This window comes from Lygodium microphyllum, chromosome 24, assembly GCF_053477565.2.
Source record: "Lygodium microphyllum isolate KBCC chromosome 24, Lygodium_microphyllum_v1.1.10, whole genome shotgun sequence".
Lineage (NCBI taxonomy): Eukaryota > Viridiplantae > Streptophyta > Polypodiopsida > Schizaeales > Lygodiaceae > Lygodium > Lygodium microphyllum.
The window spans coordinates 6,993,632-7,137,810 of record NC_141158.1 but is presented as its reverse complement, the minus strand read 5'-3'; the positions used below and the strand labels follow the sequence as shown (position 1 = coordinate 7,137,810).

General features: G+C 41.6%; 2 protein-coding genes and 1 pseudogene across 3 annotated transcripts; 2 read left to right on the top strand and 1 right to left on the bottom strand.

The window, feature by feature from the left end:
• The first annotated feature begins 51,280 nt into the window (after positions 1 to 51,280).
• On the top strand, positions 51,281 to 138,666 carry LOC148014818 (protein SAWADEE HOMEODOMAIN HOMOLOG 2-like). Of its 2 annotated transcripts, none has more exons than XM_087664898.1 (10): positions 51,281 to 51,540; positions 51,662 to 51,747; positions 52,120 to 52,165; positions 92,333 to 92,477; positions 92,602 to 92,665; positions 120,526 to 120,577; positions 136,430 to 136,573; positions 136,812 to 136,931; positions 137,945 to 138,110; positions 138,235 to 138,666. In XM_087664898.1, exons 1-10 carry the CDS (start codon positions 51,487 to 51,489, stop codon positions 138,246 to 138,248), a joined length of 891 nt encoding a protein of 296 aa, XP_087521024.1. In that variant the 5' UTR covers positions 51,281 to 51,486; the 3' UTR covers positions 138,249 to 138,666. The 2 variants fall into 2 exon arrangements, with proteins under 2 accessions (XP_087521024.1, XP_087521023.1); XM_087664897.1 differs by having other exon boundaries at positions 51,282 to 51,540; positions 137,939 to 138,110; positions 138,235 to 138,665.
• Positions 61,454 to 62,909, top strand: LOC148014820 (uncharacterized). Its single transcript, XM_087665595.1, has one exon. It carries the CDS (start codon positions 61,469 to 61,471, stop codon positions 62,801 to 62,803), a length of 1,335 nt encoding a protein of 444 aa, XP_087521721.1. The 5' UTR covers positions 61,454 to 61,468; the 3' UTR covers positions 62,804 to 62,909.
• On the bottom strand, positions 74,809 to 76,112 carry LOC148014819 (uncharacterized; annotated as a pseudogene).
• Positions 138,667 to 144,179: the final 5,513 nt, after the last annotated feature.

Genomic DNA, 144,179 nt, shown 5'->3' with positions numbered 1-144,179 from the left:
GTTGTAGCTTGATGTTGTTGATTTCCGCTTTGACTAGATGCAGTCCAAATGCAACATGTACGTGTTTTTGCAGTGTGGCCTTTTTGCCCTTATTGGATAGATTGGTCCATTGAGGTTCTAGGGTCTTTGTTTGTCTCTGTTCGGGTATGGGCTTTTGATTACTCTTTTGCAAGTGAGAATCCATGTAGTTCCCCTGACCCGCAGGGACGTTACGGTAAATGCCATACGTAATTTAAAAGATCATTTATAGCCAAATTTTGAACTACTTGCTCTAAGTTTCAGGCCAGTTATCGATCTATGATATGGTTTCGGCTCTATATGGTCTCTCGGTCAGTTTCACTATCTTCAGGTTAAAATTTGAAAAAAATCTAAATTCGGCCCAACATGTCCGAATTGCAAGGGCCGAGTGCCCGATTCGGCCCGTCCAAGGGCTAAGTAGAAAGGGCCAAATGTAATTGTTGAGGCTCAAATTGCACTATATTAGTACTTTTATACCTTAGTACTAGCATACATGTAGAAGCAGCATATGGAAAGTGACCTAAGATGTCATATGAAGCATTCAGGTTTTTACCTGACATTCAAGTGACTTCCTGACAGTTAGGAGTTCGTGTCTTTTGTATTCCTGCGTGATGAGAAATGAGACATTCTTCAGGACTGCCAGATTCTGGTCGTTTATGTCTGGTTCTAACACTGTGTATCTGTGTCCTAAATATTCGTGATGTCTGTTTCAAGTTATATGATCAGGAGTGAATATGATGATGCAGTGGTTCAACATTGATGAATATAATATGTAGTTCGTGTTTGCATATTCTTCCTGAAGATTAAATGTACGAAATGGCTGTAAATTGTGTCAGGAAGTTCCCTGCAGTGCTAATTTCCTGCATTTCCTGTTATGGTCATGATGGTCCATAACAGTAACTCGTCCGAATGTCAAATTCGGCCAGTTCGAGTCCGGTTGTCTGAGGGCCGAGTGGCCGAGTGGGCTGAGGGCCGAGTCAGGTGGGCCGAGTCGGTAGGGCCGAGGGTTGATTCTAGGACTCAGCCCCGAATCACGGTCACTCGAACCGACCGAAGGAGATTCGTTTTTTCGTCGAACTTCAAAAAATTCGTCGTGCCGAGCGATGGAGGTCGTCCTACTAGTCGAGCAACTTTAGATCCAACCTACTCATACAGTGGAAGGTGTGGAATTACCTGGGCTGGGCAAATAACTCCCAGATGGCTAGATCAAATCGGATCCACTCAACGAAGCTTTCTTCCTCTCTCTTGCTCTCCTGAAACTCTACAATGCACAATGTGACCTTTCTTGCCACTCTTGGCCCCTTATCACCTTGTCCAGGCCTACACTCACCTTAATCGTGCTTCCCTTACTAACGTTTAACCCAAAATTTCATTTCTTGCCCTTCTTTTCCCTGTTTTAGCCTGTTATACAGCAACAGAAAACCCTACTATTTGCTCCAATGTTTTTCTCCTATCCTTTCCAAATGCAAGAAAAAACTATAAGGAAAATACTACACTACTCCATCATGCTTTCCCAAGTCCAAAACAACAAAAACCTACTTGTTAAGGAGATCGAATACCTCTTCAAACTCCCTCGCTTCCTATCTATCTACCCCAAGCACCGATTCGGGGAAAACCCTACTTCAATGCTCAATTCGAAGCGCACAAGCGCTCAAGGCTTGAATCCGTTGGTCCCGGCAATGGAACCAAAATGTAGGAGCTTTCGCTCAACTGCCAAGACCCATAGACTGCTTATTGTTTCAAGCGTTTCAAGCTGAGCACTAATGGCTACCTCTCACATAGCTGACGCACCATTCATATCTACGCGTGTAGTGAGCTTACCTCCATGCCAATCGAGTTACCTCCTCTCCCATGCACTCTGGTAGCTCCACGATCCAAGTGCAAGCTTCAAGAAAGCTCCATCCTCAAGCTCCATACTCTAAGCTCCATAGCCGCAAGCAAGACAAGACAAGAGAAGAGAAGAGAATAAGAGAGGGGAAGATGGAGAGCTTCTCCTCCCCGGTCCCTCACCCTCACACACTCACTCCCTCACACTCTCACACTCCCTCTCTCAAGCACAAGCTCAAGCAAGTAAAAACAAGAACAAGAACAAGAACAAGAAGAAGAGAGCCACTTTTGGCCACACACAAGAATGAGCTTCTCATTCACTTTTCAACTTTATATACAAAACCCTAAATCCCTTTTGGGATCCCCTTATCCCCTTTTTTACATGGCAGTTTTTCTGATCTCTTTTGGTCTTTCTTCTCTTCTTCTATAGCTTGGAGAGTGAGAGATAGAGTGTAAGGTTGAGATTGGTAAGATTTTCTCTTCTTTGCATTTCCTCTTTTCAATGGAGAAATTTTGGATTAAAGTGCTTTTAATGGAGTGTAACAAGGATTGGTTGCAATGAGTGAATAGTGAGATATGAGTGAAAGTCTTATTCTTTCAAAAGTGTAATATTCCCAAACAATAAAACTCACTTTGTTAGTTCAAAAGCTAGTTAGTCAATTAATAAGTTAGTAAGGTTACTAACTAAAGAAAAAATTAACTAAATTAATAATTAAATATAAATAAATAAATAAATAAAACCGAGAGTCGTAACTCGATATTTCTTATGAATTAACAAGGACCGTAGCCAACCTTCATGGAAGTTATAACGTGAACAAGAGATAGGAGCTATATTAATCACTAATGTTAATGTGCGTACTAAGGATAGTCTAAGAATATTAGACTTTTGGACAAGACTAGAATATTTTAGATATTTTAGAGATAATCCTTAAATTTTAAAAAAAGAGATATGGAGATTTTTAGAACTAGATGTCATTTAAAAGAAAAAAAACAAGTGATGTATTAGTTAGTTTGAAGATTTTATAAAAAGAAAAATAAAGAAAAGTGACAACCGAAATTATGCGCACCGCGATCGCAGTCTACAGGCAATAGACAGCACTTCAAACAGAGAAAAGAAGAAGGAGTGAACTGAGAGCTTTCTAATCAAGTGTCTTGGAGTTTTACCCTCATTTCGGAGCCAATGGAACCATCAGATTTATGATCTGAGAATTAGATCACTGATCTTTCCAAGATCCCTCTCCACAAAGAGCTCCTCCTCTCAGCCACAACCCTTCTTCTCCAATTCACTATAAATAAGAGGCATGGGGGGCACTTAGGGGGACATAAGGAGACCTCAAGAGGCTGCGAGAGAGAAGAAGAGAGAAAGAAGGATACTCCTTCAAGAGGTTGTGAGAAGAAGCTAGAGAGAGAGAGAGAGAGAGAGAGAGAGAGAGAGAGGAAGAGACTTAGCTCAAATCCCTTGTCTCGATCTTTCACTAAGCCATATTCTCTTACGCTCTCTCATCTCAAATCAATTCCACCTTCCCTATCTCTCGACCACTCGTGGACGATGGCTCCAAAGCGACGAAGTGGAAAAACCATGGGGATCAACGCAATCGGTCAAGCAACGGGTATTGCCAATGATACGGGAGTGCCCAAGGTTGCGGGAGTTGCCACTACCAATGGAACATCGGGTTTGGCTAATGCGAGCACTGGTAAAGACAAAGTTCCTAATGTTGTCATGCTGCCAACCCAAGTTATTCATTACTAGATTATTATTTTGCTATATAAGATAATTACATAAGATATTAGCTTCTATATTCTTCACTTACACAAATTGATAACTCATCTAGAAAACATATTAGTACAAGCATAAAACAATTAATCACTATGATTTGTAGCTAGAATAATTGAGATTCTAAGTCATAGAATCATGATAGAATTAATTGCCAAAGGTTATTGTGCATATGTCTTTATGCGCATTCGATATAGTTATGGTCAAATGCGACAAGGTTAAGAGTTGATTAGTAATGGTTATAGAAATTGATTGTCTATTTAGGAATTCTATAGTTCATCTCGTTGAGTTATTGACACAATATATTTCCTTAAGGGATTTTGCTTATGTTGGATAAGTGAACCCAAATGGAAAATTCATGCCTTGCTTAAGATGTTATAAGAAGTGTACTCAACACTTCTTTATGGGGAGGAGAATCCTCATTAGAATGTAAGGTTACCTTAGGATAAGGTCTACCTTGGCTATGTGAAGCTATGAATTACATGTTGGGATGATTGTCATTGCATCATTTGATACATATTTGAAAGGACTGTTTGTGTTTGCTAGAATCTAGATTTTTTATTGAAATTATTGTCAAACATAATAAAAGGAAGGATCGCCCTAGGCTACCCCCAAGCTAGCGGCAAGACCCTACTACTCCAAGGGAGTCATGATTATCACTACAAGAGGCTTGGACCGGCTCTGTAGGCGAAAGGTCTGTCAATAGGGATAGTCTCAGACAGTAGGAATTGTAGGTGACAAAGGGGGCTCTGGCTGTAAATCCTGCATTGTTCCAAGAATCTGACGAGCCCCTTCGTGACCCAAGATGGGATCCTAGAATCCTAAATACTAGTTATGAGGGTGGAATCTTGGTGAACAGAATATCCTTATGGAATTCTGTGTATCTTCTGCTGGGACGGAATGATGGAAATTGTAATAAACTTCCAATATAATAAAGAAGTTTGCTTTACTGTTCGAATTGTATGTGTGTTGGTGAGATAATTTATGTGAAGGAACCTATGATTTAATGGACTAATTAAGGAAGCTGGTTGTATATGTTCCAATAAATGTGTTGTAGGTGATTGAAAAACTAAAGATGACCCATCATCATAGGAAAGCGGGTGTGCATAACCCCCGACGGGTCCGTCCAATGGTAAGGTGGTCCTGGTTAGCTGGGACCTTTTCTAAATCGAAAATAGAAATAGGAAGATAGTAAATTGACTAACTAGTCATTAGATAGAACTGACTTGCATTGTTTTAGGGGGCCAGAATGGGATTTTGCCTTATGGGCAGGAGGGTTGACGTACCGCACTCCCCTCCGTCTCCCATTCTCTTTGAACCAAGTGCAATGGCAAGTTCACTTCAAATCGAGTAATCCTCTAAAAAGTGGGACTCAAAATTACTGACGCTAGTTGGCTGCTAAGAGACCCATCCGATTTTAGGAACCCAATTCTTCATGTCGATCCTAGTGGATTTGGCCGAAACTCTCCATTTGTGAAGTAGACTCGATAGGGCCTAAGTGACAAACCCTGTGATGTTCCAAGGGAGCACTGGGTGGCATCATTTATGGGAAAACCTACTAATGGACTACTAAAAGGTGTGCCGTGGATTGAGACTAGTGGACACCTCATAGTTGGTATCAGAGCACACGTTAGTATAGATTACGACGTAAGCTTAAGAAAAATATTTTTTCTAAGCATAGCCTAGGACATGTTTTCTTCTCTTTATTAATCTATGTTTTTTAATTATGGCAGAGTAACGAATCTTGGAAGCGATTTTTGATCTTTCAAGTAATGTTTATGTCAGCTATGCATTCATCCAGTTTTGTTGGAGAATTCAGATGATGCGGGTACTAGATCAGTTGTACAACCCCTCGCCTCTATATCGTGAAAGACGGTGGATGATTAGTGGAGGATATTGCTATATCGATGCAAGCCGTCTAGCTTATCTTCAAAATAACCTGAAAAGGGTAAAATGGATGGAAGATCTTAAAGTTGTCAAGATCTATCTATTTCATGAGGCTAGTGTAAACTCAACCCTGTATACTAGAGGCAAGAAGATCAAACTAAACCAATATATCTATGGGGAAGTTACGAAGATCGTTCTGGCTAACAGAATAAAAGTCATAGGTCGCTCTAGCCGCTGCAACTACAAAAAAGACGAATTTCCTGAACTCCCTCAAAAATATAGATTCCTAGATATTTACTCTTCGAATCCAAGTTACTTCATAAAGGATGTATCAGAGTGTCATACTTAGATTGTAGTAGGGAATCTTTTCCTGAGAGAAAATAAGATGAGCCTACGAGCCATCTGAATAATGTATTTCCTTCAATCTGACTACCTTGTACATCCGTTGTAATAAAATATTGATTGATACTTTATCAATCAGAGAAATAATGCAACCTTATTTTTTTTCTTGAAACCTATGAAATTGCAATTTAACTTTAGCATGGGAAGAGAGTTTATTTGAGAGTTGTTTCAATAAACTAAGCGAGAGATAATTTGAGTACTGAACTCTATTATTGACACTATATAGATTTGTAAAATTTAACTTACGAATTGCTGAAAATTTACCAGAATCTTGCACCCACAATAATTCCCAATGAAGCTCAAGAGAAAACGAATCTTTTGAAGCAGGGTTTGACGGGAAAGGCGAAAATGTGGAAGCTGATGCAGAGATTTGGATCGAATCTATGGAAGATTATTTTACTGCTACTGGAACTATCCGAGCCAACCAAGCCATGATAGCTAAGCTAAAATTAATTGGCAAAGCTCGACTTTGGTGGAAGCAATGGTGCCGAGATCAAGGTGTCCCTAAAAATACCATTACTTGGGATTTCCTGAAAGAAGTTTTAAGAGGAAGGTATTTACCTCCAGCTTATCACACCCAAAAGATGAACGAGTTCTTCAATTTGAAGCAAATGGGGCTGACCTTGGAAGCATACTACTCCAAGTTTGTTTCTCTTCTTAAATATGCACTCCCCATGGATACTGTTCAACAAGTGTCCAAGTTTTGCAATGGGCTAAATTATCCTTTGAACACTCATTTAGAATCAATGCGCCCCATAGACCTCCAGGATGCTTTGTTTCGAGCTGCTCCTATTGTGCGGGAAGTACAATCAAAGCCTAATAACAATATGTTCTGGAGCTACAATAACCAGAACAAAGGAGGATTCAAAGGTCAAGCAAAAAGAACCCAAGGATAATTTTTCCAAGGACAAAAGAAGAAGGAAAAATCCAACGCAGTTGGAAATTTTATTCCTACCCAGGGGAACAAGGATGGTCTTAGGTGCTTCCACTATAATGAGACAGGACATTTCAGGAGAGATTGTCCAAAGCTTGGTAGGAACCATCACCAAGGCCAATTTCAAGGTCAAGGCACAGCTGCCCAAGGCCGTGGTCATGTAGCTATGGCAAGAGGAAGAACGTCAAATATTACCCTAAAAGAGACTAATAAGGAGGAAGACCCTACTTTGGAAGAAGATATTGAAAGAGCAACTGTTCATGCTGCATTCCACAAGAAAGGACCAAATCGTCAATATTCGGTAATATAAACACCGGCTAGTCACCAAGGTAAATCATTTAAAGTTTTGATTGACTGTCGAAGTACACATTCATTTATCTCACCCAAGTGTGCTAAGAAGATAGGTATAGGTACGATAAATGCATCAAAGCTGCTTGTGGAATTAGCAAATGGAAAGGATGTACTTTCTACACAGCAAACTGCCAAGGTAGAGTTTAACCTAGGAGAAAACCTTTCAAGTATGAGGTTCAGAGTAATGAACCTAGGAGCCTATGAATGTTTACTAGGAATGGATTGGCTGATTCCCAATGATGCTCATATCCATTGTGGAAAAGGTCAAGTCACATTTCAATATTTGAATGGTGAAATAGCAACTACACAAGGTGAAATAGGGAAACCTAAAGTTCAATTAGCAAAAGCTTCTCGAATTGTGAAAGGCTTGAAGAAAGGATTACCTATTTACTTGATCAAGCTTAATAAGATAAATCAAGATGGTCATGCAGAAGAACCATCCTAGTTAAAAGAGTACGTCGACATATTTCCTGAAGAACTAACTTAGTTACCTCCGAAAAGAGAAGTTGATTATGAGATCAAACTTGTTCCAGGAGCCGCTCCAGTGGCAAAGAGACCTTACAAAATGTCTATTCCTAAAGCCATCGAATTAAAAGAGCAACTCAAGCAACTGCTAGAACAAGGGTATATCCGGCCAAGTAGTTCACCATGGGGAGTCCCAGCATTATTTCAAAAGAAGAAAGATGGAACTCTCCATCTTTGTATCGACTACGGGGGCTAAATTAGGTGATAGTAAAGAATAAATACCCAATTCCGAGGATAGATGAGCTTCTTGATCGTCTACAAGGAGCAAAAGATCTATTCTAAAATTGATCTTTGGTCAGGATATTATCAGATTAGAGTCAAGAATGAAGATATTCCAAAGACTCCCTTCAACACAAGATACGGTCATTTCGAATTCATCATGATGTCATTTGGGTTGACAAATGCTCCAGCTACCTTCAACAGGTTAATGCATGACATTTTTAGACCTCATTTTGATGATTTTGTTCTTGTATTCTTTGATGACGTCCTAACTTATTCTAAGGAGGAAGAAGATCATGAACCACATCTTCGCATTGTCCTAGAGACAATGAGAACACACAAGTTGTATGCCAAGAAGAAGAAGTGTGCGTTCTTTAAAAGGAAGATTGAATACTTGGGATTCATAGTGTCTGTTGAGGGTATATCAGTAGATCCTACCAAGGTCAAGGATGTTCAAGATTGGCCACCCCCAACCACTATCAAGGAAGTGAGAAGTTTTCTAGGTCTAATAGGATGGTATAGGGTATTCATCAGAAACTATGCTCAAATTGCAGCACCTCTTACAAATTTACTTAAGAAGCAAGTTGCCATTAATTGGACGCCAATCGAATAGTCTAGCTTTGAGCAACTAAAGCATAGTTTGGTAACTGCTCCTATCTTAAGGCTACCTAACTTAAGCAAGGAATTTGAAGTTGTCACAGATGCCGGCTCTCTTGCATTGGGATGTGTACTAATGCAGGAAGGACATCCTGTAGCTTACTCTTCAAGAAAATTGAAAAACCATGAGTTGAAATATGCTACTCACGACCTAGAGTTATTAGCTGTGATTCATGCTCTCAAATTATGGAAACATTACTTGCTTGGAAATAAGTTTTTCTTAATCACAGATCATAAAAGTCTTAAGTGGATTTTTACTCAGCTTGACCTTAATATGAGGCAACGACGTTGGATCGAGGTTCTACAGGAATATGACTTTGAAATTAAGTTCAGACCCAGTAAAGAAAATGTAGTAGCAGATGCCCTTAGCCGTAAAGCCTTCCTTAATGCTCTTATCTCACTGAAGAACCATCTAGGTCAGAAACTCTGGCTACAATGGTATCAATGCCAACTAATCCTATCATCGAGTTAACCAAGGATGAGGCAAATAAGGACCCAGACTATCAGCAATTGTTTTGGGAAGTTCGGAATAAGGAACAAGATCCCAAACTCAAGACTAAGTATCAGGAATTCTCTATAGATGAAGACGAAGGACTTGTTTATTTTAGAATGAGACTATGCATTCCTTCAAGTCAGACTCTCAAGAGAAGGATACTTTGGGAAGCACATGATTCTCCTTTTTCAGGACACCCAAGGTATGCAAAAACTCTTAATGCTATCAGGAAAAGTTATTATTGACAAAAACTCAAGGGTGATGTACTTAAGTATGTCACTGAATGTCTAAATTGCCAAAGGGTAAAATCTGAACGTGTCAAGTTACTAGGAAAACTCCAGCCACTTGACATTCCCCAGATGAAATGGGAAATTATTAGCATGGACTTTGTAGTTGGGTTACCTTCTGTACAAGGAGGATATAACTCAATAATGGGGATAGTAGACATGCTAACAAAGGTCGCTCATCTTCTCCCAACAAAAACCAATTACAAAGCTTCACATATTGCGAGAATTTTTGTAAAAGAAATTTTTAGGTTACATGGGTTACCTAAAAGGATCATCAGTGATTGTGATTCTCTTTTATTATCACATTTCTGGAAGAGTTTATTTGAAGCCATTGGAAACCAACTTTGTTTCAGTACTGCTTATCATCCACAAATTGATGGGCAGACAGAATTAGTTAATCAAGTAATTGAGGATATTCTGCGTGCATATTGTAGCAAGGAACCTAAAAGGTAGATTCAGTATCTATCCTTAATGGAATTTGCCAATAATGCCTCCTATCATCGAAGTATTCAAATAACTCCATTTGAAGCACTATATGGTCAAGATTGCCGTATGCCACTTAATTTCTTCGATCCTACTCTAAGGATAGAAACCTCGAGAAAATTTTTAGAAAAAATGGATGAACAAATCAAGATTATCAGACATGATATTCAAGCTGCCAAGGATCAACAAAAGGCGTATGCTGATCTAAAAAGGCAAGAACGAATCTTCAAAGAGGGAGACATGGTCTTCATCCGTGTCCATCCAAAGAAGAGTTCTCTATCTTTAGAAGAATTTAAGAAGCTAAGTCCAAGATATTGTGGACCCTATAAGATTCTCAAGTGCTTAGGACCAAGCGCTTACAAGATACAACTCCCTGAGAATATAAAAATCCACAATGTATTTCATGTTAGCTTATTGAAAGCATACGTAGCTAGCCCTAACCATATCCTTGATGATGAACAAGTTGTAATACCTAGCCAAAGAGTCCTTGAGCTACAACCTGACAGAGTAATTCATGTAAGCGAGAGAAAATTGAGGAGTAGAACCCTTAGAAAATACATTGTCCAATGGAAGGATTATCCTGAAGAAGATGCTTCATGGATAGATGAGGATGCTCTTCATCAACAATATCCACAGTTTCTCTCGAGATGAGGACATCTCGATTTCTCTAAGGGGAGAAGGATGTAATATTCTCACGCAATAAAAGCTAGTTGGTTAGTTCAAAAGTTAGTTAGTCAATTAATAAGTTAGTAAGGTTACTAACTAAAGAAAAAAATTATCTAACATTAATAACTAACTATAAATAAATAAAATCGAGAGTCGTAACTCGATATTTCTTATGAATTAACAAGGACCGTAGCCACCCTTCATGGAAGTTATAACGTGAATAAGAGATAGAAGCTATATTAATCACTAATGTTAATGTGCGTAATAAGGATGGTCTAAGAATATTACACTTTTGGACAATACTAGAATATTTTAGATATTTTAGAGATTATCCTTTTTTTTTTAAGAGATGTGGAGATTTCTAGAACTAATGCAAAAAGGAGGTGTTATTGTCAGCAAGTTGTTTCAACTTCTTGATTTTCTAGTTTGTGGCCATGTTCTTGCTATACGACATAATGAGACGATGTTTGATTGCTTGTTCCTTGGATATCTCAGTTGCAATTAACTCCTCAACTGCTTCAGAAGCCTTAATGAATACAAATTTTGACTTCTCCCAAGAGCAAGGGAGCATTCATACTTCCATTGCTATAGGTTCTTCCAAGAGGCCTAAGTCTAGTTGATCATAGCTTTTAGCCAATGCCATGAAAGTAGCATCCAAGCATCGGAGGCAAGCAACCAAGCCGTCCCGTGTATTTTCAACTAAGTCTATAGCTAAGGTGAGAATAGATCACCACTCATATGAGGGTCTAAGGCCGATGGGTGGTTGAGGTTTGACAGTGTTAGAGATTTCAGCAGTTAATGTTTGCTGGTTGGTTTGCTCCTGGGATTGTAGCTTGGCCTTATGTTTGATAGGTTTGGTTGTTGTTGGTGGTAAAGGCGCCTCCGCCTAGCCGCCCGTGTATTACTACATTGACAGTCACCACCACTGCACACTGCAGGTGGCAGGCGCCCATCACCGTCACTTTATTCTTTATTCTTTTAGTGACAGTTTGAATAAAGGAAGGCCCGGTCACACATTGTGAATGTTGGAGTTCCCATTTCTTGTCTCTATCTTTCTTGCTCTTGCTCTCCCACCATAGCTCTCGAGTGCAAGCTTCGATCCTTCTCACCTTTCAACTGGTATCAGAGCTTGGCTTCCCAACTCTTGACCTTGGTTCGTGGCATTCTCAGCTTCCCATCGACTCCCCACTTGCATTGGGTCTCCTTCCCGGCAGCCATATCCAACTCCTTCGAGCTCCCGTCACTCCCCAGCTTCCCGAGCACCTTCTCGACCCCTTTGGGCATCCTCAAGGCATTCACACAGAGGTATTGCTTCACTCTTTACAGGGTTTACCTCAGTTTTCAGACCTGGAAGAACACAGGGCAGCCATTACACTCCCAGCTATCATTTCATATGTGGGCTGCTCTCCCCTTGTTGGAGCTTGTTTGAGGCCTTCCTTGGCTTTAACCGGACCCCTCAAAAGCTTGGCCACCATTTTTTGCAGCCCCAAGACTAGCATTTATAGTTGGTGCAATCACGTAGCCCTCCTATATGTGTCTTCAGCATTGACAGTCATAACAGCAGCTCTCCCCCCCCTTTGGCTCATTTGGAGCCCTCGGGCACTTGGCATTGATCATTGACACTTGCATTTGACTTGGGTGATGTTTTGGGTCTGATTTGCACAGTCCCAGGACTGTTTACAGTAGCTCACAGACATTACACAACAATGTTACACTGACATTTGATGCTACAGCTTGTTTGGCATTGTCATTTGATGCCCGGTTGGTCCCATTTGATGCTCTCATGTTAGGGGAATGTATGCCTATTGTTTGGCAACCATTTAGTGCTGAAATTCTCAGTTTTGAATAGAAATCACTGCTGTACATAGTTGAGCTGAAGTCATTTTACTCATGTATACTTATGCCTATGCTTTTTCAGGCTATGTTTTGGGCATATATGGTGATGTATTGACACTTGGGGCTCGACATAGAGCTTGGTTTTGATTTGGGATCGTTGGTTGAGCTTGAGCTTCCTTTGCAAAGCATTTGGATGCTCCGTCTTGGATGTACTTATGGCATGTATGTTGCTTATGTCTGACCGGTCTTGACATGCTTAGCCTATGCCATTACTACATGCCAGTTACATTGTTTGGAGTCTATTGCTACTCGAGCTCGGTCTTGGCTTGACCTTGGATTCCTGGAGCTGACTTGAGCTATTTATTGGCTTGCCAGAGTTGTATCTTGGGATGTACTTGATGTCTTACATGCTTATGGATGCTACATATGGATGCTCTACTACCTACATGTCCAGGATGTACCATTGATGCTTGATCTTGGACATTGGTCACTGGTGCCTGTACATGCATTGTTCGAGCTTTGTTGCTTGATATTTACGGATTTTGTGCCAGTGGGAGCGTCTTTGGATGCTTGACATCCATTGAGCAGGTGGTCTATGCTCTTTGAGCTTTTAAGACTATTTGGGATCTTTTACCCTTCAGGATGATGCATGGCTCATATGTCTTATCTCCTCTGATGCTTATGAGCTAACTCTTTGCTTTGGATCCCTCTCTTTGTGAGCTAACACCTACTTGTGTCAAGTCTTGGTAGTGGCAGGAACACTTTGCCCCATTGACTGGGGGGTGTGCCTACTCATTGGCAGATGTTTGTATGACATGTTTGGGTGTTGGATTCATGCTTATCGATTGTCATATGTCTATGTTATGCCTGCATTATGCCAACTTTGGTCTTGGCAGTATCTGATTGACTTGGAATCCGATTTTGGCACTGTTAGCTCTCATTTACTAAAATCTATAATTTATTACAGCAAGCATATATGGATGGACTGACATGGATTTTTCATGCTAAAATATTCTAAAATGCTGTACTTTCACTAGTACTTGGTGGGCAACAGCTTTGATTACACTTTTCTCGCCATTTTCTCTCGATTTTGGTGATTTTTTTGTCATTTTCTGCAGTAAACAGCAAGCAGTTTTGAATTGTCTACAGTCTTCCAGCCTGCATTATGGTGAGTTCGTCCACTGATCATGCTATTTTCAACATCACTAAGCTTGATGGTATGAATTACTCTTATTGAAAGAGCTAGATTTGGCAGGTGTTGGTGTAGAAATCGCAGATCAAACCATTGAGGTTGAGCAGGCATCCGCCTACAACTATGCCAGATGAGGAATGGCTCGAGCTTGATGAGTTATGCAAGTCCACTATTGTATTATCTCTCACAGAATAGGTTCATTACAATGTATTTGAGGAAGAACAGAGTGCATGGAAGTTGTGTGATAAAATCAAGAATCTCTATAACAAGAAAAGTCCAACGAGTCAAATGTATTGGCTGAAGCAGCTTATGGATCTGCGCATGAAGGAGAATGGGACTATATCTGCTCACTTGAGCCAGTTCCATGCTATACTCAAGAACTTGACTTCGTAGGACATCACTTTTGCAGAGGATGTCACTCCTCTTTTCTTGCTTGGTACTCTTAATGAGTCATGGGATGTATTCTGCACTGCATTATGTACCTCTACTGCTACCTTGAAATGTTGAGAGTGCTCTTCTGCAGGAAGAGGTTAACCGTAAGAATTCGGATGCCTCTCGCGTGTCGCATGCTATGACAGTTAGAGGCAAGAATGATGGATATGGAAAGCATGGCAGTGGCAGTGGCCGTGGAAAGGATTCTCAGAAATCTCGGTCCAAGTCTTGTGGGAAGTCACATGGCAAATCCCGTGGCAAGAATGCAAATGTTACTTGTCACCATTGTGGGAAAAATGACCATATTAGGCCACAATGCCATGAACTGCGCAATGAAAGGCGCAAAGATAAGGGGAAAGACAAAGTGCAAGATAAGTCTTCTGATCGCAGCATAGTGCCTGCAAAGTCTAGTGTTAAAATTGAAGAGATCAATGTTATACAGCTTGAGGATGTTGATGATGATGATTATATCCTTGCAACTTCTTCTAGTGCTTTGCAGATGACAGAGATACACTCTATGTATGCACAGTGTTGGCTCTTGGACTCAGGTGTGTCCTTTCATGTGACACCTTGCCGAGAGTGGTTTCATTCATATCATCCTATTTTGAGCTCTGTGTACTCGGGTGATGACAGCTCTCTTGATATTGTGGGCATTGGTGATATTAGGCTGCAGTTTCCTTCTTGCAGCAGTTTTGTTATGCAAGATGTACGTCATGTACCTATTTTTACACGCAGTCTCATGTCAGCTGGACAGCTTGATGATGCAGGTTATTATGTATCTTTTGGAGACTCTGCATGGAAGATCACTCATGGCATACTTGTGATTGCGAGAGGTGCCAAGGCTGGCAGCCTTTATCCCTTGATTGTATCCGCTTCTTCCCTTGATCATGTTTTGTCTATGGGTTCTATCCCACATGTATCTCTTTGGCATGCCCATTTGGGCCATATGTCTTTGAAGGGAATGAAAATGCTTTCTGGTTTGCAGTACTTTCCGCCCCTTGATTATGCATGTTTTGATTCATGTGAGCATTGTCTTTATGGCAGGCAGACTAGGTCTACACATAAGAAGTCTAGTAGGCCACGCATGAGTGAGCCCTTGGCATTGGTACATTCGGATGTCTGTGGGCCCATGCCTTATCAGTCTATGGGTGGTGCCAAGTATTTTGTTACTTTCATAGATGATTTTTCAAGAAAAGTTTGGGCTTATCCCATTAAGCTAAAATTCAATGTCTTGGCTGTGTTTCAGAGATGGCTTGCATTGGTTGAGAACCAGTCTGGGTATAGGCTAAAATTCATAAGATGTGATGAGCGGGGTATTAAGTGTCAGTCGACTACCCCCTACACCCCCCCCAGAATGGTTTGGCTGAGCGGATGAATAGAACCATCCAGGAGCGTGTATGTAGTATGCTTAGCCATGTAGGCCTACCATATAGTTTTTGGGCTGAGGCAGTTAGTACATCTGTGCATATCATAAATAGATCACCTTCTAATGGTTTGGATTTCCAGGTTGCCGAGGAGGTATGGACTGGAAAACCTCCCTCTTATGCACATCTCCATGTCACTGGATGTGAGGCATTTTGCCATGTGCCCAGGGACAAGAGAAGTAAGCTGGATCCTAAAAGTGTCAAATGCATTTTCCTTGGTTATGGGGATGCATGCGAGATGGGTTACCGTCTCTAAGATCCGCAGGCATGGAAAGTCATCCATAGTCATGATGTAGTCTTCCATGAAGACAAGATGCATCGGCAGCGTGACAGAGTTGTTGAGATCCGCAGGGTCATATTTCAGGAGGAGCCGAGAGCTCCCGCACAGCTAGTTGGATAGCCTACAGCTGTAGCAGATGCTCATGGTCAAGGTGTTGGTTGGACAAGCAGCTGGGCAGGCAGCAGAGCCTGCGGTGAGACGGTCTACTGGAGACAGACATCCACCTGATAGATTTCAGCCCTCAATGCATCATGTCTTGGTTACAGATGCAGAAGAGCCTTTCACCTATGATGAGGCTATGCGCAGGGGTGACAGTCACTCCTGGGAGAGGGCTATGCAATCTAAGATAGACTCCTTGCATAAGAATGAGACTTGGGATTTAGTTTCCTTGCCTGAGGGCAAGAAGGCTTTGCCATGCATGTGGGTGTACAAGCTGAAAAGTACCCCTGGATATCCCAAGCTGGCATACAAGGCTAGAATAGTAGCAAAGGGTTTTAAGTAGGAGCATGGTGTGGACTTTGATGAGGTCTTTTCTCCTGTGGTTATGATGACCACCCTGTGCTTAGTCTTGGCTTTGGTTGCTCAGCTTGACTTGGATTTATGCCAGATGGATGTCAAGACGGCTTTCTTACATGGGAACTTGCATGATAAGATTTATATGGAGCAGCCTAAGGGCTTTGTAGAACCTGACAGGGAGCACCTAGTGTGCAAATTGAAGAAAAGTCTTTATGGCTTGAAGCAGGCACCTAAGGAGTGGTATCATAGGTTTGATGCCTTTATGCAGTCACAGGGCTACAGCAGGAGTGCTATGGATCCGTGTCTTTACACGAAGAAAGCCCGTGATGGTTCTTTATTGATTTTGGTCCTCTAGGTGGATGATATGCTGATAGCAGGGAAAGCTCGTGATGAGCTAGATGCTCTTAAGGCTCAGCTCAAGAAGAGCTTTGAGATGAAAGATCTCGGACAGGCCGCTCACATACTTGGTATGCGCATTAGACGCGACAGGCATCAAGGACTCCTCTACTTGTCACAGAGGGAGTACATTCATAAAGTCCTTGAGCACTTCCGCATGCAGGACGTAAAGCCTATTGATTGTCCTTTACTTCTTACATGAAGGTATGATAGGCTGATTGTCCGCAGACAGATGAGCAAAGGGCCGAGATGGCCAAGATTCGTAGCTGGCGGTTGACATGCTACTAGATGGGTTTGAGATTTGAGGGATATCATCAGTGTGAGATGGGGGTGTTTTGTTAGTAGCAGATTGTGACTTCGGGTGATAGATTGGTTTAGGCACTACTAAGCTAGATTTTAGCCATTCTATGGACTTGGCGGCCCGATTCTCTTGTTGCCCAAGTTTTTCTAACTCATTGTTTTGTGCGGCCAAGCTCGAGGGTGGCACGTGAGTAGGATCTTGAGTTGTTTTGGCTTTAGGTAGCCAAGTTACCCTCATAGTAGCCTTGCGCTTGCAATAAGGTCATAGGGACCCATCGCGACTTGACTGTGCGTCTTCTTTTATAGGTTTGTCTTGGCCTCCTAGGTTTCCAGTCTGGGCCATTAGCTTTGCAAGGCCATGGGTTTCTATTCCTAGGTGGCAGTCCTTGCTAGTTAGGTACCCATTTGAACTAGGGTTCATGGGCTTCAGTGTTGGGTTTAATGGGTTGCTGGCATCGAGGCTTGGCAGGTTGTGACGAGTCACAACCCCCCTTCTTACTCTTGACGGTGGGTTTCTCTATCGATGACTTTACGCGCTTGCAAGGAGTTACACCACCCTTGTTGAAAGCTCTAACTATGCGGACGTTATCCACGGCTAGGTGGATGCACTACGACTCATAGTTGGCATTGCAATGAGCTTGCTTCTTAAAGGTTTGTCCTAACAATGACTTTGTGCATGCATCTTTAGTGTTGGGCAACACATAGAAGATTATCAGCATGCTTTCAGACTCGATAGAAATTACAACCTTGAACTTTCCCAAAAGTGTGTAGGGTTGCCCCCCATAAGGGGTAAGCTTAGCATTAGTGGACTACAATTGTGGTTTGCCAATTTGGGTCCAATGGTCATGGGTTAAGATATTAAAATCAACTCCCTCATCAATCAATGCGTTGATGGTGTATGTGCTTAGGAGTGACCGTCATGCTTAGGTAAGCTGGTGATACTACTTCCTCATCCTCACCATCCACCTCAGTGATAGTGGCTACTCATACGTGGACAGGGGTGTTGAGATATTGAGCTCCACTCATGATATGCCAGGGTGACCGTTGTGCATTTATGTCACCAACTTGTTAGCTGCAGATGCGGTTGGTACACCGCCCATGAATAATAGCTAGATGACAACTATCCTTATCTACTCTAGTTCGTGGCTCAATTAGTATGCCACCTTAGTTAGTTGAGTTTGGTTTGAGACCCATATATAGGGTTCTTCTATTGCTTTGTACTTGAGTCCTTTTTGGCTTACACAACTAAGAAGAGGAAAACAGTTTTCAGCCTCCACCTTTGTGTGTATTCCCCCATTGTGCAAGCAAGAAAGCTACAAGTGAGACTCGTTCCCCCTCTCCCACAATCTTGGCATGGTATCAGAGCCTTGTTCGTGGTAAGGAGCTCAAGAAAGCAAACCAAGTTTGCGGTGTTCTGGTAAGAGGACCAGTATTGCTTTCATTCTTCTGTTTTGGGAGCAAGTCTCTGCAGGTAGCACAGCTGGAAAGTGCAAGAGTGCATTGTCTCAGATTAAGATGCCCTTCGCGGTGTAGCAAGAGGGCAATATATGCTGCGGGATGGGACTTTAGCCCTTGGTTGCTCTGTTATTTTTATTTGAGGCCATTTTCGGGGCCTGTTTTGGAGGCGGAAGTTTTCTGCACGCACTCAGGAAAAGGCCTTGTTTTATGTTGTGCGACCACTGTTCTACAGATCGATGAAAAGTTACTGTAGAAATTGCATCGTATGCCTATGCACAGAGACATTGGGAGTTACAGAATCATCCTTGTTGCCTGTTGATGCAAAATCGTCACTAGGAAGTGACTGTGTGGTCAAATACCACTTTCGTCAATTTTGCAGATTTGCCCTTGTGAGGCTGAAGCTGTGTTCTTTGCAGTGACAGAATTTTTTGCCGTGTTCTGTAATGGCGTCTGATTCTCTTTTACAGATTGTCACTGAAAAGCTTGACAAGAACAACTTCCAAGCATGGAAGTTTAGAATGACGAATTTCCTTATGGGAAAAGGATATTGGGAATTCGTTGCAGGAAATAAAGAAGAAGTAGTTCTTCCTGATGTTCCCAATCAACAGCAAATGCATGCATTTAAAGCATGGCATGAGAGAGCCAGGAAAGTTATGTACTGGCTGTCTATCAGCATTTCAGACTCTATGATTGTGCATATTCAAGATGCAAGTACGCCAAAGGAGGCATGGGATACTTTGTCAAAAATGTATAGCACAAATACGCAAGCCAAGAAAATGCAGCTCAAGCAAGAGTTGCACAATGTGCAAAGAGAAAGTATGAGCATCAATGACTACCACATGAAGGTGAAGAAGACTGCAGATGCACTTGCTTCCATTGGGTCACGAGTGGAAGATGATGATTTAGTTTTTGTGACCTTGAATGGTCTAGGAAAGGATTATGCACAGTTCCAAACATCCATTTCCGTCCGTGAAAGATTTCCTGATTTTGAGGAGTTGATTGCTCTTCTAATTTCTCACGAGCAAAGAAATGGTGGTGCATCTTCTTCAGGAGGACCTTCAAAAGAAGCTGTCTTCTACTCAAATGCTGGAAGAGGTAGAGGCAGAGGTAGAGGAGGCCGATCTGGAGGCCGTGGTAGAAATCAGAATATGCAGCAAACTCAAGAAAACCAGTCCTATGGAGGAGGACGTGGTAACCCTAGAGGCAGGGGGAGCCAAAGAGGTCGTGGTGGATGGCAAAGAGGCCAAAATGCAAACAGCAATGTTGAATGCTACTACTGTGGTAAAATGGGTCATATGGCTAAAGACTGCTATAAAAAGCAGAATGACATCATGAATGGAAAATTGCAACAAAGGAATTATGCATCTTCTAGTAGACAAGGTGATGACAAAAATGAGTATTTGTTTATGGTACAACACATGACCAATTCTGTGACAAGTGCAGAAGAAAGAAACGATGTGTGGTATGTTGACTCAAGTGCATCAAACCACATGACAGGTCATGCAGAATGGATGCAGGATGCAAGGAAAATGGAAAAAATCAGGAATTGTGGAGACTAGCGATGATACTGCACATCCTATTGTGCAGATTGGAAAATTTCCTTTGTCTATGCAGGATGGGAAAAAGAAATACCTATCAGATGTATTTCATATCCCGAATATCACCAAGAACCTAGTTTCTGTTGGTGAAATGGTTGAGCAGGGCTTGGAGGTCAAATTTAACTCTCATGGATGCTTTGTTGAGGATATGAAAAATAAAGGTCGCTTGATAGCAAAAGGAAAGAAGAAGGGCAGAATGTTTACGTTGGATGCAGACATGTCTGAATTGAGTGCAACAATATTTGCACATGGGACCGGTGTAGTTGCAGATATTGATATCTGGCATAAACACATTGGTCATGTTAATGTACAATGACTTAAATCAATGCATGCCCAAAATATTGTTGCAGGATTGCCTAAATACAAGGTTGCAGAAATGCATAAGGTATATGAAGCCTGTTAGTTTGGAAAACAGGCAAGGAAACCATTTCCTAGACATGTTGAAGAGAGTAAGAAGCCATTGGAATTAATCCACTCTGATGTGTGGACTACTAAAGCTGCATCTCTTGGAGGCTGTCATTATTTTGTCACTTTTATTGATGACTATAGCAGATAAGTTTGGGTGTATTTTATGAAAAAGAAAAGCGAAGTTTTTGGGCATTTCAAAACTCTTAAAGCTATGGTTGAAAAAGAAACAGGCCTGCAAATAAAATGCCTAAGGTCAGATGGAGGGGGAGAGTACCTCTCAAATGAGTTTGCAAGGTTCCTGCAGGAGCATGGCATAAAGTAAAAATATTCATGCAGTCATACCCCATAACAAAATGGAATTGAAGAAAGAAAAAACAGGGATATTGGAGAGGTATCTCGTGCCATGCTCAACGAAAAAGACTTGCCAGATTTTTACTGGGTTGAGGCAGTTGCTTCAACAGTCTATATAATGAACATGACTCCCACTGCAGCAATACATGGCATGACTCCAGAGGAGAGGTATACTGGTAGGAAACTAGATATTTCTCATTTGAAAATTTTTGGTTCCATTGCCTATGTTCATGTGCCAGATGAGTTGAGATCCAAGTTGGATCCAAAAGCTGAGAAGTGCATCTTTATTGGTTATTCTCTGCAGCAAAAAGGGTATAGATGCTATAACCCTTCTACTCGTAAGTTTACAGTGAGCAGAGATGTTGTTTTTTATGAGATGATTAGCTGGTATAAACCAGTAAATGTGATTGATAATGTGGATGCACAAAATGGTAATGCTGCACAGAATTCACAGCAGCAGTCACAAGATATTAGTGGACCTGGAGCATCCTCTAACAGTGGTTCACATTCTTCGCCATGGACAGGCAGATTGAGATCAGGAAAATCTTCTCAAAGTAATGCAAATAGTGGTATGCAGGTATCACAAAAAGGAAAAGAGAAGGTAGATCAGCCCATGTTTGATGTGAATGCAGGTCACTCTTATGTGGACGGTGAATCCAGTGGCTCAGGAGAGAGCATTGATGATGAGTTGGGTATTCCTTCTATTGTTACACCTGGAGTAAGGAAAACCAGGAATGTTTTGAGAGCACCTGGGAGTGAACCTACTTTGCGCAGGTCTACCAGAGCTATGTATCCTATGAATAGGCTAAGATATGATGGATTTACAGCCATTCACTATGCATATATGGTCAAAATGATACAGGAACCAGAACCCACTTCTTTTGAGCAAGCCATGGGAAAAGAAAAATGGGAGAAAGCCATGGATGAAGAAATGGATACCTTGGAAGAAAATGCTACATGGGAATTGGTATCTTTGCCTAAAGATAAGAATACAATTTGTTGTAAGTGGATTTATAAGGTGAAACACAATGCAGATGGTTCTGTGAATAGATACAAGGCAAGATTAGTAGTCAAGGGGTATGCACAAACATATGGCATTGATTATAAAGAAACATTCAGTCCGGTTGCAAGGATGGCAACCGTAAGAGCAGTCATTGCTATGGCTGCATCAAAGGGATGGTCTTTACATCAGATGGATGTAAAGAATGCCTTCTTACATGGTGATTTGCAAGAAGAGGTCTATATGGAGCAGCCACCAGGTTATGTGCATGCTGTTCATCCTAAGTTTGTTTACAGTTTGGCTTGAACAAGCACCTAGAGCATGGTCTGACAAGATAGGATAGTATCTTGTCACTATTGGCTTTCAGATTTCCAAGGCAGATTTCTCACTTTATGTGAGAAAAACAGAGAAAGATATTATGCTACTTGTCATTTATGTTGAGGATTTGATTATCACAGGTGATAGTGATAAAGATATCCTTCATGTGAAAATGCTATTGAAGCAGAAGTTTGAGATTAAGGATTTGGGAGAGCTGCGTTATTTCTTGGGCATTGAGGTGATTAGATCACCAACTGGGATATGGCTCTTACAGAGGCAGTATGGATTGGACATGCTGTCCAAATATGGGATGTCAGGCTGTAAGCCTATTTCAGTTGCTTTGGAGCAGAATGTGAAGCTGAGTAGCGCAGATGCAGGTGAGCTTCTAGAAGACCCTACTATGTACAAACACATAGTAGGAAGTTTGATTTATATGACTATTACCAGGCCAGATTTGAGTTATGATGTTGGATTGGTAAGTCAGTTTATGCATGCTCCAAGGAAACCGCATTTGGATGCGGCTAGATGCATACTCAGGTATGTGAAGTCCACATTGCAGTATGGACTACTTTATGAGGCTGGGGTTTAGATACAGTTGCATGGATACACTGATGCTGATTGGGCTGGTAGTATTTCTGATAGTCGATCTACCAGTGGATATGTGTTCTCTTTTGGGAGTGCTGCAGTCACTTAGAGCAGCAAGAAACAGCCTACAGTTGCCTTGTCGAGCACAGAGGCTGAGTACAGGGGTGTAGCAATGGCTGCATGTGAGGTAGCTTGGTTGCATAAGCTACTTTATGATATGCGTCAGCCTCTACAGAAGGGCCAGTTGTCATTTATTGTGACAACATGAGTAGTATACACTTAGCAAATAACCCAGTCTATCATGCCAAAACAAAGCACATTGAGGTGCATTATCACTATGTGCGGGAGAGGGTTTTACTAGGTCTTATTGATCTAGTTTATGTTAGCACAGAGGATCAGGTAGCTGACATATTTACGAAGGCATTGGGTGCAGAGAAGCTTTGCAAGTTCAGAGACCTACTTGGTGTGCAGGAATTGGGATTGAGCTCGAGGGGGAGTGTTGAGATATCGAGCTCCACTCGTGATATGCGAGGGTGACCGTTGTGCATTTATGTCACCGACTTGTTAGCTACAGATGCGGTTGGTACACTGCCCATGAATAATAGCTAGATGACAGCTATCCTTATCTACTCTAGTTCGTGGCTCAGTTAGTATGCCACCTTAGTTAGTTGAGTTTGGTTTGAGACCCATATATAGGGTTCTTCTATTTCTTTGTACTTGAGTTCTTTTTGGCTTACACAACTAGGAAGAGGAAAATTATTTTCAGCCTCTACCTTTGTGTGTATTCCCCCATTGTGCAAGCAAGAAAGCTACAAGTGAGACTCCTTCCTTCTCTCCCACAATCTTGACAAGGGGGCGCCAGCATTGGAGGCTCATGCAAGGGGTGTGAGGGGGGAAAGTACTTCTTTATGCGTTTGCCATTGAAGAAACCTATGCCCTCATCTTCCAAGGTTTCGAGCTCTACTTTGCCAATTCAGCTAATGGTTCGAACCTTAAAAGGTCCTAGCCTCAAAAATTTAGCTTTTACTTATGTCCTTTGACTGAGTACAGTAGTACTAAGTCACCATGTTCAAAGTTACATTGCTTGGCATGCTCGTCATAAACCAATGTTTGCATCTTGCCTTTTCGCATATTAGTGCGTGGGTAGCTAGAAGTCGGGTTTCCCATAAGCATTGCATTTCGTCCATGCTTTCTTCCCATCCCATCTCTCTTGAAGGGCTATCCTTAGGCTTGGTACAAACAATTCCAAGGGAAGGATCACCTATGTACCATATGTCAATCCAAAGAGGGTCTATCCTAAAGCCGTCTTGTAAGCTGTGCGCTAGGCCCACAAGGCCTTGTTATCCCAATCACTGCGTGAAGTAAATATGACTTTGGTCAAGACGTTTATTAAGATTTTATTATTGGATTTGGCTTGACCATTTTCTTGAGGAAAATAAGGTGAGGATTTCCAATAAATGATTAGAAAGGAGGATAGGAGGTGAGCTATCACTTTGTTGATGAAGTGTGTGCCTTGGTTGCTAATAACTAGTTCGATGGGGTAGCCGAATCATGAGATCACTTGCTCTCATAGGAACTTAGTGATAGTTCTAGCGTCATTCTTTCTCGTAGCTCATGATTCTGCCCATTTTGTTAGATAATCGGTGGCCATAATAATGTATTTGGCTTGTGAATACTATGCCACAGGAGTAATAGGTTTGATAAAGTCAATCTCCCATTTCTTGAAGGGTTGTCGTGTGATAATTGGGGATAGCTCCATGTGATCCTTACAAATCAAAACTTTAGTCCATAGGCATTCATCACAATGCTTCACAAATCATGCCACATCTCCGAAGAGGGTAGGCTACCGGTCTATAGTACCTTGCGGGTGTTGAGATATCGAGCTCCACTCGTGATATGCCAGGGTGACCGTTGTGCATTTATGTCACCGACTTGTCAGTTGCAGATGCGGTTGGTACACCACCCATGAATAATAGCTAGATGACAGCTATCCTTATCTACTCTAGTTCGTGGCTCAGTTAGTATGCCACCTTAGTTAGTTGAGTTTGGTTTGAGACCCATATATAGGGTTCTTCTATTTCTATGTACTAGAGTTCTTTTGGCTTACACAATTAAGAAGAGGAAAACTATTTTCAGCCTCCCCTTGTGTGTGTATTCCCCCATTGTGCAAGCAAGAAAGCTACAAGTGAGACTCCTTCCTTCTCTCCCACAATTTTGACATGGTATCAGAGCCTTGTTCATGGTAAGGAGCTCAAGAAAGCAAGCCAAGTTCGCTGTGTTCTGGTAAGAGGACCAGTGTTGCTTTCATTCTTCTGTTTTGGGAGCAAGTCTCTGCAGGTAGCACAGCCGGAAAGTGCAAGAGTGCATTGTCTCAGGTTGAGACGCCCTTCGCGGTGAAGCAAGAGGGCAGTATATGCTGTGGGAAAGGGTGTAGCCCTTGGTGACCCTGTTTTTTTTATTTGAGGCCATTTCGGGGCCTGTTTTGGAGGCGGAAGTTTTCTGCACGCACTCAGGAAAAGGCCCTGTTTTATGCTGTGCGACCATTGTTCTACAGGTCGGTGAAAAGTTACTGTAGAAATTGCATCGTATGCCTATGCGCAGAGATATTGGGAGTTAGAGAATCATCCTTGTTCCCTGTTGATGCAAAATCATCACTAGGAAGTGATTGTGTGGTCAAATACCACTTTCGTCAATTTTGCAGATTTGCCCTTGTGAGGCTGAAGCTGTGTTCTTTGCAGTGACAGAATTTTTTGCAATGTTCTATAATGGCGTTTGATTCTCTTTCACAGATTGTCACTGAAAAGCTTGACAAGAACAACTTCCAAGCATGGAAGTTTAGAATGACGAATTTCCTTATGGGAAAAGGATATTGGGAATTTATTGCAGGAAATGAAGAAGAACCAGTTCTTCCTGATGTTCCCAATCAACAGCAAATGCAGGCATTTAAAGCATGGCATGAGAGAGCCAGGAAAGTTATGTACTATCTGTCTATCAGCATTTCAGACTCTATGATTGTGCATATTCAAGATGCAAGTACGCCAAAGGAGGCATGGGATACTTTGTCAAAAATGTATAGCACAAATACGCAAGCTAGGAAAATGCAGCTCAAGCAAGAGTTGCATAATGTGCAAAGAGAAACTATGAGCATCAATGACTACCACATGAAGGTGAAGAAGATTGCAGATGCACTTGCTTCCATTGGGTCGCCAGTGGAAGATGATGATTTAGTTTCTGTGACCTTGAATGGTCTAGGAAAGGATTATGCACAGTTCCAAACATCCATTTCCGTCCGTGAAAGATTTCCTGATTTTGAGGAGTTGATTGCTCTTCTAATTTCTCACGAACAGAGAAATGGTGGTGCATCTTCCTTAGGAGGAACTTCAAAAAAAGCTGTCTTCTACTCAAATACTGAAAGAGATAGAGGCAGAGGTAGAGGAGGCCAATCTGGAGGTCGTGGTAAAAATCAGAATATGCAGCAAACTCAAGAAAACCAGTCCTATGGAGGAGGACGTGGTAACCCTAGAGGCAGGGGGAGCCAACGAGGTCGTGGTGGATGGCAAAGAGGCCAAAATGCAAATAACAATGTTGAATGCTACTACTGTGGTAAAATGGGTCATATGGTTAAGGACTGCTATAAAAAGCAGAATGACATCATGAATGGAAAATTGCAACAAGGGAATTATGCATCTTATAGTAGACAGGGTGATGACAAAAATGAGCATTTGTTTATGGTGCAGCACATGACCAATTCTGTGACAAGTACAGAAGAAAGAAACGATGTGTGGTATATTGACTCAAGTGCATCAAACCACATGACAGGTCATGCAGAATGGATGCAGGATGCAAGGAAAATGAAAAAACTAGGATTTGTGGAGACTGGTGATGATACTGCACATCCTATTGTGCAGATTGGAAAATTTCCTTTGTCTATGCAGGATGGGAAAAAGAAATACCTATCGGATGTATTTCATATCCCGAATATCACCAAGAACCTAGTTTCTGTTGGTGAAATGGTTGAGCAGGGCTTGGAGATCAGATTTAACTCTCATGGATGCTTTGTTGAGGATATGAAAAATAAAGGTCTCTTGATAGCAAAAGGAAAGAAGAAGGGCAGAATGTTTACGTTGGATGCAGACATGTCTGAATTGAGTGCAACAATGTTTGCACATGGGACCGGTGTAGTTGCAGATATTGATATCTGGCATAAACACATCGGTCATGTTAATGTACAACGACTTAAATCAATGGAGGCCCAAAATATTGTTGCAGGATTGCCTAAATTCAAGGTTGCAGAAATGCATAAGGTATGTGAAGCCTGCCAATTTGGAAAACTGGCAAGGAAACCATTTCCTAGACATGTCCAAGAGAGTAAGAAGCCATTGGAATTAATCCACTCTGATGTGTGGACTACTAAAGCTGCATCTCTTGGAGGCTGTCATTATTTTGTCACTTTTATTAATGAATATAGTAGAAAAGTTTGGGTGTATTTTATGAAAAAGAAAAGTGAAGTTTTTGGGTATTTTAAAACTCTTAAAGCTATGGTTGAAAAAGAAACAGGCCTGCAAATAAAATGCCTAAGGTCAGATGGAGGGGGAGAGTACCTCTCAAATGAGTTTGCAAGGTTCTTGCAGGAGCATGGCATAAAGCAGCCATATTCATGTAGTCATACCCCACAACAAAATGGAATTGCAGAAAAATAGGCATATTGGAGAGGTATCTCGTGCCATGCTCAATGAAAAAGACATGCCAGATTTTTATTGGTCTGAGGCAGTTGCTACAGCAATCTACATAATGAATAGGACTCCCACTGCACCAATACATGGGATAACTCCAGAGGAGAGGTATACTGGTAGGAAACCAGATATTTCTCATTTGAAGATTTTTTGTTGCATTGCCTATGTTCATGTGCCAGATGAGTTGAGATCCAAGTTGGATCCAAAAGCTAAGAAGTGCATCTTTATTGGTTACTCTTTGCAGCAGAAAGGGTATAGATGCTAGAACCCTTCTACTCGTAAGTTTACAGTGAGCAGAGATGTTGTTTTTGATGAGATGAGTAGCTGGTATAAACTAGTAAATGTGATTGATGATGTAGATGCACAAAATGGTAATGCTGCACAGAATTCACAGCAACAGTCACAAAATATTAGTGGACCTGGAGTATCCTCTAGCAGTGGTTCACATTCTTCGCCATGGACAGGCAGATTGAGATCAAGAGAATCTTCTCAAAGCAATGCAGATAGTGGTATGCAGGTATCACGAAAAGGAAAAGAGAAGGTAGATCAGTCCATGTTTGATGTGAATGCAGGTCACTCTTATGTGGATAGTGAATCCAGTGGCTCAGAACAGAGCATTGATGATGAGTTGGGTATTCCTTCTATTGTTACACCTGGAGTAAGGAAGAGTAGGGATGTTTTCAGAGCACCTGGAACTGAGCCTACTTTGCATAGGTCTACCAGAGCTAGGTATCCTGTGGATAGGCTAAAATATGATGGATTTATAGCCATTCACTATGCATATATGGTCAAAGTGATACAGGAACCAGAACCCACTTCTTTTGAGCAAGCCATAGGAAAAGAAAAATGGGAGAAAGCCATGGATGAAGAAATGGATGCCTTGGAAGCAAATGCTATATGGGAATTGGTACCTTTGCCTAAAGATAAGAATGCAATTGGTTGTAAGTGGGTTTATAAGGTGAAGCACAATGCAAATGGTTCTGTGAACAGATACAAGGCAAGATTAGTAGTCAAGGGGTATGCACAAAGATATGGCATTGATTATGAAGAAACATTCAGTCCGGTTGCAAGGATGGCAACCATAAGAGCAGTCAATACTATGGCTGCATCAAAGGAATGGTTACATCAGATGGATGTAAAGAATGCCTTCTTACATGGTGATTTGCAAGAAGAGGTATATATGGAGCAGCCACCAGGTTATGTGCATGTTGTTTATCCTGAGTTTGTTTGCAAGTTGAAAAAAGCATTGTATGGCTTGAAGCAAGCACCTAGAGCATGGTCTGACAAGATAGGATAGTATCTTGTCACTATTGGCTTTCAGATTTCCAAGGCAGATTTCTCACTTTATGTGAGAAAAATAGAGAAAGGTATTATGCTACTTGTCATTTATGTTGATGATTTGATTATCACAGGTGATAGTGATAAAGATATCCTTCATGTGAAAATGCTATTGAAGCAGAAGTTTGAGATGAAGGATTTGGGAGAGCTACGTTATTTCTTGGGCATTGAGGTGATTAGATCACCAAGTGGGATATGGTTCTTACAGAGGCAGTATGGATTGGACATGTTGTCCAAATATGGGATGACAGGCTGTAAGCCTATTTCAGTTCCTTTGGAGCAGAATGTGAAGCTGAGTAGCGCAGATGCAGGTGAGCTTCTAGAAGACCCTACTATGTACAAACGCATAGTAGGAAGTTTGATTTATATGACTATTACCAGGCCAGATTTGAGCTATGTTGTTGGATTGGTAAGTCAGTTTATGCATGCTCTAAGGAAACCGCATTTAGATGCGGCTAGACGCATACTCAGGTATGTGAAGTCCACATTGTAGTATGGACTACTTTATGAGACTGGGGTTCAGATACAGTTGTATGGATACACTGATGCTGATTGGGCTGGTAGTATTTCTAATAGACGATCTACCAGTGGATATGTGTTCTCTTTTGGGAGTGCTGCAGTCATTTGGAGCAGCAAGAAACAGACTACAGTTGCCTTGTTAAGCACAGAGGCTGAGTACAGAGGTGCAGCAATGGCTGCATGTGAGGTAGCTTGGTTGCATAAGCTACTTTATGATATGCATCAGCCTACAGATGGGCCAGTTGTCATTTATTGTGACAACATGAGTAGTATACACTTGGCAAATAACCCAGTCTATCATGCTAGAACAAAGCACATTGAGGTGCATTATCACTATGTGCGGGAGAGGGTTTTACTAGGTCTTATTGATCTAGTTTATGTCAACACAGAGGATCAGGTAGCTGACATATTCACGAAGGCATTGGGCGCAGAGAAGCTGCGCAAGTTCAGAGACCTACTTGGTGTGCAGGAATTGGGATTGAGCTCGAGGGGGAGTGTTGAGATATCGAGCTCCACTCGTGATATGCAAGGGTGACCGTTGTGCATTTATGTCACCGACTTGTCAGTTGCAGATGCGGTTGGTACACCACCCATGAATAATAGCTAGATGATAGCTATCCTTACCTACTCTAGTTCGTAGCTCAGTTAGTATGCCACCTTAGTTAGTTGAGTTTGGTTTGAGACCCATATATAGGGTTCTTCTATTTCTATGTGCTAGAGTTCTTTTGGCTTACACAACTAAGAAGAGGAAAACTGTTTTCAGCCTCCACATGTCTGTGTATTCCCCCATTGTGCAAGCAAGAAAGCTACAAGTGAGACTCCTTCCTTCTCTCCCACAATTTTGATAGCGGCAGTCGCATCTCCACTGAAATGTCCTCCTACGATTCTGATGTTTGCCTCTATCAGTACGTCATGCATCTCATGCTCACACATGCATCTTCATAGTAACCCATCTTGTCCCAGCCTGTAAAGTTGGTCTGCTATTAACTGATAGGGTTGGATCTTCAGGATGAGCCACCTAAGTCGAGCCTTTTCTATTGGTCGTTCCGGTAGTCTATACTCAAGCGCTTGAACTATGTCATCTACCCAATACGGCATCATGTCATCTCTAAACAAATCTTTTTTGCTGGATAAGCGGAATAGATGCACGTCTTGCAATTCATCCACGATGCCTTGTCTAGCAGCTTCTTCTGTGGGGATACAAGACAGATGGTCAGCCATGTAATGCTACTTCCCTTTATGCACCACCATGGAGAAGTCAAACTCCAAAAGCAAAAAAAAGCCATCTAGAGATACATCTATAGCACATGGTTTGTTAATAAGATACAACAAGGCTTGATGGTCAACAAAGAAAGTAAAAGGCATAATGAAAAGATAATGTCGAAATTTCTTTACGGCAAACACCATGGCCAAGCCCTCTCTCCGTTGTTGAGTAATATATTTTGGTCTCAGTGAGTTGTCTACTAGCAAAGCTCATTGGGTAATCCAAGTTGTGTTCACCAGGTTGGCACAACACAGCTCCTACGGTGAATTTCGAAGTGTTGATGTGCACATGAAAGATGAGTATCCAATCTAGGGCTTGTAGAATTGGTGCTATGGTTAGAGCCTTTTTTAGTTCCTCCTATGCGTGTTGACATTCCTCGATCCATTCGAATATGATCAATAGCTTGTATAGAGGTCTAACAATCAATGCATAGTTCCACATGAACCATCGATAATACCTTATGTGTCCTAAGAAGCACTGAACACCCTTGAAATTAGTTGGGGGTGGAAGATCGACAATGACTTTGATCTTCAAGAAGTCTATGGTAATGCAATTCTTTGAGACCATGTGTCCTAGGATACATCCAAACTTCACCCAAAACTGGTACTTCAAGGGGTTCAAGGAGAGACATTATAGTCGACATCATTCAAAGACCTGTCTAAGTGTTCTCGCCAAGTAGAATGAACACATAAGTCATCTACGAAGACCTCTAACTCCTTCCTCAGCATGCCTTTGAATAATATACACATCAGTCTCATTGGAAGGTGACTGGTGCATTAGTCAACCCAAAAGGCATGACTATGTAGGTAAAGATGCCCCATTCCGTGGCGAATGTGGTTTTATGCCTATCGTTAAGGTGTACTTGGACCTGATTGTATCTAGAGAAGCGGTCCAGAAAACTGTCTCTTTGCCAGCCATTCTCTTGAGCATGTGCTTGGTGTACGGTAGGGGTAGTAATTTCTCTTTATAGCTGCATTTACCTTCGTATAATTGACACACACTCTAATCTTTCCATTCTTCTTTAATACAATGACTATGGGGGAAACCTAGTCCATGTGTTCAATTTTGTAGATGAATCCTACTCTCATAAGCTTGTCAATTTCTTCCTTGACAACATAGGCATGCTTTGGATTCATGGGATATGGTCGTTGCTTGACCAGTGTTGCATCAAGTGTCATGGGTATATTATGAGTCACCACACTCAGGTCTACCCCTTTGAGCTCTTCTAAGGACCAAGCAAAGACATCTATATACTCCCACAAGAGAGCAATGAGACCTATTTCCTCTTTCTTAGTCAAGTCATTGGCTATGAAGACAGATCGTGGGGTCTCCCTTCCCTGGCTAAATTGACCTCCTTGACCTTGACAGGTTCTCGATTGGTTCACTTGCTTGCCCCTGTCGTTTGGCTCCTAGAAAGATCACCACCCTATCTCCCTTTTTGAACTTCGTGAATCATTTTGGAAAGTCTTGCAGTTTTCACTTTCTTCTGTATGCTTTTCTTTAGATAGCTTCTATCATTCCTTCCTTAACCGTCACCGTCTTAGGTGTACGTGGTAGGTCTCCCTTGGTGCGTCTGGTCTTGGGGGATCAAGGTATTTCAAGATCACTATCTGAGCTGACTTTCGATTCAGAATCAAACTCTCCGACTTTGCTAGAAGAGGGGCTCTCTCTTGGTGGTCGTAGCTCAAAAGGTGAGTGTTCACAGCAATGGTGTATCACTTGGCAAGGCTAGGCCTACCTGCTCATAGTTGATTGCACATGTGTACTCCAACCAAGTTCAATTGCACTCCTTGTGTTGGACTCCTTTCGCTACTCTAAGGGCATTCTCCTTGTGTGGTCTGGGATCTATTCGTATATGTTCAATCATATGTCCCCCAGTTTCATATTCTAGGGTATCGATTTTCCTTTCGCTATTATCGTTGAAGGAACAACAGTCCTCATATTCGTCATCAAAATTGTATTCGTCCAGTTGCTCATCATTCTTTAGGTTCTGACATATCTCTTCTTGCTAGTCGAGGATTGAGGCTCAATTGTATCTCAAGTTTAAATCATGCACTTTGGACCATCGCCATTCAGGCTCTCTAAGAGATCTCGAAGTGGCTTAAGATTCGTTAATGCTGGATTGCCAGCCAACTTGTTGATCAAATACCCTAGGATATCCAAGAGCTCTCGTCTATTGTTTGGGACTTGAAACACAACAGGGTCGGTTCTTCCAGGTAGACTTCCGGTCATCATGCAGATTGGCACTAAGGGTGTGTCCTTGGATTTTCCGGTTGCCTTGATGGCTTGTTCGTATTCCTCAATGTTTGAGAACGATAGGTCAATGGTAGCAAGAACATGCATCCAGTCTCACTCATCCTCATGGCACGGGATATACTTGGTAAGGGCCCCATAGGATTCCCTAGTCTGTTCATCACCCTTCACCATGGTTGAGATGGCATCCAGGTTGTCAGGCGTAGTCTTCCATGTGTCCATCTCCACTCTTATGGCCTCCGTTCAATTGCCTAGGAAGGTAAGACCATTGCCCCAGTCCTCTACGACTCTCACATTGCGCATGCAGGGTCGACCCAGCATGATGTCGTAGTCCATTCCCTTCATGACTATGAAGTCAACAGAGAATTAGATTCCCATGATCTTCAATAGCTAATTTTTCAACACTCCGAATGGTTTCACCTTCATTCCATTACCCAGTGTGGCATTGAACCTAGTAGTCTCTACCGGTGGTGGGTTACCCCAAGTTTGGAGTACTGCATGGCTTAGCACACTCACTCCTGCCCCCGTGTCCATGATCCCCTTTCTGGTGATGTCCCCCAGTGCCAAGATTGGCAGGACTGCATGCATTTCCGTGCCTTCCCAAAAGGCATTAACGTCAATGATCTCGGTATGAAGTGCAGCATCAGACTCGGTATTTGAGTTTCTGCATCGTGCACAAGAAAGTCTGTGGTAATTGGCTCATTTGGTTCTTCAACCCACTATTTCAGCTTTAGCCATAGCATTGGATGTCGTCTAAGCAGGTTGCCTAAGCTAAGAGTTACAGGGGTGGTCACCAATGTAATGAGGAGGTTGCTAGTCACTTGCCTTTCTCCTAAGTCTATAGTTCTTATCCACTGGCCTTGACTGGTTTGCTAGCCCAGAGCATTTAGACGTTGTCTAGGTGGCCCAACTTGTGGTGCCATCGCCTCCCTTGATCTTGGTTGTGGGAGAGAGATTGGTGTGCTTATGCTTGAGAGATCATCGATCTCGTCTTCTAGTATGGGCTCAGCATCCTTTAGGTGCTCCTAGGTCTCCTTCACCCACTCTTTCACCTTATTGATGGCTTCGAGTTGGCGCTTTGGGTTAGGGTACTCTCCGACCTTAGCACTTTCCTTTTCAGCCATCCGTGGGACCGATGTTTCTTCCTCTGCGTCAATGACTTCCCTTCCAATTGACAGTGTTGTGGCACTTTCGGTTTTGAGGGTGACCTTAGTGTCTGGTCTTTTCTTCCTTCGTCTCCGGCTCTTCTTTCCAACTAAGGTTGCATCAAGGTTGCTAGACCCTGGCAATGATATGCCGGCCTGCTTCAACAGTGCATGGGTCATGACATGCAATGGGATAGGCGTGGCCTCCCCATCGAGTGTCTCAACACTAAACAATCCTAATGGAACTGATGGCTCATTTCCCAAACTAGAGGATAGCCTCCGCCTAGGGAAATCGACAAAGAGATGAGTGATTCCACACTCAGCGCATCTCAGATCAGTCTTATCTCCATTTGCTTGCTCCTCTTGAGGCAATGTGAAGAAATATGTCATGGGTAACCGCAAGTTCGATACACAATTGGCTCTTGGGTCTGTGCTCCTAGGCCTCTGCCTCTCCCCCTACCTAACAAGTTGTAACTCTCTCTCTCTCTCTCTCTCTCTCTCTCTCTCTCTCTCTCTCTCTCTCTCTCTCTCTCTCTCTCTCTCTCTCTCTCTCTCTCTCTCTCTCTCTCTCAATGCTACACTTGCAAATGAGCTCTCCCTTGGCCTCTTGGGTTATAAACCCTTTCCCCATTGACCTCTCCAATCACTCACCTAGCAACATAAATCCATTCAAGCACTCTTTTTTCCTGATATGTGCCCTATTTGGGCATGTTTTATAGCAACAACCCTAAAGCCTTCCACTTTGATTTCTCGATCCTACCTACTCTAAATGCAACAAAAATCAAAAGTAAAGTGTTGAAATGATTTCTCCTACGTGTCTAATCATAAAAAACACAAAATACTTACCTGCTTCAAGGATTGAAAACCCAAAACCTCCTATCTATCTCAAGCTCTAGTTCAAGGATGAGAACCCTTACTTCGATGCTCGAGTGAGGCACACAAGTGCTCAAGCTTGAATCCGTTGTCCCTAGGCAATGGAACCAAAATGTAGATGGAGCTCACTGCTCAACCGCCAAGACCCATGGACCGCTTATCCCTTCAAGAGAGCACCTATGGCTATCTCTCACCTAGCTGAGGCACCTTCGATCCTACCAAGGTGTAGTGTGCTTACCTCAATGTCCGAATGAGTTGCCTCCTCCCTCAAGCACAACAGTAGCTCCACGATTCGTGATGCAAACTCAAGCATCCTCAAACCTCCACCTCCAAGCTCCATTGTCCATAACAGCGCGTGGGATGAGAGAAGAGAAGAGAAGAAGAAGAGAGAAGAAGATAAAGAGCTTCATCTCCAAGATCTCTCACCCTCACACACTCACTCCCTCACACTCCCTCTCAAGCACACACAAGCAAGCAAGAGAAGACAAGAAGATGAGTCCACTTTTGCCACACACCAAAGAATGAGCTTCTCTATTCACTTTTTGGTTTTTATACAAAACCCTAAATCCCTTTCGGGGGGTCATCCTTTTGTACATGACTGGCCATTGGGGCAAGATCCTCTTTTTCATTTCCTTCTATTTGCCTCATCTCTTTATTTATGCCCACCTACCTTTTACAATTTGCACAAAAGGGAGCATTGCACTCTTTTACAATAGTTTTAGGGGCACCTTGCATTTTAAAAATGCACTTTTGCCCTTGGTATGTGTCCCAACTTGCACTTTTCCACTTTTTCTGCTTTCTTCTTGTGCTGAGGTTAACAAAAATATTTTTTGACACACATATCAACTCTCGTTCAATATGAGACTAGTCAAAAATTCATATTCTTCTTTATTTCAATGCCATTGTTTAACAAGTATGTGACTACAAACCCTACTATTTTTTTCTATTTGAATTACATGATTTAAAAAAATATATTTGTATATTAAGGATGTAATTTAGGTTTTAGGTAGATGGAAGTTATATAAATTTGTTGGGTTTTTTCTACATACTAAGAGCAGATTTTAAAGACCGTAAAGTGCGGAAAAGAAGTGGATTAATGCAAATTTTAGGCAGTACTTTAAAGCCGATGGAAGCGGAACATGAAGATCTGATAATTTTAGAGACCAAGGAAGTAAGAAATGCAAAACTTCGATCGTTGTGGTGGTTATGGACTTTTAGTAATGTTTTCGACCGCTCGTCAGATTGAAGAGAGAGAGCTTCCTCGATGTTCAAGATGTCGAGTCGATCAGGCATGATTTTTCAGAACTAAAAACGGGTGTTAGATGGATGAGACAGGGGGTCAAACAGTGCCAAAGCTCGAAATGGCCAAGATTTTAGAAAGTTTGGGCATGGATCTTTTGGGGGGGGGCGTTTTTTTCAAAGGGCGACAAGCAGAACGACGCCATTTTTTGTGACGATTTATTGGAGATGGCCATGGCAGCCCACAAGCAAGCCATCAATCAAGCATTTGCAATGATGTGCATCAATTTTCACTCTCCATTCCTGGCACACAATGGTTGCCTGATGAGGAAAATGAAAATATAGTATTTCTCTCTCCTCCCTCCTCTCTCCTCTTGAGGGTTGTTCACATGCATGAATATATGGAAGAAAGGAAATGAGTTGGATGCGAGATGCTGACGGAATAATGGCACTAGAGCAAAGGATATCGTATATTAAAGCTGGAGAGAGCATTAACAGCTACAAATGAGCGTCAGCAGCCTCCCAACCACTAAACACGTGCCTCTAAAATCGAGTATGCATAAGCACTCATTTTATTTGTTTCATGAAAGATGTTTGATGAAATTGATTGTAAATGGATGCCTTTGATTGATATCAAAAATCTTGAAGAAGACCAAAAAAATTGGTCATTTAATAATTTACATCAAAACACGCAAGCCCGCAATTATGCAGTTTTCATGAAAATGAATAATTTTGGGAGTTTTGTCGTGATTTTAGGGTTCATATGGAATAGAAATGAATATAAAATCACTGTTCAGTAATTGTGATCAATCTCAACCCATAAATTAGAAATACCAAATTTTTTATTTAAATAATTAAAATAGTAAAAATAGAGAAAATTATTTTTTTCCTAGAAAATTAGGAAAATATATGTTTTATATTAATGAGTGTATGTCATGGCTGTAGCATGAGGGATAAGCCTCAGTTCAATTGCGTCTCTATGTTAAAGTTAGTTTTTACCACTTTTTACAAGAAAAACACATGGAAAAACAGCTCTTTACACTTATCAACAATACACAACCTAAATGGTAGAGGGAAAGAGGGGTTTGGATGTCGATTAGTTGTTGAGAACATTGGAAATTCTAATTTATTTGTTTGTGCTTACCATATAGGACATTTATAAATTAATTTAAAAGGAGTTAAGTAGCACAAGGATGCTCGGGACTAACCCTTAGCAACGAAGCATGATATATAGGCTGAAATCATTAAAAGACAAGTTTGTTGCACTTCACAACATTTATTTGTAAATCATAAAATGTTTGAGCACTATGGCATTCACAATTGCATCGCACATATCACATGGTAACTCCTAGATGCATTGCAATTGCTTTCATATACTTATGACCCACACGCATGTGTTATTTGTGTTAGCGGCGCATCGAGGGGCCAATCCCCTCAGTGTAGGAGAGCTGTAATGGGGTTGCGGCATTCAGCCAGAGGGGTGCCTCCTTCTGTTTGTGATTACGAGGTATTTTATATCAATCTATGTATAGGGACTCCCTCTTAAGAGTGTGGGACTTAATCATTGAACTACAATTTAAAACAAATACAAGATTCACGATAGCAGTTAGGGTAGTGTGTCCCTTATATGCTCCTAGCCACGAGGCCAAGGGGTTGCATTCTTTGAGTATAGAGAGGCTCGGTTAGTGCTTATAGCCAGTATCAGTTTTAGGTCCCGACAGGTGGTACATTTGCTAGGAGCTACTAATAAGTAGCGGTTTTCGAATCTCGGTCAATAGGGACAAATTCATTAGTGTATGCCAAAAACCAGTGAGCTAGACTCACCAGACTGTCAAGCCAAGCTTCAAAAGTAAGATAGAGATGAACGAGCTAGATGGCAAGTCGAAATAAATAGAAGATATTCTCCACAAAGGAGTGGTCCAATATCTTTACAAGGGTAAGGTCTTAATAACCCTAGCTCAATGCATAGTCCGTTAGGGGGAGTAAGCTCTAGTACTTCCCCCCTTCCAATCAGTCTATCCACTTTGAGTGGAGTGATAGTTCCAGTTGTGCAAACTCCTTTAGCGAATCTGGTCGTTACAATGGCGACACAACCCATTGCTATCCCTGCTGAGACGACATATTTGCTAGCCTTAGGGTTTCCTCTACCCACTTTTAATGGGTTAGCAGAGGAAAATGCGAAACTTCACATTAATGAATTCTAGAAGCTAATGTTTAACTATTGAATTCAAGATGAAGGACAACTGCAGTGTGGTATCGTAGCCTAGAGGGAGCCTAGAGGCTGGAACCATAACTACAATCAACTTATTCTTTGTGGCCTTTTGAAGACAGTTTTCCTGTGAAAGGGGAGGTCAGCATTAACTACATTTCTCAATGTTACACGTCAAGAACCTCACAAGAATGTTCATGGATATGCCAAGAAATTGAGGGAGGTATTTCGTAAGTTGTAAACCTATATTCCTATTCCAGCTACTACTCATTTGCAATATTTTTTGAATGGGTTAGACTTTAACATTCAAGTACAGTTGAGCAGTGTCGCTCTTGCCAACATTGATACGGCTATTACATGAGCAAAAGAGGTAGAATCACAATTACAAGCGGCTTATGCCTCTAAGTCAAACTGGAATTCAAGTTTAGGGTTTGGAAATACTTTAGTGCTAACGAATGGAGGTCAAGGATGCCCATGAGTCCTCCTAATGGGAGAGGAAGCACAATTCCAAAAGTGCCCATATTGCCAGCTCCTCCTAGTGTGACCATACCTATGACTAGTCAAATGGCTCCACCAACTGTTGGAAGCCCAACGATAAATTCTACCATTGTTCCAGGGAATCAACAGCCAATCCCTAATCAAGTGGTTAGCCTAATGGAGAGAGAGAGAGAGAGAGAGAGAGAGAGAGAGAGAGAGAGAGAGAGAGAGAGAGAGAGAGAGAGATGAGGGGAGAAGAGAAAGAGAGAAGGGAGAGAGGTTGGGAAGAGGGAAAGGAGGGAGGAGGGAGAGGAGAGAGAGAAGAGAAGAGGGAGGAGGGGATGAGAGATGGGAGGAAGGGATGGACAGAGGGGAGAGAGGGGAGAGAGAGGGAGGGAGAGAAAGGAAGTAGAGAGAGAAGAAAGAGAGAAGCATGAGAGATAATATTCAGAGAGAGAAGAAAGAGAGGAGGATGAGAGAGAATATTTAGAGAGAGAAGAGAAAAAATCTAATTTTCCAGATGTTTGATTTGGGGTAGGTTTATAATGTGGTGTTTGAGACACTGAATAGTACTTGGAGTGAGCATTGTCATCAAGTGGATATCCATACCTTCGAGCTTATTCAAGTATATACATAAATTTAGATATAATGCATCTTACTTTTTGGGCTCATAAATTAAAGATAAATATTTATTTAATATAAAAATAGAGCAAAATTTATTTTTAAATGTCTAGTTGTAGCTCAATATGAAATAAATTTATATTGGTTAGAAAAATTAAATAATTAATTTCTCACTTAAATAAGACAAAAAGTAAAGAGGGCTTACGAGTAAAGAGAGGACATAAAATAAACGTACTTAATAAGAAGAAAGAAAAATATGAGTAAGAAGAGAGAGAGAGAGAGAGAGAGAGAGAGAGAGAGAGAGAGAGAGAGAGAGAGAGAGAGAGGGGGAGGGAGGGAGGGAGGGAGGGAGGGAGGGAGGGAGGGACATATATATATGAGTGAGAGAAAGTAGAGAGAAGAGAGGATAATAGAGAAAAGAGAAGAGAGAAGAGAGAGGAGATAGAAGAAAATAGAGAAGAGAGGAGAGAAGAAAATGGAGAAGAGAGAGGAGAGAGAAGAAGAGGGTGGAAAGAGAGACAAGAGAGAAAGAAGAGGGTAGAAGTAGAGGGAGAGAGAAGGAGTAGAAAGAGAGAGGAGGGAGAAATGGTTTATTTTCTAATACATTAGCATATATTATGTTAGACATGCGATATGTGTCTATCGAAGAGGTAGTTTGAGACAAAAATGGCTTGATAATTTAGGAATGGAAAGCGACGAAGCATCGTGTAGATTTGCATATATACAAAAGAGAAAGGACCATTTACTGAGCCATACACATTGATTTCCAATAAACCTTATTTGTGCATGTCATACACTTCATGCATTTAAAGCATTTCTCTACATATGTCGCTACAAAACAATTGATTTCATTAAGGGCGTGTGTGAGAAAATATCAAGATGTGATAGCTTCAAGGGTTTAGTTGGGTAAAAGTGAGATGGAGAGAATAAAAAGTGTAATATTATGTGAAAAATAGACAAAGGGTGATGGATCAATTCCTAGTGGGTTTAAGTTGTTCATTTGAAGAGACCATGACACTTTGTCGAGGAAGAGCCTAAGTAATCATTTGTTTGAGACTCCTATGCACACTACAAGGATATAAGAGAATAGCGACGGCCATTTCTGATGCAAATTAGCGGCGTTGTTATTTGCATCACAAATGTGACGCAAATAGTGAAGGTACTCAAACGAAAAAAGCGGACCGAAACTCGAGCTCCATATTTTGCACGAAAGAGCAAAAGAGAGAGCAAAAGAGAGCAAATTACATCGTGCATTTGAGAGGGAGAGGGAGAGAAAGAGAGAAAGAGGGAGAAGGAGAGCTTCTCACTGCCGCCGCTACCGTTTGCGAAGAAGAGGAGGAAGTGCACAAAGGGTGAAGAGGAGCCGTCGAATCTATCCTTGGACCTTTGCGGTGAGTGCATTGCTCCCTCTTGGTTTGTTTTTGTTTTTTCTCCTTTTCTTTTGCTTGTTTTTATTAAAAATGATGTGTACTAAGAGAGAAAGAGAATAAATGAGAGAGGGAGAGGAGGAGACAAAAAGAAAGAAGGAACGAGAGAGAGAGGGAATAAACATGAAATATAATAAAGAAAGAGAGAAAGAGAGATAGGGAGGGAGAGAAGAGAATGAATGGATAAAAAACAAAGGGTAAGATCTTGTTCTTTAATTTCTTATTTTCTTGTTTATAGTAGTAGTAGTAGTAGTAGAAGAGAGAGAGAGAGAGAGAGAGAGAGAGAGAGAGAGAGAGAGAGATGCTCCTTGGGTGTGTTTGACACTTCGGGAAGGCGAGTAGTAGTAGTAGTAGTAGTGATGGTGGTGGTGGTAGTAGAGAGAGATAGAGAGAGATTTTGTTAAAGGTGCACCTTGGGTGTGTCTGATGCTTCGGGAAGGCGAGTAGTGGTAGTGGTAGTGGTAGTAGTGGAGAGAGAGAGAGAGAGAGAGAGAGAGAGAGAGAAATATATATATATATATATATATATATAAGGGTGTACCTTAGGTGTACTCGAAGCTTTGGAAAGGCAAGGAAGGCTTGTGTATCCAGGCCCAATAAAGTGAAAGAGAGATTGGACTTGGAGGTGAACGGATGGTTTTATTGACATGCTTTGCACTACCTCCTCCTACACTCTACATATTGAGTCGCACACATAGGAAAAAAGGTGGCAAGGTCCCGTGCAATACCACGGGACGGGAAACACTCTGACATAGGGTAGCTACTCCATTGTCCCCATATATAGCATATTAGACTTTACATACTGTAGGCATGTCCATAAGTGGGTGGATACTTTACATATATTAATTTTATTGAGTTACAAGAGAAGAAATCCCTTCTCAAACAATTTAAGAAAGAAAAAAAGAATGATAACAAAAAAAAATTGTTTGTTGTAACGTAGACCAAATGGAAAACGATGAAGGCCGTGATGTTCAAGTTCACGAGGCGTATCTTAATCAGTGTGTGTTCCATGTCCTTGCTCTCAATGTAAGTTGGCAATTAGACAAAAACATTGATTACTATGGAACACGTATGACACTTCGGCGAGTTTCAATCAGAGATCATTGATTAGGCAATCTCAGATTTTGAGCAAACGGTAAGAAAAGTGTATATCAATTATGCATTGTATTCGCAAACTAATTGAATATTATATACAAAAACATTAGATGTGGCCGTAAAATCTATGACAGGGAGGTGATGTCTCATCCCAAGGAGAAGTGCACCCTTTGTGGCTAGTTAGAAGAGTTCATGGGCATGCGATGGATAAAGTGCCTGAGCCAATCCACCACTTGGAAGGTACTACCCAATCTATATCGTCAATACCAGAGGAGACATGCAATCTTCCAAACTTTCCTACAATCTTGGAGCCTGAGATGGAGGCAATGATTGATGTATTGATACCCATGGATATCGAGACATCTGATCCGCTTAGAGAGGCAACATCCATACCATTACATGATGGGTGCCGAGTATCTCGCCTAAAGACATTGCTTGCACTCCTAAGTGTGCAAGTAAAATACGGGTGGAGCGATGCGAGTGTGACTGAGTTGTTTAGGTACCTTTTACATATGCTTCGTTGATTTCTTTTTGGCACCATCATAAAAAACAATTGTTCTTTTTCAAGGTGTTGTATGATTTTTTTTCAAGTTACTAAAGTATCATATATTACCACTTGCAAATACCATGCCTGAGTCTTGTGATGATGCGTGACATGTTTTATGAAAGCTTGTTATGGACTACAATAGCATCCATGCAAGTATCAACGATTGCGTATTGTTTCGAGGAGAATATGAGACGATGGAGACATGTCCAAAGTATGGTGCTCACAGGTATCGATAGGACTTGCAAGGGCAAGCCATCCCTCAAAAAGTTCTTAGATACTTTTCTCTTATTCCCCATATACATCACATGTTTCGTACGTCCGGCATGGCAAGCTTGGCAATCTGGCATGCTCAGAATAGATCCACAAATGGAGTCCAACGAATATTAGTGGATTCATGTGCATGGAGCCACATTGACTCTACCTTTCCAGGCTTTGCTTGAGAGCCAAGGAATCTTCCACCCGGTCTTGCTATGGATGGCGTGAACCCATTCAGTCTGCACTCAACTTCTTACAGTGTGTGGCCTATAGTCCTTGTTAACTACAATATTCCTCCATGGCTTTCTACGAAGAAAGGACACCTCATCCTTAACTTGCTCATTCCTACCCGCTACAAAGTCAAGAATATGGATGTGTATCTTCGTCCATTAGTCGATGAGCTTAAGATTTTGTGGGAGGAGGGGATCGCCATTGAAGATATGAGCAAGCGTGATGGTCGACGGTCCACCAATATTTGAGCCATTCTCATATGGACCATGCATGACTTTCCTGGATTCGGGGAGTGCTCAAGTAAGTAGGCTTCCGTTCTCATAATATCTATCATAGCTCGTTCAAGTTTGTATTCACTAGATAGAGGTGTTAGGATAGGTTTGGTTACCTCAGGTTATCATACATGTCCATTGTGTGGGCCACAATTAGACTCCCGAAGGTCACGAACCATAAAGAAGATGGTATATCAAGGACACGCCGCTTTATTGCTGGAGGGTCATAAACTGAGGGAAGGTTTTCTTGAACAACCTCCAGTAGTACGAATGAACGCCCACAGCTAGTATGAGCAAAAAATGGTCCACACGAAGTCACATCCAAATGGAATGTGACAGTTCTCAATTTTCTACGAGTTGCCATATTGGACCCACTTACAGATCAACCACTTGTTGGATCCCACATATATTTTCAAGAATGTGGGCATCTTACTATGGGACCACATCACAGAAAAGAGCGACACTACAGGGGCACGAATGGATTTGAAGGAGGTACGCAAGATGGAGGCGCTTTGGTCCATAGTCGATAGTCGCAGTCGAGTGCTAATGGTCGCTTATAGCTACCTCGCACTCCTTGGGTTTTGTCCACTAAAGAAAAGTGCCTTGTGAAGCGAATTATCAAGTCTATCCGCACTTCGACGGGTATGATGCATTCTCTTAGGTCCGCGTTTTCTAAAGATGACCAATTATTAGGGCTAATCCCATGGTTGGCATAATGTCATGTTTGTACTACGAATGGATTGTAAGTGGTATGTGTATTTTGCTATTTGGAGTGTAGTCGTTGTTTGTAATGCTTCTTCATTTGTGGTAGTTTGTTCTACCAATTGCGATCGCAGGATGCCTTACTCTAGAAATACACGTGGCAATTTACAGGTTGTCAAATTTAATGCAATGGATCTCACAGAAGGAGATCAAGACATCCTCTATTGAATTTGCAAGGCGGGGAGCAATGGAGATGATCTATCTCTTTGAGAAATAACTACCCACCAGCATGCTCACGATACAAACCCACCTTCTGGTGCATCTTGTAGATGAAGTGGAGATTGCTAGACATGTCCATACATGATGGATGCTCTTCTTGGAGCACTTCATGAAAACCTTGAAAGGCTTTGTGTGACAATGAGCTCGGCCAAAAGGTAGCATGGTGAAGGTTGGTTGGTTTCTGAGGCATTAGTGCATATTTCACAATGGCTACCAACGATAGATTCAGACATCAGTATGCTAGGGTCACTGAAGGACAATGATAGACTGACCAAAGATGTGGTGGTTGGAAATGGGTAGAATGGATACTACAATGGAGGAGAAAGTGAATCGTTTTTGTATATTGCATCATGTCTCCATGGAGATGTGGCTCGCTAGGTACGAGCAAGCCAGGAAAGATTGAGAAGAAGTGTGATCTGAATTTTGACGTAGTATGTGCCATTGATCGATTCGATATCCCGAGGGCATGGAGGAGATGCCATGGTTTATGTCAACGCGATGGTTACATGGAGCTTTGATCGTAGCATCTCGCGAAGGGGTGGAGATCTCAACTGAGGAGTGGGAATTCTTGAGGGAATGTAGTCCAAAGGCGGCAACGTGTTTAGGGTTTGTCGTATCTAGATTTTATATGCAACAACTAATTGATTGTTTCAATGTACAATACAAAATATACAGTGCGGCGTGGTCGCGAGGACAACGTTTCCACGTGGAGTGTATCGACAAAATGAACTGCACAATCGATTGTGGTATCATGGCAAAATTCGAGCAAGAGAGCCAATGACAAGTAACAGATCCAAACACTGTTATAGATGAGATGAAGTATTTCAGAAACTTGCAAAGTATTACTACTATGGATTACCATAACTTCTCCATGATCCTATTCGATATGCAATGGTTCAAAGTGGTATTTGAAGGAGCTGGGACAATAGTTCGATGAGGTCCATCTGGATTTCTTGAAATAGATTTCGAAAAAAGATGGATGGATTTGTGCGACACGTTTGTATTGTTAGTCCATCGTGAACATGTGCATAAACTCATGTTCTTTTTAATTTTATTACGACATGGTACATGTCATAAAAGTTAAATCTCTTGTACATGATTTTGAACATGTAATTTTCTATCCAAACCCCCAACAACCTCGATGGTGGTATGTTGTACCTTCAACTCCCCAAAGTGCGAGAGTATATGATCAAAGCAATGTTCCCAGTGTAGATGAGGACAATATGCAAATAGAGGGGTTGATATTACAGGGGGTGGAGGCCAGCAAAAGCTTGGAGCATGTAGAGAAGCCAGAATCGGGTAACGATGATGGAAATACAAGAGTCCAATAATTCTTTGAGAATGAGGTCGACTCATCCTTTTGTGGTGACCTGTCTATTGACCTTCTAGTGTATGCGAAGTTGTGTCAAGAGATTGACATGGGACCATAGGGTACTTTATACTTGGAGCATCCACCTACTCAATTCATTGACGAATTGCTTATAAGGGTATATAAGATATGTTTTAAGTAAGATCATTTTTTGAAGATTTATATTACCGTGCTTTGCTTGATTTATATTAATTATGCTAACATCAATTTTTGTTTATGCAGGTGACCTTTGTGGATATTTGGATCCGCACGATGAGTCAAGGGAGGAGCGACGAGAAGCTACAAGAGATCTTCACACGTATGTCTCTAGACTAGATGGCTCGATTAAGAGATATGGCGGACCAGGAGCTATCTCGGACACCATCAGGCCATTCTGTTAGATCTACTTCGGTGCGCTCTGATACTTCAGTTTCCAGTAGACGAGGTCGACACTCCAGACTTGGGCTGAACTAAGGGAGTGGTTCTAGGGGATGCTGTGAAGACGTGGATGTAGTAAGCTTGTAGTTGGCTCGGGATATAGATGCTACTCTTCGCTCTCATGCAGGTTCAAGAGAGCGTGGCTCAGGTGGTTGTTATGCAGGTACCGATGCAATGTCTCCGTCTTGTCATTCTCCTGGAGTTGCGTCACCTATGGGATTTGTCACACCTGTGGGGACGTCTACTCTAGTCACTTCAACTTTTGCTCAACCATCCGCAGGTGGCATCACTATGGGTACTACTCCAAGAGATACTACCCCCTTAGGTACACCAGATGTACAAGGGTCTCCTGGATATGCCTAGGATCATGGTCGTAGATGAGAGATGACACATCTTAGGCATATCCCAAAGGGGTATGGATACGTTGTAGATGATAAGACAGGAGCCATCATCATGAATGATGAGGGGAGGAGGGTGATGGCTCGTATAAGAGAGTTGTGCCGACAAGTTTTTCGGCACAATGTCTTGGATCATTGGAAGAACATACTGGAGGGGAGCAAGGACTACATGGGAGCATCCTTGCATGAGGAGTTTCCGGTACCCACCGCAACAGATAGGCTTTCCACAAGGCTAGATGATGGAGTGCATGCATGTGTTGTCAGAGGGGTTTTATTCGAAAGGTCGAATCCACCAGGGATAAAAGGTAGAAGGAAGTAGAGATAGGAGGTGAAAGAGAAGATAAAGAATACACAAGAGGTAAATACAATAATGACAAAGAACAATGAATCAAATCAATATGTATCGATAGAATCTGAAATCCTTTGTCTGGGCACTACTTAGAAGCACTCTCCAGGCATTAGATCTCCTGGAGCTCCCCCGTAGAATAAAAACGTAGATCAGAAATAACAGTTCCTTCATTACTGCTTGAAACCCAAATCTGATGGTTCTCTTGGCTTCGAAAGGGGGTTAAAACCCAAGGACACCTAGACACCTGATCACAGATCTCCTAGATCACTTCTTCTTCCTCTTCCAGTTCAAACTGCAGTTTTCAGTCTGTCAATAGCAATCGCGACGCACACGATTTCACCAATCTATATTTTTTATGAAAAATCTCATAACTGGCTAAAAAAGCAACTTGCTTTTTACATGCCATCCTATCCTAGAAGCTTTCCTAGATTTTTCGGATATTTACAATAAATCATATAAAAATAGGCTAAAGTTATCCAAAAATCTGGTATTTTTGGATAATCCATGCCACTCACACTAATACTAATGACCCAAATCACATTGACTCTCCATGCTTTTTCACACTGTGTCCGCATAGCATCACGACATCGTACATGTCACACAGACGATCGGACGCACGCAAGGCACTTAAGAGTGGGGCCTCAAAGCCTGAATAGCTAGATGTAGATGATTGGTACCGACTCGGGGAGGAGGCTATAGGTTCTCCATGATGTTGGAGACAACAACGGGAGGCGGCGAGGGCATGACTGGAGGCAGAAGTGGTCCATCATCTTGGGAGTGGCGGCCACAAGACTTATCTAGAGGACTTTGCAAGTTTTTTTTTTTTGTTCTGCTTGCTTATTTTTTTGCACTATCCCTTGTACTGACAATCGTGTTTCTAACAGTTGTATTTTGTTTTCTTTGCAACACTCCATTACAAATCGCGATCCCATCGGCCTAGAGACTCGATATGTAGAGAGACACGGTCTCACTGCATTAATCGACCGATTGTATGCACGCGGCGGCCCAGTAAGTCACTCATCTTTCTTGTCCGTAGTTACTAAATTTAATTAAAATGCATTATTGTATGGTGGACTGACGTGTAGTTGTTTCTTTTTTTGCAGAGTCTGTTTGATGCTCCTTTTCAACAGGACGAGCTTTCAAATGGCAAGGATCTATAGCTCGCCCTTGGATCCGTGGAGCGCACATCCTCTTCTTTTTTGGTCATGTGATTTATGTAGGCATTTTCTATGCACTATGTTATTATTATCCTTTGTATCTTGCCATGATTGTACCATTGCATTCATTACGTAATCTTGTATTTATTTTATGTATCAATCTTTTGGATTCAAATACACTTTGCCTTCATTTTGACGAGCATTGTACACTTTACTTTAACTCTTTTGTATGACCCAAATAAAGCACCAAAAATTTTTCCCCTTGTAACCGTCGCTATTAGCATCACAAATTTACTACACGCATTACTATTAGCATTGTAGTTAGCGTCGCAAATTGTCACTATATGTGTCGCTAATATCGACGTTTTTGTGACAACAGGGGCAAAATTTTTAATGAACATTTTTGTCTCTTTGAATGTCATTATGAGGCCTGTATCTTGTAGTAGCATGAGATGCCTATAAAAATGGCCTACCTTGTCCCACATGGCTTGAGGGAAGCATTGGAAATTAATCATTCTTTGATAGGACTAGAGAGAAAATATGAGCAATGGCATGGTGTAGAGTATCTTGTGAGCAAGCTGTTTGAGCATGGAGGAGATGCATTAATCTTTAAACCAACAATTTATGCTTCCATACGTGCTTAACATGATGTTTGATCCACTAACTTTGATTCTATATCTCTTTCTTATTGTAGGATTGCTATGTTGAGCCATTACAAGAGGTCAAGATCTCAAATTAGAGATCTCATCATGTGCATTTTTCCTTATGCATGGATGTACATATTATATTGTCCTTATATTCTCTATATATTTCTCTTTATGTATTGATGTAAGCACTTGATAGCGCTCTCTCTTTAAAGTACATTGAATTGGGGCTTAGTATCCCATTTTGTGGATTTAATTGGTTATAGTAAATGTTGTATGTATGTATCCATTGTATTCTATATAGGTCTAAGCAGTAATACTCTAATATATGTCTAATTGGATAACAAACATAGATAACATGGATTTGGTCCTCTATAGGGCAAAATCCTTGTTTTTTTTTCCCTCCTTTGCAAATGTTGGTATAGCCGTTAGTATACTTTCTCTGCATTCATCAAAATATGAGTTAGTAAAACATTTGGTATCATTTTTAAAAATTCAACACATTTTTCATTGCATATTCTAACGTACTTGCTTCGAGGCTTTTATAGACACTTATTTCGATGGTGGGGCATGACATTTAGAAACCATTTTGAGCGCATTCCCATCTTAAATTTCATCGGTATTACCTACCATCTATTGCAATGGAGGTCATTTGTTGTCGATGTTATCTGGGCTTGGAGATCAATATTTATAGGACTTCATTAGATGGGCCTAGCCAATATTGAAGAAAAGTTGATGTGGCCACTTTCTTCCACCACTTACTCAAGATGGAGAGAGGCCACACCATGTGGTTTGTTACCTCTTGTTGGGCTTTCTCTAGGCCATGAATTGGCCAAGTGAAGTATCTTATTAGGAATTTCATTTGGTTAAGTGGTAAAGGAAGCCCAACAAGGGGTAAAGTAGCCTAGGATATTATTATTCAACCTAGATCTAGGAGTGATTTGGGATTGTTGACCTAGACAAACGGAGTAGAGCATTGGTGTTCACAGTGATTATGAGAGGCCTTCTTCTAAGCGAGGAGCTATGAATGAAGTTATTGATATGGAGATTATAGATTATAATTCTTGCTGATGGAGGTTCATGGTAGCCAAGCATCCATTGAATATTTCAACACATTCATGTGACAAGGCTAGGAAATGGTTTTGAGAGGTTTGGAGCTTTAGGGGGCTTATTTTTAATGACTATCCATTGCACTGCATTGCATGAATAGATAAGCTTTATGCACAAAAGGTCTAGCAAAATGTTACCCTTATTTGGTTTATAGTAGAGAAGTGTTAAGTCATGCTACATTTGCTTGGGTTGTGAAGGAAACATTAGATTTTTGGTAGCTATTATTTGGACTTGGAGATCAATCTTAGGATAGAGAGAGGCCATACCATAGGAGAGAGGACACATTACCTTGGGGAAGGTTTAGAGGGATAGGTTCTATAGTGGGAGAGTGGTTTACTTTTTTAAAGCTTTCGACTAATTCATAAAGACAAAGGCTTCATGGTATCAGAGGGACTAGAGACATGATGGAGAGCATTATGTAGGTGGTACCCCTAAGGTGGGGGATTGACGTTAACATTTCTTAAGCATGGATTGGGCTCTTCACTAGAAGGGCATCTTTCTTATAGTGGTTGCTACCACTAGAGAGAGAGCGCTTGGTTTCATATTATGGGAGGATGGAAAACTCAAGAGAGGATTTGGGTCAGTTGAAGTTGACGTGGTATTTGGACATGGACCTTGTAACATAGATGAGGGACAATTGGAGGTATTGGGCATGCAGGGAAAGCCCTCTTTAAAGACCAGAGTGGGATCCTAGGTAGTGGGTATGAAGAATTCCATTTGCCGAGACACCTAGGGATGTTTCCTTTTTTGGATACACTAGTAGATTAGGGAGGATTTAGTAGTGAGTAGGATTAGAGTGAGACCAAGAGCATCTCTACATCGGATTGCACAAGGCATATCATAACCTTTCCTTGTTGACTTCTAAAGGAGGTTGGAGGGTAGTTTTAGACATACACTCTATCTATGGTTGCTAAAATGAGTTTAGCAATTAGTGTGCAGCTTAGTCACCATTAGTACACAAAGATTCAATTGCTTGTGCTAGATGCCAGGAGCCATAGGAGACACAAAGACATTGCAATTGAGATTGTCTTAGGGCTTAGGAGATATTGAGGGGAGCCCTTAGGATGGTCCTTATGAGTAAGATTGCTATGCTAGAATTTTCATATAAGATGTGGACTCAGGGACATTTTCATAGATGGGGCTCATAGCTAGCATCATCACCTGGTATACATGGATCAATAGATGCAATCATGCTATAGATCTATCGGATATATCCACTACATAGACTCTCCATGATCTTAACAAACATTGTCATAACTTTTAGTGGGAGATGGGAGAGGATATAGGTAAACCTGGAGACTATGAGGAGGAGAGATTCTTTTCTTAGGACATGGGATTTAGATTACAAACCTCTTGAATATCGGTTATTTATTTAGGCCTTGCAATAGTCTTTCCCATTTTGTTGTATAATTTTTTGGTTTTGGAAGTCCCTTACAAGGTTGTTTGTATACTGTGTTTGCCTTGGGATACATTGTTTGGAGGGGATTTATTAATATTAATTTATTTTGTTTGGGGGAAAAGAAGTTTTGATCGAACAAATTCAACATAAAATCTATTTGATTTTTTTTTCTTAGTCTTCTACCTCCAAAAAAAAAACCAGAAAAAAATTCAAATATTGTAGATTGCAGACAATTAGTTCATTTTCCCATTTGTCTTCGTGATTTTCCTTTCTCTAACTAATCACATAAAGAAGAATCACCATTAGAACAAGCCGTTATAGTTAGATTGCCTTGTTTGAATGAAGAATGAAGAATTTAGCACAAGTTCAGCTCTGATACCTACTCTATTTTAATTTGCACACTTCAACACATTCGTAAAGCCTTGCTCATCTTTCGAGTTCAACCAACTTGCGACTTGCGATCGACGTGCGCTCTCTCTCTCTCTCTCTCTCTCTCTCTCTCTCTCTCTCTGTGCGCGCCTGCCTGTTCAATCGAAGAACTGGAGAGATGGGGCGCCCCCCCTCAGGCGGTGGTCCGGTCTTCCGTTTCCTTCCCTCCGAGGTAATTTATCGTCTATATGCGTTTTGTGATTGCCCTTTCCGGACGGTACCAGCTCTCCTATGAATGCAATGTGCGGAATGCGATTATGGTGTGCGTCGATTGTGTCCGTGTGTTGCCCTAGGTGGCAGCAATGGAGAAGGAATTGGAGGATACCAAGGGTGCTGCGCCTTCGAGGGAGTCCATACAAGCCCTTGCTGATGCCTTCAGGTATGCCATTCGGCGCATTTGTACTGGTTTTTATCGCAAAATTTAAGGCAAGATTCATAAGATCCCGTTTAACAATTGGATTCTAATCTAAGACTCGCTTGTTTTCCTCGAGCTGTTAAAATGGGAGGTGCTTACTTTTCATACTGTCTCCCTTGTCATGAACTTAAATATTTAATTTGCTCAATGGCTTAAATGTGAAGGAAGTTATTTCCTTCCCTCCTACATTTTGTGGGCACGGTTTGATGTTGTTCTGTTTTGCTCTTCTGTAGTCTATTTGGTTGGGGGGGGGGGGGGGCACACGAGGTTCATGCTTTGTGTCTTGGGTTTTGGGTTCATTGCTTGATTTCTCAACGACATGCTTTTTGTTTGCAGTGCTGCTCCCGAGCGGGCTGGAAAGATGACTGTCCAATACAAGCAGGTTTTTCCTCTACAAAGCATTCACGGGATCAATTGTTGGGCATGAGTTAAGAGTTGAAATACTTTCCAGTTGGACTTTGTCATTTAGTTCAGTAACGATTGATTGTTTTCTTTTAATTCACACATTGTGATGTGAAGGTTAAACTACCATGTCCATATCAGATGTAGATTTCTTGGGAGATAATATAGAGCATGTGCCAACGCATAGGAGACATATAAGCCCTCATGCTTCCTACTCCATGTACTACATCCCATCATACCCACTGGATGGAGTTAGTGGCAGATCACTCATTATGACTGTAGACTTATAACATGCTAGATATGGATTGGGCATGGGATGCATTTGACTAGGATTAGTTTGTTTTAAGCTTTGATGATATTCAGGACTTGGATTTGTTGCATACAACTTTGTCTTATAAGCTAAATTGTCCTCCAATAGACACTATTATATAATTCATTGTGTGTGTGTAATGTTTATTTGTAGGTAATAGGTGTATCAGAGAAAAACGTTAAGATGTACATTTGGCCATTAGCCAACATGCAAAAGCTCATGCAAATGATATGGAATGCCAGAAACCATCTATATAAGCCACTTGGCCATGGAAGGATCAAACTTTCTAATGTCCCTTGCTAACCATGTAGAAGAAAATGGCATTACAATCATGTATGAAGAGTGAATGGAGTCGTGTGAATAAGTGTAAGCCATGCAACAACCATGCCTTGGAACTATTGGTATCATGTGTGCACCATATGGATTGACCCATCACATAGAGCTCATGCAAATGATATGGAATGTGCAAAACCATCTATATAAGCCACTTGGCCATGGAAAGATCAAACTTTCTAATGTCCCTTGTTAACCATATAGAAGAAAGTGGCATCACAATCATGCATGAAGAGTGAATGGAGTCGTGCGAATAAGTGTAAGCCATGCAACAGCCTTGCCTTGGAACTATAGGTATCATGTGTGCACCATATGGATTGACCCATTACATAGAGCTCTGGATGAATGAACGAAACAAAGAGAGATTCTTGCAAATGCCACCTCTGCACAAAGAACACACAACCGCCTGCTGTTTACAGCCTTGGTGATCAGGTTTCCGACCTCTAGTGGGTGATACATGATGCATTTGCCAGATTCAGCCTCCAAACTGCTGCATTTTGGTGATCAACTTGTTGCCCTCCCACATTCAAGACTCTTTCAGCTATGTGTTGCCCTCCCACATTCAAGACTCTTTCAGCTCTGACTGGTAGTTATAGCACTCCGGATCCATCTCTAGTGGATGTCATACTCTGACTACATTTATTGCTGCATTTTGGTGATCAGCCTGTTGCCCTCCCACATTCAAAACTCTTTCAACTCTGACTGGTAGTTATAGCACTTGGGATCCATCTCCAGTGGATGTCATACGTTGACTACATTTATTACTTTGCCTTTGAGCATTATGTGCACTCTTTCCATCATTTACAGCATTGGTTCATTCACTTGAAAGTTCTCTTTCTTCCTTTGTTTGTGTTCACATTTTTACGTTTTGCATTTATTGCATTACTATCCAAGTCATTGTGTTTTAGGCATGTTTGTACGTTTTGTATTTTCTTAGTGCAAACCCTAGTGTATCTTCACATGACATTAGAGTTGGAGCTCTTGTAAAGAGTATCTTGTGGCTATCATGGAGGCTTGGTTTTGTGCGATATCCACAAATGACATGAAACCAATTCGCAATGTTTTAGACTTCTTGGGATCCTCCTATGTCTTATTGGGCTTCTCTATAATTGGAGGTACCGAGGAGGCATTATGGACTCGCGAGGAAGATGACACTTCACCTTCACCTTCTTCTTCTTGGCGAGCCACAGGATTCATGATAGATGAGGAGTTTTAAGAATACTTGTGTATTAGGTATGGTTGCAACTTCCACTCTCCAACTCCTAAAAACCTTGCTCCTAATACGTCGAGATTGGTTGGTGAGGTTAGCCACCTCTCCGATCAAGGAGAACATATGGCATTTGGGGCAATTGGTGATCCATCGTCTTCATCATTGCTACGCCCAGAGTGAGGTTTGTCTAATCCTTTTGAGTCATTTGAATTGAAATCCTCCCTTGTTTTTCCTTTTGGTATGCAGGATTCAGATTATGATAGGTTTGAGTATATAAATATTGATTGAGGAGGCTCTTGAAGCAAACATACTTCCACAAGTATATCTAACACCTTTGTTTCATTTGAGCATGATATTGGTAGTCAATTTTCTCAAACTCCTTCTATCCCTCCATCTTTTGGTTAAAACATAGGTTTTCTTTCTTCTATTTTCAATAACTTAGGATTCTACTCCACATTTGTATCTAGTACACTAGGATTTGGATAATTTGTTTCAGTTTCTAACACCTTTTCTTTTTCCGCACGTGAACTATTCATAAGTGAATGCCACTTTACACCCTAGACGTTGTTAGCAAGAATTCCACCTCTTAACATTGTGCCTTATACCCATCCCCAAGCGAGCACATTTGTCTATCTTGGGATGGTTGTGATGGACATCTCCCTCACTACCTCTAAATATTCACCTCCCCATCCATCGGCCTCTCAGATGTAGGGATTTTCATCCTTTGTCTATGGTGTACCATCCCTCACCCCATGGGTCACTCCCATGCAGGGATTTCCATCCTTTGCCTATTATGTCCCTATCCCTCCTTGGGCTACACATGTGGCTACCATGTTGGGTCAGCCCATACTCAATTTTGGATCCATTATGCACACATTTCGCATGCATGGTGGGCACTTTGGGATTAATGCCCAAGTATACTCCCCTTCCCCACTCTATTGACCCTATCCACCCTAGCCACCTTGCTCCTCATTTAGCACTACCACTCTTGTTGCTATTGCCATGAATGTCTTCATGGATAAGACTTGTTTTAAGGGGTTAGATTTCACTACTCGGTCTAACCTTATGCAACAAGTGCTTGGATCTCAGGGTCTTTGAGACCTAGTCATTGGTCTAGAGCCCAGGCCAAACCTAGCTCACCTTGATTACATCCGTCAATGGAGAGCTCAAAATACTATAGCTAATGTTAAGTTGATGTAGGGATTGCTTCTTGAGTTCCATTCTCAGTCGAGTCTTAGTTACAACACTTTTCTCTCACATTTGAGCGTTGGGAGTCATCTCCTTGACCACTATCTAGCGAGAGATTGAACTCGACGTGTCAATCTCGACTTTGATCTTCGAGATTTTACCATCAAGGGAATGACTTGAAAATCAAGCTGGCTGAATATAGGTAGTTACTCGTTGAGTTCACCACTACTGGCTCATTGAAGTCAGATGACGATCAGGTTACATTCTTTTTAAAGAAGCTATCTAAAAAATACTTTCACTTTATTTAGCACATCGTTTTGTTGCCTTGCTTGCCAACCTTCTATGAGTTCAAATGTCAGTTTTTGCATTATGCATTTTTATTTAGAGAGGGGTTTGGTTGCCTCTTCTTTATAAGGAAAAATTGGACACGGCAAGAATTCTTGATTTGTGAAGGCAAAAAAGGGTGACCCTCCAATCACTAAGAGGGATAATTTGATTGTCGAGTTGTTCGAGCATCAGTGCTTGCTCGCTAAATTCACCATCATTGGTGTACCTAATTTAGCTGATGATCAAGTCACTTTACGACAAATATATTTTAATTTTATCCAACAAGTTATCTCCTAGTTCCAATTACTCACGTTCTATGAGTTTGGTGTTAGCTATTGCATTACGGTCTGTTGCTCAATCAATTTCATAAGAAACCCCAATATTTAGAGGGGGACCATGACTTTCCAAAAGGTGAAGCAAGGTGGTGGAAATAATAACACCAAGATAGAGTTGGGTAGTAAGGAGTAGAGTAATTCCTTTCTAGGATAGAACCGAGTTGGCGAAATGTCTTCGAAAAGAATAGATATGGTTAGCATTGCCAAAAGACTGGCCATTTTGAACAAATGTTGCTCAAAGCCCAAAGGCAATCCTCCCAAGACTAGACCCTCTTCCCCACTTAGGAACTTGAGTACATCAAGCGAGGGTACTTCAGCACCACTTCCATAGTTGAGAGGGGGTTTGTTAGGATAAAGTCTGTAGGATAAAGTCTGAATAAGATATTTAGAAATGAGGATATGTGACATGTGGACAAAAGGATCCCATAATAATCCTCATTGTAAATATATCAGATATTTAAAATAGGAGCTCACGTGCCTCATTCAATGTACCATGTATATATATAGCTGCAAGCAATGAAATCAATAAATGTAGTTTCCTCTATTTTCCATGCTCTCTCTATCTCTCTTTCATATTTTATGCATAGTGTCTTCTCATCTACTATCTTCTAGTCTATCTTTTTTAGTACATGGTATCAAAGCACAGGTTCTAGTTGTCTAGCCCATCATATCTTCTTTGCTATTTCCAAAACCACAAACGGCTTATCTCCTTTTACTCTCATTACTCTCTAATGGCTCTCATCAATGCCACTACCTCTTACAACTGCCATATCATGATCGACAAACTCAATGGCAGTAATATCAAGTTTGGAAGCTGATGATGCAACTCTATCTATCTCAAGCTAACCTCTGGAACACTATCAATGGCAAATAAAAATGCCCTGAACAAGAATCGGACAAAGAAGATTGGATGTAAAGAGATGTAACTGCAACGATGGAGATTTTAATTCATTGTGATGATTGATAAGTGCAACTAGTAAGAACAACATCCAATGCAAAAGATACTTGGGATTTCTTCAACAATACCTATGAACACATAGATATTGTATAACAAATGACCATGTTCAGGAAGTTAGCCACTGCCACTATGTATGAAGATCAATCTGCCACTAAGTTCTTAGAGCAGTGGAAATCTCTACTAGATGAAACCATAATATTTGGATTAGTCATCTCTGAAGAACTACAAGCTATGTTTCTTCTCTCCCCCTCACCTCTATCTTGGAGAGCCTTTATCACCACTCAAACCTTCACTGATAAATTCAAGCTTCAGTCTTTCATCAATTGAATCAAGTAAGAACACGTTATGAGGGATACTTGTTCCACTTCTTTTACTCAAGAGATTAAACATCTTCACAAAAGAGCTCACACCTTTCAAGGCTAAGATCTCCCCTTGGTCCAACTTCGGAGGAATCCTTGGCAATCCTCATTATGAACCCAATTTTTATCAATCATTTCAATCCTTATTCATTTCTAGAAATCCTCACTACCATCTCGTATGCAATGTTTGTAAAAAACAAGGTCATATAAAAAAGATTGTCGATAAAGAGACCGATTTAACAAACATCACTTAAGAGAGCAAGCTTACTTTGTTAGCATTGGAAACTATGATATACAAGATCAATTAGACACCATCATGAGCCTAGCTACAAGTGTATGGGCATCTCATCAAGACACTAAAGAAGAATATACCTGGCTCCTAGACTCTAGAGCTACTCATTATATGACCTTCCACAAAGAATGTTTGGTGAATTTCAAAGAGACATCTACTCCACTCAATGTAGCTATGGGGGGCAATAGCATCCACCAAGCTAAAGGCTACTGTACCATTCAAGTGAAGCTTCCATCCAACCACATCATTAAGACACACAAAGCTTATTATTTTCCAAATCTCAAGAAGAATCTTCTTAGCATCAGTGAGCTCACTTCTCAGGCCTCTCTCATAGCTTACTTCTTTAAGAACCATTATATCTTGTAGCTACTTTCACCTTCTCTCAAACTCACCTGTCCAAAATCAGGCAGGCTTTACACTCTTGGTTACTCAATTCTTAAATCTATTGCTAATGCTTCCACTAATTTCACCTCACCCTCAGGCTTACCGAAACCAGTCTTCCTCCTTGGATAGGGTGGTAAATAACTTGATTAAGCACTAATTACAGCAAGCATAAAATTCACGTAAACTAGAAATGCATACATTATCACTTTGATCTTGGACATTGGACACCATGTTGGCTCCAAATTTGATGCCCCTTGCGGTATTTCTTTATCTTATATTGTGAATTGAAGGAGTACAACTGAGATCCTTTGATCTCCTCTGCTAATCCAAGTGCCTCTTGCTGTCAAGATTGACCAACAAGCCTCCCAACCATTTTACTCCTCGGTTTGCTTGGGGATTGGCCTTCACCGTGCTCCTTGGAAGACAAATTCAATCCCAAATGTGATATTGGCTGGCTGGCCTCTTGAATCTCCACGAAATTTCTCAATTTCAGCTGTTGGAATTCCAGTCCTAGGCCCTCAATTTTGAGCACATATCTTGGAGCGGCTGTTAAAACCCTAATTTCTGCTGTAAATTAGGGTTTATAGCAGAGATTGACAAAAATCTCTTTCTTTGATGGCTCAAACTGCTGAAAAACGTTGAGATAACTTGAGAGATGATTGGGAGATGAGAGAAAATGCTGTGAAGAGAGAAATTTTAGAGTTTCATTATGAGAAATGTTGAAAAACTGTTGTTGCCTTGCTCAAATAGCCATGGAAGCTGTCACTTATAGCTTAGGACCATAAAAAAGATTGCTGCTCCCTCTTGTATGTTGTCACCTGCACCAGAAGGACTTTGGGTTGCTATTACTTGCTCTTGGAGGGCTCTAAATTGTTGTCACATGTTGTAGATCTGATCCTTGGTGGGTGTAAATCATATCAACAGCCTCTCTTTGCTCTCTAAGAGCCTTCTCCTCTCTCATAATGGTTGGAATAGACTCCACTAGCCTCTAAAAACGTTTTTCCTACTTGCATGGGCAAGTTTTGCCAAGTGGCAACCTTCTTATCTCATTTTCTAGTATTATTCAGCTTATCAAATAAAATTTCAAAATATTAATTGTGTCTGTCACGAGGATGTGAAATTTTGAGATGCTTTAATCTTGCTAATAACATTTGATAAAGTTTTTAATCAAATGTGCAAGTTTGTTTAAGCACATGTGATGCACATGGTAGTTATTTCATGGTAATAGGCCAAGGACCTCGAGGATACAATGGGTATTAAAGGCAAAAGTTGTGATAAGTTATGTAGGCTTAGGGGGTTAGTTGGTGTTAGTTTTGACCTTGGGATAGTTATTTGGTGGTGATATTGGGAACTAGCATTAATTAATTAATTAATTAATGCTAGTCTAAGGGTGAGGTTGGAGACCACTCTAGGTTGCAAATGGCTTAGCCAATTTAATTATGGATGGACACATTTAATTTTGGGCAGGGTTAAAACGGCTGAAATTAATTTTCAAGATTATTTATTTCTAAAAATTAATTAAATGGTTGGATAATGCTGAAAAATGGGTTTAAAAGGTTGCTACTTGTAGCAAAAATGCCCATGCAAACTAAGAAAACGTTTTTGGGGGTTGGGTCTCAACCATTCAGTTAGTCCATAGCTTGAGAGAGAGAGAGAGAGAGAGAGATCTAGGGGTCTCAGCAAATAGGGGACAACAAGGAGTCACCTTCAGGGTTTAGCGATAGCATTGCTGATGAGGTCTCAGCATTTTGGAGATGCCTGGTAGTAGGTGACTACATTAAATGTAGGTTGGAGCAGGCAACAAGCATAATTTAGGATTTTCTTGCGAAGAAAATAATCTCTCTTTCTCATCTTGACTTTCTCTCATCTTCACCAACCCATTCTCAGGAGATCTTATCATTTCTCAGCTATTTTAAGTAGATCTCAGCCAAATTTGGTGGACAACAGAGAGATCTTTGCTGCAAACCCTAAAGTGCAAAAATTAGGGTTTGACAGTCACCAGGACCCGTGCCAATTGGTGAAGGTATCGTGCACTCATAGTGACAGGAAACGGCCGGAACGGCCCCCCGGCACGTGGAACCGACGTCCCCGGCATGTATCCGGCGCGGACCGCGTTTCCAAATGATGGAACATTCCCTGTCCTGTTTCAGACAGGGAACGCCACGTGGCAAAATGACTTGCGGGCTGCCCGCGCCCAGTTTCCGCCTGCGCCCAGTTCTATTACGTCCCGCCTGCTCCCGCCTGCGTCCCGCTTGCTCCCGCCTGGCCCAGTTTTCCTGCCCCTAGGCCCCAGGTCCAGCCACCTTCTTTTTGTTCCTTCTTCTTCTTTCTTCTTTTCCTTCTCTTCCCTCTCTTCCTTCTTCTTCTTTCTCTTCTTTCTCCTCCACCTCCAACCTCTTGCTTCTCTTGCTTCTCTTCCTTCTTCTTCTTTCTCTTCTTTCTCTTTCTTCTCTTCCTTCTCTTCTTCCTTCTACCTTCTCTTCACTTCTCCCTTTTCTTCTTCCTTATTCCATGAACCTTCTTCTTCTTCTCCCTTCTCTCCCTTTCCCCTCTCTCTCGACTCTTGAGTGAGTCTTGACTCTTGAGCCTTCTCCCTTCTCTCGAGCCTTCAATAATCAATTTTCAGCCTTCAATTTTTCCTTCTCTCGACTCTTGAACCTAAGGCCTTCAATTTTCAGCTTGAAATCATAAATGGCTTCATCTTCCCGCCCCGCTCGTCGGGTTGGTGGTCGAGGAAGAAGGTCTGATGATTGGTCATGGTGGGAAGAAGTAAATGTTGACCGCCCTTTGAGTGGTGGAGGATCTCGACCATGGACTTGCAAGCTTTGCCCATATAAGCGAACTAGTGGAGCAAACAAGGTAATCCATTGAGCCGAGCATTTGTATTTCAAAATTTTATTGATTTTAATTTTTCAAAGTTACTACCGATATTAGAATATGGACTACCAATTGCTACTTGTTTCATTTTAAATTTTAATATTTATGCATAATCAGGTCCGAGCTCATCTTCTACATGAGCCAAATTCAGAGGTGCAATTTTGTCAAAATGTGACCTTGGAGAAGCAAAGGGAGCTTCGTGAGCGTGTAGTAGGTCAACAAGCTTATCTTGCATCTAGACCACGACGTGTTGCAATTGACCCTGCAACTTTTGTGACACCATCCCCATCAGATGTATCTAGAGCAGGGTCAGTATCAGGAAGTGCTACCTCCACACCTACTACAGGCATTGCATCGGCCATGGCATCAACAACACCACATGTTGCACGTAGACAAAGCACACTTGATGTTAGTTGGGATCCCAAGAAGAAGGAAGAGGTGGATACATCAGTGGCACGCTTTTTTTATCATGACCATATTCAATTTCGTGCAGCCAGGTCAGAGTATTTTAAATTGATGTGTAAGAAGATTGGTGAGTATGGCCCTTCGTATGTACCTCCATCATCAGAGACCTTACGCACCACTTTGCTCGACAAGGAAAAGTGCCTTGTTGAGCAAGCAGCAGTGACTAGAAAGAGCATGTGGGTAAAAATGGAGTTTCCTTGATTGCTGATGGTTGGAGTGATACACGCAAGCGATCCATTCATGGTATGGTTGCTTATTCTCGTGGGGAAATGTATTTTATATCTTCACATGATGCATCGGGGATAGGAAAGTCAGCAGATGTACTTGTAGCAGAGTGGGTTACAGGTGTTGAGCTTATTGGCCCAGAGTATGTTGTGGGATTTGTTGCAGATGGAGAGCCTGCAAATAGGGCAGCAGGTGCTATTATTCAGGGATATTATCCACATATCACAGTTTCATATTGTATGGCTCATTGCTTGAACAACCTACTAAAGGATATTGGTAACCTGTCATGGATTGCACCTGTCATAGAGCAAGGAGCTCAAATGGTTAGCTTTGTTTTGAATCACCAGTTTCTTCGCCATCACTTCTCTTTGCGGTCGAAGAAGACACCTTTAAAATACTCTGATACCAGATTTGCCTTTAACTTCTTGATGCTAGGTAGGTTAAGAGAATGCAGTGGTGCCTTGAGGCAGTTATTTCTTAGTGATGAGTTTACCTCATCAACATTGGCAGGTACTCCTACAGGTATCTTATGCTTGGAGAAAGCAAATAACTCCACTTTTTGGGATGATGTAAAGCTGATAGATGCTATGGTATCACCCATTGTACATTTATTGAGGGTTATGGATGCTATGCAACCTTGCATTGGCAAGGTATATGAGGCTATGGACAGGCTGAATGAAAAGTTGCAGGAGTTGGCACCAAATGATGAGGCGTATGAGGAAATACACCATTTAGTTGTGACGAGGTGGAACTCCTATAGCTCACCCATGCATGCAGCTGCATTTGTTGTGGATCCTGAGTTCCAGGGCAAGGGTCAGGAGAATGACAGTGAGGTTATGGATGCATGGAGACTTATATTGTCTCGTCTAGTGCCTGATCATGGCACTAGACGAAAGATCAGAGATCAGCTTTCATGTTATAGGACCTTTCGGGGTTCTTTTGGTTGTGGGGATGCACAGGAGGATCGCTGTAAGATTGGGGCAGCTTTGTGGTGGGAGGACTATGGTTCGGATGGTCCTGAGTTGCAGCAGCTAGCCATCCGTATTTTGAGTCAGTCAGTTAGCTCCTCTTGTTTGGAGCAATTGTGGAGTACCTACGCTCACATTGCTTCAAAGAAGAGGAACCGTCTTGGTGTGGAGAGGGCAAACGATCTAGTATTCGTTAGTGCTAATTTGAGGATGTTATGTAACAGTATGACAACAAAGCCTGATCCATTCACAGAGTGGGAGATGCAGCAAGAAGAGGAGACACATGCTGATGTTGAGGGAGATGCAACAATTCATGGTACACATGATGATGAGGCTGGCACTTCAGGAGTGGCTAGAGCAGCCTCAGATCATGATCATGATCTTTGATTTAGCTTACTTATCACGAGTCTCATGATACATGACACATTTACATTATATATGATATTATGATCATTGATGACACTGTGACACTTGGGTTGTTGACAGTTGTGCCATGCCGATATTATATTTGTACTTGAGTCTTGCAGTCTTGCAGTTGTCCTTTGGGCTATTTTGGCATGCCGCATTTTGCTTTAGTCTAGAGATTAGACTTTATATTTGCAGTATTTTTTAGAGCAATGAGCATGTTCTTTCAAAGATTAGACTTCAATTTCATATTTGTAATCTTTTAAGTTTTTTGGCAATGGTACCATAGGCATGTTCTTTTAGCTTAGACTTTTAAGTTTAGTTCATTGTTCATTGTTTTATCATTTATGATTTTTGGCATATGTATTATGGATTTTATTATTTATAATTGAATAGCTTACCTCTTGAGCCTTGTAAGTTGCAATTCAATTTCTAATGAGTAGTTTTAGAATAATGCATTATATCTTAAAGTTAAAACTTAAAATGATTTGTCCTTGTGGATTATATACCTTGGTTTTAAGTTTTAACACTCCAGAGTCCATATGGATTATGAGTGAAATATTAATTTTTTTTCATGAATTTTGATTTTTTAAATGCCGTTCCCGTTCCCACGTCCCCGTTCCCTAGGTTTGGTGTTCCGGTCTTCGTCCCCGTCCCCGTTCCCCTTTCCCGTTCCCCGTTTCATGTTTCTATGTGTGCATTGAATTTAGAATCTAAAATTTGTGTATTTGTCAGCAAATTCAAATGCTACACCATTTTGGCCAATTGGTGGTTTCATTTGTGCAAGTCGTGGGTAAAAAATCAGGGGGCAATCGACTCAAATTGATTGTTGATTGTTGCTATAGCAAAGAGGATATTGAATAGCAAAGGAAATTGTGAATCTCAGCTTGTACTCATTCCATTAGCAATCAAGGTAAAGAAATACTGAAAGGAGGGCTAGTTTTGGGGCCAACAGGGTGTCCAATGTCCAAGATTATTAAGATAAATTGTGCATTTCAATTTAAGTTTATTTATTGATTGTTGTAATTAAGTGCTTAATCAGGGAATTACCACCTTCTCCAAGAAGAAAGATTGGTTTCGTGGTTCCATTGTGGGGATACCACTCAATTCCTTGATTTGGTGGGCCCGAGGCACCTGATTGCAAGACAAAGCTTTGTGCTAGTGCTGATTTTTGCTCTCAGCTTAGAAATTACAGCAATATGTCTTCATATAGTGAGATATAATCAAGCAGTGATGATGCCTCTTAGTATGAACATTCACATGGAAATGAAGAAAATGCAATGCTTGATCTTGGACAAGGCTTAGACCATGGACAGTAAGCCGAAAATGTTACTGTTGGGCAAGATGCAGGGCCTTCAAGGCATAATGAGGCTGATGACCAGCAAAGTGAAAAGGAATTTGATGACCAATTTAAGAATTAGAGGAGGATAACAACAAATCTCTTTGTTGAATTGGCAAATGATCTTTAATTTAAATGCTCCGAAGATAATGCGAAACCCTTCATTTGAAGCTTCCAAAGATGCTAATGAAACAAAACAGTTGGTACCTATGGGGCAAGGAATGCAAATGCATGGCCTTCATAGAAGTGCTAATCCAATGGATTTTGGACAGTCGAGCATGCATGCTATGATGGGGCAGCCAGGATATTTTGGTGGAAGCTTGATTTTTCGTACTCTGGTTGGACAAGGGCCACATATGAAAATGTATGGCACAAATTCCTATGGTATGCAACAACCAGTGCATAGTGTGCAAGGCCCAATGTATTCAGGTATGACTGGAAATATGTCAAATCCTATGTATGGCAGCATTGACTTGATGCCTGGGGCACAAAGTAGCATGTTTAGTATTGCATCTGTCCTCGAATGCTTATCGGGCTCAAGGAATGAATGTTGGTCATGCAAATGCTTTGTTTGGCGTTGGTTTTAATGTCATTTAGCAGTTTGATGCAGCTTATTCGGGGAGGGAATTTCACGTGAGTCCTCGAAGATTCAAAACACAGTGACTTTCTTGAAAGGAAATGCATTACAGTGGTGGTCCATTCTTTTGATGCAAGGTAGAGCCTCGTGAATGTGGGTACAATTCAAGCAAATGTTTGTATCAAATTGGTTGACAAGTATCTTTGAGGTGGACATTATGACAGCTTGGAATAAGCTCGATGTTAAGGAATGTAAGGATTTAGAGCAATTTAATAAGAAGTTTTGGGATGCATTGTTGCCTATTACCTCTTATTGCCCTATACCCCTTCATGAGCAAGTGGAAAAATATGTTTGTGGGTTGTCCAAAAGAATCAGGGATTTTTGCATTAAATCCACTGTGTCTAGCATGTCTCAGCTTATCGAGACTACTATTATAGCTTATGCTTTGCTGTGTGGGAAGGATTCAAGCTTCCTAGAGAGAGGGGTGAAGCTGAATAAAATAGTTGTTTAAGGCTGAGAAAAGGGGCAGATATGAAAATCAGCCTGATAAGAGACCGAAATAGCAAAGAAAGGGCTCGAAAACATTGGCACAACAAAGAGAATTGATGGTATTAAATAAATGTTTTATTTGTGAATAGGAGGGTCACACTATCTCAATAGGTAGCAAGTTGGAAAATCAGAAAATTAGGAAGATTCTAAAGGGAAGAAGCCCAAAATATCAGTGGGGTTGGTGTTTGATGTTGTTAGTGATCAGCCCAATGATGATGCTTGTAACTAGCCTTCCTCCTCGGATAGGGTGGTAAATAACACGACATTGGACACCCTGTTGGCCCCAAAACTGGTGCCTCTTTCGGTATTTATTTAACTTAATTGAAGAAAAAGTTGATGTACAATGGGATTCTCCCAATCCCTTTCGGTATTCCAACTTTCCTTGCTATCCAAAATGACCAGTAATTCTTCAATCTGATTTGCCCCTTTATTCAAGTAGTCAATTGGCCTTCATTCGCTTTGATGGAGATGGAAAATGCCCCGGAATTCAATGATTTCCTGGTCCCTCCACTTGAATAGGGTAAAAATAGCTTCAGCCTTGTTGAATCCAAGTCTTGGAGCTTCCAATTTTTGGCACGCTTCTTAAGGCTACTGCTAAAGCCTAATTTCTGTTGCAAATTTGGATTTATATCAGAGAAATCTGAAATTTCTCAGTCTTTGGTGATCTCAATTTTATAATCTTTGGAGCAAGGTTGTAGAAAGATTGGGAGATGAGAAAGAATGTTGAGGAGAGAGAGAAAATTCAGACTTTCTTTTCGAAGATCTGAAGAAAACTTGTCATTTACTTCTGCTGCCTTGTCTCAACAACTTGTAGATACAAAAAATTGAAGAAAATTAGTTATTTACTGTTGCTGCCTTGTCTCAACAGCCTGTAGATGTTGTCACCTGCTGTTGATTGGTCTCTCCTGCCCCTGGTTGCCTCAAAAGGTCCTCCAATGGTTGCAAAGTAGACTAGTAACATCTTCTCTCTCTCTCTCTCTCTCTCTCTCTCTCTCTCTCTCTCTCTCTCTCTCTTAGAGGCTGAATACATTAAAAATGCATCTCCAGCCTCTAAAGATGTTTTTTAGTATTGCATGGGCATTTTTGACAAGTGGCAGCCTTTCCAAATGGTTTTTTCAGCATTATTCATAATTAAATATTAATTTTTAGTCTTTAAATTCTAAAAATTAATCTAATAATTATTTTGATGCCTTGAAAAATAATTTGATTAGCCAATAATTAAATTGGCTAGGCAACTTCCATTCTTGAGTGTCTCTGTGCCATCTTTGACAATCAAATTGGTGTTAGGTATCATTAAATACCACTTCTCTAGTATCACCAACTGACACTTTTGGCGAAATGAATGACTTTGGCCAACAACTGGCACCAGATACCACCAAGTATCTGTGCGGTATAACTTATAGCAGCTTTTGCCTTTGACATCTTGTGATTTCCTTAGGTCCCAGGCTCGTAAATTTACTCTAATCCCAGTTACACCTCACATGTGTAACATTTACTCAACCATATGATAAAAAATTAATCCACATGTTAAGTGAGGTTTGAAAATACATATCCTCATGACAATGCCATTGAGTTGTGCAGAGTGTGGTGTAAAATTAAGGATTGTATGCATTGATTTTTTTTTATAATGGTGCATGAGCTAACTTCATCTTTGTAGACATGGCAGGCCATCTAAGCATCAGAGAGGATGAGGTGGGACCCATAGGGGAAGTTGAAATGGTATATAAAGGCCATGCAGAGCTCATCACACCACTCATTGAAAAGCTTTGGTTGCATATATATAGGGATATGTGGATAGAGAAGAGTTCTTCATTGCTCCACTTGAGGATTGTGATGTATTGCTTGGTATGCCATGGTCTCATCATATGCATGTAGTCATCGATTCTTGTGCAAAAAAGATCATTATTTAGCATAAGGAAAAGATACTCACGCTTGATGTAAAGTTGAAAGGTGAATGTGTCCTTGTTGTATCTGCAATTGCCATTTCTAAAGTAATGAAAAATATCTTTCAGCGTACTTGGTCTTTATTGAGGATAAAGATGATAGTGAGAATGCTGGGAACATATCTAAGTTAGAGAAGGATCGCATATCATTTCTGAAAATGTATGTTGATTACTTCTCTCCGTCACTTTTAGAGCAACTATTGCTTGAAAGGCCAAAAGATCATGGCATAGATCTTATCCCTGGAAGTAGCCCAACTTAATAAGCTACCCTATAGAGTCAGTGCAGCCCAACAGGAGGAGATTATGAGTCAGCTAAATGAGCTGTTAGAAAAAGGGCTAATTCAGCCCAACTCGTTTTCTTTTTGTTCTCTAGTGCTTTTGGTGTAAAAAAAGAATGCTTCATGGCGTATGTGCATTGATTATTGTGCTCTGAACAAGATCACAATAAAGAATCACTTTCCGATTCCTCGGATCGATGATGTTATGGATAGATTGCAAGGGATAGCCATATTTAGCCGTATAGATTTGAAAAGTGGGTATCATCAGATACGCATTAGACTGGAAGATGTGCCTAAGACAACTTTTAGGACATCTTTTGGATTGTGAGTTTTTTGTTATGCCTTTTGGACTTATGAATGCTCCTGTCACTTTTAATCGGATGATGGATCGTATCTTCAGGCCACATAGAGAATTTGTGGGTACTTTCTTTGATAACATGATTGTCTATTCAAAGGACAAGGTAGAGCATAGAAAACACTTGGACATTGTGTTCAATGAACTGCGTGAGTATAGACTGGTCATCAATGACAAGAAAAGTGAATTCTTCTTGCATGAAATCCACTTTTTGGGGTATATTCTATCTGCTGATGGTATTCGCATGGACCCTAGAAAGGTAGAGGCAATACGATCATGGCCATCTTTGGGCAATATGCATGAGATCCACAGCTTCTTGGGTTTATGTTCTTACTACATGAAGTATGTACGCGGGTTTGTTGAAATTGCATCTCCATTGCATGCCTTACAGAAGGAGGATGTGCGATTTAGATGGACAACAGTGAAAAATTCAGCATTTGAAAAGTTGAAGGAAAAGATGACTTCAAATCCTATGCTTGTATTGCCCGATCTAAGGAAGCCATTCGTAGTTCAATGTGATGCATGTGGTAATTTGGGGCTGTTCTTATGCAGGATGGCGGAGTTGTGGCTTACGAGAGCCAAATTCTCTATGGTGCAGAAAAGAATTTGCAGGTCTATGCGAAAGAGCTCTTGGCTGTAATTCATACACTGTCTACGTGGAAACATTATTTGTTGGGAGCTGATTTTACAGTGCAGACAGACCATCAAACTTTGAGGTACTTTTTGACGCAGACAAAGTTGTCAGAGAAGCATATGAGATGGGCAAATTTTCTCTCTATGTTTCATTTTTAGATTGTACGTATTAATGGTAAAAAGAATGTTGTGGCTGATGCATTGTCACGTAAGCCACAAATTTCAACCATCTGCATGGTTTATCATACTGAGTTGGATGCCATGAAAGAGCAATATGTTGCTGATTCGGACTTTGGTAATGTTTATAATGAGCTTTGCAATGGCTAAAGACATGAACACTTTGTGCTAAGAGATGGATTTCTGATGATGCATGGATGACAGTGTGTTTGAAAGTAGTTAAGGCCTAGAGTTATCATTGAAAGTCATGCTTCTCCATATGCAGGATACAGAGGTATTGATGCCATAGTCAAGGCAGTGGAGCATTTCTTTTATTGGCCGGCTTTGAGGCATGATGAAGAACAATTTGTTAAGACATGCATTGTGGTCAGAAGATAAAGCATGATAGGCAAAAGATATCGGGTTTATTGCAGCCTTGCCTATTCCAAATAGGCCTTGGCAGAGCATTGCAATGGACTTTATTTTTGAGCTTCCTAAGACATCTATAGGGAATGATGAGATATAGACTATCAATTGCAAATTTAGCGAACAAACCCATTTCATTTCGGTGAGGAAGAAAATAAAGGTTGATCATATGGTACGATTGTTTTTGCAACATATCTTTAAGTATCATGGTATGCCAGAGTTGATCATTAGTGATTGAGACCCCCGGATGACTAGTTTATTTTGGAAGGGGTTGTTTGAGAATATGGGTACCATGCTGAAATTCTCATCATCCTTCCATCCACAGACAGACAGTCAGTCTGAGGAAGCAAATTCCACAGTGTTAGATCTTTTGAGGTGCTATGTTTCAGACCACAAGACATAGTGGGAACAATATTTTTCCTTGGTTGAGTTTGCTTACAACAACACAGTGCATAGTTCTATGGGCAAAGCTCGATTTGAAGTGGTTGAGGGTGGCAAGAAGGTACCACCTATTCTACAAACTAAGGATAAGATCTTGGAGGCTGATCGTTATGTGGAAAACTTGGATGTAGCCTATGCAAAGATAAAATATGCATTTCAGAGATCACAAGAAAAGCAAAAGAGGGTAGCTGATCGCTATAGATGTGCTTTGCAGTTTGTAGAGGGTGATTATGTATTGTTGCGTTTTGAAAAGGCAAGGTTGAAAAAGATGAAAGAAAGAGATAAATTGTATCCGAAGTTGAGTATGAGATACTATGGGCCCTTCCAGGTGTTGGAGAAGATCAACGATGTGGCATATGGGCTGAAATTACCTTCATATTGGCGGATACACAATACCTTTCATGTCAGCTTATTGAGGCCTTTTCATGGTGATATGCCTAAGGATATGTTTGTTAAAATTCAGCCTGAGATTAAGGAGTTGGATCATGGATGAGATTTTGGTACGTGAGTAGATTTTGGCACATAAGGAAAGAAAGGTCAAAGGTAAAGTTTCTAGGACACACTTAGTGAAATTTCGGAATTACTCACCAATGGATGCCAAATGGGTGAAAGAGGATGATTTGGCAGACCATTCTTAGTTGTTGGAGCTTTTGTTGGGTTTGACTCACGCCTACGCTTACAGAGGAGTGTTGGTGATCTTCATTAGGACATTGGGGCACTTTTTACTCTCCGTACGAGAGGTCGTATTTCACACACTTTGGGTGTGAACACCCTCTTACAACCTAAGGTTTAAGGGTTGTACTTTGTACTTGCACCTTACACTTCAGATTATTGCATTGAGTGTCATGCTCTCACACTCTACATTGTATACTCCACTCTCAGTGGAGCTTCGATCTCTTCCTATTCTCACAGTTGGTATCAGAGGCAGTGCTCAACTCAGCTTAGCTTCTTGGCCACCACTAATGAACCGCTAGCTTTCAACTCCATAAGTCTTGGCATTGGCATTCAGCCACATGTGTCACCAGTCAGAGGTGTCACTAGCTAATCTTTTCCGCTAAGCAGTACGAGATCAGCCCCCTATCCATTTCCAACAGGTACAGCCTTGTCGCCCGCTTGCTCTAGTCCAAATGGTGCTTTGTCCAGTCACCGCCCACAAGTCTACAGTGACACCTGCTTGTCCTGTCCCTCCTGCTAGGCAGAGTCGTTGCCTGGTCTAGCCTGCTAGCTCATTGAGCTGCTCCATCTGTCACTGATGTAGCCTCGTCAGCTGTGCTGCCCTGCCCCTACGACATGCAAGCTTGCGACTAGCGCACGTTAGCCCTCTGCCCTGCGCCGCCCCTGCAGCTTGTGATGCCCAGTCCGCCAGTTACTGCTTGGCCTAATCTGCTAGCTAGCTCTCAAGCGCGCCACCTGAATAGGCGGCTAGCTTCCAACTCGAGCTCTAGGACTTCACGAAAAGTCTGGATTAGCAAAGATAAAAAATACAATTTATCAAAATTTTAATTACATTTTATTTCTCCAGGAGGGGTTTTTGTCTAGGCAGGTACTATCAGCTTCAATACGTGTTTGGGACACAATTACTGCAGAGATTTCTTAGCAAGAGGGTCAAGAAATTTAGTGCTTTTAGATATTGAGCAGACATTGGCACATGTAGTACAACTTTAGTTTAAAATAGTTTGATTTTGAGCATTTTGGGACAATAAATTTTGTGGATTTTGCATCTATAGTGTGGTTGAGCATTTATTGCACCTTGGATTGTGTACATTTCAGTTAGTTTTGACAGAGTGTGCTTCAATTTGCGAATTATAGTAAGGTACTTGCTGTAATTTTTGGAAATTCTAAGATTTCTAGGTTGGTCCAGCTTGGAACATTGCTCTTTTGCTCTCTAATCAGCATTGTTTATTGTGGCAAATCAGGGAGGTGATGTATTTACTTACCTATCCAATGAGGATAGGTTGGATTGTAACAACTATTCACTTTGGTCCTTTATGATGAAGAATGTATTGATTGTGCGAAGAATCTTTGGGATTATGTCAGCAGTGAAGAATTTAGGCCCGGAGTTGTGGCTTTTGCTACTCCTTGTCCAAGAGGACGTGGACAATGGACAACTCAGCTTGTTCAGCTTGCTCCAGCTCAACCACTTCCCCAGAGATCAGCAGCACAAAAGGCACGGGATACAGAGATGCACAGCTTTGTCACTGATTGCATTGGCAGTTCAACCGTCTATTATCCCTCACATTCGGTTTGCAGCTTCTTCAGGAGAAGCTTGGTTGGCCTTGGAGCAGATGTTTTGCTAGAAAGAATGAGAACAATGGTGCGGATGTTATAGCCTCTGAGCAAGATTTTATGGCACGACAGAATGGCAAGGGTAGCCAAGCAAAGAATGCTCCGCAGAGCTCTAGGACTTCAGGCACTTCACAGGGCAATAAGAAACAAGGGGGCACACGAGCCAAGAAGGGCAAGTGCCACTATTGCAAGAAGCCAGGTCACTACATCACTGAGTGTAGAAAACGCATAGCCAAGGAGAAGGAGTCAGGGATACCTGTTTTTGATGCATCTTCCATTGCTACTGAGTCAACGTTCTTTGTTGCAGGCAGTGACTATTGTTTTTACATATGCAGTTATGACTCTTCTTGGGCTGATAGAGCATTTAGCTCTATTGAGGATGTAGACACATGGTTTTTTGACCATGGTGCATTTAGGCACATCACATCTCGCAGAGATTTGTTTGCTTTTGTTATTGCAGCCCTGGTTGGCAAGTCTGTACAATGTGCCAACAATGCATCATACTGTGTTAGAGGTATTGGGGAGATTGTGTTGACAGCCATTGATGGCTATATTCTCCGCTTATAGGATGCCTTGTTTGTGCTAGTTATAAAGAAGAATTTGCTCTGGTTGGCAAGTCTGTACAGTGTGCCAATAATGCATCATACTGTGTTAGAGGTATTGGGGAGATTGTGCTGACAGCCATTGATGACTATATTCTCCACTTACAGGATGCCTTGTTTGTGCCAGGTATAAAGAAGAATTTCTTATCTATTTCTTCCTTGGCACGGTGTGGTTTGCAGGTCACCTTTGATGATGGCAAATGCATGGTAAGAGATAAGGAACACATGACTTTGATTCTGTTTGGCACTCTATGTTATGGGTTATATGAGTTGTGGATGCTCTTTTAGTTGATCAGTCGGCCTATTTAGCGTCTACTCTTACTCTTGCTATGTTACAGACGGAGTTATGGCATGCTCTCATGGGATATGTAAACTATGGTAACTTGATGCTTTTGCAATGTACACAGATGCTTGATGGTTTACCTCTCTTGGAGAGACCTCATGTGCACTTATGCGAGGCATGTATTTTGGGGAAAATGCATCGGTTTTTGTTTCCCTGTGATGTTGCTTTTAGAGCCACTGCCAGGTTACAAATTGTGCACTTAGACGTATGCGGCCCTATGTAGACAAAGTCATTGGGTGGCTCTTACTATTTCGTCACTTTTATTAATGAGTTTACTCGCTTCTGCTGGGTCTACTCTTTAGTGAAAAAGTCGGAAGTGTATAATGGATTTTTGGCTTTTCTAGCACTTATTGAAACCAATCTGGTTGCAGGGTGAAGACTCTCCATTCGGACTGAGGGGGGGAATACATGCCCTCTATGCTGAATTCTTTTTTGAAGCAGAAGGGCATTGTTCATTAGTACACTATTGCTTATACTCCACAGCATAATGGGGTTGCAGAGAGGAAGAATCGGTCACTCATGGAGATGGCCAGATGTATGTTGAAAGCAAAGAGCTTGCCACAGTTTTTGGATGGAAGCAATTATGTATGCTTGCCATGTCTTGAATAGATACCCCACCAAAGCGTTAAAGAATATCACCTCTCATGAGGCTTGGAACAGTCGGAAACCTTATGTTGGGCATTTTTGTACTTTTGGGTGTCTTACATATGCTGTAATATTTCCACACAATAAAGGTTAGTTGGTTAGTTCGAAAGTTAGTTAGTGAATTAATAAGTTAGTAAGATTACTAACTAAAGACTAACTAAGGTAAAAACTAATGTTAATAGCTAACAATTTTTATTTAATTAAAAATATATATATTTTAAAAAATTGAGAGTCGTAAATCCAATATTTTTCTCGGATTGACAAGGACCGTAGCCACCATTCACTGAAGTTACAACGTGAACGAGACTTATGAGCCTTATTAATCACTAGTATTAATGTGTATTATTTGGATGGTCCAAAAATATTAGATTTTGGGTAAAACTAGCATATTCTAGATATTTTAGATATTATCCTAAAAAGATATGGAGATTTCTAGATCTAGATATCATTTAAAAGAAAAGACAAGTGATGTTTTAGTTAGTTTTGGAGATTTTATAAAAAGAAAAAAGATAAAGAGAGTGATTGGTGAAATCGCGCATGCTGCGATTGCAGTCCACAGGCAGTAGATAGCACTTCGAACAGGGAGAGAAAGAAGGTGTGGTCTGAAAGCTTTCCAATCAAGTGTCTTGGGGTTTTCCCCCCCCTTTTGGAGCCAATGGAACCATCAGATTTATGAGTTAAGCATCAGATCACTGAGTTTTCCAAGAGTCCCTCCACCAAGAACTCTTGTTTTCAGCCTTATTCCCTCTTCTCTAATTCATTATAAATATGAGGCATGGGGAGGCACAAGGGAGAATAATGAGACCTCGAGAGGCTGCGAGAGAGAGGTAGATAGAAGGATACCCCTCCAAGAGATTGTGAGAGAGAGCTTGAGAAAGAGAGAAAATGAAATGAAATGATATATTAACGTCTAGAAACGACCTATGAGACCATGAGTTACAATCATGTGTATGATGGTACAACTGTCTGGGCAAAATATGTATGTAGCACAAAGCAAAATAAGAAAGGAAACTAACTATAGCTATGCGTAAAACATGGAGCTCTATCTAGTAACAATGAGCTCCAAATGGTACAGTCTCATGTGGGTATAGAGGACCCTAGCTCTAGCCCGAGCAATAATCCCATGTATCCGCTTATGAAGGTGTCGTCGGTGTCTGTGCCGAGGCCTTGGACGTCTGAATCGGCTAAGCTGAGCGGCTCGATCAATTAGTACTCCTTGTCTGTGTATGCACTGTGGCGGTGAGAGAGGCTCTTGTGTGGACTGTGGCTGTAACTGTATTGAAGTCTTTTGAGTCTCCTTTGCAAAGAAGTCTGTGAGTTGCCTCTATGAAGGGCCTTGATGTCTTGGGGTAGCTGTACTCCTGAGGTGCATGTCACGAAGCCGTCGTATCTCAAGAAGAAAGAGGTCAAGGCATCACTGATCGGTAAAATCCATGACTCTGGATAGTGGTCCAAATGCATCTCTAAAGAGATAGTGGAAACGGCCACGGACCTCATAATACGCTGGGCAGTGGCAAATATAATGCTCCTCTGTCTCTGGCTCTAATTTGCATATCTGGCATATGTGCTCCTCTGGTGGGATGGATCTATATCTGCCAGTCTCAATCTCTAGCTGATGTGAGGAGGTGCGCAACTGGCCAATAGTACATTTGATCCCATGGGAAAGGTGGGTGTCCATGTATCTCAGGTAAACAATAAATCCATCATTTGTAGCATGAAGGAAATGCATACGGTAGAAAGCCATCTTTGTCCCTAGTTCCTGTCGTGGCATCAACCATGTCCGTCTGATATCCAACTGGGTAGATCCATCCTGATGATCTTGCGGATCTTCAACCTGCTCAGGTGAAGAGATGGTGCATCAAGGGAGTATTGGAAGGGGGGTAACTTGTCCATGCTAAAGCCATGCAACTCAAACCAGGCCAACATTTGTGCATACCAACATGAAGTATCACCCTCTCTGGCAAGCTGCCTGGAGGACTCAAGGGCCAACCGTGCATATTTGTGTCTGGGTAAGTCTCGCAGGCTATGTATGTATGCGACCGATCGGGTGAGGGCCTCTACCACAATCGGTGTAGTTGCTAGCTCGGCTTTGATGATCTCATGTGGCACTGAGGCCTTACATCTGATCATCCTGGATATCATGGACACTAGGGGTTTCTCCATCGACCTCCATCCGTCATAAGTGAGCCCTGATCTGCTACGGTGGTCAAGACTAGGCCCCCATATCTGTACTCCATAAAGTAGTGTGGATGTGACCAGTGTATCGAAGAGCCATAGCTTGGTACGGGGTTCTTGGAATTGCACGTGTGAGCAGATCCTCTCCAAACCACCTAGTGCTGTGTATCTACGAGTCAGTCTAGTGTCTGCTGCCTCTCGCATAGAAAAGGTGGGGCTTGTGAATAAGACTCCTAGGTATGTATAAGAATCCACATACTCCAGCTCCTCAGATCCATATGTGAATTTAGGTGCTGATCTCCTGACCCATTGTGGTGTAGTATTAAATAACATCACCTTGGTTTTACCAAGGTTCACTGAAAGCCCACTTTCCAAAGTATAGGAGTGTAGTGCATCCAAGTGTCTCTGTAGACCCTTTGGAGAGTCAGCTATCAATACAATATCATCTGCATACAGTAGGCGAGGTATCCAAGTGCCAGCTACTAGTGGAGCTTCTCTATCTCCTTCCTGTGAAATGTAGTCAGCAGTCCTATCAATGTACATGCCAAATATTTGAAAGATGGAGTTTGCAAAGTGCATGTATTAAGGGAAGTTAATTGCACTTAGTTCCGTATGGCTTATTCGTTGATAGAGCAATCGGTTAGGGGTTATGAATAGCATAATCGTAAAAAGAATAACATTAGGAATTATGCATACAACTATTAAGTAAAATTTGCATAGAATCTCTCTTTGATCCCAAGGGGGAGAGCGAATATGCGATGGAATTATTATCGCACCTATTTTTATATTGTTTAGAAAAAATACAATTAGTTTTGTTGGTTGATTGAACAACATCCTAAATGTTTTTTTTCAATCAATTGATTGTTGCATTTGTGATTCGAATAAATATTCCAAGTGCTTGTGTTTGATGGTAAAAGCATGGCAAAGGTTAGTAATGACAAGTAGCCATGGGAAATAAATTAATATTTCACTGGAAGATGATATTAGGCTGATTGCCTTGATTGTGCTTAATTCTTAATTAGATTAATTAAGGAAGGATATTTTGCACGGGTGGATCATCTCCAAGATCGTACCACGGATTACCTCGAGAGGGCACTGCTTGATTCACGGGCCGAAGGTCGAGTGGTGAAAAGGCCAACCACGGGAAGTGTGTCTCACTCCTAGGTCGCTCGGGGTCAGTGGAGCTCCAGACACCCCTTGCCTAGACCGGAACGGAATTGTAGACTGCCGTGAGCCCAACGTCTGGGGTGTTGAAAGATTCTATTTTAGATAAAGGATGGAAATTATGGTGCCATGTGATTTGGACCGGGTACTTGTGTTGGACAGAAGGGATACATAATTCTCCTGTATGGGCAGGAGACAAAGATTAACTTGAACATAAGTTAAGCAACTTGTTTGACAAAAGGACTGCTTGTTTTGTCTTCGTGTCTGTGCTGTAAATTACGGGAACAAACCCTGTGCCCTAAAAGGTTTAATTAATGAAGCTAATTTTAAATGTTGCACATAAATGTGGTAGGACCTAATTAGAAAACTAAAGCTATGAAGGGAAGCGGGTAGACAGAATCCTCAACGGGTCCGTCTTATGGTAGGGTGGTCCCACATAACTGGGAGGCTTCTCACAAGGATTTATCGCCATTCAACTTTAGGTATTGTTAAGTTAGAACTCAATTCATGCCGTTTTAGGGGGCTGGAATGGGACTATGCCCTACGGGCAGAGAGGTTAAGCGGCACATCCCTCTCGTTTCCCATTGTCTTGGAACCAAGTGCAATATGGATCTGCTTCGGATTGGGTATCTTTGCGTAAAGTAGTGTGACATTAATGTGACATTAAAAGTGATATTTAATGTCACATTAAGGTCATAAGTGTGGAATGTGACATTAAAATGGATATTTAATGTCACATTAAGGTAAATTTAGGGGAACATGCACGAGAATGACCGTCCGGGCTCTTGGGCGCCTGAACGGGGTTAAGGGGAGCCTAGAGAGTAAGGGAGTCCAGGAATAGTAGGACTCCAGGAAGTTGACGGCTGGCAAAGAGATTAGCTTTGAGGGCCAGCACTTATCTAGGCGTGGCTGGGAGGATAAACTCACTCGTGCTTTCCATCGTTGGGAGTTTTTCTGACGCTCCACCATCTATCAAGTAGGATGTCCAAAACCTGACGCTAGAATGTTATTAGGAGATCTTGGCCTTAGGAACCCAGATCTCAGGTCGATCCTAGTGGGTTTGGCCATGAACGTTCTGTTGCGAGGCGGACTCGGGAAACCCTAGGCGACAAACCGCGGAACATTCCTTGGAAGTGCCGGGCGGTGACTCTTAGATTCGTTTCTTGATGGACCGCTAAAACGTGCTTGGACAGTCGATAGGCGGGCACGTTACATATGCACACATTCCCAAGGCACTCAAGAAGAAATTGGATAACAAGGCTGTCAAATGCATTTTTGTGGGGTACAGCAGTGAGAGCAAAGGATATAGATTATATGATCCTGTCTCTAAAAAGGTATTTGTCAGTAGGGACATGGTTTTCGATGAAAAATCAGAATTATCCCTTGTTGGTTTTGACACATATCAAGTTGCTAGTGATGTATTTGAAGGGTTGCTACCCATTTCATTTGGTGATACAATTGGAGTTTCAGCAAGTGAACTAAATGTTCAGTCAGCTGTTTCATTGGGTAATGCAGAAAATCAGCCCATGGCTGATCTGAATATTCAGCAAGGTGTTGAATGTGAAATTCAGCAAGAGCTTGTACACAGTTAGGAGGCTAGACAAATGCCTAGATGGTATTTACGGACGATGAAAGATAGTCATTTGGATACTCCTATTGTTGGTCGTACTAGAAGGCAAGCTCATATGCATGATGGTGCACATACCATGGAGTTTGTTATGGTAGCACACATACAATTGATGATGAGGAGCGTGAATGTTTTGAGGATGCACAACATAGTGTGCATTGGATGACAGTAATGCAAGCTGAGTTTGATTCCATCATAAAGAATCAAACATGGGATTTAGTGTCTTTGCCTATTGGGAAGAAAGCCATTGGAACAAAATGAATCTATAAGCTGAAAAGAAATGCAAATGGATCCATTGACAAATATAAAGCTAGGCTTGTGGCCAAGGGCTATGTGCAGAAGAAAGGCATTGACTGTGAGGAGACATTTGCTCCTACCTCCCATATGACTACTATTAGGTTTATGGTTGCTTTGGCTGCCCATTATGGATGGACTGTGCGTTAGCTAGATATAAAGATTGCATTTTTACACGAGGAACTTCAAGAAGAAGTGTATGTACAACAGTCCATTGGTTTTGTAGTTAAGGGATCCAAACACTTGGTCTGCAAGCTGAAAAAAGCTTTATATACAAAGATTGATGCCTTTTTACTTAGCTAAGGGTTTAACAGAGTCCCCCCTTTACGTATGCAAAGATTGATGCCTTTTTACTTAGCTAAGGGTTCAATAGAGTCCTCCTTTACGTATGTAAAGAGGGGGGATCCTTGCTGGTCATATGTCTATACTTGATGATCTTTTGCTAACAGGGACACATGTTGATCAGATTTCAGTATTCAAACAAAATTTACAACAAAATTTTGAGATGTCAGATTTGGGGCCTTTGCACTATTACTTGGGCATTTAGTTCATTCATGATGCTAGAGGCATTGGATTGTCACAGTCGAGATACAGTGGTAAATTTCTTGAGAGGTTTGGCTTACAAGATTGCAAGCCAGTCTGTACACCAATGGAACTTGGACTGAAGCTGTCATTGCATGATGATAGTGACTTGTTTGATATCCACACATATGCTCAAGTAGTTGGATGTCTTATCTACCTATGCAACACTAGGCCGGACATACAATTTGCAATTTCAGCCTTGAGTAGATATATGCATCAGCCACGCCTGTCACATTGGTAAGTTGTCAAGCGTGTTTTCTATTACTTGCAGGGTACTAGGAATCTTGGATTGCTTTATGCCAAGGGGAGACCACTGCACGTATATGCTTACAGTGTTTCTGATTGGGTTGGTGATTATGATTCTCGTGAAAATTGTTTCTTTTTTGACTCATCTTGCATTTCTTGGCTTAGCAAGAAACAATCCATCGTTGCCACATCGTCATGTGAAGCTAAATGCAAGGTAGCTTTCACTACCACAGTTGAATACGTATGGCTTAGACGCTTGCTAGCTGATTTGGATGTATCTGTCATGGAGCCTACTCCTTTGTTCACTGACAGTCAGAGTGCCATTGCAGTGGCACGAAACCCAGTGTTTCATGCACGCATGAAGCACATTGAGATCCATTATTACTTTGTCAGAGGGAGGCTATATGCCAGAGATATCAGCCTTGTCTATTGTTCTACCACCAGTAATGTGACAAACATCTTCATCAAAGCTCTTCCTCATGACAAATTTGAAGCATTTCACAATGCTTTAAATTTGATCTCCTTTGGTGGATAACCCTTGTATTTCGATCACTCTTCACTCTAGGGGGTTTTGTTGGGTTTGGCTCGTGCTTGCGCTCACAGAGAAGTGTTGGTAATCTTCAGTAGGACAATGGGGCACTTTTTACTCTCCATACAATAGGTTTTTTCCCCTAGATTTATTCCCTTTATTTTATGTGTCTATGTTACATAGTTTTGGGCACTTATTGTGTTTCACACACTTCGGGTGTGAACACCCTCTTACAATCCTAAGGTTTAAGGGTTGTACTTTGTACTTGTACCTTACACTTCAGATTATTGCATTGAGTGTCGTGCTCTCACACTCTCAATTGTCTACTCCACTCTCAGCTGAACTTCGATCTCTTCCTATTCTCACAGCTTTACCTAGATGCCTTTTAGTTAGAGCTGACTTTAGTTCGAGCTTCATCAGGTTCAGTAGAGCAAGGGTCCGGAGTATTGTCTGATACTCAAGGGGGAGGTAGCACTTGCACTCCTCTAGTTATGGACAGCTATTGTATGTAGTGGATCTCGGATCTATTTAGTATGCATCCAAGGTACTCTGCTAACAATATGCTTGCTATAAGGTCACTACTTAGTATAATAGTCATTGTGAGATGTATGCACATGAGTATGAGTTTCACCGGAGCACTAGAACTATACTTTTGCATGAGCTTATGATCAGTTTGGGATGAATTTTGCCTCAATTGATCAGTTTCAGCTCAGTTTTTGATCAGTTTGGGAATTGTTTTGGGATCAATTTTGCATCAGTTTTTGCATTGATTGTTTGTTGGTCATTTTTTGCAATGAGTTTGCGATCAGTTTGGGGTCACATGTACAATAGTTTGTGATTAATTCTCAGATCAGCAAGTGATCAGTGTATGATAAAATTATGCTCAGTTTTCAATGGTTTACAATTGGTTCCATGGACAACACCATGTTAGTAAATGCCATTGATAGTTTAGCCCATGGTTTATGCTGAATTGATGCTTTTCTATGGTTGATAGTTAGAACAATTGAGAAACATGAGTTATGGATGCATCCAATGAATTTCTAGCAACATTTCTAGATAGATTTTTAGTTTTATGTTATGTATATGCTGGCTAAAAATTTTCTATAGATTTGGGGTATGTAGCATGGTTGGACAACAGTGCGCAATGTTGTGTTGTTATGCGTATGGAAATTCTAGTTCAGAATGCTTTTCCTTTGGCACAATCCGGTGTAATCGAGGATGATTGCAGGGATTTTAAGGGGGAGGTTTGTCATGGGGACGTAAAATTTTGAGATGCTTTAATCTTGCTGATAACATTTGATTAAGTTATTAGTCAAATGTGTAAGTTTGTTTAAGCACATGTGATGCACATGGTAGTTAGCTCATGGTAAGAGGCCAAGGACCTCGAGGATATAGTGGATGTCAAAGGCAAAAGTTGTGATAAGCTATGCTGGTTGGGCTTTGGGGGTTAGTTGGTGTCAATTTTGACCTTGTGATAGTTATTTGGCCAATGCGTGTCGATAGTGATACTAGGGACTAGCATTAATCAATTAATTAATGCCAATCTAATGATCAATGGAGGTTGGGGACCACTCTAGGTTGCAAATGACTTAGCCAATTTAATTATGGATGGACACATTTAATTTTGGGCAAGGTCAGAAGGGTTGAAATTAATTTTTTGGAATATTTAATTTTAAAAATTAATTAAATGATTGGATAATGCTGAAAAATGGGTTTAGAAGGCTGTCAGTTGTAACAAAAATGTCCATGCAAATTGAGAAAACGTTTTTGGGAGTTGGGTCTCAATCATTCAGTTAGTTTATAGCTTATGGGAGAGAGAGAGAGTTGCTGGTTCATTTTCTGATCAGAGAACAACAATTTGCTGCAAAAGACAGCCATCTGGGGGACCTCAATAGGCAAGGGACAACAAGGAGTCACCTTCCATGGGCTGGCAACAACATTGCTGATCATGTCTCAGCATATTGGAGGTGCCTGGCAGTAGGTGATTGCATTAAATGCGGGCTGGAGCAGACAACAAGCAAAATTTGGGATTTTCTCGTGAAGAAAATCATATTTTTCTCTCACCTTCTCCAACCCATTCTTAGGAGATCTTAGCATCTCTCAGCCATTTTGAGCAGATCTTAGCCAAATTTGGCAGATAGTAGAGAGATCTCTTTTGTAAACCCTAAAGTGCAGAAATTAGGGTTTGATAGTCACCTCGAGACCTGTGCCAATTGATGAAGGTATCGTACACTAAATTTAGGACTTGAAATTTGTGTAATTGTCAGGGAATTTAGATGCTAGATCATTCATTGTAATTTGGGGCAGCATTTGGCTAGTTGGTGGTTTCATTTGTGCAAGTCCTAGGTGAAAAATCAAGGGGCAATTGGTCTGAATTGATTGCTGATTGTTGCTACAGCAAAGAGGCTTTTTAGAATAGGAAAGGAGATTGTGAATCTTAGCTTGGACTCATTTCATTAGCAATCAAGATAAAGAAATACTGAAAGGGACGCTAGTTTTGGAGCCAACAGGGTGTCCAATGTCCAAGATTATTAAGATAAATTGTACGTTTCAATTTATGTTTATTTACTGATTGTTGTAATTAGGTGCTTAATCAGGGAATTACCACCTTCTCCAAGAAGGAAGGTTGGTTTCACTATCACCATTGACATTAGTGGCCAATAAATTGGTCCAAGTGAAAATTTGACATCGGGTATTACCTTAAGGGCTTACAATAAATGAGGCAAAGCTACTTTTTTAAAGAACTTTTCTTAGGAGAAGGGACATTCTTTCTAGGAGTTATTTTGCCTATCTTTGGTGCTTTGGTTGCCTTGGGGTTTTAAGGCATAGCTTCACCTGCCATAGTTACATGTACCTCCTCTCCTTCAATGTCCAAGCTACCACTATTGTCCATTCTTGTGGATTATATACAATTGACCATTATGTACTTCATGAGCTTTGCTCTTATATACCAAACATACTCACTTGTATAGAAATTCCTCGTAAACTGTCGTACATTTGTACGAAAAGATTTTTAGTTCATTGCTATTTTTTTACAATGGACTATTTTGCAATAAATCTCTATTTTAAAGTTTAGTATGTTTCACATTACCTTTATAAGCTTATCATCATTGAGATAAATAAACTGAACCAATATTTTGGCATTTGATACAATTACTCTCTAGCCATAAGAGTAACTATCATCCTGATGAGGATATTGCAATTAAGGCATAGCTTCACGTGCCATAGTTACATGTACCTCCTCTCCTTCAATGTCCAAGCTACCACTATTGTCCATTCTTGTGGATTATATACAATTGACCATTATGTACTTCATGAGCTTTGCTCTTATATACCAAACATACTCACTTGTATAGAAATTCCTCGTAAATTGTCGTACATTTGTATGAAAAGATTTTTAGTTCATTGCTATTTTTTTACAATGGACTATTTTGCAATAAATCTCTATTTTAAAGTTTAGTATGTTTCACATTACCTTTATAAGCTTATCATCATTGAGATAAATAAACTGAACCAATATTTTGTCATTTGATACAATTACTCTCTAGCCATAAGAGTAACTATCATCCTAATGAGGATATTGCAATTAACAATATAAAGTAAAACTATGAAACTTGTTTATGGTAGTTTTTAGAATAATTAGATGTTATCAAGAAGATTAAAGCATCTTAAAGTTTCATGTCCTCGCGACAGACCTCTCCCTTGAAAGCCTTGCAATCATCCTCGATTGCATTGCATTATGTCAAAGGAAAAGCATACTACATTGGAAGTTCCATAAGGTATTGTAGTCACAACATTGGCCATTGTTGTCTAACCATACCACATGCCCCAAACCTTGCTGAAAATTTCTAGCTCGCATAAACATGATATAAATTGAAATAGAGTCCAGGATTGTTGCTAGAAACCCATTGGATGCATCATAACTCATGTTTCTCAAATGTTTAGACTTTAGAACCATAGTAAAACATATTTTGAGGATAAACCATGGCTGAAATTATCAATGGCATTTACTAACATGCTGCTGTCCATGGAACCAGTTGTAAACCATTGAAAACCAAGCATAAACTAATCATAAATTGATCACTTGCTGATTTGAGAACTGATCACAAACTGCTGCAAATGTGACCTCAAACTAATCACAAATTGATTGCAAAAACCGACTAGCAATTGTTGCAAAAGTTGATGCAAAACTGATCCCAAAAGTGACCATAAACAGTTCTCAAACTAATCGAAAATTGAGCTGAAATTGATTAGAATTTTTGTCTCAAAACAAAACTAAGGCAAAAACTCATGCCAAACTGATCATAACCTGATGCAAAACTATAGTTCTAGTGCCTGGGTGAGACTCATACTCCTCTGTATACATCTCACAGTGACTAGTACATTGAGTAGTGACCTCATGGTAGACATACTGTCAGCATAGTACCTTGGATGCATGCTGAATACATTCGAGATCCACTACATTACGAGAACTATCCACAACTAGAGGAAGTGCTACCTCCCCCTTGAGCATCAGATAATGCTCTAGACCCCTGCTCTCTACTGAACATGACAACCAAAGTCGGCGCTAATTGAAAGGTATATTGGTAAAGTTGCAACAATTGAGGATGGTTTGCCAAGTCATCCTCTTCCATCCACTTTGCATCTATTGGTGAAACATCGCTAAAGCTTCACCAAGAAGCATATGGAAACTTTACCTCTAAGTTTACTTGCCTTGAAACCTCCACTGGGTTGTAGGCATTTTTTTCCTTTGAGCATTGCGATGCTTTATACGTTCACATTGTTGCAATTTCAACTTAACTAATATGCAACATTGTATCGAGTTGACTAGCCTCTCATGTGTACTTGACATGCTAGGAGCACTAGATGCACAAGGAAACATTCTTGTTTGTATGCTTTGGACCATTGTAATGTGATTGTGCATGGGAATTTGCATACTACCAGCCATACCAAGATATATTTTCCCATACATTGCATGCATCTCTAGTTGCATTTTTTCTCATAACCAATACTATACAGAGCATTTGCATGACCAACATTAATATCATGAGTCCCAAACGCAGTGGCCTGCATATATACTTTGCCAAACTTGCCACTTTGTGCCCCAACATCATGCCAATATTGTTATACATGGGGTTATGCATATTACCAGCTATACTTGGATACATTGGGCCTTATACACCACGCATTGGTTGTTGCATACCATGAGGAGTTGTGTCATACATTTTCGTATGTGGTCCGTGACCCACCATTATATGGAAACTAGTGCCACCACCAAAGTAACCTGGCTGCCCCGTAATTGCATGCATACCTTGCTGTCCAAAAAGCATTGGATTGGCACTTTCAAGTTGGCCTTGCATATGCATCAATTGCCTCACTAGCATCATTTGATTATGCTCAATGCCCATGTTCGGAATATCATGCTACTATATTGGCTCTTCCTTCGGTGAATCTTGCTATCCCAAAGCTCTCGAAGATGATTTCCTCTTCTTGCCTTTGCTTCCCTCCTTCAAGGGTTTAAAAGCACATAAACTGAGGATCATTTGCCAATTGCATAAACATTTCAACTGCTGTCCTCAATTGATCTTTACATTGTTAATCAAATTTCTCTTCCTCTTGTTGGTCATTAGCTTCAAGAGACCTAGAAGGACCCACCTTTTGTACAATACCCTCATTCTTAGCTTGCTGTCCATGCTTTGTGCCTTGTCCAAGATTAGACATTGCATTTTCCCCAATACTTTGTGAACTGCTAGATTGAGAGACATCATTCCTGCTTGATCCCATCTCACCATCCAAAGATATTCTTGCTGTAATGCTCAACTGAATACAATTTCAGCACTAGAGCAAAGCTTCTGACCTTCAACCAGGTGCCTTGGGCCCACCAATTCAAGGGAATTGATAGTATCCTGGTGATGGAACCATGAAACCAGCCTTCCTCCTTGGATAGGGTGCTAAATAACCTGACTAAGCACTAATTACAGCAAGCATAAAATTCACATAAACTGAAAATGCATACATTATCATTTTGATCTTGGATATTGGACACCATGTTGGCCCCAAATTTGCTGCCCCTTGTGGTATTTCTTTATCTTATATTGTGAATGGAAGGAGTACAAATGAAATCCTTTGATTTCCTCTGCTAATCCAACTGTCTCTTTCTGTGAAGACTGACCAACAAGCCTCGCAACCATTTTGCTTCTCGGTTTGCTTGGGGATTGGCCTTCACCGTGCTCCTTGGAAGACAAATTCAGTCCCAAATGTGATATTGGCTGGCTGGCCTCTTGAATCTCCACGAAATTTCTCAATTTCAGTTGTTGGAATTCAAGTCCTAGACCCTCAATTTTGAGCACATATCCTGGAGCGGCTGTTAAAACCCTAATTTCTGCTGTAAATTAGGTTTTATAGCAGAGATTGACAGAAATCTCTTTCTTTGATGGCTCAAACTGCTGGAAAACGTTGAGATAACTTGAGAGATGGTTGGGGGATGAGAGAGAATGCTGTGAAGAGAGAAATTTTAGAGTTTCATTATGAGAAATGCTGAAAAATTGTTGTTGCCCTGCTCATATAGCCATGGAAGGTGTCACTTATAGCTTAGGACCACCATAAAGATTGCTGCCCCCTCCTATATGTTGTCATCTACACCAAAGGGACCTTGGGATACGGTCACTTGCTCTTGGAGGGTTCTGAACTGCTGTCACATGTTGTAGAGCTGATCCTTGGTGGCTTCAAATCACATCAATAGTCTCTTTTTGCTCTCTAATAGCGTTCTTCTCTCTCAATGGTTGGAATAGATTCCATTGGCCCTCAAAAAATGTTTTTTTCACTTGCATGGGAAAGTTTTACCAAATGGTAGCCTTCTAATCCCATTTTTCAGCATTATCAACCTTATCAAATTAATTTTCAAATTATTAATTCGAAAAATTAATTTAATAATTATTCTAGTGCTCTAGTCAACAATTAAATTGGCTAGGCCAATTTGTCTTTCAAGTATCCTTGAGTAGTTATTGACCCTTAGATTGATATTAATTACTTAATTAATGCCTAGTCTCTAATGTCACCACTGACATTAGTAGCCAATAAATTGGTTTAGGCCAAAATCTGACATTGGGTACTACCTAGTATATAACTTATTACAACTTTTTCCTTTGACACCAGCTACATCCTCGGGTCCTTGGCCTGTTACTATGAAATAATTGCCATGTGCATCATATGTGCTAAACAACCTTACACATTTGATTAATAATTTAATCAAATGTTATTAGTATGATTAAAGCATCTTAAAATTCCACGTCGCTGTGACACTTACCTCAAAGACTCTCTTCTATGGCACTTTTGACTTGGTCATGTCTCTTAACATGTCCTTCAACAACTTATCCACAAGAAACTTGTTCTAGACATCCCATCCTCTCTCTCTCAATTGTCCTTTTGTCAAGCTTGTGCTCTAAAGCAAAGCCACATACCTTCCCTACTCTAAATCTCATTTTGTTACATCTCAACTCCTTCAACTAGTACATTCCAACATTTGTGGTTCTATCAATCTCGCATCACTTGTCGGAGCAAAATATTTTATGGTATTAATTAATGATTATTCTAGATATATTATTGTATATTTTCTCACAAGGAAGTGACAGATATTTTCAAAGTTCCAAGAGTACAAAAAAGCATTATAGAATAAGCATGAGTTATGAAGTAAGGCTCTACAAACGGATAATGGAGGAGAGTATACCTCCAATGAGTTTTAAGAGTACTACAAAGTCTTTGGAATTCATCGTGAGCTTACCATACCGTATCATCCAATCAGTAGCAAGTGTGGGAATGCCTAAGAAGTCTCCAGTCAAAGGCAAGTCACCGTTGAGGGTTCTTGGATTATCTCAGATCACAGAGGTTTCTCCCTCAAAAAGACTTCTAGATTTTCTTCTTCAAAATGGCATAGAGTTTTCTTACTATGGAACTGCAAAGGATATTCTGGCGATCTCCTACTCTTTGCATTAGGTCTTCCCTTCAATAGATGGCAGCTGATGTGTTTCTCCATCCTCCTGGCGGCCCAATGGCTAGAACGCCCTATAATTATACTTGGGTTGTCATTGATGAGATGCCTAAGAGAAATTAGAAGCTTAGTTGAATGGTCAGATTGACCAAAAAGCTCAGATGACTAAGACTTTTACACTTAGATAGTCTCATTGACTAGAAGCCCATATAATGAGTGGTTTTACGATGTGAAACTAGATGTTGTCATGTTTGAGTCTTTGTGTTTCAGTCGTGGTCATACATGGTGTGTTTCCTCAGTGCAAACCCTAGTATATCTTCACAGAAGCACTCATGACTTCATCTGTTGATCCATCCTCACTATCTTAAACTCCAAAGCAAACTCATTTGTCATCTTTATACCCTACATAACTCAGCTCAAAATTAGCAAGTACTCTAAGAAGCCAAAAGACCTCTTTCTCTGTTAGAGTTCTTCGAAGGTTACCAAGGCTAGCTTCAATGTCTTCTATGAATAGCATTACATCTTGCTCTCATTGTTATGATCATTCATCCTCCATCACCCATCTCCTCCTCCAAACCCATTACTCTTTTTAGCTCATATGACTTTGATGAGGATGAAGTAGTGTCCTTATCCACTCCATGCTTCAAGAGCTTGGATGATCTCTGAGTCTAAGCTAATATTGTAGTTGGCGAAGCAAGAAATCCACTCCATGACAGCATTCCAGAGCCGCCAAACTACCTTCCGTCACTTGGATACTGTGAAGTAATGAAGCTCCTTATTGGCAAGCTGCCGTGATTGAAGAGGTCAAGGCTCTCCTTCAAAATCACACTTGGACATTGGTCCCTCTAATGGGTTCTTCGAAAGAAGCTCAAACCAGATAGTACCATTGACAAGTTCAAAGCCCGCTTGGTAGCTCGAGGTTTTGAAGAGATAGAAGGCTTGCACTATGAAACTACCTTCTCTCTAGTATTGTCCATAACATCCTTATGGATATTAGTTTCCATGGTTGCCATAGCAGCAAAGAAACCTGTTTCTTTGAGTTTGAAACTTGTGAAAAGTTTCTAACAGTAAAAAATGTGGGGTTTTTTTTATAGGGGGAATCAGAAAACATTGGTTTTCTAATAAAAATTGTTGGGCAATATTAAGCATGATCATTATGATAAGTAATGACTCGTGAGGACTCAAGATTTTGGATGACAAACTTACTTTTATGGGATTTTGTTTAGTTATTGGACTCTATCAATCTAGTATCTAGATTCTATTCTTGTCTTAAGAGTTGATTATTTTACAGCTCTAGTCTCATTTATGTGTTATCTATCATATATTATGGTTCATTTTGGATTTTGACATTTTGTTAGTTTATTTTGGAATGAGAATCATGATGTTGCAACTTGACTTAGTCCATATTGTGCATGAGCTATTTACATGTTTATTTTAATTTTCTTTGTGTGATATGTATGAACCATAATGTTTGAGGTCTGAACCATAGTAAAGACTAACTTTGACATAAGTCAATAATGGATCATGGATATGTAACGCATTATCCTCAATTGATTCTCATGTATTATTACTCAAGCTTGATTGGTCTTTCTTTGTTTAAGAGAGAGTTCCATAGAGGTTTAAAACCTCTTTCCCTAGTTAAAACTGTTAAAAAATCCCTATATAAAAAAACCCACGTTTTTTATTTTATCCCCTCCTAAAAGAAACTTACGAAATACATTTCTAAATGTTTCTAACGTTTTTGGTTGCTACAATGGTCGCTCAATTCAAATTACTTTTGTATCATGTAGATGTCAAAATTGCAATTTTCCATGGTTACTTAGATGAAGAAATTTATATCCTAGTCTCCTTACTTTGTAGATCCGAAAGAACCTAATCCTTTTGTCTTTTAAATAAAGTTGTGTATGGCTTAAAACAAGCACCCAAGTAGTGGTATACTCGAATTCATACTCATTTAGTACACCATGGCTTTAGAAGGTGAAATACAGATCATAACATTTATGTCCTTATCCAAGGCAACATAGTCATTGTCGTAGGGCTTTATGTTGATAATATTCCTATTCTAGCTAACTCACATTATGCAATGTCAAAAGCTAAATCCATAATATCCTCACAATTTGCAATTACAAATTATTGTCCTATGCATTACTTTCTTGGCATTAAAATAGATCAGTGAGCTACATCCATCAAAATGCATCAATATACCTACATCCAAACTATTCTCTCTTGCTGTTCCATGAACAATTGTAATCCCATGGTCACACCCTCTTGCTCAAAATCTCCAACTCAATCCATTTTTATCTCATTCTTTCTCCATTGAGCAAGGCAAAGAAATGAAAACTATACCTTACATGGGAGCACTTGGATACTAAAGGTATCTAATCACTTGTATATGCCCAGATTTGTGTTATGAAGGATATATTCTTTCAAAGGCTATGCATCAACCAACATACGAGCATTGGAAGCAACTGAAAAGAGTTTCGAGATATCTCAATGCCACATCTCACGCAGGACTATGTTTTTCTAAAGAACACAATGAGTTTATTTTAAAGGCTTATTCGGATGCAGATTGAGGTGGAGACCTTGATACCAGAAGGTGTCTCACAAGCTTTATTGTTACTCTAGTAGGTGGTCCCATCTCTTGGAGTACCAAGCAACAACAATTAGTAGCTCTTTCTACTATTGAAGTAGAATATGTGGCATGTAGTATGGCAGCACAAGAGGTGATTTGCATTAAGAAACTCCTAAAAGGCATTAGTTTTGGCTATCACCCTTAGCCAGTTCCTATCTTCACTGATAACAAAGCATGCATCTCTATGGTTTGAGGACCAAAATTAAGTCTTAAGCTTTGTCACATTGACATGAGATATCATTTTGTACGATAGTTAGTGGAAAACTCTCATATCACACTTGATTATATATCCTCTTGTGACAATCCTGTTAACTTTCTCACCAAATCAGTTTCTCACCTAAAGCACAAAATTCCAATGCAAATCCTTTGTATGCTCTAGGGAGGGGGATATGATATGACTTCATTGAGGGATGTAAATCAAATTTTCATTGGTTTTTCTTTTTTTTGTAGTTGTATTCAATTATATTTTCTATCTTTTTCTAATGGAATCCTTTTGAGAGGGCATATTAGGATAAAGTTTGGATAAGATGTTTAGAGATAAGGATACGCAACATGTGGACAAAAGGATCCCATAATGATCCTCATTGTAAATATCCCAGATATTTAAAATAGGAGTGCACCTACCTCATTCAATGTACCATGTATATATACAACTGTAAACAATGAAATCAATAATTACAATTCACTCTACTTTCCATACTCTCTCTCTCTCTCTCATGATGGAATGAATGACTTATTGACTATTGTAGTGTAGTCATGGGAATATCAACATAGTTGTAACTGGGTTGTACATGACACATATTGGAAATATCCATTGAAGCAGGAGAAGATTCAATCTTTTTATCAAAATGAGTTTCTCGATTATTGATCTGAAATATGGACATATGCAACACATTCAAACACCTTGTCTACTTTTGGTGTAGACTGTTTAGTAACATATGGTGAAAGTGATAGACATAGATCATGGTTGTCAGGTATGAAAGGTACGATAACGCACGATACGATAAAATACAGTGCTAAATGGTACCTTAAGGTTTTATAAGGTATGGTGTGATATTAGTACGAAAAAAAAAACTTGATTATTTTGGACTAAAGATAGTAGAATAGATGTTTCAAGTCCAAATAGCAATGCTATTAGAGTATATAAGATGAATACTTGAGGGTAACATGCCAAAGCTTGATGCTGCATGTGCAACATGCGTTACTACCACCTACAACTTACAACCACATAGATGGGAGTGGATACATCATACATGAATAAATATACGAATAAGAGAAGTGTGGGATTGAGAGAGAGAAGGTCAAGAGAAATTGTTTGAATCTCAAATAACCTAATCTCATGGGAGAATCATATTAGTATAAGGAGCATTTAGCTCATCCCAAAGCGCAGTTCAAACAAGAAAAGATGTATCCATTAAGTTGGTACCTTATGGTACTAATACGTAAGGTACGGTACCTAAATTATGGTATAGTATGAAACCTTTCGAATGTGGTACTAGTGCAGCTATGCATAGACTGAAAATCTGTTCCATTATAATTTATTAGCTGCAGTCCAATACTAAGTGTACTTGAAATGATTGTATCTTTGATGTTTTTGAATTGAAGTTATTGGTTGGTTTGATAGTGTTTAACAAAAAGATTACACATCTGCATGTTGCTGTTGGTGTTAAATTTTCTTCATAAATTATATTTTTGATTGCAGGTTTGGAATTGGTTTCAAAACAGGCGTCATGCAGTGAGAAAAAGTTCTAGAGCAGCTGAGAAGCCACCTGGAGCTATAACCCCGTCACCTGCAGAACCATCTGCGCCCAAGAAAGCAACGATTACACCTACAGCAGCTCCATCAGGTGCTTGTGTAGGCTACTAAATAGTTATAGCATATGCGATGCTCAGTTGTGCAATTGATTATATAATGCACTCTGCATTATGGTGCCTGTTTAGAAGGTTAACGCACATTGTTTTTTTCAATAGGAGGGAGAGGAATTGAGCAAACTAAAATGGAGTTTGAAGCAAAATCTTCTCGAGATACTGCATGGTAACATGGTGTCTTCTTTTATCATGCCTATCAATATGATGTTTCTTGTCAGCTTTTAGATTTTGACTTTAATGGACATGAGATTGATCTTCGTTTCTGTATATCAATGTTTTGTACCTCGTTATGATTGTTTTGTTAGTAGACACACGTGCGCTTATGTCTTCTACTTGTATGTTCATCTCTTGCTTGTGAGCTGCAGTCTGGGTCAGACAAGGACATTAGACTCTGTCAGAGGTTTTTTTGGTCAGTTCATCTCTCTTAGGCATTTTAGGTGGATGGCCAGAAACCTTGGGTAGCCTGTTTCCCTCTTCTTCAGCAGCCATTTCAGCCACATGGCTGTTAGAGATTTGGTCACCTCCAGGACAGGAGGTAAGCAGTCACCATGTACAGGAGCAGGTTGGGCAGCAGGTAAGCAGTCACCAGCAGTTTGACCAGCAATCTAGGCAGGACGGATAGTTTTGGGCATGTGCAGCAGTGGTCGCGGACTGTAGATAGGTACCATGTGGCAGTGCGTGCATTTATTGCAGCAGTCGGCAAGTCATTTATTGTAGGTGCCCAGTTAGGATAGTAGTTAGCCTAGTGTTCACGGAAAACATTTTTTGTAGTAGATACAAAAACTTCTAACTCAAAAATTTGGAGGGATTTTTGAATCAAGTTACATGTATTTGCCATTTTGAAACTTAAAATTCAAGGGTTCAAGGTTTTAAACCTTCCTCTTTAAATTTTGGAGGTTTCTTTGGAATTTTTGCAATTCACTTTACATTAAACCTTGGTTTTTCATGAGCACTGACTATTGGCCATTCACTTTTTGTCATCATTTCCTGCCTATTTAGGGCAAGCATGCCCCTTCTCACAGTCACTTGTTCTTTGTGAAGATTGAGAGAAAGCTTTGGCTGTTCATACTCTTACAACTCTTTGTACATGCTGCCTTCTATATTCAACATACATTCCTTGTAGTCTTCAATATCTTTTCTTCTCATTTCTTGTCTCTATGTTCACTTCTTTGTTTTAGTCAGGTCATATGCTTTTGCATTTGTTGCATGTTGACATGGTATCAAAGTAGTGCTGGAAGGACTGATTGATCATGGGCAGACTTGAAGAGGAGGTTTCTGTTAGCCTGCTCTATTATCATTCTCAGTCTGTCATCTCCTGGTTGTGAGCTCCTGTCAGAGTCTGACAGGAGACAGAGGAGCTCTGTCAGCTTGGTAGCTGCTGTTTTTGTCTGCATTCAGCTTCCGAGAGTCACACAGCCCAAACTGGGCCTTTTGGTGTGCAGTCGGCCCAGATTTTTGGGCAGGTCGGCCAGATCTGGCCAAGTCGGCCAGATTTGGCAGGTCGGCCAGATCTGGCCAAGTCAGCCAGTTTTCTGGCCTGGGGCTATATATAGCAGCCCCCCAGTCATTCTCAGCATTCTCTTCTGCAGGTTCAGCACACTCTCCGTCCTCTCCCACTCCGGCATTGGTGCTGCCATTGCTTTCAGTCTGTTTTGGTGCCCTCACTGACGCTCCGGGCTGCGTGCAAGGACTGATCAGTCCATTTCAGTGTATTTAGCATTCATTTTAGTCAGTGCAGATTTTCTTCCTTCATTCCCTGCTTTCTCTCTCCCTTCCTCTGTGTTCGTGTTCTTCTTCCGTTGCGCACTCTCACATGGTATCATCGCCTGACTGAGAGCACGGAGGACATAACTAAGTGGAGAGATACCTCACTTCTGCTGCTGTCATCCCTTCAACTGCCCAGGCGGCCCCTCTAGGAGGCCCTTCTTCCTGCGTTTGCTGCAGACGACTTCTTCCGAGGCTGCCACGTCAACCAGCGACCCTTCTTCCTTGCGTTTTCCATCAGGCTGTCCCTCCTTTTGCTGGGCGACACATCATCAGGCTGCGTTTTGCAGATCTGATGGTCGCTACCACTCCTGGCGGCACATCTCCTGCTGGCGACCCATTTTTTGGTTGCGTCTTGGTGCTGGCGGCTTCTTTTCTGGTGATCGTCATCAGTTAGCTTTGCGTTTTGCAGATCCAGGTGTTTATAGGCTATCACAGCCTGCGTCTTGGTGGTTGGTGACCATACTGCTGGTCATACTTCGGCTTCGGCACAGTTTTCTTTGGTTTTTTGGTATTTTGCAGATTGGAAGATGTCTTACCAGTTTTTAGGCTTTGACGACTCAGAGGATAAGCTCCTTTCTCATCATTCCTCTGAGCGGAGGCGGGATTATTAGGAGTTTCGACGTCGGGAGGAGCCTCCTCGCACTCGTCCCTCTTCAGTCCATGCATCTCTGAGGGTTCCATCTACCGTGAAGGTATCTTTCGTGAAGACTGCTTCAGATGTGCGGATGCCTTTCTTGATTCCCTCTATTCAGGTGCCGATTCTCCCTTTCTTTCCGAAGGAAGATAAGTTGGATGGTTCCAACTACTCCCTCTGGTCGTGCAAGGTGGCATGCATCCTCGATACATTCGACCTTTGGGAGCTTGTTTCTTCGCCCATCGACCGTCCCCCCGTGGATTCGTCCGATGGCACCTCTATGGACCGTGCAACCTTATGGGATAGGCTCAACTCTCGAGCCCGTTCCTTTCTTTTTATGAGTCTACATGATTCTGTTCTTGTACATGTTCACAGGTTACAGACCGCGGCGGAAGTGTGGAAGAAGCTTGCGTCTTTGTATCAGGACAAGATGTTTGTCCACAAGATTTCCTTGGAGAAGAAGTTGCGGATGGTCAGTCTTGATGATTCTTCTTCCATGAAGGAGCACATCACGAAGATGGAGGACATGCGAGGCGAGTTAGCCTCTCTTGGTCGTATGATATCGTCTGAGGATATGGCGATGATTCTGTTGACTCAGCTGCCATCACCCCGTTATGATGTCTTCTATACCAGCCTCATCACCTCGAGGACCCGTGAGACACTCCTATGGGAGGAACTTTCCCCGCTTGTCTTGGAGCATGACGAGCGACTCAAAGAGGTGGGTGCCAGTGGCTCCACCAAGGCTTTTACGGCAGGAACAGGTGGCGGCAAGAAGAAGAAACAAAAGAAGGAGAAGGCCAAGGACAAGGAGGAGGAGGACAAGAAGGATGCGAAGGAGAAGAAGCCCAAATGTCCCCACTGTGGGAAGGGCACTCATCCCGAGGAGAAGTGTTGGCAGAAGTATCCCCATTTGAAGTCCAAGGAGAAGGACTCGAAGGCGGCCCCAGCTACGACAGAGTCTGCGTTTGTGCATGTCTTTGTTGAGGAGGATACAGCCCTAGCTTCTACCACTCTGGAGAAGCCTTGGCTCGTGGACAGTGGAGCATCTTCACATATGACCTTCCGACAGGATTGGCTTCAGGATCTTCGTTCCCGAGGGGATACTGTCACCATTGGTGACAATTCTACAGTTCTTGTTCGAGGCGTGGGGATTCTACCTATGTTTTCTGACAGGCGGTCTTCCTTCGCCAAAGTTCTCTATGTCCCTGATTTGGGTTTTAACCTATTGTCTGTGCATGGCCTTACTCAGCTAGGTACCTGAGTCATTTTTACTCAGGATGCAGTCACAGTGGAGGACGCTTCTACAGGTGATGCTCTTTGGACGGGTACACAGGAGGGTGGGCTTTATACGCTCACAGCCTTGGCTGCGAGGACTTCCCATGAGCTTGGGCTGCTTTGGCATGCTCGGTATGGTCATTTGAACCTCGATTCTCTTCGACGGGCTTCTCGGAGGAAGATGGTGGAGGGACTTCCAGATTTCCCTCCTCTTCACACTTTGTGCCCTAGTTGCTTGAGGGGCAAGCAGCATAGGCAGCCTCACCCTCAGGTTGCTTCTAGGAGGGCTACTTCTCCGCTTGAGTTGGTTCACACCGACCTTTGCGGACCAATGGGCACGGCCTCCCTTGGGAAGGCCAAGTATTTGATGCTGATTGTGGACGACTTTAGTCGTTATGTGTGGCCTTATTTCTTGGAGTACAAGAGCGAGGCGTACTCCCGTTTCTGCGAGTGGCAGGTGTTTGTGGAGACCCAAACAACTTCCAAAGTTCGTGGCGTTCGAGCTGATCACGGTGGCGAGTTCACTTCTCACATTTTCTCTCAGTTTTGCAGGGATCATGGTATTCGGGTGGAGTATTCCCATCCGAACACACCATCCGAGAATGGTGTGGTGGAGCATGCGAATCGGACCATGGTGGAGATGGCCCGATCTATGTTGGAGCATAGGAGTCTTCCTCATTTCCTTTGGGATGAGGCGGTGGCTACAGCGGTGCATATTCGCAACCGCTCTCCGACTTCGGCTTTAGAGGACATGACTCCTTATGAGGCTTTCCTTGGGACGAAGCCTTCCGTGTCCCATTTTCGCATCTTTGGGTGCGATGCTTTTGTCCATGTGGACAAGAAGAAGAGGAAGACGAAGTTCGACTCTAAGTCGAGAAAGCTTATCTTCGTGGGTTATAGCACGACCACGAAGGGCTATCGGCTCTACGACCCGACAACATGGAAGGTTGAGGTGAGCAGGGATGCGATCTTTGATGAGACTTCGGTCTCTGAGGATCCGATTGATGGTTCTATTACAGGTGCTTCTTCGACATCGACAGACCCCCCCCACCTTCTCTACCTTCTCTTCCTTCCAGGATACCCCTTAGCACCCCACCCATTCCTCCTCCTCCGGCTTCCCTTACCCCTTTGGTGGATGTGACTCCTTCTACGAGTTCTTCCACCCCTTCAACCTCCCCTCCGGAGTCTTCTTGGGATACACAGCCTTCTTCAGGTGCGGAGGATCTATCTTCATTTGGTGAGGGGGAGTCCCTCTCCGATATGGGTGCTTTGCAGCTTCCGGAGACTACACGGTCTCCCTCGCGGCAGGAGGAGTCTCTTAGGATTCCCTTATGGTATCGCCGGCTCATGTAGGATTCAGGTGTTACTCACTTTCCTGCTTCTTCTACAGGTCCACGTCGATCAGCCCGATTACAGGCCCAGCGGGATAGTTTACTGTGTGTGAACTATGCTCTTATGTCTTAGATTCTTCAGGATTCTGAGCCTTCCACTGTGGAGGCGACTCTTGCACAGGATATTTGGAGACAGGCTATACAGGCTGAGCTCGATTCCATCGAGCGAAACCATACTTGGGAGCTTGTATCGCGTCCCGAGAAATGGAAGGTGATAGGTGTAAAATGGGTCTTTAAGACCAAGTATCTTGCAGATGGCTCCTTGGACAAGCATAAGGCTAGGCTTGTTGCCAAGGGTTTTGCACAGCGCGCAGGATTGGACTACTTCGAGACTTTTGCTCCTACAGCTAGGATGTCCACCATTCGAGTTCTTTTGGCTCTTGCCGCTCATCACCGTTGGCCTGTTTATCAGATGGACGTCAAGTCCGCTTTTCTGAATGGCGTCCTTGAGGAGGAGATTTATGTTACGCAGCCTCCTGGTTTTCTTGTGCAGGGGAAGGAGGATCATGTCTACAGGCTGCGAAAGGCTCTTTATGGCCTGAAGTAGGCTCCTCGTGCTTGGTACCAGAGGATTGACCGCTTCTTTCTACAGAGTGGCTTTGCGCGCTCCGCTCATGATCCCAACCTCTACTTACGGGTTGTGGATTCTCTTTCTGTTTTCCTTATTTTGTATGTCGATGATCTTATCATTACAGGGAGCGACACTCAACAGGTGGAGCATACTCGGTCCATTCTTCAGCAGGAGTTTAACATGACGGATCTAGGGATCCTTCACTTCTTTCTAGGACTGGAGATCTATCAGATGGCACAGGTCATCTTTATCTCGCAGCACAGGTACATCTCCGAGTTTCTTTCGGAGTTTGGTATGGTCGCGTGTCGGCCTATTTCTTGCCCCATGGACCCTGAGTCCAAGCTTTTGGCAGATGGAGTTCCCCTTACAGATGCCACTCGTTACAGGTGCCTTGTAGGCTCTCTCATCTGGCTGCTTTACACTCGGTCGGATATCTCTTTTGTGGTGGCTTTGTTGTCTTCTTTTATGAAGACTCCTACACAGGATCATTGGCAGGCAGCCTTGCGTGTTCTTCGATATTTACAGGGGAATCGATCCTTCAGGATCATGTATGGAGATGGGATTACCCTTTTTGGATGGAGTGATTCTGATTGGGCAGGTGATGTGGGTTCGAGACGATCCACTACAGGTTATGCTTTCACCCTTGGATCCGGTGCTGTCTCTTGGAGCAGCAAGAAGCAGCCTACTGTGGCACTTTCTTCTACAGAGGCTGAGTATCGGGCCCTATGTTCGACCGCGATGGAGGCAGTTTGGCTTTGTTGCTTACTGACGGAGATTGGCTTTTCCCAGACCGGACCTACGGAGCTGCGCGTGGACAACTAGAGTGCTCTGGCTCTGGCAAAGAACCTGGTGTTTCATGCTCGCACGAAGCACATTGAGGTTTAGTATCACTATGTTCGAGAGCGGATCGTGGCTTCGGAGCTGGTGGTGGTCTATTGTCCTACGGCGGCCAATGCGGCTGATCTCTTCACGAAGCCTTTGCCTCAGGCTTCTTTGCTTCCTCACATGCGGTTCTTAGGTCTTCAGGCCCTCCTAGGATCTGAGAGGGGGTGTTAGCTTGCTCTATTATCATTCTCAGTCTGTCATCTCCTGGTTGTGAGCTCCTGTTAGAGTCTGACAGGAGACAGAGGAGCTCTGTCAGCTTGGTAGCTGCTGTTTTTGTCTGCATTCAGCTTCCGGGAGTCACACAGCCCAAACTGGGCCTTTTGGTGTGCAGTCAGCCCAGATTTTTGGGCAGGTCAGCCAGATTTGGCAGGTCGGCCAGTTTTCTGGCCTGGGGCTATATATAGCAGCCCCCGAGTCATTCTCAGCATTCTCTTCTGCAGGTTCAGCACACTCTCCGTCCTCTCCCACTCCGGCATTGGTGCTGCCATTGCTTTCAGTCCGTTCTGGTGCCCTCATTGACGCTCCGGGCTGCGTGCAGGGACTGATCAGTCCATTTCAGTGTATTCAGCATTCATTTCAGTCAGTGCAGATTTTCTTCCTTCATTCCCTGCTTTCTCTCTCCCCTCCTCTGTGTTCGTGTTCTTCTTCCGTTGCGCACTCTCACAGTTTCACCGTGAGACCAAGGATACATTTTCAACGTTTGAGAGCAAGCGGGAGGGCTGCACATTGACACAAGGCTGAAGTGAGCACAGACTTGTGGGTTGTGCATTTTCAACTTTTGGCAACAATTTGTAGATTTTAATTGCCTCTAATGGTTAATATAGGTTTTCAATGAGTGAAGGAAGCCCTAGTAAATTGCCTTTTTGGTGTGTGATGATACTTGCCATCTTGGAGTCTTATGCTTTGGTAGAGCTTGTTGAATGCCCACTTTCGCTTGTCCCTCGTGCTCTCTTGCATACTAGCCATGATTGCTCATATCAAGTCATTTGACCAATGCTCATGAGATATGGATGAAGTAAGAAGAACTCTACTATAGGATGACTGTCATGAAGAGGGTATCTTTGGAGGTGCAAATGTGGACTTTGAATCTAAACAAATTTGCTTCCATGCGTGAACATGTGAATGAGCTTTGATAGTTATAGATGCAGGTTCAGAATGCAAGCAAGGCAATTACCTCTAAGGTTTATGTTTGAGTTCTCTATGTTTCAATGGTGGTCGTACACTGAGTGTTTTCTTTTGCAAACCCTAACATATCTCCACACAGTATTAGAGCATACCGTCTCGTCTCTTTCATTGATATTAGAGCTAATGCTTTTGCAAAGAGTTACCTGAGGCTATCATGGATTTGTTGCTTTGTTTCTAATGACACTATACATCATGTGCGGGTGGTATTTGTGTTTCTCCACCCCCTACTATCCGTGTTTATGAGTCTATGGCCATTGGTGCAGTGGATCATTGATCTCCCCCTCAGTTAATGTCTCATGGCATCTCAAACTGGTTTGGTCATTATTCTCCCCTAGGCTAGTTTCTTAGGCATCCTAGGCCATCCTCAGTGTTGGAAATGCAATCCACACTTGCTAGAGAAAACTAGCTCACTATTGGTGCAGCGGCGATGAGTTGAGACTAGGTTTGAATCCTAGGCCAAATGGAGGAAGATTTTCGTAATTGGATAGATCGGAGGTTATCCATTACCTTAAGGTTTTGGAGGCTAGATGGCTAGCCCAATTATGGGAAACTTTTAGTTAAGCACGTACTGGCATGAATAATACTGGAATGGTGACCTCTCGAGAAGGGGAGGTAGAAGGTGTTGAGAAACTACTTTTTTAGTTTACATACTTTATTTAGGGTTTCACATTGACAGCCCCAAAAAGGGCTGGTGTTCACATTTTGGCCACTTTTTTAGTGGGTGCCCACAAAAGGGTGCGCCACCCTAGACAGCTTATGCCTATAAATAGGCAATCGCTGCATTCATTCTTTACACTTCTACCGCCATTCAGTCATTCTTCACCCCTCTTCATCCATCATCAAACACCCTTTCCTTCTCTCACCAATCCCTTCCATTGCCCTCACAACTTTAGGAGGACATTGCGGTTCGTGGCTTGTGGCTGCCTTCACCCTTCGTCTTCTGCTTTAGGTGCTGTGTTCCAGTATCAAACATTGCCTTTGAAGCATCTTCCACCTAGCGTTACCATCCTTTGCTTGGCGTCAGCACCCTTCTCCTTCAGGCTCCACCTTCACCTGCGTTTTTCAGGTTGGAGGCCTTCTCCTTGCCTGGTGTCATCATCTCCAGCTTGGTGTCAACATCTAGCCACTAGCGACAGTCTCCGTCATTGAACGTCAGTGATTTCATCACCCATTTATTATAGGGGTTGTTGGGACTTGCGTTTTTGCAGTGTGGCTCCTCCTCCATCACATGGCGTCACTCGTCTATCTCAGGGGCAATTGAGACTGGCGTTTAGTCTGCGGGTTTTGTTACATGGGGAAAAGAGCACATGATATGTAAACTTAACAAGAGTTTGTATGCGCTGAAATAGGTACTACGAGAATGGTATTATAAATTTGATACATTTATGCAATCTTAGGGATTCCATGGATCTCAAGTTGATCACTGCTTATACACCGAGAAGGCTGCAGATGGTAGCCTTATTCTCTTGGTTTTGTATGTGGATGACATGCTGATTGTTGGAGCGCGCGGGTAGCGGAAGCGTGAAGATTTTCAGCAGAGGAAGTGAACAGGTGAGTGAGAGTGAGAGTAAGAGTGACAAACAGATTTGGGTGTACCAACAATGTGTTGGTACACAAAGAATAAAATGTATTTATACTTAGGGCCCTTAAGGGTGCATTCACATGTACAACATAACAATACACGTGTAAAATACACGGAGGTGAATAAAGGACCTTTACATCCCAACAACCTCCTTCTTAAAGGTCCGGAGTGAACCTTTAACCAACTCCCACTAGTCGTATGCAATGCTCATGCTGAGCCTTGCCTAGACTTTTAGTGAGAACATCTGCAGGGTTGTCCTATGTTTTGATCTTGGTCAATGTGATTAGACCATCCTCCAGAATCTGTCTGATAAAGTGATATCACACATCAATATGTTTTGTGCGTGAATGATACATGGCATTTTTAGCCAGACACACAGCACTCTGGCTATCACATCCCAACATTGGAGTACTCATAGACATGCCGAGATCCTCTGCAAGTTTGCTCAACCATATAGCTTCCTTAGAAACTTCAGTAGCTGATATGTATTCAGCTTCAGTAGTACTCAGTGCGACAATGTTCTGCAACCTGGAGCACCAAGAGACGGCCCCTCCAGCAATTGTAAAGACATACCCGCTAGTGGACCTGCGAGTGTCTAAGTCACCTGCCATGTCTGCATCACAATAACCCTGCAAATTAAGTGCACCCTGCCCATAGTAAATACACTTTCTTTGTGTACCCTTCAGATATCTAAGAATACTCTTGACAGCCTCCCAATGTGGTTTGCCAGGATTTGACATTCCCTTCATTGCATTGGCTTCCATGTCATCTTTTGGGCTGTTGGCTTTACTAAGCTTAAGGTATGGAGGTAAGGGTACTCCGAGAGGCTTAGCTTCAGCCATGTTAAATCTGTCCAGTACCTTTTCAATGTACTTTTCTTGAGATAAGAACAGCAATTTCTGCGTTCTATCCCTACGAATCCTCATGCCCAATATATGCTCTGCATTCCCCAAATCTTTCATGGAAAAAGCTGATTTCAGCTGATCTTTGAGAGCATCCAAGCTAGTCTTTCTCTTCCTAGCTAACAACATATCATCCACATACAAAACAAGTATGATAGGGCTGCCATCTGTATCCTTTTTCATATACAAACAATGATCTGCATGGCTGCGTGTAAACCCATGTGAGAGCATAAAAGTGTCAAACTTTTTGTACTACTGCCGTGGTGCTTGTTTCAGCCCATATAAGCTGCGTTTTAGTTTACACACCAACTGCTCTTTTCCAGGAACTACAAAACCCTCGAGTTGTTTCATGTAGATCTCCTCATCAATGTCACCATGCAGAAAAGCTGTTTTCACATCCATTTGGTACAGCTCTAAATCCAACACAGCAGTGAGAGCAAAAAGCACACATAGTGTGGTCATCTTCACAACAGGTGAGAAAACCTCCTGGAAGTCAATCCTTTCCTTCTGTGCATAACCTTTGGCAACTAATCTTGCCTTGTACTTGGGTTTCCCATCAACTGTCTTTACTTTGTAAACCCATTTGTTTGGAAGAGGCTTTCTTCCTTTGGGCAACGACACAAGATCCCAAGTGTCATTAGCATACAGAGATTTAATCTCTTCCTGCATAGCTAGCTCCCACTTATTGCTGAATTTGCATGACTTAGCCTCTTTATATGTCAGAGGCTCACCCTCATCAGTAAGCATCACATAATGCAAAGAGGGGTCATACCTATGTGGCTGCCTTCTTAGGCGTGTAGACCTGCGTACCCAATGATCTACATTCTCAGGAATCGGATCTACATCTGGAGGCATGTTATTTTCAGCATTTATTGGCTGCTGTTCGCCATTTTCAGCATGCTGTTCATGCTGTACAGCACCTTCATTTTCATTTCCAGCACCTGCATTTCCATAATCAGCAAGTCTATCTTGCTGTCCATAACCTCCCTGTGCTTCTATTTGCTGTCCATCATCATCTGGCTCAAAGATAACCGGCTAATCATCAGTTTCAGCCTGTGGTACAGCACCATGAGGCTCATCATTTGAAGTAATAGGTGGCTGCAAATTCTGAAATTTGACATTTTTCATGTCTTCATCAGAGGCTAAAGTACCTTTCAGCAACTTTGCCTCATTAAACACAACATTACGGTTGCGAACAATTTTCTTGGACTGAGGTAGCCACACTCTATAGCCAAATTCACCCTCATCACCATAGCCTATGAAAATGCCTTTGGTGGATTTCGGGTCAAGTTTATTCCTCAGCTCATTTCTAACATGCACAAAAGCATCACAGCCAAATATTCGAAAATGGTCATATGAGGCCGGTTTGCCAGACCAAACCTCCTCAGGAATGCCATTATTTAGGGACCTGTTTGGAGAGCGGTTGCAAATGTGAACCGCGGTTTTAAGTGCCTCTCCCCAAAATTCATGAGGGAGATTAGCAGTGGACAGCATGCATTGCACTCTCTCACATAGAGTCCTATTGTATCTTTCAGCCACACCATTTGAAGAAGGGCTGTAAGGGGCTGTAAGCTCCCTCTTGATCCCATGCAAGTCACAAAAGGGCTTAAATTCATTAGACGTGAACTCACCCCCATTATCAGTTCTCAAGCATTTCAACTTTCTACCTGTTTGAGTGGTCACGAATGTATGAAATGTTTTAAAAATAGCAAACACTTCACTTTTCTTTTTCAACAAATAAACCCAAATCTTCCTGGAACAATCATCAATAAAAGAGACAAAGTATGCAGCACCACCCAATGATTTCAAAGGCATGCTACATACATCAGAATGCACTAAGTCCAATACATTTGACTTACGGAAGACACCAAAGTAAAAGGAAATTTTCATTTGCTTTCCAAACTGACAGTCATTACAAAAATCAAGTTTAGAGCCTTTTCCATCAACCCTCTTCAAAGAGGTAAGAACATCAAGACCTTTCTGGCTCATATGGCCTAATCTCTTATGCCATAACTCCAGATGACAGCCAATTTCAGCAATTGCAAGAAACTTGCCATTCAAGGCTTTACAGTACAGACAATACAAAGTGCCCTTCTTGGTTCCTTTAGCAATCAGCATGGAACCCCTTTTTAATTTCCATAAACCACCACCAAACAGTGTGGTGTAACCATGCAAGTCAAGCTGTCCAACAGATAGTAAACTCTTCTTGATGCTAGGCACATATCTAACATCTTTCAACACAAGTTCTTGCCCATTATCCAAAGACAAGTGTATGGTGCCAATCCCATCAATGCTACAAGCATGATTATTACCAAGGTAAACCTTGCCATAACAGCCTGCATCAAAAGTAGCAAAACACTCCAAGCATGGAGTCACATGGAAAGAGGCACCAGAGTCTACAATCCAAGTCTGAGTGACACAATCATCAATTGACAAAAGTGCATCAATCATATCATCCTTGGTGATCTGCATATCCTGCATGTGACATACAAGGGCACTATAATCCACTGCACATAATACATTAGCCTCTGCATCTGAGAGCTCCTCTATGACAACACTAGAGGCCACATTGGCCTTTTCCTTGCCTTTACCTGCCTCAGATGCATCTGTCTTTTCCTCTTTCTTCGTTTTGTCTCCTGCATTCTTCTTTCTCTCTTGTTCCTTCTTGTAATACCTGCAATCAGGCTTCTTGTGGCCCTTCCGACCACACTGATAGCATGTAACATCGCTCTTTTCTTTTCCTTTGCTCTTGCTCTTGCTTCTCTGTCCAACATTTGCATTTTTCTTTTCAGCCTTGCCTCTAACATTATAAGCTGAGTTGCTGCCTTCTCCACTAGACTTACGTCTAATTTCTTCATTCAAGATGGAACCCCTCACACCATCATATGTGAGATTGGGGTTATTGCTGAGAGAAACAACCAAAGTCTCCCAAGAGTCAGGCAATGTCATGATCAAAAAGATCGCCCTCAACTTATCATCAAAATCCAAACTTGCATCCTTGAGCTGATTTAAAATGCCAGTAAATGCACTCAAGTGCTCAGCTGCAAGCTTGGACTCACCCAGCCGCATATTCACCAACTTACGCATTAAATGCACCTGATTGACAGGTGTGGTGATCTCATAGGTAGTCTTCAACTTCTCCCATATTGCATGACCAGTGTCTAAACCCTTAATGTCTGTCAAAATGTCATCAGTGCAACCTATCTTTATATAAGCCACAGCCCTTTGATTGACTTTGGCCCAATCCGCCTCAGACATTTGTGCGGGTTTATCCATTTGCAAAGCATCCTCACAATCCTTTAGGAACAGTATGCCCTGAATACGATCTTTCCAAAGATCAAAGCCCTGACCATCAAATTGCTTGATTTCCATCAAACTTTTAATGTCAGAACTGGAAGAAGTTGCAGCCATTTTTCACAAGTACAAGTGTAAAAGCACTGAACTGCAAGAGCACAAGCTAAATCAGCAAATACACTGCTGTTCTTGGATAACCAGCAATAATCCTCTGCTGTCTTGACATAAACCAGCCACTGCACAGGCAAATAATGCAGAAATTTATCAAATTCTGCACAAAATCCCAAATTTCCAGGTCCAAATGTGCGCAAATGTCACCCAAACTGACTCAGCTGAGCAAAATTGCATCAATACATGAAAAGCCCCAATTTTCCTTGGTCCAATGCCAAGAAATTTTACTTGGATGAGCAAAATTCCAACAAATTTTGAAAAATCCCCAAATTAATTGAGGTCAATGCGCACAATGTCTGCAATTTCTGACACAGATGTCACTGTCAAGCATAAACAGTATCAAATCTGGGAAAATCCCCAAATTTCCAGGTTCAAATTTGACCAAATCTGAGAATTGTGCTTGCGCGCGTGAACTCCCATCAGTGGCAAAAGGGTTGCTTGCAGTAAACCTTAGAGAAATTTAAAAAATTTATGGAAGAAAAATGTGTCGAATCATGCCGTCACCAGCCGTTGACTGTTGTGCTGCCCGTCAGATGCCACGCAGCTTGTCGCTTGCCCGTCAGATGCCAGGCAGTCTGCGTGAGCTGTCGCCTGCAATTGTTGACTTGCGCTTGATGCCACGCAGCGTGTCGCTGCAGTTTCGTGACCTGTGCAGCCTGCGCCTGGCTTCTCGTGACCTGTTCGACTGCCTACCTGGTCAAAAACGACCTGTCCTGGTTGCTCATGACCTGTTTGATTGCCGCTTGATCAAAAAACGACCTGTCCCTGCCTGCCAGGTCAAAAACGACCTGTCGCCTGTCTATCAAGCTGTCGCTTGCACAAAACGTGACCTGCAACACTGTCGCCTAACTGTCCAGCACATATACGTGCCTGAAACAATGACGACCTGACCTGTATGAGTGACGACTTACTGATTTCTCGCGAGCGAAGAGCTGGTGCTGTCTCACATGGACTTCGAGGAGCGCGAGCACCTTAACCTCAGCTCTGATACCAGTTGTTGGAGCTCGCGGGTAGCGGAAGCGTTAAGATTTTCAGCAAAGGAAGTGAACAGGTGAGTGAGAGTGAGAGTAAGAGTGACGAACAGATTTGGGTGTACCAACAATGTGTTGGTACACAAAGAATAAAATGTATTTATACTTAGGGCCCATAAGGGTGCATTCACATGTACAACATAACAATACACGTGTAAAATACACGGAGGTGAATAAAGGACCTTTACATCCCAACATTGATTGTAGATAGGAATGTTCATGTCTTGGACTCCTTGAAGCAAAGCTTACACAGTAGCTTTGATATGAAGGATCTTGGTGAGGCTAATCATGTTCTTGGCATGTGTATACTTAGGGACAGATCGAAGGGTCTTCTCTATTTGTCACAACAAGAATATGTTACTAAGGTTTTGTAGCGTTTCAATATGGAGGGGGGGGAGCCATTGGTATACTGTTACCTCCATATGTGAAACTTTTGGTGCAGATGACATCCCTATATTTGATAATGGAAAGGTTGAGATGGCCAAGATTTCTTATGCTTCAACAGTTGGTAGCTTGATATATGCTATGGTTGCTACACGTCTTGACATTGCATTTGTGGTGAGAGTGGTTAGTAGATACATGGCATATCTTGGCAAAAAGCATTGGGAAGCAGTGAAGGGTACCATGAAATACCTTAAGGGCACAAAGGATTTGTGTATTTGCTTTGGGAAGTAGAAGTCATCTTTTGTTGGCTTCACGGATGCAGACTATGCTGGTTATCCTGACTCTGTAGGAAGTCTACTTCAATATATGTGTTCACATTCATAGGGGGAGCAGTCTCTTGGATATTCACATTGCAAAAGTGTGTTGCATTGTCTACTATAGAGGTAAGAGTATGTGGCTGCCAGTGAGGCATACAAGGAGGCTTTATGGCTTTCTCGTCTGGTGAGTTGGCACTACAGAGGCTCCTATCCTCCACTATGATAGTCAGAGTGCTATCAACCTAGCATGGAATCTTGTCGTTCATGCAAAGATAAAGTGCTTATAGGTGAAGTATCATTTTATCAAGGATGTACTTGATAGCAAGAGTATTGAGCTTGTCAAAGTACAAACAGATGGTAATCTTGTAGACCTTCTCACGAAGGGTCTTCCCAGCAGAGCGGTTTGCTCATTCTCGCCAGATGATAGGGGTTAGATAGTATATGTGTATTTCAGCTTTGTACATACATAGACTTAGCTGATTCTTTGCTCTACCTTTAGGCATGTTGTCTTTAGGTGGGAGGTTGTCGGGAATAAAGGCTCACCGTGCCTTTTACGGTGTTTGGGTGTGCACGCACCCTTACACTTGTACTTTATATATATTATCAAAAACCTAAAGTGGTACACTTTGTCATTGTACCCACACATTGAGTGGCATGCTCTCACTCTCTTTCTCACTCTCTACTTTGAACTCTGCACTCACTCTCTTTGCATATCTTGTACTGTCTCGATCCTCGCGCACACTTGTCTTCACATTTTATTGGCTGATTGCATTTGGTTGGCCATATTTGGCTGTGGGCTGCCATACATAGTGCTCCCCTCCCCCCTCCCCAACCAAAAGAAAACACACACACATATACTTGGCTGGACACATTATCTTCTCGCAGGTTTAGTACACTCTGTCTTTAGCTTTCCTCCATATTGGTGCTGTTGTTGTCATCAGCTTGCTTTGGTGCCCTTATTGACATCTTGGGTTGTGTGCAAGGACTAATTAGTCTGTCATTGTAATCGGCCTTCCATTTAGATTTAGTGCAGATTTATCACTTCATTCTATTCTTTCTTGCTCTCTCTCTCTCTCTCTCTCTCTTTCTCTCTCTCTCTCTCCTATTTGTGTTTGTGTTTCTCTTCCATTGCGCACTCACATGGTATCATCACCTAAGTGAGGATGCAAAAGATTCTACAAGAAGAAAACACATCTAGGTTGTTATTTGGAGAAGATTTGTCGTGAAAAACTTGAGTTTGTTGTTGTTTGTGGGCCTTCTACCTCCTATGGCAGGTGGGTCTATATGCCCCAAATGATCACTTGTCTAGATGTGGTTTGTGGGACAGACTGACAACCTCTTTGGCACTTGGTAGACTAGGTTTGTTGATGGGAGATTTCAATGTGTACTGATGCATTGCAATCTACCTTTGAGCATTCCGTGATGGATGCTCCTGAGACTTATGTTTGGCAGGAGCTTGCTTTGAATATTCTTAAACAAGGTCTTTGGTCCTGTCTTTGCTTTGAATATTCTTAAACAAGATCTTTGGTATTGGCTTTGCCAATTGGATCCGGGATTCACTTTTAACTCGGCACAGCATATCATTACATAGTCTAAATCGTATCTATGTCATGCATGATGATGCCTTCATGTTGGAGATCTTGGATATGCAACCGGACCATTTTCATGTGTAGTTTAAGATGCTTGCATAGTTGGTGGTTCCTTTTGCATAGTTTCTGGGCAAGCTTCTATTGCACTCAATTCGTCTTATTTGAAGTACCCTATTTTCAATGATTATATGAGGCAACTTCTTGACCGTTTCGTGCCAAATTTCTTGTTAGGAGGAACTCACTCCTTTGAGCAATTGATTGGTAATGTACAAAGGGTTGCATGACAATATGGTATTCATCATGCATCCCTTTGTAAACAACACTGACAAGTGGCAAAGAAACTATTGACCTTAGTGCTTTCATCGCTTCGTCAAGCCCGAGACATACATTCTTGTCCTCACTAGCTAATTTATTGGTCGATCTTATCTAGTAGTTCCAATTGAGATCTTATTAGTAGGCTAACCTGAAATCTTTGAGTGACAATTTGCAAGATGCCTCTTGCCAGTCTCATTAAATTCTTTCGGGTTTTGCATCCTTCCCTTGCCCTTGAGAATATGGTTAGATTGTAATATACAAATGGGCACACGGTTATAGATCCACAGTCCATTGTTCTCATGTGTTGCAACTATTTTCTAGAGCTTCTTGGAACAACCCAACAGCCATGTGAGCACATTTCTATAGCCCATTCGTTTTTTATGATTTGATTCGAGTCCATGTTTCATTTGACATACAAGTTGCATTGGAAAGTGACATTCATGAGGATGAGGTCATGGATGTCTTATTGCACTTACCCATGGATAAAAGCCTTGGTTGGGATGGCCTCACTGATGAATTTCTTGAGACGTATGCTACTCACTAGGTGAAACCTTCGGCTATGAATTTCTTGAGACGTATGCCTTGGTTGGGATGGCCTTACCGATGAATTTCTTGAGACGTATGCCACTCACTAGGTGAAACCTTCGGCTATGATGTGTCAACAAGTTTGGGAGACCAGAGTTATGCTAGTATCATGGAAGAAGGGAGTTATTAAATCGATCCCGAAAGTGCCATCTCCATCAAAGTTGAAAAATTGGAGACCCATCTCTTTAATGGGCTCCATGTATAAAAATTTCTCTAAAGTGTTGGCTAACTGCCTCCATAGACATCTCCCTACCATTGTGCAACCCAATCAATATGGCTTTGTTTAGGGTAGAAACATTTTTGCATAATGTGCTGAATGTGCAGATGGGAATTGACAATGCCAACCACTCTATGCAGGAGGTGGTATTAGTGCAGTTGGATTTGGAGAAAGATTTTGATTACTTGGACTGGTCCTTTCTTGCAGAAGTGATGCATACTATGGGTTATGGGCCACCTACATCTGAGTTGATCTATACCATTAGTGCTGATTCTTCTTCTAGGGGTATGTTAAATGGTGGTATTACTGACCCCTTCCCCCTTGCATGCTCGGTCCAACAGGGCTGTCCATTGAGCCCTTTGTTTTTTGCCTTGGCAATGCATCTTGTACTCATCATGTTATCCCATATGGTGAGCAATCGACAGTTGTCAAGTTTATCTTTTTTTTTTTGGACAGCATTTTGTTGCACAGTCACTAGCAGACGACACCTTCATGATCTTGGATGCAGAGAAGGACAATCTTCGGAAGGCATTGGATGTTTGGACACTATTTGGGTGTGCTTCAGATCTCCATGTTAATGCTGCAAAATCACCCCTCATTAGCTGCATTGAATTTGACATCCAGTCCTTGGGATGGCGGGGGTGGTGGTGGCTCATGGCAATGTTCTTAGGTACTTGGGATATCCTTTAGGTATTGATGTTGAGTCAAAATACTTGCTGGAATGGATCTCATGAAAGATGGAGGAAAAATTTATCTATTGGAAAACATAGACGTGGCCCTTTCATGTATGCCTCAAAGTAGCACAGGCCATTATGCTACCCATGCTTACCTACTTTTTACCACTTTTGTCTTGAAACACCACTTCTTTGGAACACCGCTTCTTTGAATGCACTTACTAAATATATCCGTTTTATGTTGGACTCCTTGCATGCATGTATCTCTTGGATTTCTTGGAGCCATGTCTGCACCTAAAAAAGAATGGGTGGTGGAGTGAGTTTGGATGTATTGATCCATATGATGCCCCTTTGTTGGTCACTCTTCAGAGCAATGTGTATTGATCATCATCCTTGGGTCTTTATAATCCTCTTTCTTTCGGAAAACCAAGGTGTTGTACATGTAACATGAGTATACAAGCATCCCTAATAGATGGTGCTCACTCCTAGTCTCTGTATAGATCCTCTAGACGAGTCTCCTCTTATATCTCTAGGTGCATGCTTATGAGGAAAGAACATAGAAACAAGGAACGACCATTTCGGCCTGTAGAAACGGCCTAACGCGTTCCAAACCCTCCGAGGAGGTGAAACGGCCAGGGAACATTCCTTGCCGTTCCCAAGGTCGTTCCCTACTATTCCTTGTTGTTTCTTTTTGTTCCCTGTTTGGAACGGCCGTTCTAGGCCTACTGACCAAAAATTGATTTTTTTTCTAGTTTTTTCTTTTTGCTTGTGTCACACTTCTACCACATGCTCACCCATCTCCATTGCCTAATGTGCACACACTTATCTCTTTTTTTTTCGTGAAGATAATTGAATTAAGTAGCAATATTTACATCAAACCATTAGGTTAGCTAAGAAAAAACAAACACAAATGAAAGGCTATCAAGACTCAACACACAAATATCACACAGAAAGGACAGCTGGTGTGGAGCAAACAATATCCAGCCAGGGAGCAGCAATGTCAAGAAGAACTAGATCAGCTGAAACTATAGAGGAGATCTGCCATAACACTAAACCACGAACACGGGCCACATGACCATGGATGCTCGAGGCTGAATGAAAAATAAAGGCATTCCGAGTACGCCAATGGAGCTGTCCATCTAATGGAAAAGGTAGGAATAATTTGAATGCAAAGTAGACATAGAAGTCATCTTTCCCATAATCCACGAATAAGCTAATATCTGTTGTTGAGTCGCCGAGGGCCACATGGAAACAAACCTCCAAATTTGTCGAGCAACAGGGCAAGAGACAAAGAGATGAAGCAATGTCTCATCACATGTAGTACAAAATGCACAGCGACCACCGGAGATCTTGCGAGCACGCAACATGTTCCTAGTTGGAAGACCCCCAATAAGCAACCTCCACATGAACACTTTACCCTGATAAGGAACCTTAGACTTCCAGAGTTGGATGAATCTTTTATGCCACTTCTTTTTACTGTCCCAATATGCCATAATTTATTAGCCTTTCTAGTGATCCATCTCTTGGCCTCAACCATATGATGATATATCTGATTCGCTAACCTTTTCTCGAAATCATTAGGAAGCACAAACATCCAATCTCGCTAGGGAGACCATGGTTGTAAAGGAGGCAAAGGAGAGAACCTCAGAAGCATGTCCTGTATGGACGACCAAATGTCATGATATCCTCAAGGCACCCGAAAGTGCTGATGAATACGCCGAAAAGAATAAAGACGGGGCTGCCCAGGAATGACACCATCATGGACCTATCTACAATCCCAAACGAGCCATCCGATTAAACTTGTCTCGCTGCAATTCTTTATCAGGTCAATCCAATGACCTGGAGGTAGCCAATACTCCTCCTTGTAGTAAATTCTCTTTCTTACGAAAATCAGGAGGGCGCCAAGTTGCAAAATCTAACATCTCCTACCAAGATGCAATCAAATGAGAAAGGAGAAAAGACTAGGAGACCTTAAGAGGCTTCGTGGAATTAAGCACATGCCACCAAGAAGCTTGAATAGCCGTGCTACAATGAGAGATGCCAGTCTTTTCTATGAAAAATTTTGCAATATCTGACCAGGGATGACTCTCTACACGTATTGCCTGCAAAAGTGCTTGTCTCAAAGCAAGCATATGCAAATTAACATCCAATAAAGCTTCTCCCCCCCATCCTTTTAGGAGCAGTCACATGCTGCTGCGAAATCCACACCTGGTCCAAACGATTCTCTTTCTTTTTCCACAACATGAATCGGATGGGCTGAACCAATTCCAAAAGAGACTTCTCAGTCCAAGGAAGCAATGGCAGAAAAAACGAGATCATATTGATCATGATGCATCGAGCAACTTTAAGTCTTACATGAAGAGGCCAGCCTTGAGATTTCAAGTGCATGAACCGATCGTGAATACGAAATGACATCTAATCAAGCAAGGCACGGGGAGCTACATCCACACCAATAGGATAACCCAAGTGTTGGGTTATATCTGCTTTAGAAATCACAACTCCATGCCAACCCAAAACCTACAAATCATTCTCCATAGAAGGAAGCAATGTAGATTTCTGAGCATTAATATGAAGTCCCGATGCTAAAGCAAAAAGATTTCATGTAACCATTGCCCGATTAACATAAGTGTGATCAGTCTTAAGAAATATAAAGGAATCATCAGCCAAAGATTGACCCAAAAGTTGGGCACCATTGGGAAGAGACAAACCAACAATCTCTCCTTGATTAGCCAACTTACCCAACAATGAGAGCATTGATTGGGTGAGTGACCAAAGCAAATAGCAAAGGGCTGAGAAGACAGCCTTGCCAAAGAGACCGAAACAAGGCAATTTCATCTGTGATCCCTCCATAAAGTGCAATACGAGCCACAACACCCTGACTAATGGTATTAACAAGAGAAATCATGTGAGGACCAAATCCCATGGTGGATATTAGCTGCTGCCAGAAAGACCAGCTGACATGATCAAATGTCTTTTCAAGATCAAGGAGGCTTTGGCATAATCAATCCCTAGTTGAACATTCAAAATGTTATGCATTATATGTCGACCCTTAATGAGACTATCTTGACGTGGATGAACCAAGTGCAGGAATACTTTTTGCAATCCGTTGGCAATGATTTTAGAGAAGATTTTATACAAAGAACCCATAACAGAAATGGATCTCCATTGTTTCAAAGATTTTGGAGAGGGAACCTTAGGTAACCCAAAGACAACAATCTTCCTGTCTGAAGGCATTCACTAGAATTCCACACTTGCTGACATAGGCGAGTTAATGGGTCCTTAAGCTACTCAACATGGGCTGAAAACAACTCATTAGGAAGTCCATCCCAGCCAAGGCTTTTCCTTCGTGGTATATGGGACAGCATATCCTTCACTTTATCCTCTTAAATATCAACCTCCATCAAATCAATCCATTCTGGCTTAACCTGATTACTAACCAAATCATACATGTATCGATGAGCAGAGTGAACAACATCAGAAAGAATCTCTTGTGGATCCAACAAAGATTTACAACTCACACTTGAATGATGGAAGTAGGATCAGTCACCATAACACCTTGCTCATCCAACAAACACACAATATTTTCCTGAGTGTTATTTTGGTGTAAATGAGTAAAAAACTGATGAGATCAATAGTTATTATCATGCAAAGCTTCCGCTTGGGCCAGTAATTTGTATTTAGCATAATCCTCCTCTTGAAGAGTTTGAACTCCACATTTCAACCATTCAATGCATGCGAGCAAGTCATCAGTAGTATCCCTTGACTGATATAGAGACAACGAGTGGGCCAACAAGGATTGTGCATGCTGCAATTCAGCTCGTAAAGAGAAAGCATGCTGAATATCATATTGTTGGGACAATGCTCGTACATTATCCCTAAAAACAGGCCATGCTTCCATCCGTCTAGATAGGACCCTTGAGCTAAAAGAAGCAATCAATTGCTGAATACATTCCAAATACTGATTTTGTAGCAAAAAAGATTGGTTGAAACATAGAGGCAAACGAGCAAGGAGAGCCGTAAAGGCATGAACAAGTCTATGGATCAAATCCAAAACTAAAGGATAGTGATTTGACAAGACATGTTGTCGCTTCACCCACTTATCAATGGTTGCAGGAAGAAAAGAATCACTCTAACAAATGTAGATCCTATTAAGTCTGGCCAAGGTGTTTGGATGTTGAAGGGAATGATAAGTATATCCAGACTGTGAAGGATGCATCCAGGACCACATGTTGTGTTTCAAAGACACAGCTGTCAAAGCATCCGAAGCCTGCTGCTCAGGATCATCTATGACCGAGTACGGTGGGCTGCCTGATCCGCAAAAATGCATACATTAAAATCTCCCATGACAAAATCTTGACAGGCCATGGCAAGGCAGTGGAAGTCATCCCAAAGTTGACGGCATTCGTGAGTAGTAGAAGGATCATGCACGTCCACCAGCCACAAAAGCTCTCCCTCATATAGGATTTCCGACATTAGAAATCTGCCGCGAGGATCTTGAGAAACCAAGGATGGTTTCAAGGACGATCTAATAGCCAACATAACTCCAGATTTATGTGGAACCCGACCACTAAAAAAGCTGTATAATCCTTATATACATATGATGATCCTATCAAAGCATGTTGTTTGTGCTCCACAACACAAAAAGCATCCCAATTTTGAGCTAACACAACTTTCCACAACTGATTCTCTTTATTGTCCGAAGAAATGCCTTTAGCATTCCCTAAAGCAAGTCTCATGATAAATCACAGAAGAGAAAACTATTGAATGACCACTTTCCCTTTTCCTTTAACATCAGTAGCTTTAGTGATCTGAAATCTCTTCATCTTACTACAGATCACATCTACAAGATTTTCCCTTTGCAAACTAGCGATTGGAGCGCGAGAAGGGAACTGCTGTTGCTAAGAACGGAAAACATCGTGAGGAAGCGCAAGCCTCCCACGCACATCAAAGTGCAAAGCAAATTCACAAGCCCTTTTACACACACTAATCTCTTTTTTTTTTGTGAAGACAATTGAATTAAGTAGAAAATATTTACATCAAACCATCAAGTCAAACATTCTCTCTGTATCTCTCTCTCTTTCTCTGTCTAATATTTACATGAGGCCTACAGGCTCTCAGAACAACCAGAACAACCTATACATGAACAACACGAATAAATCACACAGAAGGAACAGCTGGAGTAGAGCGAACAATCGCCAGCCAGGGAGCAACAATATCCGGAAAAACCAGGTCAGTAGACATCATAGAAGAGATTTGCCATAACATTAATCCACGCACACGGGCCACATGCCCATAGATGCCCGAAGCTGAATAAAAAATATAAGGCATTACGAGTACGCCATATATACCACAGGGTTGTCCATCTAAGGAAATGGAATAGACAGGAACAATCTAAACTGAAAGAGGGCATAGAGGATAAATTCCCCATAGTCCAAGAACGAACTGGTATGCGGTGTTGAGTCACTGAGGACCACACACTTGAAATGAAATCCCAGATCTCTCTCTCTCTCTCTCATGTTGAAGATTCAAAGTGTCAAGACACTCCACAAGCCAATCGGGAGTTCATGCAAAGTTCAAATTTGATGCATTATCAACTTTTGCAAATCACAATCAAATTTCGGGCTATCCTCAATTCCAAGGTAATCATCCATTTATATTGTCCAATATCAAGGGAAATTGGGATAATTGGGGCAATTTGGAGCTTTGGGGGCAATTGAGTCAATTTTGGGACATTTGGGTCAATTTGGAGCATTGAGGGGTATTGGGGCAATTAGAGGGACATTCGGGACATTTGGGAATCTTTGGCATTTTTAGGGCATTGAGAGCAATTTGGGGAAATATTGGGGCATTTAATGCAATTTGGGTGATTTGTAGCATTGGGGGGCTATTGGGACAATTTGGGGCAATTTGGGGCATGCATGACATATTTGGGGCACTTAAGGCATGTGCCGTTCCCCCTGTTCACATTTCCTGACCTTGGACGTTCCCCCCGTTCCTGTTCCCCGTTCTAGGTAACCATGGGAAAGAATGTGAGTGTCTGATCCAAGCCATCTATCCAAGCCGTTAAGGATGGCTAATCCATGTGCACCTCCCAAGGCTAGGAGATGGTCACCACAATTTGTGCACTCAGTTGTGTCCTATGATGTCCAGTTGAGCCCCATTTCCTTTGGTGCTCTCTCTCTATACATGCGGTCCTCACTCTTGAAGAGAGGAGCTTGTCTCTGTGTTGTGTGAGCGTTGAAGTTCCAAGCCAATAGGACCTCTCCAAAATTGGAATCATGCATAATATCCTCATATAGTGGTAATATGGTGACACACCCACCCCCCAACTCCCCGCGCCCTGCCTCCTGTACAGCACATATGGAAAATTCGTTGCAGCAAAGTAGCACATTGCCATGTATATATCATAGGGGCAATCTGTATGTATTCGGATCCACATGAAGTGGGCCTCCTCATCCCTTCGCATGACCTATACCAGATGTTGTAGCTCCTCCCTTTATAGTACAGCTACTCCTCTAGATCCTCGGGCCCCCCCCTTGTGATCAGGCTCTAGGGCAGCATATTGCCTCCCATTTGTAGCCTCTCACCTGTGGCAAATGCGTGCCCAGACTCTAGTGTGTCTGTGTATACAAGATGATGTCCTTGCGAGATAAGGTCTCTTGGTCGATAAAAAGAAAAACACAACCTCTCCGTACTTGCATGTAAAAATTTCTGCACATGGGACAAACTTAAAATGGCCATAACATTTGATCCAAAACTCAAAATTTGGATTTGTTTGAACCCTTATGATTTATATAGACACTTAGACAGAAAGGGTGAGGGGTTCTTACCTTAAGCTTGAAGAAAGCTAATTTGGGGGCTTTTGGAGAGATTTAATGCAAATTAGTGGCTATCTACGTTTTGGTGAAATTAAGAGTCCATAAAAGCTAAAAGTCTGGCCCATTGCACTTACGCCTAAATTTTTTAATACATGGGATATAACTTAAAATGGTTGTAACTTTTGATCTAGAACTCGAAATTCGACCCATTTGAGTCTTGTGATGATGGCAAGTGTATCACTTCACCTTATGTGTTTAAAAAGTTAAAAGAAAGCCAAAATTTAATATCCATGTTTTTGCATTAGGAATTACTATCAATATCCCAAAAAATCAATAAAAGCAATGAATTTGAAATCCATAAACATTATTACTCTAGAACCTTGCTCATACGCAACAAAACACACAACATCTTTAACTACTTTTATTGCTAAAAATTTCATAATGTCTAAGGTGGCAAGGAGGGTACATCACAATCGGTTCACACATTATTATGTGGTTCACTTGGCCAAGGGTACATTGAGAGGAGTGATATACTACTAGGTTGGGAGTGGATGTATGGTTGGACGACCGACTTTGCTTCATAGTTATCAACACAACACATTTGAGTTTAGCATGGTGGGTGCACATTACCAACTTTGTAAGGAACTACCAAATTCACTGCTTGTTTGTTTGGCTGCAGAAGTTGGGGGAGTAGATGTCCATTATGCTACATGTCAGATTTAGATAGCATAGTATGATTGCTGGCTATGGTTCTACTTGTTTTTGACATGGGGTATTGATCTGTTCGATACTTATCCATACACGTTTAATCATACACAGTTGTGAAGATACCAGCGTTGTCTATGTACTACATACATGTTTACTAGTATGTGCATTATGCGTGTGGTATGCTTAGTCTATACATGGTGCTCGATTCAAGGTATTTTTAAGTATAGATTTGACCTTTATGCGATTGACTGCTGCACTAAATTGGGTGATAGCCGAAAAGCCAATAATGCATCCAGCTAGGTTTGCATTTTATTTGTAAAAGAATTGTCTTTTGTGCCAAAATTGGAGATATTTGAGTAATGTTACTTAAAGGGTACTTTAAAATGATTGTGTGTAAGATGACATGTACATGCATTATGTAGTCACATTACAATTTGATTGTATTTGATTAAGTGTAGGAATTGATTGCACAAATTATTTCACAGAAGTAGGCTTACATATGCAAATCTAAAACTGGACATTAAGTGGATTTATATAAAGTGTTTCTATGCTCACTACTCCAAAGAGTCAATACTCGGCAAGCCTTGATTTTCATTTCGTAGAAGTAGTTTTGGATGTCTGCACAGTCATTCTATGCTAATGATTGTGAGCTTTCAGACGATTTCATGTCTTTATAAATGGATCATGTGACTCACATAGTAGCACATTAACCTACTTTGGTTATAGGTTGGGTGTGGTTTCCTAGTAGGATTATTGCAAAGGAATGGAAAGAGTGAAGTAAGCTATATTAGACAAATAATCATAAGCTTTACAAGTCATCTAAGCTTGGTCAGATTATTACGCTAATAATATTTGAAGGAAGAGAGAGAATCTTCAAGGAAAGGGAAAAGTGAGGAGCCCATGATTTTGTTTTCCTGGCTCCCTCAAGTCCAATGTGTTTTCTATTGTTTTACTCTATGAGGATGGTTATCACTAATGGATCCATTTTTGTCCTTGATTAAAGTCTACTGTGGTTTATATTGTTTCATTGTCTGAAGGCACATTGTAAGGATAACTAGCACTAATGGATCCATTGTTAGAGCTTTTGTAATGTAAGGATACAATTTGTGCTGGTTAGAGCTGGCATAGCTAGCACTAATGGATCCATTGTTAGAGCTTTTGTAATGTAAGGATACAATTTGTGCTGGTTAGAGCTGGCATAGCAGTGCCCAATGTTAGTAGTGACAGTATTGCTAATTATTCACATGAGTCTAGTTAGGTACTGGGGTATCAGGATTGGATACCTGCTGCATGCTTTGTGGATAGATTATTAAGATATGCATCAAATAGTTTCAAAGAATTTGAACTAGGATACTGAAGCTAAGACATTGCTCCTTGCTTACTCAGGGAATGTACAGCCTAGCCTCGTCCCCACACTGCATGATTGCAGTCTGTTGGATCTACATCCCCTGTCCCCACCTGCAAATAATGCCTTGGATGTTGTTGACAAGTTTTTAAACATAATCTTGGTTGGTCCACTACTCGTCATGTTTTCAATGTTGTTTGGTATCAATAGCAACTGGATTACCTGGAGTCCTTAATAAGGAACGGTTTCAACATGAAATGTTTAAAAAATGTTAGTTCAAAATAGTAATATTGATTTGACAAAAATATAGTAGTGTCATGATGTTGAGAGCCCTGTTTGATTGTCCATTTCTGTCAAAATTATGAGATTCATTTATTAAATTGCAGGTACGATGTAGAATCGTTTCTTGGTCATAGAGTGCTTGAATCTGGTGATTTGGTAAGTAGCAGAGTTTAGTGCTGGTGGGCCTCAACATATTTAATGCAATGCACAATTTTCTTAGTTGCAGAATATACTTGATTTAATCTCACAAACTGGCCAAAGGGCAAAGAAATGGACTCTCCTGTTCTATTGGATTACTCTTCATAAAATTACTTTATTATGAGCCTACAGCTCAGCCAGTTTCTTGAGAAAAATCCTTTATTTGTTATGTCACAGCTTTTTCTCTGCTAAACAAGACAGTTTATTTAATAAAGCTAATGTCACCAACTTAACTTACAATTCACAACCAACCATAAATGAGAAGCAATGAGCACATGGAACAAAAACCATCTTGCTGTATTGATAGAGACACCCAAGTTTGCATCGGCATAAACACAGCATGGACCAGGTGATGAAGAACAGTTTAGTTGTAGAATGGTTGAGATTAGACATGAACAGTCTCTAGTACAAAACTGCACAAGATGGTTGTAGAAGTATTGGGGTTGAAGTAAAGGGTGACGATGAGGTCGCAAGATTGATCACTCAGAAACCAAGAATGGATTGCAAGAGTGTCCTACTACAAAGCTATTAGTGTTTCATGTTTTTATGCTGGGCATCTCCTAGTTGTGAGCTCCGCCAAAGTCTGATGATGACATTGAAGCTCTGAAAGCCCAAACATTTCAGTTTCCAGCCTTGCATTTTGGTTTTAGTGTGTTCACGACATCGGTTAGTGATCCAGTTCAATGCATTTCATTTTAATGCCACTCTAGGGTCGCATTTGCACTGGCAGGGGCAGGTGGCAGCATTTCTGCTTGGCCAACTGCATTAAATGCAGCTGCTAGGGCTGCTCGGGCAGTTTTAGGCCTGGCTGGCTATTTATGCCCATTCCCTGTTGCTGGTCATTCTTGGTCGTTGTGATTGCTGTCAGCACTCTTCTCTCCCGGCTGCCTGCATCTCTACTGTCCATCAGTTTGATTTGATGCCCACTGATGCCTTGAGCTGTGTGTAGGGATTGATCAGTCCTCTTTGTATTCAGCATTCATTTTCAGATTAGTGCGGTCTACTTATTCCATCCTTTGCATTTATTTCAGTCTCTCTCTTCCCTTCTCTTTGTGTTCATGTATCTCTTCCATTGCACTCTCTCACATGGTATCATCGCCTAGGGTTGTCATGTCTGATGGTGTTTGATTAGTACAGTCCAATACTAGTACGGTAGTAATCAGACTAATAAATCTTGGATCTACGTTTGATGAAAAAAAAACATATAATTTTAAGTCTATACTTAGTGTTTGTACTTAAAATATAAACTTAGAGATTCAAGTCAAAGTAAGTGCAAAAGAGACTTGAAACAAGACTCAAGAGTCAAGTCCAAGAGTATAGTTTGAGTCATGACTCATGATTAATGAATAATGAAACCAACAACTTTATTATGAGCCAAATATGCAATCTCGATTCTCATACAAAAAGATATACAAAAATGGATTGAGATAAAATCCATGGCTCAATCCGAATCAAGATACATGATCAACCGACAAATCTCTAGGCTCTAAGTGCTCATATCACTCTCGACATGGGAGGTAGAAGCATCCTCGTCGTCGTTTGAGAAGCCATCACCCTCCTTAACAAAATCACCCTCACTAATGACATTGACCTCGTCATCATATTCAAGCTCTCTAAGCTCTATGTGAGAGGCAGTGATAGGTGTATCCTCATGGGCCGAACTAGGAGTGCTTCTCGAGCCACTCCCACGCCTCTTGTGTAGCATCTAAGGGTCCCATGAGCATCACGGGCAGCCAATGTGGATGTTGAAGTAGAAGCTCCACTACTAGTAGCGCAAGGGCGAACAACATAGGCTCGGCATGCACGAGTGCAAGAGACATGCTAATCTATCTCCTTGAGCTCCAAATAAAGCTCTCTAAATATTTGCTCCTCCTTGAAGTCTCTCTCGTCATCACACTTTTAAGTGTGCTAGCAGAGAGCTTGAGTGTATCCACATTTACCTATACATTTAAAGGATGAAAAACTTAGATTAAATAAATAAAACATCTCTAAATGTAATTCATAATTTATGAATAAAGTTATGAATCAAAAAGTATAAAATTTTGGGTGTACGATACCTGCCTTGCTATGGACATCTCATGCATATTGCGTAGTATGCATAAATTGGAGTGACAATAAATTAGTCACTCCAAATCTTCTTTCTATTCATGGACTCACACACGTTAGGACCATGTGGTCTTCACCTAGGAGGTAGCTATCGTGGAGGATGAGACCACTAGAGATGTATTGGGATAGGTATACAAGAGGGTGGGCTCTACAAGCTCACATCTCTTGCAGCTATGGCTTCTTCAAGTCTTGGTATACTTTGGGATGCTCACTATTGGAACGTGACTTTTGATTTCATCAAACATGCATAAAGGGATTTGTTGAGTATGTTCCAGATTTCTCTTTTGTTATTACTTTGTGCCCTAGCTATTTGAGGGGCAAACAACATTGCTAGCCCTTTCCAAAGGCAGTTATAAGATGGGCTTCTACACTATTGAGAGTTGGTGCATATTGACTTTGTGGAGCTTAAGTTTGAGGACTTTTTTAGTTTTTGTGAGTAGAAGGTGTTTGTGGAGAAACAAAATTCCTTTAGGGTCAGAGGGGTTGAAGTTGATGTTTGAGGCATGTTTTGTTCTGAGGAGTTTGATAGGTTTTGTAGACAACGTAGGATCAAGATGGAGTTTTCTTGTATGAAAACACTGTCTAGAGTGATAGAATTGGACCATGCTGGAGATGGCTTGCTCAATGTTGGAGCATCAAGGATTTTCTTGCACCCTTTAGGCAAAGGAAATCTATAATTGTGCATATCCACAATAGGTCTCTAATTGTTGCTTTGAATGACATGACTTTTTATTAGGTGCTTTTTGGCAAGAAGCCATCTAACACCCATTTTTGCATCTTTAGATGTGATGCCTACATCCATGTCGACAAGAAACATGGGGGGAAACTTAATGCCAAATCTAAGGATCGTATTTTTACTGGTTATAGGCTTTATGTTCCCTAGAGTGACAAAGTGCTGGTGAGCTAGGATATAGTTTTTGATAAGACCATGCCCTCTAACCCTCCCTTTAATGGTGCTTCTTCTTTAGATTGATCTAGATTTATGATTCCGTGACTGACAAAGTGGTGTTCAGTTGTGTTTGATGAGGCTATGCCCTTGAAACTTGCCTCCAATGGTGCTTTCTCTTTAGGTGGATCCTACTCTTGCTCCTCATCTGTCTTCGAGGGATGTTGAGTCATTAGAGAAGGAGCTTTCTTTACTTGATGAGGGGGATTCCCTTTCCCAAATAGGTGCGTCATAGGTTTTGGAGGCCCCTAGGCCTCCCTCACAGGATGAGCAGCCCTACGTGATTCCACAGTGGTTTCAAAAGATTATGCATGATTCATGAGCGACATCGTTTCCCAAGACATTTCAAGGCCCATGACAATGGACTAGGTTGCAAGCAAAGTAGGGATGTTCACTTTGTGTGAATTACACCCTCATGACTTGGATCTTAGAGGATAGGGAGCCTAGTACCATTGAAGAGGGTCTGGCATAGGATGTTTTGGCGGCGTGCTATGTAGGATGAGCTCGATTCTATTGAGTGTAATGAGAATTGGGAGTTGGTTCCTTGTCTAGTCAAGAGGAAGGTGATTGGTGTGAGGTGGGTCCAAGACCAAGTACCTAGTTGATGGAACCTTGGACAAGCACAAGGTGAGGTTTGTTAGCAAGGAATTGTCTTAGAGGGCAAAGTTGGACTAGTTAGGACTTTCGCTTTGACAACTCATATGTTTACCATTTGGATTGTTTTGGCTCTTGCAGCCCACCATCATTGGCACATTTATCCAATGAACGTGAAGTCTACCTTCCTAAATTGTGTCTTATAGGAGGAGATTTATGTTGATCATCCTCCAGGCTTCAATATGCATGGAAAGGAGGACCGTGTCTATCAATTGGGAAGGCCCTTTATGGCTTGAAGGAATGCCTTAGGGCTTGGTACTAGCAGATTGGCAAGTTCTTTCTTTAGATGGCTTTCCTTAGTTAGACCACGACCCAAACTTCTACTTTTGATTGGATGGTCTGTAGTGCATCTTAGTCATCCTCTATGTGGATAACCTTACCTTGATTGGTAGCCACACATAGGACGTGGACTGTACATAGGACATTTTGTGACAAGAATTTGATATGGACTTGGGCATCCTTCGTTTCTTCCTTGGATTGGAGAGTTTGATATGGCTTCATGTAAGCCTAGTTCATGCCTTGTGGACCGTGAGTCGTATCTATTGTAGGTGATCCCCTACCAGATGCTACTTGTTGCAAGTGCCTTGTCAGCCTTCTCATCTAGATCATTCATATGAGGCCGGATATCTCTTATGTGGTGGCTCTATTGTCTTCTTTTATTATTACTTTATTGCAAGCGCATTAGAGAGACATACTATGTGTTTTGCACTATCTACAAAGGACTCCATCCTATGGGAACATGTATGGAGAGGGAGCCACTCTTATAGGTTGGAGTGACCTTGATTGGGATGGAGATGTTGATACTCGACGCTCCACTATAGGATTTGCTTTCTCCCTTAGATCGGGAGCTATCTCTTGGAGCAAGAAGCAGCCTAATGTGGTTAGAGGCCAAGTACCTTGCACTTTGCTCTATCGCACAAGAGGTGTCATGGCTCTACCATATGCTGGCAGAGATTGGCTTTCTACAGATAAGTCCCATAGTGCTACTCGTGGACAGCCAAAGTGCTCTTGTTCTGGTGAAGAACCTGGTGTTTCATGCTTGCACAAAACACATTGAGGTCCATTATCATTATGTGCGCGAGTGGATTATGGAGTCCGAGCTAGTGGTGGTCTAATGTCCTATGGAGGACAATGTAGTGTACCTTTTCGTGAAGCCTTTGTCTCAGGGTTCTATGCTCCATCACAATATGTTGTTAGGTCTTCAGTCCCTTTCCAGGATTTGAGAGGGGTGGTTAACATTTCATGTATTTTATGTTGGCCATCTCCTAGTTGTGAGCTCTGTCAGAGTTTGATGGGGATACCATCACATGATGTTGTGAGGTGTTCAGCCCCTTTCCATGATTTGAGAGGGGGTGTCAGCATTTCATGTTTTTTATGCTCGTCATCTCCTAGTTGTGAGCTCCATCAGACTTTGATGGAGACATTGGAGCTTAGACAGCCCAACTAATTTAGTTTCCAGCCTTGCATTTCGGTTTTAGTGTGTTCATGCTGTCAGTTAGTGGCCTTTTTCATTGCATTTCGTTTTTATGCCACTTTCGGGCTGCATTCACAGTGGCAGGGGCAGGCGGCAGCATTTCAGCCTGGCTGACTGCATTAAATGCAGCCAGTCAAGACTGGTTGGCCAGTTTTAGGCACGGCTTTCTATTTATATTCTGCCCCTCCATGTTGGTGGTCAATTTTACTCATCGTGATTGCTGCCAGCCCTCTCAACATCTCTCTGCAGCCCACATCAGTACTGTCCATGAGTTTGATCCAGTGCCCTCACTAACACCTTGAGATGTGTGCAAAGACTGATCGGTTTTCTTTGTATTTAGCATTCATTTTCAGATCATTGCAGTCTATTCCTTTCATTCTTTGTATTCATTTCAATCTCTCTTCTGTTCTCTCTCTATGCTTGTGTGTCTCCTCTGTTGTGCACTCTAACAGAAACATACTTTGGAGAAACATGGTTCCATTTTGACATAAGCCTAAAAGATGGGTATGTTTCCATTGTCTAAAGGATGCAAGAATGTCTATGCCAATGTTTTGAACTCTCTACAAGGAAACTGAAGAATCAGACACAACATATAAAGAGAAATGGAGGACTTGTCATTTCAAGCAATTGATCATGTGAAGGAGCTACAAGAGTCTTGGGCCATTGAGATGAACTACCTACCAATTGGAAGTGGTTGATCATGTGAAGAAACCGGAAGATTCTTGTGCCATTGAGAAAAAGATTAAGGAGAAAACTTAGAATATCTCTATGGATACTTTGCAACAACATACTTGGGATCCTTGGTACACTAATAACTTCTTTTCATCCAACTAGCAACTCACTAGAGATTGTTAGAGCACCACCTTCATTGCGGAGTCATACTAGTATTAGAGAGGATGACATTTGAAGACTTATTTTGGGACCTAGATAAGCAAGAACTGGAAAGGCTACTAGAAAGATAATATTTGTGAAGGTAAAAAGAAAGATGACATTATGGTCCTCTATGGACCCTTTGATTCCCTTAGATGAAAAGTGTCACGTCTCTGAGAATTGAAAGGTTGAACTACTAAAGGTTGAAATTCCTAGATGAAATGAGTAACTCAATAAAGCAACAGGGTCAAGACGCCTCCTTGAGAAGACAAAGAATGCAAAGGTAAAGCAACAAAAGAAGTAGCAATATAACAAGCCCTTGAAGTCATTGTAGAGCTTTTCAAGAAGTCTCAACAGCTTATGCACCAAATCCCCTTAAGATCCCTCCTACTTGAATCCATCCTAGTCATGTGGTCTCTTATATGAAGTGTCGGTAATTTATGCACATGGCTTGGCATAGAAGAGCATTGATATTTGTTGTCTTTGTACTCAAACTTCATTGGGTGTGTAATTCATGATATATAAATTATTGAAAAGCTACCCAACCCTTGGTTAAAATTGGACATTAGGCATATGAAGGCTTATGAGTCCCCATGTTGACTTGTCTTTTTGTTTCCCAAAAAAAAGAAGAAAGAAAGAAGGATATGGCTATTTATATTACACAAAAGAAAATATAACCAAGTACACGTGTAGAATAGTCCTAGCTAGAGCCGAATGCAAATCAAATCAAATATGTAGAAGCCCTCTCAGTGTGATTTCAAGGGAATGGGGGAAAGAAGCCATGGTGAAGGACTGCAACACTACTCGGATCTACCATCCCGTAAACTAAAAAATAGGCTATGGCAATCAGAAGCATGCAGAAACTGTTGCCAAAGCTTCTATTGGTGCTGAGAGTTTCCTTGAAGCTGCTCCAATGACCTCTGGGGAATGAATGACAGAAACCAAAGTGGCTTTTATGGAGAGCTTTTGACCGGTGGAGATTGGTTGATAGCGGGCCTTGCAAATGTACCACCTTGAGAGGCTGTTGATAATCTCTAGTACCTCTAATAGCAATGTGGTAGATTTGAATATGTGTTAATTGGGTAGAGCCTCCAAGCCCACAACCACACACGAATTGGCCTCAATGCTGAAAATCATATCGTAGCATCTTCGCATTCTAGAGTATGTGGCATCCTTGGTTGCTTGATTGTCAATAAAAAGCATGTGAGGGGGTGATTCGGAGAGGGGGTTCTATGCGATGAAGGATCTTGCTCACTCCTCTCCAAACTGGTTGGGCAGTCTCACAAGACCAAAGGTCGTTGAGGGCAACCTTGCCAATCCGTGGTGTCTAAGCCAACCAATTGCCAACTGCTAGATCTTGATGGGCTAGGAGCCAAAGGAAGTCAGAGACCTCGGTTGGTAGCTATTCCATGGGCCTCTCCAAAAAGTAGGTTTGAAAGAGAATGTGATGCTATGCTTTGCTCAATGTTTGCTATGTGCAGGAGACCAATCCATATCATCCTACATCAAGTTGTGCTTGCCGATCCATGCCATGTAGATGAAGGAGCTCACTACCTTTTGTGATACATATGAGGCAAGCCAACTCTACTCTTTGGAAGTGAAGTATAACTCATACAAAGATCTATCCTTCGAGATCCATAGCCATCACTCTTGGATTTTGACCAAGTGATATGTGGGTCAAGCTTCCATGACTTGCCTTGGAGTCCCATGACTCGGATCCACCTCACAGAGGTCCGGAGGAAAAGCTAATCCCTACTATCCTCTATCCAATGCTACGATTGCCCCCCTCTTATACATTGAGAAAGTGTCTAGTGGGGCACCTCTGACTTTTCTTGCTACTTGGTGAGAGCTAGGTTGCCCCACTTCGCTCTTTCTTCTCATCGCTTGCTGAATGACCTCCAGCTCAACATCCTTGTAGATATCTCTCCAGGCGGAACGGGCATGTTTGGCCTCCCAAACAGCCCATTGAATATGTGTGCGCTCCTCAAGATGCAACTTGTATTTGTTTGATTTGCAAGTTCCATATGATTGGTTGTCTATGAATTTCATCCTGACAACTTGGGGGCCACTAGTCTAACATCATTGACAAGCTTTGCAAGACTCAAAGCAAACTACAAAGAAAGGATATTTTGCAGAGGATAGCTAGTGCTGTGGTGAAGATCCACTTGAAAAAGTGAACAACAACATGGAGAGCTAGTCCACTCATGGGCACTTTTATCCATCTTGTGATTGGAAAGCTTGGAATATCTCTTGCTTGGTGAAGGGTGTATGATGGGTACTTTGGTTCATCTTGTGATTGGAAGGCTTGGTATATATCTTGCTTAGTGAACAATGTAAGGAAGGATGTCAAAAGATGACGTACCAGCGAGACAGTAGGGTTTGCGGGGAGGAACACGGAGTGAACTCGGCAAACATGGAGAAGAGAAGAGAAGAGAGAAAAAACTTTGATGAATGGAATGATGAAGATCTGAATCATGAAGTGAATGTGATACAAGGGAACAAGGGTGCCGTAGCACAAGGAAGATGATGAAAACAGCCACGAACCACGAACCGCAATGTCCTCCTGAAGGGGTGTGAGGGTAATGGAGAGGTTGGAGAGAAGAGGTGATGGACTGAATGAATTAGCCGTAAGGAATGAATAAGAGAGTGGCCTATAAATAGGCACAGTTAGTCTAGGATGGCCCTCCTTTTTGGGACTGCAAACCCTAAACGCAAAATGCAGAAATGCAAACTGCAGGTGAAGGGTTTCTCAACACCCCCTCTTAGGCTCAAAAAGGGGAACAAGAGAAGAGAGAGATGGAGATGCAATGCTACATACTGAAGAATGCTCGTGTAGTAGGTGTCACTTGAACAATGTCCCTTGTGGAAAAATTGTTCACTTGCCCAAGCATTCGAGTACAAAGATGATGAAAACATGCAATGCATAGGAGGAATGCCGGACTTTGTGTGGTGCCGAGAACCATAAAGATATGCCCGTACTCGATCTCGGGAGGTGGCTCCATGCTGACCAAGTGACCAAGGCAAGAAGAGAAGAGAAGGAAGAAGATGTAGGGGATCCCGAAGATTCAAGATTTCCACCTGAAAGGTAACCTGCAGTAATGAACAGTAGACAGAGTGAACTGGAGAACCTGAAACTCAACCTCGGGAGAGAAGCCACTAGCTCCATGCATCCATGCCGGAAGGAATATGAAGGCCTTGTCACCAAGTCGCAGCTGAACCTCCGAGGTCCTGATCTAGGTGGTACCTGAAGATCCTGGGTATTAGTAGAAGAGATGACTGGTCGAAGATAGCCACCCCAACAAAGTAGAGGATGGGTGAAGAACTTTATGTGGAGTAGGGTCCCCTCTGAGGTGGGAGGTGGAGGGGCCCCCGCTAAAGTCGAAGAAGAAGTAGATGTCTCCTTTCAGGGCAAAGAAATAACATCCCCCTCTGAAGGAGATAGGGAATCCAAGAACTCATGGATCACGGACTCCGAAATGTTTGATAACGAAGGAAGTGCCGCCGGTCATGGCGAAGGTATCTAGGATGCTAAAGAGCTCCCAGAGGTAGCCTGATCTGAGTAGTGGAGGGTGGAAAAGGATGGGGCTCAGAAGGAGTAAGAGGGGGGCAACAGTCGCTGTCGCTCAGTGGAGTAGACTGGGTAGCCGAAGAAGAGGAAGGAGTTGAGTAGCCACTATCTCTCAAAGGAGCAGACTGACGAGGAGACGGTATCAAACAATCATTTTCTCTCGATGGAGCAGACTGTAGATCTGTAGGTCGTGGAAGCCACTGTACCTGAAAATAAGTGGGAAAAGACTACCACTGGCGTTGTGATGATCTCCAGGAGGTCGTAGCGCCAATCGATCCTCCATGTGCTCGAAAGGACTCGGTGTGCATCGGATGCGTCTTATTGCCTTGAGCATAGTGCTCTGATAGCTGATATAGAACAATCTCTGTGGCCCAGAAAGGAGAGGTGGCACAAGGAGTGCCTGGTGGAAGATGCATATACTCCACGGGGGCGGGGAGCAAAGGACGAAGTCGGCAAGCATCGGTGGTGTGTCCGGTGATGCCACAGTAGGAGCACCCAGTAGTTTGGTCATCTGTTGGTAAAAAAGCCATGGGTACTAGTGTGCCTTGTTGAAGAAGGAAGAGGTTAGCCACCTTGAACCACGAACCACAACGTCCGTCTCAAGGGGTGTGAGGGTAGTGTGAAGCACGAACCGCAATGTCCGCCTGAAGGGATGGGAGGGCAGTGGAAGGGCTGGAAGTGAGTTGCCAGTGGGAGGAGGATGCGACCAGTAGTAAGAGGTTGCAACCAGTAGAAAAACGTAGGTGAGGAGAGAGAAATACTAAAAACGCAAGCAGGACAGCCTGCAAGAGAGAGAAAGACTAAAAACGCAGGCAGCAAGACTGTGATGATGTGACAGGCTGTACGGCAGTAGGTCTGCATAGAAACAACAGTCACCTGGCTGGAATCAGCTCCAAACTGCGTGAAGAGGGTTGGAAATCAGGCGCCAGCTGATGGAGACAGCAACGGACAGCTTTGGCTTCGCTTTGCTGCAAACTGCGGCTGGAAGGCTGGAAACAAATACCAGACTGTAGATGACAGCAAGGGACAGCTGAGACTGCGATGTCCTCCGCGAAAGGGGTGTGGGCAGCAAGTTGAAAACACCTGAATTCTGCAGAAACGAGATTTTGATGCAGCGGAAGAAGAGAAGAGAAGTGGATGTTGAACCCGCCACCGGTCTTTGCCTTTACTAGAGTGGAGGATCTTTGCCACTATTTGAGTAGATCCAGCTCTGATACTATGTCAAAAGAAGACGTACCAGCGAGACAGTAGGGTTTGTGGGAAGGAACACGGAGTGAACTCGACAAACATGGAGAAGAGAAGAGAAGAGAGAAGAAACTCTGATGAATGGAATGATGAAGATCTGAATCATGGAGTGAATGCGATACAAGGGAATAAGGGTGTTGTAGCACAAGGAAGATGATTTAGATAGCCACGAACCACAAACCGCAATGTCCTCCTAAAGGGGTGTGAGGGCAGCGGAGAGGATGGAGAGAAGAGGTGACGGACTGAATGAATTAGCCGTAAGGAATGAATGAGAGAGTGGCCTATAAATAGGCACAGTTGGTCTAGGATGGCGCTCCTTTTTGGGGCTGCAAACCCTAAACGCAAAACACAGAAACGCAAAAACGCAAACTGCAGGTGAAGGGTGAAGGGTTTCTCAACAGGATCACATCTCCTCTGTGACTAGAGACATGACACACTTCAACATTTACTCCGTGGAAGTGAGCATGCGAGCCAATACCATATCTTATTGTAATAGTTGCCTATAGAAGTTAGTGGCAAGCTCCATCACTTGCTCTAGGCAAGATCTAACCCTCCCGTATTGATCTCAAAGGCTGCGAGTCTGGTTCCCTAATGTGCTAGGTCAATGCACTTGGAAGAACTCTCTACACATGGTGTCTCCTTTTTTCCCCTGGAAGGCTAGTAAGGTATGGTAATAAAAATCTGTCTTCTTATCCTTTATCCTTGCTATGATAGCTTGCACGCAAATCTTGCGTATTCGAAGGTGAGGTCTCTAGGGGACTTGTGTATCGATTGCTAGATGGTTGCTAAGTCATGACACAAGGCCCTCTCCTTCTCCCAGCACTCTTGCCTTGCTCGAAGAGCCTCCTCCTAGCATAGTTTTCTCGAATGTGGTCCCAAGGATTGTATCTCCTCCTTGGTAATCCCTCCCTCTTGCACTCAATCTTTGGTGCAAAGCTGCCTAGTTTGTGTCCACACCATTTCTTGCTCTTGAATCTAGGATTTAACAAGAGCACGGGTTGAGAGGTGACTACATGCTATTGTTTTCTCCTAGTACAAGTGCTATTGCTCGAAGTAGCAAGAAGCAACATATTGTTGTCCTTTTTTCAACAAAGAATGAGTATTGAGTGGCTTCTTCTACCCCTTGTGAGACCATTTGGCTTCAGAGATTGTTAGGTAAGCTTGGTTGTGAGTAGCCTCAAGCCACCAAACTTCTATATGACAATAAGAGTTCCATAACCTTGGCACAAAACCTAGTATTTCATGTGAGGAAATAGCATATCAAGTTAGATCACTTCATTTATAAGAAGACCTTGGATTGGGATATGGAGTATTGTAAGACGGAGGATAATCTGACACATTTGTTTATCATAGCATTTGCTTAGGTCCTTCTTTGTCAACATTCTAGATTCTCAAGACATGCTTTGTCCAAGATCAGAGAGGGGGTGTTGGAGATTTGGTCACCTCTGAAACGGGCATTGGGTCAGGTAGGGTATAGTGAACAACATCGTGTGCATAAGGGGCAAGTCATGTAGAAATATGCGACGGTGCAGAGAGACAGTAGGGTTTGTAGGGAGAAACACAATGTGTGTACGACAAACATTGAGAGAGAAGAGAAACTTAGAAACACAAGAAGAACACGGTGATGATGCAGGGAATCATGCTATGAAGAAAAGTTGATACAGTGGAGCCGAAGTTCAGAAGATGATTGCACTGTCTTGTCTAAATCAGGCGGCAACACCTGCGGGAATTTGCACAATGAAGGGAGTGAAACGCAGTCCTCAAGGTAGTGGGCTATTGAAGTAACTTGAAGATGAAGGGCAGTTGTTGAGGGAGAGAATTGCAGTCCTTAGATGCGGTTGGAGATGACGACGATGATCACCAAGTGTTGAGGGAGCGAACCGCAGCCCTTAGATGCCGGGGAGATGCCTTGGCTGCAAAATGCGAATGCTAGAGGTGTGTGAGCTGCCAAACATAGATGATGACAATCAAGATGTTGATGCCAGGTGTGTGGATGCTGACACCAGATGGAAGGAATGGTGGGAGGTTGCAAACGCAAACACCAATAGTCTGCGTGATGACACGTGTAATTGGAGAACCCCCGAATTTGCCAAATGCAACAGCCAAGTTGATGTTAGGAGTGGGAGAGGTGATTCCTAATGATGGAGATCCTCTGGAAATGCACACAAAAGCTTGTAGCCTGACGCCAGGATGTGGATGTTGTTGCGAAGTAGAGGAGTGAAGTTGCTAGCAGCTTGATGATGACACCAGTGTTGAGCTAAAAATGCATTAGCTTTACTTAAACAGCCCCAAAATATGCTTAATTAATGAAGAAACCTTGATTATTTAAAAGAAACGTGATCCTAGAGAGTTTCTGTATCCCATAAGCACAAACCCACTTGGGAGGGCCCAAACTCTCTATAAATATGTATGGTGCCCTCCATTCAGCCCTTATTCTTGTTTTTGCAGATTTCAGGTGTTTCAACTTGTTGCCCACATCCCGTTCGCAGAGGACATCTCAGTCGAAGCTGTCCATTGCTGTCTCCATCAATTGGCGCTTGATTTCCAGTCCTCTTCACGCAGTTTGGAGCTGATTCTAGCCAAGTGACTACTGTTCCTATGCAGACTTGTTGCTATACAGCTTGCCACATCATCACAGTCCTGCAGTTTGCGTTTTTAGTCTTTCTCTCTCCTGCAGTCTGTATTTTTAGTATTTCTCTCTCTTGCAGAGGCTGTCTTGCCTGCGTTTTTAGTCTTTCTCTCTCCTCATTGCTGTCTGTATCAGATCCAGTTTCTCACTGCTGCATTTGCTGGTGTTCGACATCCGGAGACCGCCTTGCTGCAATTCAGGATCCGTTCAGAGTACGACACACTCTCCAGCTCATTACCCCTGCCCTGATCCTTGAGATACAAGAGTTCGAGATACAATATTCATTCATTGCATAATGTGTTTGTTGTATGAGCATCGTATATTCAGTAGTCATATCACTTCATTCATTCATTGTGTTGTTCATTGTCTCTGAGTTACCCTAACCTAACTGTGTTCTTTTATTAGTATGTGCTTTGTTGTACTGTTTCTATTTATGTTTCTGTGTTAGAGTATTTCTTTACATGGTATGAGAACCTGGTACTCTTTGAGAAACCTAGGCCTTTGATTTGAAAGCTCTACACAAGAAGTAAGGACAACAGTAGGTTGAAATAACTTCGAACACAACAACACTGATTCATTCTCCAAAACCAACTATGTCGAGAATTGAGTGAGAGTGGGCTGATCAGCTTGCTCCACAAAGTTCCGACATGGTGGAAGACACTTTTGATTACATGGAAGAAAAGCTAGGCAAGCTGACCTCTGAAGAATACAAACTAATCATAGCTTATAGACAAAAGAAGATTGAGGAGGTCGATCGAAGGATTGCCCTTCAAGAAAAGCTTCTAAATGAAGGTATGCATGAATTTCTCTCTTCAGATGTTGCGCATAAATCTGATGATGTTGCAAGGCAGTCGAGACCTCCATCAGGGATGGTCCCCCCTCTTGGAGAATTTGAGATGGAGGCAGGACCAAAGCTTAGCACAGAAATCAGTAGACACTGTGAGAGTGAAGCACCTGTTATTATACTAATTAAAATTACTATATATTAGTAATATTAGAGGAAGAAAATAGATCCAAAACTCAAAATTTTCGTTCCACCTGGATCCTAGAGTCAAAAGTCTAAAGCCTCATACAAAAACATCCATTTCATCGACTCTTTTAGAAAGTAACATTCACGACTCACAAATCACAATTTATAGACTGTATAACATACAAATAATACATAATGCAAAGTAAAGGTAAAAATTGATGTTCATGAGTGGAATCCCTTTGGGGAGGCATTTGTCGCTTGAGGAGGTGGAGGCCCAAGGTAGAGGAGGAGGAGGATAAGAAGAAGAGATGAGGAGGAGGATAAGAGGAAGAGATGAGGTGGAGGTGGAGGTGGAGGTGGTGGAGGAGGAAGAGGTGGAGTAGAAGACATGGAGGAGGAGGAGGAGACACACCAGGAGGAGGAGGTGATGGGCTGTGCAAGGAGGGTGTGGAACAGACACATGTTGTAAAAGAAAAAGAACTTGCATGTTTTTAAATAAAAGAAACTCTTTAAATTTAGTTTTGCAACCCTGTTTTGTGAAATGAAACGGAGTAGGAAGAGATGGAGGAGGAGGGGGTGGTGGTGGTGGTAGTGGCGGTGAGGGCCACACAAGGAAGGTGTCGAAAAAACATGGGTTATAAAAGAAAAACAACGTTCATGTTGTTTTCATGAAAGAAACACTTCAAAATTTTTATCCATATTGTGATTTCTTTTTTTGTTTCTCACAAAATGAAACTAAACGTTTCATGTGTTTTGAGGTTTCACACAGTTTTTGGTTACTATGTATAATGAGAAGGAGCAGCATGAGCAAAGCTGGGAAGATGGTTACTATGTATAAAGAGAGGAGAGGAGGAGCTGTAACCATTGGTGCTGCTAGGGCAGCAGACAGGTGGTGGAAGCAAGGGCTGAGGGTGGAGACAGGATAGGCAGGTGGGTGCAGGGGGCAGGACAGCCAGGTGGAGCAGGTGGCCGCAGCAGCTCCAGGAACAGTACGGGCAGCTACAGGCAGTGGCGCAGGTAGCAGGTAGGACAAAGGTGGCAGGGAATGCGGGGGAGGCAGTAGGGATGTGGGGGGACTCTGAAAGTGGTTGTCAGCAGGAGGTGAAGGAAGAGCTTGTTGGGCCTTGAGTGCTTCTGAATTCATTTACAGACAATCGTTGGTCAGAGAAGTTTTCTTCACTTGCCTATAATGATCTCAATTCTGTCTTTTCATAGCCATATCAATGGTTGTACAGAAGTTACAGCCTGAAGCCTTCTAGATGTTGCATTCAAGACGTTGCAGCTGCAGGAATGTTTCCTCTTTATAAATGCGACTCTCTTATTGACCAATAACTTTTTTTTTGTTTAGGAGGTGAGAGTGCGGTTTGCTGGTTTTGGTCAAGAAGAGGATGAATGGGTTAATGTAAGAACTGGTGTTCGTCAGAGGTCATTGCCATGTGAAGCTGCAGAATGTGTAGCTGTTCTTCCTGGTGATCTTATACTCTGTTTCCAGGTAAATTTAGTAACCGTGAAGCTGATTGATAGCTTATCTTTGCATCTGCTTGTCCTATACACTGGTTTAGCAAATTGTTCAATTAAAATAGATCACAAGAGCAATTCCATGTTTTTGAAGAAAGAGTAGTTTCATCACTAGTGAAATGCTCATGTAGGCTTGCTATGAAAAGCTATATTGGGATGGCTAATGCAGAGTGTGATGCTAGAATGGCTAATTCAAGATTTTATTATCACAGGAGGGGAGTGAACAAGCCCTCTATTATGATGCACGGGTGAAAGAGGTTGAGAGGCGAAGGCATGATGTTCGAGGGTGCCGATGTAGATTTCTGGTGCAGTATGATCATGATGGTGTTGTGGTAAGAATTGAGCTTTTATCCATTCTCTGTAGGTTTTCTTGCTTTTCTGGTTTTGTGATTGGATATACAGCTTGACAACCAAAGAAGCTTAGTGGAGTATGGTCATCCATGCCAATCTACTGGGGTGCTGGTGGAGGTTTTTGTGAGAAATAAACTTCTATGCAGTTTGACTACTGAAGAAGCTTAGTGGAGTATGCTCATACGAATCTACTGGGATGCTGGTAGAATTTTGGTGAAAAATCAACTTCTATGCAGTTTCAGTGAGAATTAATAACAGGATAACATGGCAATCAAACACCTTATCTCTCTTGATATCAAGCTACCATTCTGTATAGCAAAACAGAGGTGGAGGGGTTTGAGTGCTAGCTAGGGAAGCTGACAGGAAGTATCCTGCTGGGTTGAGAGCTAGGGAAGTTGACATATGGCAGAGGGAAAAAGTATGGCAGGGAAGGAGGCAGATGAAGTAGTGAAGGTGAGAATAGGACTGCTGGAATCAATAAGCCTCAACTTTGAATCAGCCGGAAATCCAATGTTTAAAAGGGCCCAATTAATAATGAGGAGAGGAAATGGTGAAGCAGGAAACACCAGTCAGGCAGGTCAGATTATTAAGGATTGTAAGGGGAGGATGCACTTGATACTTAATATACATAATAATGTTTTTCTATTTGTTGGTGTGAAGACAAAGGGAGTGAGAAGGTGATATTTTGGGGGTTTCTAAAACTGTAAAGTGTTGCTTATTGATCACAAATTGATTAAAGTTCGTTTCCAAGGCTGACAGCTGCAAAAGCTTCTCTACAAAAGTGACCCTATTTTTTTTTTGCCTTCAATGTTGATTGATATTCTTGGTTCACTCTTTTGAGGGATTGCTGGCTTGAAGCTTCAAGATGTAATGTCCAGATCGTTACAACCTTGGTTCTAAAGCCCCATGTGTGCATCTCTAGTTTTCTGTAACCTGAGCAATTCAGAACTGATTATGGGGGCATTACCTCTCAATTTGTCTTTTGAAGTTGCAGGAAATAGTTCCACTGAGAAAGGTTTGCCGGAGGCCAGAGACAGAATACCGTTTGACTGGCAAGACCCCTCACTCTCCCAGGGAAAAGTCACACTTACCATTGCCAGCAGAAAGTAGTGCTATGATAGTTGATAATCGTTACCAACAACTGGAAAACAAGCCATCAGGTCTGTAGGATGCACCTTTTTTGTCTTACATAAGCCTAGTTAGCTTGTAATTCTTGCAGACAGCTCTTTGAACTAATTTGTCTGCTATGTTATCCTAACACTTGTATTTCCTTTTTGGCACCAGTTACAGTTGTTTGAAGTGTCTGTTGGTCAGTGCGCATTACTTGTTGCAGTGGTCTGCAGATGTTTTCTGGTTAGGTTGGATTAAGCAGAGAAATCAGTCATAAAATTGTGTTCCCTCCGCAACCTGATTGGACAAAAATGTGGATTAAAAAATCGCAGCTCCAGAACGGACAAAAATGCTGCTTGATGCAGAGCAATTGTACACATTTGTATAAATGAACCATCCAACTGACTCAAAAGAAAATTGTGTTGTTTTAGTGTTTCTGTTGTCCTAATTGAATTAGGTGCCAAGCTGCAAATTTTGCATCTTCAAAATTTCTGGAATTTGATATCATGTTCATACTAAAATTTGATATCATATCCATACTCAAATTATCTTCTATGCCTAGTGTTGGATCACGTTTTGACAATGCTCAGCCAGCAATGTTCTGATAGTATTCTGTAGCTTTTTAAAATATATTTAGTTGCACTCTTTTGTTCAGATATAATATGTACAGTACTGCTTTAAGTCAAAGTGATCACATCACATTTTAATGCACAGGACAACATGGACATCGTGTTCATGAGTGTCAACAGTCTATGGAACCACAATGTGATTGATAAGTTAAGTGTAGCAAAGACAGCTTGCAAGGAACATGTTAAGTACTGTTATGGTACACCTTCAAAGGTGCGTTTCTAGGAATAAGACAGTGATGAGATTTTGGATATGCAGAGAGGGAGGGATATAGTGAAGCATACAAGAGACCATGAAGGCTATCAAAGAACAATGTATTAAGATATCATGTGTGGTATACAGCTAAGAAAGCTGAGAACCAAAAGCTGAAAGCTTATTAAAAGACCAGCTTGAAGCTATGAGATGAAAGGTGACAAACACCTTTGTAAGGCATAGTAGCTGCTCAATAGAGCTTGTTATAGGCAATCCAAACACCTCAATGGTCAAATGTTTGCTTTCAATCATTAAGCTCCTCAACTTGCTCCTGCCTTTTGATTTGGAGAGGATGCTGGACAAATGGGCAGTTGAATGAGGTGGCAAAGTCATCATAGTGGAGTTCAAAAGCTGAAGCACTAAGTTCCTTTTGGGGCAAATGGGCAGTTTATCAAGGTATCAAAGTCATCATAGAAGCAATAAGTTGCTTTTGGGCTATAAAGTCTGGAGTAATTTTGATTGATGACATCCAACGAGGCTACAAGCAATGGAGGTAGAGGATGCATGCACATGCAAAATATCAACATATATAACACAATTATGTGCAGCACTTGTGAGAGTTGGGGTCACAATATTATCACCTTATCTACATTGGGATGAAGTGGCCATGATTTGGAGCACTGACCTTTTTTCAGCCCATCCACTCCAATACATTGGATTACATCTTGGGCTCCATTAAGGCAATGGGAGCTAATCAAATCCTTTTACCATTATCCTTTCCTCTTTTAGTATAGATCTTACCTTGTTATTCCTCACTAGTCACTTGATATTGTCAAAACAATGATTTAGGCAAAGATATAGTACACAACCAAAACTTCCAAGTGTATATTGATATATGAAACTACTACAATAGTCTTGATAGAGATGGGATTGATAATAATTAGGTACATAAGAAAAATAACTGAAGGAACCACATCATCTCGTAGACTCAGAAGTGTAACTACAATGTTGGCTTAGAGAGTTAGTTTATGCAAGTGCCTTGTAATCCTCGTTTGAATGATGTGAGATATACCTTGTGGTACCTTAAGGCCACACTTGATAATGATATCTTTTATTAGGATGATTCCATTGGTGCAATTATTTGATTATATGGATATAGATTGGTAGTGTGTTTGACAGAGTGTCCTCTAGTGCCCATATGTTTTTCTTTGGAAGTGGGGCTATGACTTGGACTAGTAAGAAACAACCCATTGTTGCATTATCAAGTAAAGAGGCTGTGTATAGGGGTGCTACCATAGTGGAGAAGAGGAGGAAGAAGAAAAACTAGGGTTTTCAACTTTCTATCTTGTGTGCATTCTTTGTGTTGTATGTCTTGCAAGAGCTCAAGATCCATCTCTCTATCCCATCTTTTCAAGGATAGCTATGGATTGTTATTCCCTTGGGGGACTCTCTCATTTCTTGGTTCTAGTCTTGGATCTTGGATCTATGTTGTGGGGCTAAGCATTTCATTTTGTGTTCCATTTCTTTGTAGTTGTCTTTTTTTGTTACTGTAGTTTCACCGCTTGGTGTTTGGTTTTGTTAGGATATATTTGTGGATTTGACACATTAGGTTGCCATATCCCATGGTCACTAATAAGATGAGATTTTAAAGCCACATTTTGCAGGATTTTGAAGCATTTTGAGGAATTATGCAAGTTGTTTAAAGTGGATAATGAAGATTCAAGGCTCTAATGTGATTCATTTTACAAAGCAACCAAGCCACAAGACATGAGATATTTAAAGATAAAGGTGAAGTGCAAGGCAAAGTTGAGTTTGAAAGTAGCAAAGAAGTAAGAAAATTAGTGGAGAAGTGTCAATCAACATCTTATCATTAATTTCACATATTTGGAGGAACAATTCCATGCCAAAATGCCTTAGTTTGAGTAGAAATGTTGTGTGGGTAGCTAGAAAGACCAAAATTTTGCTAAGATTTAAAGGGGTATGGACCAATTTTAAGGGTCCATTGACCAAAAGGAAAGGATATGTGGATTTTCACAATGCGAATCAATAAGCAAGAGGAGAGGGGGGTTGAAAAAACATGCCACGTTAATAATGATTTTCTAGTGATTGTTCTCCATCTTCTTTGCTTCTTGCATGTTTAACATACAAATGGAGCTTATTCATCAATTACTTCGCATTGATACCAATGTTGCTTACTGAAATGGAAGATTTCTTATGCTAAAATTTCAATCTCTCTCTCCTCCCCTCCATAGCCATAAGTGTGCATTCATGTGAGAGGAGGAGGACGGGCAATTGAGCACAAGAGATGCAAAGGACAAGCATTGGAGAACATTGCTAGAGCATTGTGGAGTTCATTTAAGTGTGTTAGTAGTAGCTGAATAAAGTATCAATACCCTTGGAACATCAATGGCATAACACATGGGTTTCGTACATCTCAATTTTTTAGTGTACATCATAAAATTTATGCATAGTTTTTAAATGTGATGGATTAATGTATTTTCATGGAATGAAATGGACATAGATATTTGATTTTGTTGTGATTTTTGGTATAATCTATTTTTAAATGCTTTTTCTTGCATTTAATAGCTAAAGAATTAAGGAAAATGCCTAAAATTTAGTAGCAAAATGTTAAAAAATACCAATGATTAGGAAACATTAGGGAAGTATCCCTTGAAACTTAAAAAAACTAATCACACACCAAAAACATCATGCTTTATCAAGAACATCATTTTATCATACAAAATTGATGGTTTGGTGCATGGAGATAGCCTCAATGTTGTCCATCGCAAATAACATAATGTCCTTCAACTTTACAATTTTCGTTGCCATGGCTTCTAGAGTCATATTGGAGATATTAATTCTTCATCATATTGGCAAGGATTCATGGTAGCTAAGCAGTTGTCGAAGGCATCTTGTTAAAACTTGGGTCATTATCCTTTGATGTTTTGGGTGTCTGTTGACTATCCTAGGAAATAATCCCACATTTTCTTGATTTCAAATAACATTCAAGTGTGTTTAAGTGTGTAGTATGCAAGCACTCTCTCTTTCTTTTTCAAACAATCTATGATTCATAAAATGACCAACTTATTGCACTTTAGTTAGTTTACGCTGAAGTCAATAATGTTGTTTCAATGGGCTTAGTTGATTTTTGACAATGAGTTCTCTTTTTTTGTCGTGCATTCTTATGTTTTGACATTTTGGTTCATGTTCAATTCTTAATATCTCACTTGCACAAGGGTGTACGCATATGCAATGGTGTGATTCAACCTATATGCCTTCGCCTATATGTGTGTTCGTGCAATATGCAAGGGTGAGCATGTATGGACGGATTAGGATAAGAATCCTAGAATGGATGTGTGGGTTGATGTGCATGTGTGCTATTTTTGGTGTGTGCAATGTGATGTTCAAGAATACTTGCACATGTTGTGGCAATAGGATAGGTGCACAAAGGCTAGTGTGCACATGCGCACAAGCACGAGGGTAGTGCACTAGGGGTTGATTACATATGCATAAATATGTGCATATATGGGCAAGTTAGAGTGGATGAGTGCACGGTGGGTGTGCACTAGTCTGTGTGCAAAATAGTAGAAATGATGCATTAGTGTATAAGGTGTGTGCACATGTGCAATGTGCACATACCTTGTGCACTAATACATAAGGTATATGCACATGTGCAATGTGCATTAATGCACAAGGTATGTGCAAATGTGCTAGGACACTTCCATAGTGCGCTAGGTTGTGAAGGGTGGAAACTAAAGCACCATTAGATGATGATGTATTATGGTTGAGAACATGTGCATCAAGAAGGTTTAGAAGACAAGGCTCAAGTGCACATGAACACATGCGCATGCACTAGTGCATGTAGGAGCACACTATGTGTTTACACGAGGATGAGTGCTATGTGTACGAGGCTTGTGTGCATGGATTGATATGCCAATGCTATATTGACATGCTAGTACATGTGTGTACAAGGATGGTCATAGTCAAATGCACCAATGGATGTTTGCACTAATGTATCTATGCTTGTGAATGTGTGATGTGCATAGGTGTGGTGGTATTCTAGTGCAATATTGTGGTGTGGATGGTTTAGTTTTCTTGTGTTGTGACTCTAGGAGAAATGCATTAAGGTGGTATTAGGTGTCAATGTAGGTGTTCGTGTGCACACGAGTACAAAAGTGCACACTAGCACACTCTAGTACACTACAAGATGTCACCCTCTTCTCTCCCCCTTCCCTTTGAACTCCCTTGCAAACAAGGTGGGAGTGGTTTGGCCTTAAGACAAAACAAACTCTTGCATGTTTACATGGGAGAGCTTGGTGTTGTATGTGTTTGTTTGTGCACCTAGGACACTTAATGTACTCAAGTTAACAATGACTGCATGAGGTATGTGTCTAGTTGACAACAGTGGTTAATGCAAGGTTGTTGATAGTAGTGAGGTAGTGCATACGAGTGCACATGAGTGTGAACATAAGTGTGGATGTGCCTAAGTGCAAGTATATCTAAGCTCGAGTGTAGGTGCTTCTAGGTTAGAGTACGTGCTTCTTAAAGCATGTAAAGTGACATGTGTGTAGTGTCAATATCAGTGTGTGTTAGTGTCAATGCAAGTGCATCAAAGGGCACATAAGTGTAAACAATTGAGCTAAATGAGACTAGGTGCTAGGTTTACATCAATGGACCTAAGGTGAGTTAGGGTGTGGGTGCTAGTGCACTCAAGGGTACTCAAATGCACATGCATGTACTAGTACCAGTGCAAGTGCTAGTGCACACTAGTGCATTGCAAGAGGTCACCTTCTTCTCTCCTCCTTCCCTCAAGACCTCCTTGCAAATCGGGTGGGTGTGGGTTGGATTTGAGATAAAAGAGACTCTCACAAGTGCATGTGGGAGAAACACAATGTTGTGCACTATCTATTCACTTGGAATCTTGAGTGAATGTGAGCTAATAATGAGTGCACAAGGTGTATGAGTTAAGTGCAAATGGCTGTGCAAGATTGCTTGCAACAGTGCACGTTGTGTGGACTACTATTGGTGTGGATAAACTTGGAGTTGGGGTTTAGAAATTGGAAAGTAAATAATTATATAAATGAGGTGTTTGATTGATGCTAGGAAATGGTGGAAAGATATCATGATTAGATGATTCTTCTCCATACCCTTCACATGCACAAAGACATTAAGAATGATGATTACATGTGGCCAAGCATACATCATCTTGTGTGGGTGATCGTGTGTCATGTGTGATTGATTGAGCGACATCCCATGTGCATGACCAATCACGCATGGTATTTCTTATATACTTGATTATA

Coding starts and splice junctions, on each gene's coding strand:
- LOC148014818 (XM_087664897.1), top strand. CDS start 51,487: ATGGGGCGCCCCCCCTCAGGCGGTGGTCCGGTCTTCCGTTTCCTTCCC. Junction 51,748..52,119: donor GCCCTTGCTGATGCCTTCAG/GTATGCCATTCG, acceptor TTTTGTTTGCAG/TGCTGCTCCCGAGCGGGCTG. Junction 92,666..120,525: donor TCTTCTCGAGATACTGCATG/GTAACATGGTGT, acceptor ATTAAATTGCAG/GTACGATGTAGAATCGTTTC.
- LOC148014820 (XM_087665595.1), top strand. CDS start 61,469: ATGGTTGCTTATTCTCGTGGGGAAATGTATTTTATATCTTCACATGAT.